At 37.9% G+C, this 104,451-nt stretch overlaps 4 protein-coding genes across 6 annotated transcripts; 1 reads left to right on the forward strand and 3 right to left on the reverse strand.

Moving 5' to 3' along the window:
- Positions 1-4,997: 4,997 nt before the first annotated feature.
- Positions 4,998-7,968, reverse strand: Traf-like (TNF-receptor-associated factor-like). Its single transcript, XM_083136333.1, has 3 exons — positions 7,769-7,968; positions 7,024-7,179; positions 4,998-5,171 (listed from the first exon to the last, which is right to left on the reverse strand). The coding sequence occupies exons 1-3, from the start codon at positions 7,862-7,864 to the stop codon at positions 5,001-5,003; spliced, it is 423 nt and encodes a 140-aa protein (XP_082992459.1). The 5' UTR covers positions 7,865-7,968; the 3' UTR covers positions 4,998-5,000.
- A 13,530-nt stretch (positions 7,969-21,498) lies between these two features.
- Positions 21,499-40,744, reverse strand: LOC145999761 (TNF receptor-associated factor 3-like). The gene is made up of 4 exons (XM_083137053.1): positions 40,680-40,744; positions 27,640-27,804; positions 26,098-26,247; positions 21,499-22,011 (listed from the first exon to the last, which is right to left on the reverse strand). The coding sequence occupies exons 2-4, from the start codon at positions 27,727-27,729 to the stop codon at positions 21,499-21,501; spliced, it is 753 nt and encodes a 250-aa protein (XP_082993179.1). The 5' UTR covers positions 27,730-27,804; positions 40,680-40,744.
- Positions 28,835-30,244, reverse strand: LOC145999762 (zinc finger MYM-type protein 1-like). The gene has a single exon (XM_083137054.1). It carries the CDS (start codon positions 30,242-30,244, stop codon positions 28,835-28,837), a length of 1,410 nt encoding a protein of 469 aa, XP_082993180.1.
- A 1,260-nt stretch (positions 40,745-42,004) lies between the features above and the next one.
- On the forward strand, positions 42,005-101,031 carry LOC145999560 (ecto-NOX disulfide-thiol exchanger 2-like). 3 transcript variants are annotated; one of them, XM_083136567.1, is made up of 13 exons: positions 42,005-42,091; positions 42,411-42,510; positions 54,977-55,213; positions 55,928-56,256; positions 58,228-58,417; positions 59,677-59,802; positions 60,479-60,712; positions 64,918-65,130; positions 71,201-71,307; positions 86,455-86,595; positions 88,269-88,409; positions 90,773-90,971; positions 97,664-101,031. In XM_083136567.1, exons 2-13 carry the CDS (start codon positions 42,414-42,416, stop codon positions 97,876-97,878), a joined length of 2,229 nt encoding a protein of 742 aa, XP_082992693.1. In that variant the 5' UTR covers positions 42,005-42,091; positions 42,411-42,413; the 3' UTR covers positions 97,879-101,031. The 3 variants fall into 3 exon arrangements, with proteins under 3 accessions (XP_082992693.1, XP_082992696.1, XP_082992694.1); XM_083136568.1 differs by having other exon boundaries at positions 42,013-42,091; positions 42,445-42,510; XM_083136570.1 differs by lacking the exon at positions 54,977-55,213.
- Positions 101,032-104,451: the final 3,420 nt, after the last annotated feature.

Here is a 104,451-nt window from a genome sequence, read left to right on the forward strand (position 1 = left end):
AACTGCAACATCAAGAACATATATCTTAAAAATGGCAGAAATGAGGTATTTCCTAGAGAAAATTATAATTTAGACATTTCCAAGGATGATTTCCTTAAATTATATGAAGCATTTACAGCATACAAAAGGGTCACTACTGGCAATACTGACATGTATTACACACCAGATGAATTCAAAGCACAGAGACCCATGTTTGTCATCAACACTTCAAAAAGGAAACAAGTTGTGGTTAATGACAGGACAAACATTAAAATTATCTGTGAATTCCATGAGGCATTACCTGATGACACCATATGTAGTGTTATTCTCATAGGTGAAAAATCATATGTTTATGATGTAAGAAATGAGAGAGTCACAGAACAATTCTAGAAGAATTACATTATTTTAATATTAGATATGCAAGTTGAGCCTGGTGCCCAATTGAACTTAAACCGGAAGTAAATATGTATATGTGTGTGTGTGTGTGTGGGTGTGTGTGTGTGTGTGTGTGTGTGTGTGGGTGGGTGAGGGGGGTATGTGTGTGTGGGTGTGTGTTAATACGTTTTGGCTTAGTTTTAGGTGTGGGCAAAAAAAATATCAAGAGGGGCATATTTTTAACAAATTTATGGACAACAATCTCACAGAAGTGCCTTTTATAAGTGTAAGCAAATCAATCTGAGGGGGCTCATCATTTGTACACTAGGATTGAAAATTCTTAGAATTAAGAGCATATTACACTTGAAGAATTGGGGAATAAGGACATCTTGGCATAATTTTAAGTGTGGGCAAATCGGGCTGTTTAATTATATGAGCTCATCATTTGTACACTTGTAAGTGGCACTGGTTGTGGTACCAATTACACTACTCCAATCGACTTCCCTCCTCCTCCTCTGCCGCTATGCGCAACTCTGCTCTACAGTTAGCTGGGACAGAGTATAGATGTACGAGACTAAGCTCTATTGAAGTGTTCGCCGTGTGATTACCAAAGAGACGCTTGAGACCTAGGCTTGGAAAGCTACCAAATGCGCTTATACGCTTGAATTTAGAGGGGGAATACATCCGATTTCCCCGGCAAGCGGCGCGGTTCCAACAGCTTCACGGCCCAGGGGCGGATCCACGGGTAGTGCAATAGTGCGAGCGCACCTCCCGACCGCCAGGTTGGGGTATATTATCATTTCTAATATTTTTGAAGCCTCAAAAATGTTCTTTATGCTCATGATAGGCTAATAGGAACTGGACCTACAGTTTAAATTTGGATCTGAACCACTGTGTAATAACTTATTACTAGACCTCGGATTCTTAGATTCTAAAAAGTGTGCTTTTAGGTTCCTAAAATAGGCTCTAAAAATCCTAAAATAGGTTCTAAAAATCCTAAAATAGGCTCTAAAAATCCTAAAATAGGCTCTAAAAATCCTAAAATAGGCTTTAAAAATCCTAAAATAGGCTCTAAAAATCCTAAAATAGATCCTAAAAATTTTAAATTAGCCTCGAAAAATCGTGAAGTAGGTTCTAAAAAACATAAAATGGTTCAACATTTCCGAATATACTGACTATAATCATTAAAAACAAAATTTCACAAGAACCGTAAGAAATTTTAATAGGTATATATAACAACCAAATTTAATTTTTCTCACCAAATTTCAACTTCTTTACATCACTTTCAAAATTATCCACAAATCATTTTAATACTTTGTTTGTGTTGTTAGCAAAAGTTACTTGTTCATATGAAAAAATAATTGAATCGGTGAGGCCAAGAAGGGAAAGATTCCACTCGACCTTACTTTCGGGAAATAAAAAAAAACAACTCATAGCAACCAAAACTAAAAGCCGGATGAAGAAACTTGCAATTACAAACTTATTCATCATAACCATAGTAACAATATTCCATAAGTGGTTTGTTTTTACAACCTTTATTTTAGCTCTGATATGTATTCATTTTGTTCAAAAAGTGAAATCTTCCCTTCTTGGTCTCACCGGTTCAATTACGTAACATGTATAACTTGCTGTACAATATCAAGGTGGCTACTCACTTGGAATTCCTTGAATTCCGGGAATTATGCGTGAATTATTTGCTCTAGTAAATATGAAAAAAAAAAGTACAAGGAGATGTTTTCTCTCTTCCATTTTTTCTCTGTAGACGTGAAAAATTGCAACTTTTATTAAGGGGGCTGACAAGGACAGTTTCCTTTCTCCTAGCAGACAAGGCTTAGCATTAAGAATCCATAGTACGGGGACAAAAAGTAGGAGGGAATTGCCCCTCTAATCGGCGGCACTGTGAACATATTGTTTTGTTTAGAGGTTTGGAAAACATCACGGACTTAGAGAAAGGGAAATCGACAAAAGACATGTTTCAAACACGTCAGTCATTGAATTGTTTCGTCACCAAACCGAGTAAATACCTCTGTGAGATATAAAAATCCTGTAAAACATAAGAAAATGCATAAAAACCTAAAAAAAAGTTAAATTTAGGCAGTAAAACCTAAAATAGGTTCTAACAAGAAAAATATGTTATTTTATACACTATAAAACTTCGTCAGTTGTTGCGGTTTTTTTTAACTAAACGCTGACATAACTTGTTATTTTCTATTTACCTGTAAAGGAAAAAATAGGTTAAAAACTTAAAATCCAAGTTCTACTTATTACTAATAAGTAGGGAGCGGAAGTTGATGAAATGTCATCTTGTATCTGACATCTCGGACACGATACCCATTAAATATACATAATATTACTCTTCGTCTAGAATCCAAAAAAAAAGGTAATTTTAAAGTGCATTTTTTGCCAATTTTCAGGTTTTAGGTAATTTTCCCCGATTTTCGTCATTTTCCCGTCATTTCCCGGTGTATTGTTTCGTCATATTCTGTCACTTCCTTCATTTTGGTAATATTCTTGAGTCTTTTCACCAAGGTGAATTAATGCATTTTGCACCAATCCATTCAGTGTATACGACTTTTTCATCAAATTGTTTTAAAATTATTCAGTCGTTTCCATTGGAAATCCTCGTTGCATATTTTAATTGAATGTCCATGTGGTATCATTTGGTGCCTTTTTTTAAAGCAATATTGCATTTTGTTTAATTTCATTTTCATTTCAATTTTTAACCTGAAACTAACAAATTTAATGATCATTTTTTGCATTATTTACGTCATTTTCCCCCATTTTTTAGGACATTCTATAGGTCATATACATATATATTTGTAGGTCATCAACTTCCACTCCCTACTAATAAGCCTCCAAAGAGGATCAAACCAGAAGACTCTGGAGAGAATAGGTTCTTGTTTTCTTTGATTATTCACTTCACTTCTCATATCTCATAATTCAGTTTCCCGTGGCAAGTGGTAAGAATTCTGAAAAACGACATAGAACAGCAACCATCTATTCGGTGCCTCCCCGATGGCGTCGCCTTGAAATGGAGGGATTCCGGGTTCGATACCAGGTGTAGGTACATACTTGTTCGGATTCCACTTAAAATTGCAAGTCTAGTCCCGATGAGCATATCTGCGCATAAAGTTCATTTAAATCAAAACTCAAACTCAATAACCATATATTCATTCCGTGGACCTCTATTTTTCCAAAACAATACGCTAATCTTTAGAACATGGAAGTCTGCTTGGTTCCTGTCAACAACACTACATATTGTTTACATAAAATAGTGCAAGTGTAGAATTGATTCTCGGCGAGATGAAATAGTCGCCCGGCCAGTGGCGGCGAATCTTATCTACAAAGGGAAATATACTGTCTTTGCCCCCCTAGTTTTGGCACCTTGCCCCCCAGTTTTGGGGCCCAATCGCCGCTACTGGGCCTCTCTCAACTGTAACTTCTGGATCAGAAAATGACACAGCCCGCGTTCAAGCGGCACATTACTCAAATGAAGGCACTGCATATGGACAATTGGACACAAATCGGAGCCTTACAAACTTTCCATTTCTAATAACTGGTACAACGACAGACAGATTCACATTTAGGTGCTAGGTTGGTATAATTTACCTGGGATGTGTGAGGACCTTCTCCTGAATGGATGCTATTTCGTTGCACTCTCTAATTCAACTGTTCTACCCATAGGCAGAGTTGTGGAGGGGCCAGGGGGGCCTGCCCCCAACTTAAAAAAGACTAAAAAATAACACATGATTATGTTCAGTAGCTACATTTTTGTTATGAAGCCATACCGCAAATCTTGACGTTTGGCATGATGGCATGTGCGGTAATTGCGCCGCAATAGCGGGTCTTAGACGATTTGATTGATGTGTACAGTTTGAAGAAAGAAAAACGTAAAATAACTTTGTATTGAGTCAACAGTTACTGCTGAGGCATCAAAATAACTTTTCAATTTAATTTTTCTAAAGTTTCTGAAGCTTACTATTGTACCGTAACTTTTTTAAAGTAATACGAGTATTGTATCAATTAAAAAATAATGAAATGCAAATGCAATAATCGTACTGTTTTGCTTCTTTTAAAACTGACAACCAATATACTAATTAATATTTGTTTACTTAAGCGAGGAAATTTAACATTTTCAAATGTAAAAGGCCTAGAACTCAGTGTTTTTATGTTGTTGTTCTTTAATTTCCGGAGGAAGGTCTCCGGACCCCTTATGAGCTAGGGGATATTCAACAACCCTCAGGTACATCATATGCTTCTCCCAGAGTCTGGCCCCCCAAAGCAAAAGCTGAAACTCCGCCCATGCTCTACCCTCGTTCTCCCTTATCCACCAAAACTCCCGATCATTTCCATCTCTACATCAACACCCTTACCACCCGCACCATTCCGCATTCTAGCTCGTGCTGACGCTTACACTTCTTCGTTCATCATTCTTTCCTAACACACCACGAACTAAAGATCAAGAAAAATATGTATGTATAAAGTTAAGATACAGTCTTTATTCCTCATTGTAGAATATAAATAAAAATATTTTATAAATACAAATTTTTGCATTATTCTTGGGAGTAATTACAGAAATAATGTAAGATGCACAATAAATAATACAGATTATAAATAAATCTATCTTAATGAATTTCCTCCCGAATTCAACTTCGATCTACTCTGACTTCCAGGAACAGGGCGTCATCCTTTATATACTGCCTGCTCTCCAGAGTCTTGTGTGGGATGAAGTGGTGGTACCCAACCAGCGTGTCTTCGTTCTCAGATGGTTGACTGTCTTTTGGTTTCGATGTAAAGACTTTGGATAAGTCCTTTCTCTGAAAAACCAAGAAAGCGCCGTAATGAATGCCTGATGAATGGGGAAAATCACATAAAGCAAATATATAATTGGTGTCTTGAGAAGAAAATCATTATATGGAAGATAATATAGCATGTAAATTAGAATTCAGTTTAGTTTATGGTTAACCAGTGGTGGATTAATAAATTTCTTCAGTGGCACAGGTTATTTTTTTTAACGCATTATCTCAATTTTCGTGTCTGCTGGTAGGTCATATTTCTACGTAACTAGTGAACAGTGTTCCTATGATGCATAACTGTATTTATGGAGAATTTGAAGCAATTATTATCAGGAATAGATTCTCTCGGGCTACCGACCAGTTGTGAAAAAATATTCCAAGTTTACGAAAGCTAACGTCACTCTCACCATCAGGCTCCAAGCTTTCCTGATTCCAAGATACCCTGAAGATGATAGGAACGTTAGCTCTCGAAAGCTTGAAATATTTTCCACAACTCACCTGGTCGATAGCCCGAGAGAATCTATTCATCATTCGTCGCCAGGAAAGCTTCAAGTCTTACTTCAACTATTATCAGATCATAGTATTAATGAAACACATCAACAACTAGGCATTTTATTCAATCCATTTTTTTAAAAAGTACTTCGTGATTTTCGATTACATGTGGGCATCTTGTAATCATGTTAATTTCCAGAATTTTCCACCCTTTCAATTTAGTTCCCTATAACGATAGGTTACTTGTATTGTCGCGCCCTTACTTAATGAAAGTTTTCCTTTAAAATATTATATTTCGTTATCTAGAGCCCGGGACTTGATGTCCTATAAAACTGTAAAATATGTATGTAATTATGTCATATAAATTGGAAAGTATGTCATGAAAAATTACAAATATGTCAGAAAAATGCAGAAATATTCCCAGTAAAGTCAAAAATATGTACAACAGTACTCTCGAATTTCTCCCATACCCGATAGAGTAGAGTAGGGGCTGTAATGTACCGAATGTTATTTTTACTTTTGATTGATTTTTGTGAAAAGCGAAAAAGGCAAAGAAATGAGAACAAAACTTCTTTACTTCCCGTGCAACAATGAGAGAGAACATTTTTCCTCAATAATGTTTGCATGGCTATCAATTGTCGGCGGGATAAAAAAAGTGGGGTATTATATTGTTCTGTACTAAGAAAAGACGGCACATTTCTTCCTCCATAACTTCCATATCCTGCCATCGACAATATGAACTATCCGTTGTGCTAAAGCTACGAAGAAACAATATGAAATAACCGATTATGTGCGAGAGAATTACGAAATTATACGGAAATATGTCTTATTACAACAAAATTGAAGAAATATGTTGTAAAAACGCGAAATTGGTGAAATATGTCAAAATATGATTTGTCAAGTTTGTCTATTTCGGCTGATTTTCATCAGATATGTAAAGATCTCACTCCAATATTAGATCCGAAGCCAAATGAAAAATATGTTATTACATAAAGTCCCGGATAACATATTAGCAGTGCACGCAAGCATTATTAACACACCTGTAATTGTCAGTATTAATAAAATCCATATTGATGTGTTGGTAAAAGTGATTGTCTTCCCACATCAGCGATTGGGACAAGGTCAGATTTTTCATTCTTGTGTCTGTGGACCTGGAAAATTTAAACATGGAATTTCATTCTGTATGCATGGATATCTATTCTAATTTTAGCATAGTTTCGTCGGTTTTCTTTGCGATTTTCAAATCAATAGGAAGCAGTGTGAAGTATTGAATATACCCTGCGCAAGCACATCCCTTTTATGCTAACTTCATAAACTTATCCAGATATTCTTTTCCCTATATTTTACAATTGAATAAAGTAAATGCTGTGTTCCTGATTACCTCTTCCCTTGGTATCGTTTGGTCTCTGAGGGTAATTGTGACTGGTTGCTTGAAGGGCCAATCCAGCAAGGAATCGAATTCCCCAGCGAGCGTTTGCAACGACACTATCGTGTTTCTGCCCTTCCACATTCCAAATCCATTCAGGTGAACTTCAAGCTGCGAAAGAAATAACAACACATATATTGTCTGAAATGGTAGAACCGTTGTGCAATTTTAACACAAAGCAATTGTGTAATTATAGAAAGTTAAGCTTAAGCGGCTTTTGGGTCGAAGCAACTCTACGGAGATTGACCAAAGCTGCTGGAGCATAGTGCTGATCACATCACCTACACTATACCCCGAGATCGAGAATGCGTGGACACCCACCTCCACACTATGTGCCTTCGTGGCGTTCTGTGTAGTGTACAGGGAAGAGATTTAACTTTTTTTGCATATACTCTTCAATGCTGATTCTGTGTACTGTATACACCGCGGTGGCGGCAATTGGGTTCCAAAAATAGGGGGCAAAGGTGCCAAAACTGGGAAGGGGGGGGGAAGACGGTTTACTATCCCTCGTAGATAAGGTTTAGCATAATGCGGTGGCAAAAATTGGAGAGGAAACTGTACCCCCCACTATCTAATCGCCGCCACAATGTACACGTGTTTTTTTTTTTTTTTAAATACCTACTTTAACAATATTCTTATAGTGAGCCCAGACTTATCTCCCAACCATATTTTATAATATTTAAAGTTTTATATTGCTTACCCTCAGCCTGTAGCCAAATATAGAACTGTAGAACTCAGGGCTATGAAGACTGGTCTCGTTAACTTTGGATTCCTCCATCTTAGCTTGGAAGTTCATGATTTTCCACAGCAGGTGGCCTGGGAAGATATAAATATTATGATTCGATCCAAGTCATTTCTCTGTGTCTTGTTAGTTTACAATTCCTTGACATTAATGGGAATAATTGGCATCATCTAAATTAATAACAGCCATCGGAAATTCGAAACCACTAGATTGGATGTAACATCCGTTTTTGTTATTCAATATTCAGCTCTTTACCTATTCGACACTTGATTTAATACAATTTTGACGATCTTAACTACACGTAAGCTAGATAATCAAGGGTGCCAATAGGATTTTTCCTCAGAGGAGACAAGGTAAGATTTCAGATCTTGCCTTTCAGTAACAGAAACTTATATTTCATCAGTTATTGTAATTATTACTATTATTATTATTATTATTGTTGTTGTTGTGATTACTGTTATTATTATTATTATTCTATGCAAAATTTAATTGAAAATATAGGGTGTTCCGTATAGGACGCCGAATTAGAAAATTAAATAAAAATAGGGAAAATATCATGAAAATAGTTCTATTTCACATACATGTAAGCTGTAACATCTCCCATTTACGTATAAAAGACAATGTCAATGTCCACCCCTACTGAGTCTGCATACATTTATACACAAAATTATTGATAACCCTCTCGCAGATGTCTGTCCCGATGCCTCCAATCACCCGTATGATTTCCGCCTTCAGTTCCAAAAGGGTTCGTGGTTTGTTGGCGTACACCTGTGATTTCACAAACCCCCATAAGAAGAAATCACACTCCACCTGCCACAATCCACACCACACAGTCGTTCTCAGCGGATGGATGGATTTCACGCTCCTGGATTATTCGAGGATTTTCGGAAGGAAACCACAACAAACGAGTCGAAACAATTGAGGCTACATTAATCGGCATGACAACAGATACCAACATTGGTAAGATCAGGTCTGCCAATCTCGAAACAAAACAATAGCACTCGATTCAAATTCGGCGTCCTAAACGGAACACTCTTTACTTTGGCATTGTTAACAAATTCAGACTTGAGTTCACTAAATAGAAACTGCATTCACCTTGCTTACTTTCCATAAGAAGCATCTATAAAAACAATCACTTGAGGGGGAAATAGTGTATAGAATTCGAAATTTCCACCACGTCGGGAAATACTGTATTTTTTACAGTCGCGAACTTCTTGATGTAAAATTTATCTTCCCAAGTTACGGCAGTCAATATTATTCTAACGTTTCTGTAAAAATATTCCCTCGTTATTTTGTTGGACATGGCAGTTAATTGCTGTAACTTACAGCCTGTAAATCATAAAAAACAATATTATTTGTAACAAAATATCACTACAATTTCACCATTTGAATTACATGAACATTTGCCAGATATCTCAGGAGGGGAGCAAGTGCCCCCTCTGCCTGACCCCTTGTGGACGCTTTATACGTACTGTTACGTCTCGATTCTTGTACCTTCTTCTTACCTATTCATGCAATAATGATACCGTACAATATTAATCAATTTACGTATTTAATTAATATTTATTTTAATATAATTGTTTAAATTTAATCATTCATATCGTTATTGTTTCTAAGACGCTTGGTGAGGACCAGTGACTATAAGTTTACGTCTACATGCGTAATCTACACGAAGATTACATTGGCGTATAGTTTACATTGTCTACTGTAGACAATGCAAACAATAGGGAAGAAAGAAATCCCAGCATTCTTTGAAAGATAAGGTATTTTTTTCTTCAAACATGTCAATAATCTGGGCCTATAACCAACTTAAGACCATCCGACGTAATCAAAATTATCGAATTCTCACTAACAAGGAGAAAAGGGACTACTGGAACAAAAACAAATGGCAGCCATAGTGAAAACTGACATTATTTTTTACACTGACAAAAGCGAAGGCTAAAAATATTTGCTTTGTCATTGCTGCATAGGAAAGTGCATGTGTCTTTAAAGCAGATTTTTCCACGTGTGAAATGGTGGTAATATATAGAAGTTAAACAAATCTTGTCATTCTACGGACATCGTATTTTTGTGGGTGCGTCGCGACAAGTTTATTTTGCAGTTCTATTAATACGTAGTGAATTGGTTCAACGTAAATAAATACTTAAAACACTTATTTGTGGACAGTGGAACACTTCACGCTTGCTCTCTATGTCCACCTGCTGATGCTGGTTGCTGCTTCTAGAACGATGCGCGTGCCTTGCGCCATATTGTCTACATTGATTACGTAGATTACATAGTTTACATAGGCCGTGTCCGAAAGGTGCAAGAGCGTACTTGAAGCGAGCATACTTCGAGAATGGTCTCCTAGTGCGGTCTTGAAGTCGTGGACTGGAAGTGAAGATCTTTCGAACTGCACTTCGACTGCAGCGTCAAATACGATCAGTAGATATTACGGGTGTGCGGGACAGAATTTTTTGGGTCGAGACGGGATTTTTTTTAATCCCGACATTCGGGACGGGAAATGTTCATAATTTTCCGAAGCTCTAAAAAATCTCGAATTCTACACGTTATTTTCACCTTAACTGATTGTTTTTGCATTTCTGGTACAAAAACTAATGATTTCCGATAAGTTCCAGACATTAACAATGCAGAAAACGTCGAGAATTAACGACTTTTTAAAATAACCATTCGGTATTTCCCGACTGCTCGGGATCCCGAAAAGTCGGGAAGTCATTTCCCGAAGTCGGAATCGGGACGGGAAATTTTTTTTCCCGATCCCAGTCGCGACTTTTCGGGATCCCGCACACCCCTAGTAGATATAACTGAGGACACGTTGGTTTTCCACGTTTTAAACACTTGCTTTTCACCACAGATTTCACATAGCATTTGTTAAATTTCCACACCTTAGAAGTACTGCAACATACAACTTGCTGGCTTTCTACCTCCGCGATTTCAAACAAATGAACAACAAGTCCACTTGTCACGTGACCAAGCCTCCAAGTTCATGTTCTCTGTCCTGTGGTCTCGATACCTCACGAACTTGAAGCTTTCGAACTGTACAGTGGGATCCATGAGTATTACAGTGCAAATTGTCCATCACCATGTTAGTGCACTTTATTTTACCCAATAAGAGCGTCAAGAATTAAAAGGAAACTCAAAACAAGCTGTTGACAACTTCTGCCATCAGTATACATAAAAATCCATAGCTTAAAACACATATGATGCAAGAGAAAAATTCATGAAAATAGTCGTGGACAATTTGCCGAGCAATACTAGTGGATCCCACTGTACTAATGTAAGTAACGTCACTTCCATTAACCATGCTTCAAGTATGTACTTTGTACCTTTCGGACAGAGCCATAGTCTACATTGTCTACACGTAGAGAGCAGACAATCGTTGTTTACGTAGACGCACATCACAGGTGAGGACCAGTGATGTGCCGTAGACTATAAGTTTACGTCTACATGCATAGTCTACACGTAATCTACGCGTAGATTACATTGGGTTGTAGTTTACATAGACTACGGAGACAATCTAAAGTGCAAAAGAATTAAGTTTCAAAGGTTTCATGAAAATAAAGTGACATTTCCAACTATATTGGTTCCTAACTAAATGAAAAGAACCCTATTTACAATAAAATTTATCTTCTCTTCTATTTTCAACTATGGAAGAAGATAAATAGTATGCAAAAAACAACAACAGATGGCAGTCGAGAGTCAAAAGTGGTCCTTTCCCCATAAAACACTAGAATATTTCCTATATTAGGTATCTTCCTATGTGAGAAATTGTTCGAATTTGGAAGAAAGAGTATGAAAAGTTCTCCTCACACATCAGCAACTGATACGCAGTATAATTTTCTTTTAATTCCACGGCGCCCTTTGCTAAGTTATCACCTTCCGGCATGTTGTTTACACAGATTACGTAATCTACGTGTATAAAATGGTCTACGTGTAGAATGAAAAACTAAATATGCTGACCAAGGCAGTAATTTATTTTATTAAAAACATAAACTAAACGTAACGTTTCAACCTTCTAGCAAGGTCTTCTTCAGACTCTGTATCAAGTACAAAAGTAACAAGATACAAAAACAGGGCATTATATATACACAAACATTACTCCCTCCAGACTATTAGAAAGTTGTTATGGAACTTTCTAGCAGGTGGCTTTCCCTTGTTAACTGTACTTTCACCTAAAATACTAAACATATTTACTTCCATATAGAATGTGGTTGGGCTTTATATCTCTCGCTCTTTTTCCTTCATTTTTCTACCTTCTCCTCTCCTCTTTCTCTCTTGTCCTTTCCACTCTTTCTAACACCTTCTTCCATTCTTTGTTTAACTTCAGTCCCCCATTCCAGTTCATTGTGTCTTCTTCACCTTTCTTCTCTATTTCCTTGCCTTCCTTCCATTTTCTCACTAGTATTCTCTTCTCCCTTCCTATCTGCTTAGCCTCATCCCACTCTATGTCATGTCCTGTTTCTCTCGTGTGTTTAAATGTCGCATTTTTCTCTCTCTCTTAAGTCGTACATCATCCCTATGTTGTTTCAACCTGTCTTTCAGCCTCTTTTCGTTTATGCTATGTAATGTTTGTGTGTATATTGTCACGTACACAAACTGCATTGCTATTCTTTGAAATAAAGGACCATAGATGGCAGCATGCAAAAGGAACAACGGTTATATGAGGTGATGCATAAAGCAGTCTAGAAAGTGGGTAAGAGATGGCACCACCCAGGAGAACTTATACGATTGTAAATAGAGACAACGGAAAGAGCAGATATGATGAAATAGTGATTGTATATATTAATACTAATTATGAGGAAATAAATAAATAAATTTAACATAATAACAGGATATAAATAAGGAGAAAAGGGGAATTATCATTCAGTAACGGCATAAGTGATTAATATACAAAAGTAATGAAGTCGAATTGTAATTTCGATTTTGTGTCTTTTCGGTTCCCACGAGCTGAGAGTTTCGTGTGGCTTTTGGGTTGTTATTTCCCAGGTGTAGCGGCATCTCACGGCAGCACCCAAGCACATTTGGAAGCGCATACACTGTAGCTCCAAGTTAAGGTTAGCGCCGGCTAGGCGGCGATCTTTAACTAACCCCTTTCTCTTTGTTTGTCTGGGGGATTGATTTTATTTCCGTCAATTTGGATGGACAAAGAAAAGGAAGAAGAAATATTATTGATTACAAGAAAGAGAAGCCTTAGCGATTATAAGAAGAAGAAGCCTTATTAATTGCATGAAGAAGGCACCTTAAAAAGAAGATGATATAGTAATTAAGATGCTATAAGAAGAAGATGCCATATTAAGAAGAAGATGTCATATTAATTATAAGAAGAAAATGCCACATTAATTATAAGAAGAAGATGCCATATTAATTATAAGAAGAAGATGCCATACTAATTAAGAGGCCATAAGAAGAAGATGCCATAAGAAGAAGAGGCTATATTGATTACAAGAAGAAGAAGCATAAAGAAGATTAGCCACAATAGAAGAATAATATTGTATAAAAGGATTTACAAAGATATTAACACTTGTATATGATTATTCAAGAATATAGTACGAATTGTACCCTCCGTAGTGGGTTAAATCTATTGTTTCTTTTCATATATTCTTAGCGTTAGTAACCTTGGTCTGTGCCCAGAGGTATCTCATTGTCTCTACCCTGTGCTAAGCTGGCAGATGCTCACGCGAGGAACGTGACATTAATTAATGGCGACCAACGTGTGGGGCTCGATACAGACCAGAGGTTGAAATAACGCAAAGAATAAGATTTTGGAAAGATAAGTAAAGCAAAAATGGAAGAAGGAAAATATATATGTTGTGGCGAAGAAGGAAATAAGGAAGAAATAATACAGTGTAAGATATGTGAAGAAATGAAACACTGGTTATGTGAAGGAATCCGGAAAGAAAAATATGAGAAGATATGTGAAAGAGGAGAAGGATACGAATGCAAGGAATGCAGGAAAGTAAAGTTAAAGGAAAAGGAAGGAAAGAAAGAAGAACAAAACACGATGGAGATGTTGATGAAAATGATGATGGAAATAAAAGAAAGTCAAGATCACAACAGCAGAAGGTTGGAAGAGAAAATGGAAGAAAACAGCAAAGAAGTTAAAGAAAGGTTGGAAGAGAAAATAGAAGAAAACAGCAAAAAAGTTAAAGAAAGGTTGGAAGAGAAAATGGAAGAAAACAGCAAAGAAGTTAAAGAAAGGTTAGAAGAAAATAATCGAAAAATAGAAGAGATGGCAGAAGTATGTGAAGAAAACAGGAAAGCATTGGAGAGAAAGATAGAAGATATGATAAGGATGTCAGATGAACGACATGAAGAAACCAATAGAAAGATAGAAAAGGAAGTTTCAAGAGTGAATGAAGAGTGCCAGCAGAGGAGTACAGGTTTAGAAAACAAAATTTTGGCAAATAAGAAGCAGATAGATATTAACATCTCCAAAATAGATGAAGTGGAAAACAGAGTAGAAGAAATGAAAATTGTGACAGAAGAAACAATAGTAAAAGAAACCTTGAAATTCAGAGAAATGATAATTAGAGAACGACAAGAAGTTAGGGAAGAATTAGAGGAGAGTAATAAGAAGATGCAAACCCTCGAAGGTAAGATCGACAAAGGAAAGCAAGAGAATAAAATGCAATGGAGAGAAATAATACATAACATAAAGGATATGACAATACGAGATAAGCCAATAGGTTTCAATCGAGAAGGAAATGACGGAAAGGAAGAGTATAAAAAGATCAGAATAAAAAAGGAAAGTAGTAGCGACGAATCGAACACAGAGGAGGAAATAAAGCATAAAAGGAATCATCAGAGGAAGAAAAGGAAATGGAAAAGTAGTGAAGAAGGGAGCGATAATGGAAGATGGTTGGACAAAATAAACGGAAGTAATTTGGAAGAGGGAAAATATAAAACAAGAATCCCTAAGCCTAATGAGTTACAACACTTGCCCAAGTTTAATGGAAATATATCGGACAAGTGTCCACGAAAATTCCTGAAGGAACTAACAACTAACGTAAAGCTAATGAGGATACCAGGAAATATGATACTGGACCTAATAGAAGGATGTTTTGAAAAGTCTGCAGCAGGCTGGTATTAGTTAAATCAGCATAAGTTTGGAACATTCGAAGAGTTTAGTAAAAGATTTTTGGAATATTATTGTAGTGAGGAAATTAAGGAAAGGCAATTGGAGACATTGAAAAGAAAATATATAGATTGGTCCAAGGTTGAGAGTTTGGAAGCACACACATGGGAAACGTTATGGAGCTTCCGAAATTTGAATGAAAAATGGAACGAGGAAGAGTTGGTTAGACAAGTGATACAAACGCTACCAATATGGACACAAAGAGCGGTGGCTGTAGTAAAAATAAGAAAGGTGGAAGACTTGATAGACTACCTCAGAACAGATGACATGCTGAAGAAGACTCAAAGGTCATGGGATAAGGAAAAGGAAGGTAGATATTATCCTAAGAGGCATCATCCTGAAGAGGAACAACGTCCAGAGCAGAAATTCCGGAAACAAGAATTCGGGATTAGGAACATAGAGGTCAGAAATGCATATAGAGGCAGAGGAAGAGGATTCTTAGAAGATAACGGAAACGGCAGAAGGCGAAATAATGTTCAAGAAGAGCAAAGAAATTTTGATAGAAGAAATACAGGACCGTGGAGAGGAAACCGCGGATATAGAGGAAGAAATGATTATTGGCAAAATGTGAATCGAAGAAACTCAGAAAGAGGGATGGAGATAGAAGAAAGGCAACCTAGAGGAAACAACTACAACGACAGGAACGAGAGGGGAAATCCTGAGATAAATGAAGAGCGAAGAGAAGCAGTGGAATTAGTCAGAAGCCAGGTGCAGAACGAAGTAGGAAATGCTGGATGGCAGCAGTTAAATGAGGAATCGAGGAATGTGGAATCGGTCGAGAGGCTAAACTTGTAGAGCTCTCGCAGCAACTCCCAGGTGTGAGAGCAAAGGAAAACGATGAATATATGAAGGGAGAACATAAGATAAATGAAGAAGGAATTCTGAAGTTATTTTTAATTGGAGAGCCGAGTTTTGAAAACCTAAAACCTGGAAGATCATTGTATGTGGAAGCAGAAATAATTGAAATTAAGGTTAAATGCATGATCGATTGTGGGAGTGTCGTCGAAGTAATGAGCTATAAATGTTGGCAAAGAATTAAAGAGAAATACCCACAAGCAAAATTAGACGCTTCTGAAAAAGACAAAGTCAGATTAGTTATGGCTGCGGGAAATGAAGAATACAAAATTCAGGGCACGGTACGTATCATGATGAGCATCAGAGGAGCGAATTTCGAAGTAAAATTTCTGGTGATAAAGGGTTTGAGGTGTGATATAATCCTAGGAGTACCTTTCTTAGAAAACTACAATGGGCACATACACATAAAAGAAAAACGGCTAAATCTAGAATCAATGGAGAACATGAAAGTAGATATCCCTATGGAGGATGAAATAAAAGGTTCCGAGAGCGAAATAGGCATTAGGAAGCAAAGTCTTGTATATCAGAAACATGATGCAGTGTATAAGAAGAAAGACTACGATGATATAATTGAAAATGAAAATGTAAAATGTGAATATGAAAAAGAGGTCGAAATAGAGGACCATAAATACAACGCATCGAAAGAAGAAATACAAGCCAAAGTGGATGAGTGTCATTGGATCTCGGAAAAGGAAAAAGAAAATTTAAGATATATTTTGTTGAGACATAGGGGAATATTTAGCCAACGCCCAGGAGTGACGGATGTGTACACCTATAGGATTGAGGTAGACACAGCGAGTCCAATAGTGTCAAAGCAATATCCTATACCCTTTGCAAAGAGAGAAGCTGTAGAAAAGGAATTGAAGAAATGGTTAAGTTGGGGGATAATAGAGAACTCCAATAGCGTACATGTAAGCCCAATGCACGTGGTAGACAAACCGGACGGAGGTGTGAGACCCGTACTGGATTTAAGAGAGCTAAATAAACACGTGCTACTTCCCAGAAATCAAGTAGAAAGAATAAATGAATTACTACACACCTTTTCAGGCAGCATATACTTCACATCGTTTGATATGACTTTGGGATATTTTCAGGTAGAAATAGAAGAAGAATCTAGAAAATATACAGCGTTTCGATATGGATCAAGGTTATTTCAATTTAGAAGGCTTCCATATGGTCTAAATTCATCAGTATCAGCTTTTATGACGGCTCTAAATAGAATATTTAGTATAGAGACAAGAGAATGGCTTGCTATATATGTGGATGATATGTGTATACATACGAAAGATTGGGAGACACATATAGAAAAAATAGATTGGGTATTAAGTAAATTGGCAGAAGCAGGATTGACTGTCAAATTGGAAAAATGCTCTTTTGCAAGGAAGGAAATACGTTTCCTAGGTCATGTAGTATCTGGAGGTGAAATAAAGATGTGTCCAGACAAAAATGACGCTATAAGCAAGTTCTCAAGGCCAAACACAAGGAAACAACTCCAAAGATTCCTGGGAGTATGTAATTGGCGATCAAAATTTATACACAAATTCGCAAGCAAAGCCAAACCATTATATGAACTCCTCAGAAAACATATAAAATGGAAATGGGAAGAAGACGAAGAGGAGGCTTTCCAAAGACTTAAGCAAGACCTTATACAAGCACCGGCTATAAGCCAACCTGATTTCGGGAAAATGTTCTTTTAAGGTACCGACGCATCAAACATTGGATTGGGAGCATACCTATTTCAGAAAAACGAATCCAATGAAGATAATGTAATACAATATGCTAGCAGAAGCTTGAAGAACTTTGAAAGAGCGTATACTATAAGTGAGCTAGAGTGTTTGGCGATAATATTTGGAATAGAAAAGTTTTCTGCATATCTGAAAGGCAGGAGATTCAAGGTGGTGTGTGATCACAAGAGTCTAGTTTGGTTAAATTCTGCAAGACAGTGGAATGCAAAGCTTACGAGATGGGCAATATTTCTGCAACAGTACAGTTTTGATGTTATAGATATAAAAGGAAAGGAAAACCATGTTGCAGATACTCTAAGCAGAGCACCTTTAAAGGGAAATCAGGAACCAGAGGAAGTGATTAGGCTAGAAATCAACGCTATCGCTGAGGAAGAAGTGAATGGTATTAAAGAACAGGAATGGCGAGTTGGAACAGAGGAAGATGAGGAACTAAGGGAGATTATCAAAGTGTTGGAAGGAGAGGAAGGAAACAAGAAAACAAGGATGTCTAAGATAAAGAAAAGATACAAAGTTATAAATGGCATCGTTTTCCAAGTTAGTTATGAGAATCCGAACCAAGTAAGGATTAGTGTACCACGAACTTTGATAAGAAGAGTACTCGAGATCGTGCATGAAGGATCTGGCCACTTCGGAGTTGACAAAACGCTGAGATTAGCTAGAAGATTTTACGTATGGAAGACTATGAAGAGTGACGTTGTTAACCATGTTAGAAATTGTACAATTTGCATACAAACTAAACCTTCAAAGATAAAATTTAAGAAAGAAAAACTACATATTACCGCTAAATGGCCATTAGATATGGTTTCGATAGATCTAATTCGACCATTACCTAGGTCTAAGGGATTTTTGTATATATTGACGTGTGTGGACATATGTAGCAAGTTTATCATGTGCTATCCTTTAAAGAAAGCCACAACCAAAGAGATAGTCAAGAAGTTGGATGAAGGATTTATCAAACATTATGGTAGCCCAAAGAAAATGTTGACAGACAACGGGACTCAATTTACTTCAGAGTATTTCAAGGAGTATCTATATTTTAAAGGGATAAAATTGATTAATGTAACAAGATATCACCCAAGTTCAAATCCAATTGAGCGTTACAATGGAGAGATTGTGAGGTTACTCAGAATGTACTGTCATGATCATCATACAAGGTGGTGCGCAGTAATTAACAGGATAGTTATGTTATTAAATAACTCTATATCAGCTGAGGCGAATATGAGCCCGATAGAGATTTTCTTGGGATATGAGGCAGAGCCGATGATTTTTGAAGATTTAGAATGGCCAAAGAAGGTTATGGAGAGAGGAACAAGGAAAGAATTTTTCAATGACTTGTATAACAAAAGAAAGAAGAGGACGTCAAAAGAGGAAGCGAAAGGAAAGAAGATAGAAGTAAAGAGGGGTGATATAGTTTATTGTAAAACACACCCAATAAGTAAGGCAATTGACCGTACATTTAAAAAATTGTTTTTCAAATACGAAGGTCCGTATAGTGTATTAGAAACGTTTAGAAACACTATAGTTATACAAGATATGGTGACAAAGGAAGTAAGAAGAGAAAACTTAGATAATGTAAAAAGATATAATTGTACGGAAGACGTTAAACAAATGTTGAAAAGTACACATGAGAAGTGAATAGTAAGAATGGATGTTGAAGAAAATTTTTCCTTGCATACGAAACTTCTCAAAAGGAAAAATTTTGCCCAGAGGAGGGGAATTTTGTGTCACGTACACAAACTGCATTGCTATTCTTTGAAATAAATGACCATAGATGGCAGCATGCAAAAGGAACAACGGTTATATGAGGTGATGCATAAAGCAGTCTAGAAAGTGGGTAAGAGATGGCACCACCCAGGAGAACTTATACGATTGTAAATAGAGACAACGGAAAGAGCAGATATGATGAAATAGTGATTGTATATATTAATACTAATTATGAGGAAATAAATAAATAAATTTAACATAATAACAGGATATAAATAAGGAGAAAAGGGGAATTATCATTCAGTAACGGCATAAGTGATTAATATACAAAAGTAATGAAGTCGAATTGTAATTTCGATTTTGTGTCTTTTCGGTTCCCACGAGCTGAGAGTTTCGTGTGGCTTTTGGGTTGTTATTTCCCAGGTGTAGCGGCATCTCACGGCAGCACCCAAGCACATTTGGAAGCGCATACACTGTAGCTCCAAGTTAAGGTTAGCGCCGGCTAGGCGGCGATCTTTAACTAACCCCTTTCTCTTTGTTTGTCTGGGGGATTGATTTTATTTCCGTCAATTTGGATGGACAAAGAAAAGGAAGAAGAAATATTATTGATTACAAGAAAGAGAAGCCTTAGCGATTATAAGAAGAAGAAGCCTTATTAATTGCATGAAGAAGGCACCTTAAGAAGAAGATGATATAGTAATTAAGATGCTATAAGAAGAAGATGCCATATTAAGAAGAAGATGTCATATTAATTATAAGAAGAAAATGCCACATTAATTATAAGAAGAAGATGCCATATTAATTATAAGAAGAAGATGCCATACTAATTAAGAGGCCATAAGAAGAAGATGCCATAAGAAGAAGAGGCTATATTGATTACAAGAAGAAGAAGCATAAAGAAGATTAGCCACAATAGAAGAATAATATTGTATAAAAGGATTTACAAAGATATTAACACTTGTATATGATTATTCAAGAATATAGTACGAATTGTACCCTCCGTAGTGGGTTAAATCTATTGTTTCTTTTCATATATTCTTAGCGTTAGTAACCTTGGTCTGTGCCCAGAGGTATCTCATTGTCTCTACCCTGTGCTAAGCTGGCAGATGCTCACGCGAGGAACGTGGCAATATATATCGTCCTGTTTTGTACCTTGTTACATTTGTACTTGGTGAAGAGTCTGAAGAAGATCTTGCTGGAAGGTTGAAACGTTGCTTTTAATAAAATAAATTACTGCCTTGGTCAGCATATTTAGTTTTTCATAATCATGGAAACAAGGCTTGATGGTGTTATAACTACGTGTAGAATGTAGACTATCGTTGTTTACGCGTAGACCAGTGATGTGCGTCTACGCGTAAACAAGGATAGTCTACATTCTACACGTAGACTATTTTATACACGTAGGTTACGTAATCTATGTAAACAACATAGCGAAAGGTGATAACTTAGCAAAGGGCGCCGTGAAATTAAAATAAAATTATACTGCGTATCAGTTGCTTATGTATGAGGGGAACTTTTCATACTCTTTCTTCCAAATTCGAACAATTTCTCACCTAGGAAGAAACCTAATATAGGAAATATTTTAGTGTTCATGTGAAAAATACCACTCTTGCCTCACGACTGCCATCTGTTATTGTTTTTTGCATACTATTTTTCTTCTTCCATAGTTGATGATAGAAGAGAAGAGAAATTTTGTTGTAAACAGTATTGTTTTCATTTCGTTAGGAACCGATACAGTTGAAAATGTCACTTTCCTTTCATAAAAAAAAGGGTAAAAAGGTAAAGTGCTCCCCTGTGCATAGCACCACGCCATGAAGGCGTATAGGGGGTGTGGGGGTAACGCCCCACACTTTCTTGATCCGGTCGTGAGTGGGGGTGATGTGATCAGCATCACGCCCCTGACCGCCTTTACCCCCCAGGGTTTCCCCCAGGTACCCATGTTATTCGACGCTGGGTGGGCGCCGGGGCCGCTTCCATCTTTAGAAAAGTTCCCGGATTTGAACCGCCCGGGGATCTAACCCGGGACCTTTAGCATGGTAGTCAGACACGTTACCGACTGAGCCACCGCGGCCTTTCATAAAACCCTTGAAAATTAATTTTAATGCACTTTAGATTGTCTACGTAGTCTATGTAAACTACAACCCAATGTAATCTACGCGTAGATTACGTGTAGACAACTCATGTAGACGTAAACTTATAGTCTACGGCACATCACTGGCGTAGACGCACATCACTGGCGTAGACGCACATCACTGGTGAGGACCCACCCTCACCAAAATGTACGCGTATTTGTAGGTGCGTTGCTGCTCACCTGCTGCTTTCGTGTCGTGATTTTGCGAGAACGCGACGGAATCTTTGAGATCAACCAGGTCCTGCCGCAACTGGCTCTCTACTTTAGCGTGCAGCTCGCTGTTCTCCTTGAGCTCGTCCTGCACGACCCTCACCTCGCCCTGGCAGTGCTCGCTCACTTGGTCCAGCCTGGCTCGCAGCTCTGCCACCGTCGCCTGCAGCTTCTGGATGTCCCTCTGCTGTTGCGAGCAGAGGCCACGGAGCGCTTGAGTCTCTTCGTCCATGAATTTCTTGAAAGACATGAGGGTCGCGTCGACGTTGCCGACGTGCTGCAACCTGTACTCTCTCTCCGTCTCCAAATCCTGGTTCAACCTGGCCACCTCTTCCCGTTGTCCTAGAAGGTCGGTGGTGACCAAACTCAGATGCGATGCCAGGTCATCGCGAAAGTGCTGTTCCACAGAAGACGGTGCCCCCTGTTCAATTTACATTATAAAATCAGTTAAAACGCTTTATTAGTCAACATTAGGGCTGAGCCGATGTATCGGTGTCGACTAGAGATGTGCGGGACAGAATGTTTTGGATCGGGACGGGAAATGTTCGAAATTTCCCGAAGCTCTGGAAATCTCGAATTCTACACGTCATTTTCACCTTAAGTGACTGTTTTTGCATTTCTGGAATAAAAACTATTACCGATGATTTCCGGACACTTACAATGCAGAAAACTCGAGAATTAACGACGTTTTAAAATGATCATTCGGTATTTCCCGACTGTTCGGGATCCGGAAAAGTCAGGAAGTCATTTCCTGAAGTCGGGATCGGGACGGGAAATATTTTTCCCGATCCCGGTTCCGACTTTTCGGGATCCCACATACCCCTAGTGTCGACCCATACCAATGGTATTGATTGATTGATTTTACTTCGCTTGCCACTATTGGTAATTTGCGAAGATGGGGATGAGTGATGATAGGATGAAATTGATGAATGGACACTCACAAACATCAATGTCCTACACGGGACCCTTGGCGTCGTGGTGCGATGAGCTAACCACTCCGCCACGGGGCCGGCCGGATACCAGTGGTATTGGTATCAGAAAGTATCGGTTGGATTGGAATTGATCTACCGATACCAGCCGATACTTTTCCGGCGTATTGGTCCGCAAATACACTCCGCGACACTTTCACAGTCTAATTATCATGAAAATTATGCAAAATTCAAACATTATTTTATTTTGGACCAATTTTGCACACAAAACTGTATTTTGTGATTACATACCATCCATTTTAATATTCTGATGTAATTATTGCATATAGTAATGCAAATTTCTTGGTAAATTGATGCAAGTAATTGGAGAAAAATAATTACATACCAATATTGATCAATATTTTTGAACTAATTTTAATTATTGCTATTTTCAAGTATCGTTATCGGCATCGATATCGGTTCAAAGTGGTATCGGCTCAGCTCTAGACAACAAACTTTTGTGTATTAATTAATTAATTTCTAGTTTTGGAGGCGAAGTTAAGGCCCAAGCCTTTTCTTCCACTTAACCATCTCTACTTTACATTTTACAAATCGATTACAATACCTAATTGTTTGCGAAATATATATATAAAAAAAACTAAAAACATTAAAATACAAATGAAGAAAAAAAAACACGAAAAATACAACATACACTGTAAAGAAAGTAAAGAATATACCTAAGACATACACACACACACACAGGGCCGGATTAAGACGTAATTGGGCCTGATGCTTGAAATCTTCGGTGAACAATAAACACAACGACGTTATAGTTACGTCACAGCGCAAAGAATAATAGTAACTGTATAATAAGTAACGCTGTGTCTAGGCGTCCGAAATTGGGGATCCAAATTTCATTCTAAGATTTATTTTCAGGTTAATATAGCAAAAGAAAACTGTTCAGCTTTAGGAAAATTCTCGTCTGTTTTCATCTGGGCCTATTTCAGGAATGGGCCTAATGCTGCAGCATCAATAGCACCCACGTTAATCCGGCCCTGCACACACACACACACACACACACACACATACATACATAACAAAAGTACTCAATGTACAGAAGAACAAATTTGTTTTAGTAACAAAAAGTTTGCAAATAGGGTTACGTTCTATTGTATTTCCCTGTTTTCAGTACCTGTATTTGGTAAGTTAGCTCCAGTAGAAGATTTCTAAATTTTGATTTAAATTGGCCGAGAGAAGAATGTCCGTAAAATGTTGCCTTGTGTATGTGTGCAGATGGTATAGGCAAATGATAAATACCATATTTAATTTATTCCTCAAGTTTGAATGTTTCAATTGTTGTTTTAAGTCCATTGCATGCACAAATGGGCTAATCGGAACTGAACCTACAGTTTAAACTTGGATTCGGGCCACTCTATTACCAATTCACCATCGGGGAGGCCCCCTTATCCTAAGTTGTTCGGTCCCCGAGGGAAGTCACATTGCACAGTGATTCGGATCCACTTTAAACTGTAGGTCCAGTCTCCATTAGCCTATCTGAGCAAGAAATGGACCTAAAACAAACTTTTGACATCATAAGATTAAGGACGATTTGATAAAATGGGAAGGCCTCCCCGATGGCGTGGTAGTAACGTCGTCGCCTGCAAATCAAGGGATTCCGGGTTCGATACCCGGTGAAGGCATATAGTGGTTCGGATCCCACTTTAAACTTTCGATCCAGTCCTGGTTAGTCTATGTGTGGACTTAAAACTTTGAAAATGGCACAGTGAGTGAGACAACAGTCACAAAGAATCATTCATGTCTCAGCCTAGTTTCGGTCGCACGGCGTTATGATAACCATGACAAAGGTTTAAAAAGGAAAAAAACCTCAAAATTTATGTTAAAAGTACACTGTGCACAGATGGATATCGGGACTGGACTTATAGTTTACATCTGAGGCGTTGCGGATACGAAGGGCGAACTCAACAAACGTGCATTGTGAGGGAAATGCGTTTCAAGTTGTCAAGTACAGTGCGAACTCCACAAACAACTTTGGAAATCCGATGTACTGTTACCAGTGGCGAAGCTCCTATGAGGCTTTTGAGGCTTAGCCTACCCAAAAAATGTTGAAATTAAAATGTTCTTGTGCCCTGTAACAATCAAAGTTCGTTAAAACGAATTAAACTATGTAATCCGAACGTTTGGTTCCGCCGATCCTTCCAGATATGTCGTCAGTCAGGCCAGAAAGACGAGAGCGCGTTCGGTCCGAACTGTGAGGCTTTTGACGAAAAGCCTCGCGTTTAAAAGGCAGCTACAGCGTGAGCTGTGTGTAGGTGGGAGGGGAGAGTAAGGGGAGGGGACTGCCGATTCACTGGGTGAAAGCGGCTAGCCTCAGAACCAACCCGTTGTGCTTCTAGCAAAGTGCATCGTTCACGCGCTGCATTGTTGAATGTTAATTTACTTCAAGTGCATGCTCGTGTGTGTGTGTGTGTGTGACACATAGTGTATTTATGTTAAAAAAATAAAATACTGTGAAATTATGTGTTGAAAACTCTAAGAGGATTTGCAGTGAAATAAATGTAAGTGAACAAGACTTCGTGGCTCTCAAATGCTTAACCTACAAAATCTTGGACACACTGACTGTACAAATGGAAATACGTTTTGGAGATCTTGAAAAAATAAAATTTGTTGAATTGCTAGACCAAAATAGCTTTGGGCTATATAAACTACATTTTCCAGTGATGAAATTAAATAACCTTCTGTCCACGTATCCATTTTTCAATAAAGAACGATTAGAAAATGATTTAAAGAATATCTATGCTGATGAAGAAAAGCATTTACCTCCTGCAGACCTTCTAAAATTCATAGTTAGCAATGATCTTCAAACAATCTACAAAGAAGTAACACAACTTATCAAGTTGGTCTTGATATTCCCTGTTACAACAGCTTCCTCTGAAAGAAGTATGACAACCCTCAAGAGAGTAAAATAATATCTCCTTAATTCAATGAAAAATGAAAGATTAAGTTCTCTCAGTACAATAGCCATTGACAAAAAAACTGGTTAAACAACTTTCTATTGATCAAGGCTTCGAGGAAAGAGTAATTGATACTTTTACAACCAAGAAGAATCGACGCATGGACCTGCTGTATAAAAAAATATAAGCAGATTTTTCAGCCTATCCAGTATTTATGCCTTAGCTTCGCCACTGACTGTTACCAAGTTTTTGTGGAGTTCGCACTGTGCCTGACAACTTGAAACGCATTTCCCTCACAATGTACGTGTGTTATGTTCGCCCTTCGTATCCGCAACGCCTCATCTAGACCCGAACAACTTTGTACGTACGATAGGAAATCAAACTTGGAACTCATTGATTACCACTGCGCCATTGGTAGACCCGGAAAAGTAAAAGTGTGATCCTTAGGGGCCGACTTGGCGGGGAGGGGGGGCAATTGACGTCAATAACATCGCAAGCCAATACATGAAAAGAACTGTAACAATTTCGGTAATTGATGTTTTCCATGACCTTTCACCAAGGGTCTACGGAAAAGAAGACCCCTTAAAAAAACTCAAATCCTAGACATGCAGAAGCATAACCACCGACCTGAAAATTGCAGCCTGAATATGTGCAACCGTGGACTATTGTATCGCAGGCATCAGCAATGTGTCTTTCAAGGTCCTTTCTTGGTACGTACCCTACCTGGCACTTCTTTGGACATGGAACAGGAACTTGCACACATGCTGTATAATGTTGCTGTGGAAGCAAGAATTAACGATCTGCATTAGTATATGCTGAAATGTTTCTTATTGTTACATAGATCTCCGCAAACGATATAAAATGAAACACATGGAAAGAGAACTTGGAAACTAAACGAAGGAGACGTTCCAAACATTCTACTAGGGTCAATTATAAGCATTTTCCTACCCCCCCCCCCCCCCCTGCTGGTTTATATAGTACCTCATCGGTCGAGAGGGTGTCTGAGTGTCACACGGGGGTGCTGGATTCAATTCCTAGTGTAGGTGGATTTTTTTTTCCGAAAATTTTCCTCCAGGAATTATGTACTGTTACTGGCCAAATGTCTCCCATTTTAAAACATCTCTCTTTCAACTCAAGTAGGCAAAACGGGAATTACCGTTTCCCCAAAAATGACAGCCAGTTCATAAAATCGCCTGATCATGTGGTGATAAGCCATTAGGCGAAACAGGAATATACGGGAAAATGGAAAGAAGGGCGAGTCCCTTAGATGACCTAAGGCCCATCGCTTTCTGAACTATTCGAAAAATATATTTTCACAAGTAGCTTAATAGTAACAGGCTAAGTTGTGTTGACTTTAATAATTTGTTACCTACATCTCAGTCAGGATTCCGTATAAAGTAACAGCGCACAACCCCAGCATTAAGAAGTTACAGATGATATTCTGTACGCAGTGCTGTAACTAAAAGGTTGGTGGCCCAGTGCTTGTCATTATTTTGCTCTCCCCGCCATCTTTTCCTACTTTTAACGTTCTTTTTTATGAATACTGGGCCAAAAGGGGGATATGACCCCCACCCACACCCTCGGGCACGCCACCGATATAAGTACGCCCTCCAGAGGCGTCTCGTGAAAGCATGCGGTGCATGCTGCGCATGCGTCAATTGTGGGAAAAAGGACAGCTTGATCTGCGACGACATTAATGAGCATTTCTACATTCTAATTTCTTCATATAGGAGAAGTATTTATTTTACACGAGAGCTCTGAACTAAGTTTATATTACATTTTTGCATCTGAAGTGACGCATGCGTCAATTGTGGGAAAATAATTATTACTTTCTTTCACTTCAGATCCAAGAAATAGTAAGCTTATCAGCGCTCTCGTGTAAAATAAATACTTCTCCTATATGAAGAAATTAGAATGTAGAAATGCTCATTGTTGTCGCAGAACAAGCTAACCTTTAACCACAATTGACGCATGCGCAGCATGCACCGCATGCGTTCACGAGACGCCTCTGACCTAATCTGTGCCTCTGACGCCCTCTATTTATCACACTGCTTGTTAAGACTACATATGTAGAAAACAGAAATAATGTTCTTGGATATTTTAAGATTTATTGAATTCATTTCGAGGGCTCTGCTTGTAAAAGCGATCAACATTGCTTAAGAAACTCACCTGCAGTAAACCTGCCGTCATAGCTTCGCCGCAGTATCTGCAAATGGCGCGTTTCCTGTTTACGCATTCTTCCTCCAGATGGCGGGCCATGAATCTTCTTTGGACATAAGAGCCACATCCGTTTGAACATCTCTGTGGAGCTTGGTCGCAGTTCTTGAAGTGTTCCTGCAATGAAGACGTTTCATTAAATTCATTGATACTGAATTGAAGTGATGAACTCCGAATTGAGGGTGTTCCCCGTTTCTCTCTCCTTACTTCTAGCCCTTTCTCTATAGATTGATTGAATTGTTGTTTTAAGTCCACTTTCTTGCACAGTAAGGCTACTCGGGACTGGACCTACATTTTAAAGTGGGATCCGAACCACTATGTGCCTCCACCGGGTATCGAACCCGGTCCTTTCTCCAGTGACGTGCGGTGACATCGACACTTGGGGTAGCAATCAGTGGAGTGCCAAAGGAGGGTTGGTGGTGTCATACCCCCCCCCCCTTTAGGACAAGTATAGCTAAATATAAAGAGCTTGACTTGCAACAATATGTAGTATTGAAGATTGATCACAATCGTCACAACCTCATCATCAAAATTATGGATAAAGCGAGATATGAGAATACACAAACTTTAGGTATATGCTTAGGTATCCTGAAAATCTCACATTGTAGTCAAACAATTTGGTTAGTCGATATGTGTATAGCACGAAGACGATAATACAAGCGACAAATCAAATTATATTGTGAGACTACATCGATCTGTACTTTCTAGTATGTTCATGGACGTACCCAGAGATTTTTCCAGGGAAACAAACTTTCTCCCGCGGGGGAAAACAACATTAAGATATTTTTTAATATTTACAAATTTGAAAATGTATATTTTATTCAGGCAGATGAACAACTACAATTTTAATGTTTGAGCAATATCGCTGAACCAATATTAAAACGTTTGCCATCACAAAATTTTGGACAATTTTTGGGGAGAGGGTGCTAACGCTCCTCGTTGTCCTCTCTGGATGCGCCCGTAATTATGTTCTTCGTCTCAAATAAACAACGAAAAATAAAATAGATATAACAACATCAAATCCATTCAAAACATACAGTCACGGACACTTCTGGAATGTAACGATTACATTGAGAGTTAATGGGGTTCTTACAGCCCAGAAGTGTCTCTGTACAACATAGAATGCAAGACAAATCCAAAGACTTACCTATTTGTATGTGAAGTCCATTCGACGCTCTGCTGTAGCGAAGTGGTCAATTACAGACTCAAAAAATGTATCTTGTTCCTTTAGTTCACTCAGCAGTCTTGATTCAATTGATATAAGCGCAAGATTAGAAAGACGAATTTGTCCGCATCTGTTTCTCGCGTAGTTCTTAATCCTTTTCATTGCTGAAAACGATCGTTCCACGGTGGCTGTCGTTACCGGTATTGTAGAGATCAAGGAGGCTAGTATGAGAAGCTGTGGCATTGCCTTCCCAACAGGCGTTGCGCTCAGATAAAGTAGCAGCTGGTGAGGAGATTTGTCTGCAAATTCAGCAGAAGAATAGGCTACGACCAACTCATTTTTCAACAGAACTTCATCAAAGAAACGACCGTAACTTGCAATTAGGTTCTTGAAGTGTTCCGAAGGAAATTGATGTTTATATGTCTGAAATTTGGATGTGTCCAAAAGACTCAAAAATGAAATGCTATTGTAGTCCTGAAATCTGGTCTGAATCTGTTGCTGTATATTATCTAATATTTCAATGAACAAACGCTTGAAATTTAACTTCGGATCTAACGAAGCATCGGAACTACGTGGTCTTCTACGTGGTGGCCCCACATCAGTCACAATTTCATCGTAAATTTCATCAAAAGAATTTCTTAGAGACTGAATCGCCATTAAAGTTTCCGACGCCTTATGTCTGCAGTACACAATGTCCAAAGTTTGCTTCTGAGGATAGGAAAAGAGAACATCTGTGTGCATGAATATTCGGTGGAAAACAGCAAGAAGGAAACAAAATTGAAAATTTTCCATGTTTGCTAAGTGACCCTCTACAGATTCCAAAACGTCTCTTTCAAGTTCATTGTTGTGGTCGATCATGACACAAAACACTTCGCGTAGGCTTTCTTTCTTTTCGTGCACAGTGTTTACCAGACGCGATGAATAGTTCCACCTGGTTGGACAGACACTTGGGAGACGGCGTTTCAGGAACTCTTCTAAATATTTTGCACGTTTTGGCGACCGAGAAAAAAATGCTGCCAATCCACCTAAGGTGGCAAAAAAAATACGACATTCTGAAATATTTGACGCACTTTGTGACAGTACTAGATTTAAAACGTGTGCGTAGCAATGAACAAAAACCGCTCCAGGAAAGGATTCCTTGACGATTGCTTGTACTCCATTCAGGCCCGAAGCCATTACAGCAGCTCCATCGTAAGTTTGCGCTATAACTTTGTCGCAACAGCCCATATTTACTACATTTGCGACAATGACTTCAGCAACAGCTTGGGCTCTTTTGTTAGCACTAACGTCACAAAAACCAACAAATCTCTCAACCACGTGGCCATCTTTAATGTACCGATATACCATTGACAACTGAGATTTATTCGTGACATCAGTTGTCTCATCAGCCATGATTGCAACAAATTTCGATGATGTAATTTCATTCTGAATTTTGATGTAAAGAGCACATCCAATAGATTCAATCAAGTCGTTTTGGATTCTGTTCGAAACACCCTTGAAAACTGTTGCACTTTGAAGATGATTTTTTAGTAAAGTGTCATATTGGGCGGTGTAATTAAGAAGTTCTACATAGTTGCCCCGATTCACTGAATTTTCTGTTTCATCGTCACCACGAAATGCGAGTTCTTGTTGGCCTAAAAAGCAAGCTGCGTTTATCAGGCGTTTCAAAAGTTCCCTGTTTGTTTTTACGGTTTCATTATGCAGCAACCTCTCCTTTCTAACCTGCTCACTAAGTTGAGTCTCGATTCTCACATTGCCAAACGTAGATAAGGCAAGAGACGCTTTAATATGTGTTAGGGATGTTTCGTGAAGTTTTACAGCCTTGGTAAACCCCCCTAAATTACAGAAACCTAATTTCGTCCAAGACGAATTTCTGTCCGTGCTGAAAAGTAGGCAATTCCAGCAATACAGTTTCTTATTTGTTGTACTACCTGTCAACCAGTAAGTCTTATCGTAATTAGACGGTAAGAAATGGCGCGTGTAATTCTTCTTCTGTTGCGATATTTGAAGAGGTGGAGTTGGTCGACCTTTCTTGATCAGTGCCGCCTTTTCTTCAAATGTCCTGCAAGCAAATGGTCTCTGAAGAATGTTGGCCACAAGATCTTGATTTTCTTCGGACATTTGATTTGTTACACACAAACGCACACGCAGGCACACACACTACACACGCACAACCACACAACGAACTTTTCTTTGCTTAAAAACGCACTATGAAAACCTTCGCGAATCGCAATAGCACTCACGTCTACACTCACAGCTCGGAACGGAAGCAACTATTTTAACTAACCCCTAACCCTATTTTCACCAAGAGTCACGAGACATCGTTGCCAATATTTGTCTGATTTCAGTTCTTCTATCCCACTGAAACACGAGAGAAATATGAATATTTTTAAAATCCAATTCAAGTATTGGTGCAACAAAATTTTCGAATAACATACGTTTATTTTACCGGATTGCTAGATGCATTGCGCAGAATTGTATTATGCAAGTTTATACACTATCCGGAGGGTAATTCCATAAATTCTGTAGTTTTGCAAAAAGTCTAATAGTTGGCAACCTTTTTTTTTATGATACTTGTAAACTGCGGCATCTCTCGCCTCTCTTGTCCAGTGATATCTCCGAGGGACACTTGTTTCTTGGCAGGAAACGAGGAGAAGGGGAGGGGAGTGGTTGGTACCGCTTCGGTGTCTATGCAGCTAGGAAAACAAGGGTCCTTTGAGACCTAATGCCAACCAAGGGCCTTTTTTAAAAAAATAAAGAAAAAGTGCGAGGAGAGAGGGGAGTATCGCGTAGACAACGCATCGAATCCCATCGCGCATTTTTCTGAAACCGGATCCAATACGTATTCTTAAGTAGCTCTCACACACTTTGGGGTCCCTATTAGGAACCGAACCTATTACAGATGATAACAAAGACGATTTGATTTGACTACGGGTTCGAATCCCGGCCCGGGCATTGGTGTTCTTTGTGTGTGTCCCTTCATCAATTTTATCGTATCATCTTCGCGATTACCCAAAAGTGGCAGATAAGTGAAATAGAATAAAGCATATCAAGCAATCAATCAACGATTTGATTTTTGTTGTTTGGCGTAGCCTTTTTGCCACATTTGGTTAAACTCGGGGTAGAGGATGGGCGATGGTATGATGACATTGATGAAGGGATACTCACAAAGAACACGCATACCCAGGTCGGGGTTTGAAACCAGGACCCCTGGTGTCGTAGTGCGCTGTGATAACCACTTCGCCAGGGAGGTTGGCCAAACAAAAGAAACGGGAGGAAAGCTCTAACTAATCGGATACGGTTGTATCGGAAAAGCAAACTGCACTTTTCCGCTGTTGTATTTTTCAAATGGATTTTTTAAACACAATCTTTGCATATGATTCGTGTTTTTTTTTAAAATAATGTTTATTTCTTGATTTCCCTAATTTCACAATCGCAAGATCTCGTTACTGAAAGATCCAGGCTCGAAGCCTGGCCTGTGCATCAGTGTTTCTTGTAACCACTCTTCGCCCGTTTAATTTAATCAACGTTCATCGTCATAGCAAAGATTAGGTGATGAAAGAGCAACGCTAAATAACAAAAATACAAATTATTTCCTTCCAGTGCATTTGCAAGGCACTACGAAATCAGGAGTCAAGAGCTCTCTATTTATGAATGTCCCTCATCACTTCCAAAAGCTCATTAGCTACTTATTATGGCAATTTAATCTATACAGCTAGAAAAAGTGATGGAAGGTGGCAAACATTCAACATAGTAAAAGGCGGATGAACTGGTAATAATAGACACTTTGTGTACTTTCTTCAATAATATTCAGGGCCTCCCCGATGGCGCAGTGGTAGCGTCGTCGCCTTGCAATGAAGATGTCCCGGGTTCGATACCCAGTGGAGGCATATAGCAGTTCGGATCCGTACTTTAAACTGTAGGTCCAGTCCGGATTAGCCTTACTGTGCATAAAGCGGAAATAAAACACCAAATCAATCAATCAATACTATTTATTTGGCTCTTTGAGCTCTGGGATACATAATTCATTCCAAATTATTTCATTTTTCACTGCACGACTGCAGAGTACAGCACATCGAACAGGAATGCGCGTTCTTCACGGATTCGAATCCTGGCCTGGGCATGGGTGTTCTTTGTGAAGTTCCTTCATCAATTTCATCACATCATCAATCATCTTCATCTTCACGATAACCAAATGTGGCAAAAAATCGAAGTAAATTAAACCAAACCAACAACAATAAGAACGCGCGTTCTTTGGCCCAAATAAATACATTCGTATTTATGACCGTTTAGCTTACCAGTTTTTTTTATTTATTTAAATAAAACACTACTTAGACGAACGAGAGAGAGAGCGAGTGAGCAAATATTTGTTATTTAATCATTATATCTTCCATATTTGAAAAAATAAAATAAAGCATAACATTTCCAAGTATTTTTGTCTGCACATAATACGTTCCCATTTCATAAACAATAAAACTATATTTTTACATCCCACATTATACATTCATATTATACAACGTGCATAAATATAGAGAACTTATTAAGTACTGCAGACATTTCCCCCCGAGTTCTTTAGAGGATTTACAAAGGAATCGAAGGGAAACCAATCCCCTATCTGTCCTATAGGAGATAGACTGGGGGACCTGAAACCACGGGCTTTCAACCATTGCAGAGGGGAGCGAGGGGGCAAGGGAGGTAGAGGCAGAAATCTTCCCTTTCCCTTCGAAAACCCGTTTCTACCTGAAAGTGCTGCGGCGGAGGAAGAGCGAGCTAGGCCAGTCCTGCCGGCTGATGTCACAGAGGTAGGAGAAGCGCGTGAAAAAAAGTATTGTATATGAACTGCGGCTTCAACAAGACAATAAATATTGTGATTTGAAAATAATTAGAGACGTGAGATTGATTGATCTATCTCTGCTAGACTAGCTACTCCTCACTGCACGTCACTGCCTTTCTCTCTATCTCTCTCTTCTCTTTTACTATTTCACTGTCTCTTCTTCTCCCATGCATACTCTCTCTCTCTCTCTCTCTCTCTCTCTCTCTCTCTATTTTATCTTATTCTCTCTCTCTCTCTCTTTCTCTTTATATATCACTAGGGCTCGGAAGTTGAAGACCTATAAATTGCCAAAAAAAGACTTATAAAAAGACCTAAGAGCGGAGAAAAGGACGTATAAATGTGATCCGAATTAATGAATAATTTCAGTTTTAATTACATATTTAATGAATAAAAAAATAAAAAAATTCTGGTGGTATGGAATAGGGATGGCCAAACGGATCCAAAAGTTACGGATCTGGATCCGGATCCGAAAATTCCGGATCCGGATCCGGGTCTGAAAGTTTCGGATCTAGACCCGGATCCGAAAGTTCCGGATCTGGATCCGGATCCGAGAGTTACGGATCCGAGAGTTTCGTATCTCAATCCCATTATAATATTACCACACCTTAAAAGGTATTATGGTCTTCGATTACAAAGAAATTTTTCGTTAGTCCTACAAGAATTTTTTTCAAGTGTTGTTCCTAAAATACTTTGCTACGCATCGGGTAACCACTCGTGCACACATGTCAGAGGTGATTTTGTAAATGCCATTGAAACGAATATGTATTCATTCGAATGTGTTGGAAATGAAAACACACATAAATGTGAGACATTCCATTCCAGCATGAAACCTTTAACACATATAACAAGATAGAAATATTATACAAAAATTATACAATTGTTCTACAGTTACAGTTCTACAAATTAAAATAAAACATTATAATATATGCAGTGTTATATAATTACAAAGTGTAAGACTAACAAGGGAGGTTATCTAAGTGTCCCCCTGCGATTTCCATGAAACTTGGCAGGTGTATAGAGGGGCCCAAACGATGAATTACGTGTTTTTTTGTTTCAGCTAAAAACTGTTTTAGGGAACAAAATCCCCTCAAATGTCAAGATGAGGACAAATTGAAGTGAGGATCTGACCCCTGTGTCCCTCCGATTTCCATAAATCTTGGCAGGTGTATAGTGGGGCCCAATGGAAGAAATATGTGTTTTTTTGTTTCAGCTAAAAAACGGTTTTAGGGGGCAAAACCCCCTCAAATGTCAAGATGAGGACAAATTGAAGTGAGGATCGGACCCCTGTGTCCCCCTCCGATTTCCATGATACTTGGCAGGTGTGTGTATAAACGGGCCCAAATGAAGAATACGTGTTTTTTTGTTTCGGCTAAAAAACTGTTTTAGGGGGCAACCCCCCTCAAATGTCAATATGAGGACAAATTTAAGTGGGCATTTGTCTTGTGTCCCCCTCCGATTTCCATGAAACTTGGCACGTGTATAGTGGGACCCAAAGGAAGAAATGCGTTTTTTTTTTGCTTCAGCTAAAAAACGGGTTTACAGGGCGAAACCCAGTCAATTGTCAAGATGAGGACAAATTGAAGTGGAGATCTGACCCCTGTGTCCCCCTCCGATTTCCATGAAACTTGGCACGTGTATAGTGGGACCCAAAGGAAGAAATGCGTTTTTTTTTTGCTTCAGCTAAAAAACGGGTTTACAGGGCGAAACCCAGTCAATTGTCAAGATGAGGACAAATTGAAGTGGAGATCTGACCCCTGTGTCCCCTTCCGATTTCCATGAAACTTGGCAGGTGTGTGTATAAACGGGCCCAAATGAAGAAATACGTGTATTTTTGTTTCGGCAAAAAATTTGTTCTAGGGGGCAACCTCCTCTCAAATGTCAAGATGAGGACAAATTGAAGTAGGGATCTGACCCCTGTGTTCCCCTCCGATTTCCATAAATCTTGGCAGGTGTATAGTGGGGCCCAATGGAAGAAATATGTGTTTTTTTGTTTCAGCTAAAAAACGGTTTTAGGGGGCAAAACCCCCTCAAATGTCAAGATGAGGACAAATTGAAGTGGGGATCTGACCCCTGTGTTCCCCTTCGATTTCCATGAAACGTGGCAGGTGTATAGAGGGGCCCAAAGGAAGAATTACGTGTTTTTTTGTTTCAGCTAAAAACTGTTTTAGGGAGCAAAATCCCCTCAAATGTCAAGATGAGGACAAATTGAAGTGAGGATCTGACCCCTGTGTCCCTCCGATTTCCATAAATCTTGGCAGGTGTATAGTGGGGCCCAATGGAAGAAATATGTGTTTTTTTGTTTCAGCTAAAAAACGGTTTTAGGGGGCAAAACCCCCTCAAATGTCAAGATGAGGACAAATTGAAGTGAGGATCGGACCCCTGTGTCCCCCTCCGATTTCCATGATACTTGGCAGGTGTGTGTATAAACGGGCCCAAATGAAGAAATACGTGTTTTTTTGATTCGGCTAAAAAACTGTTTTAGGGGGCAACCCCCCTCAAGTGTCAATATGAGGACAAATTTAAGTGGGCATTTGTCTTGTGTCCCCCTCCGATTTCCATGAAACTTGGCACGTGTATAGTGGGACCCAAAGGAAGAAATACGTTTTTTTTTTTTGCTTCAGCTAAAAAACGGGTTTACAGGGCGAAACCCAGTCAATTGTCAAGATGAGGACAAATTGAAGTGGAGATCTGACCCCTGTGTCCCCTTCCGATTTCCATGAAACTTGGCAGGTGTGTGTATAAACGGGCCCAAATGAAGAAATACGTGTATTTTTGTTTCGGCAAAAAATTTGTTCTAGCGGGCAACCTCCTCTCAAATGTCAAGATGAGGACAAATTGAAGTAGGGATCTGACCCCTGTGTTCCCCTCCGATTTCCATGAAACGTGGCAGGTGTATAGAGGGGTCCAAAGGAAGAATTACGTGTTTTTTTTTTGTTTCAGCTAAAAACTGTTTTAGGGGACAAAATTCCCTCAAATGTCAAGATGAGGACAAATTGAAGTAAGGATCTGACCCCTGTGTCCCCCTCCGATTTTCATGAAACTTGGCAAGTGTATAGAGGGGCCCAAAGAAAGAAATACGTGTTTCTTTTTTTGTTTCGGCTAAAAAAACTGTTTTAGGGGGCAAAACCCACCTCAAATGTCACGATGAGGACAAATTGACGTGAGGATCATCTGACCTCTGTGTCCCCCTCCGATTCTCATGAAATTTGACAGGTGTATAGAGAGGCCGTATGCCCCCTGTTTCTCCCTATGCCATATTTACGTGGTTTCGGGGTCAGATCCCCACTTCAATTTCTCCTCATCTTGACATGGGGGGGGGGGAATGAAAACACACATAAATGTGAGACATTCCATTCCAGGATGAAATCTTTAACACATATAACAAGATAGAAATGTTATACAAAAATTATACAATTGTTCTACAGTTACAGTTCTACAAATTAAAATAAAAAAGTTCTGGATCTGGATTTCGTAACCGCATCTGGCCATCCCTACTATACACCTGCCACGTTTCAAGGAAATCGGAGGGGAACACAGGGGTCAGATCCCCACTTCAATTTGTCCTCATCTTGACATTTGAGAGGAGGTTGACCTCTAGAACAATTTTTTTGCCGAAACAAAAAAAACACGTATTTCTTCATTTGAGCCCTGCACGTTTCATGGAAATCGGAGGGGGAGACTTAGACCTCCCTTGTAAGTGTATTAATTAATTACAAATCGCGCACGCACACTATATATATATATGTGTGTGTATGTATATTATATATATATATATATATATATATATATATATATATATATAAAAATAAAGGTAAAGTGTTCCCCTGTGCTTAGCACCACGCCATGAAGGCGTATAGGGGGTGTGGGGGTAACGCCCCACACTTTCTTGATCCGGTCATATATATATATATATATATATATATATATATATATATATATGTATGTATATTAGCAGGTAACAATATGTTGTAAGCACATTCTTACTTTCCAAAGAAGCGCATGTGGGATGGCAAAACGGATCCGGATCCGGATTTCGGATCCGCTAGGATACGGAACACACAGTGCGAAAAAACTGAAAGCTTCAAAAGAAGAGAAAGGTGCCACTTACAGCGCGACCTTCCAGACAAGTTACGGTTAAAGGACCGTGTACCGTACCTGCTTCAGTCGTCCAAAAATGTTTTTCTCTCGTTTCAGGGATGGTTCAAATATATTTATTTATTATTTGTTTTCTTTACTACAGAAAGGATGTTTAAGAGGTGATGAACTGATGATGATTCGAATTGAGAATGGGCAGTAAAAACGTAATCGAAAGAAAGTGAAATTTCTATGGGATCTATGGTGTTCGTAGATATGATATTCTTCGCCTGAATGAATTAATTTGCTTACTAAGAGAGTTATATACGATTGGATATTTTGTATAAATCATCAAACCGTAACACGAAAAAGTTGGTTAGCGAGAAACTTTTCGGTTTGTCGCGATACACGTGCGGACCAAACGAGAAAAGTGTTGACAATTGTTTGAATAGGGTGACCAGACATACTCTTTTTAAGAGTATTATACTCTTTTAGAGGTTCATATACTCTATACTCTTTTCAATTTGCAAAAATCCCCAAATATACTCTTTTCCTTGCTATTTAATTTCATTCATTATTTTACGCGTAAAAATGCCTTAAAATCCACAGAACGGAAAACGTCAAGATGTCAACAAACTGAAGTATTTACTCCTTGACTCAAGAATTTCCTATGAACAATTTCAAGTGTCATTTTCATATTCCATCAATAAGCAAAACATATTTCAAATTCATTGTATTTTAATGAGAATGATTAGGGCTGAGCCGATACCACTTTGAACCGATGCCGATACTCTTACCGATTCCCATACTTGAAAATTGCAATAATTAAAATTGGTTCAAAATATTGATCAGTATTGGTGTGTAAATATTCTCCTCCAATTATATGCATCAACATACCAAGAAATTTGCTTTAGAATATTCAAGAATTGCATCACAATATTAAAATAGATATTATGTAGTCAAAAAATATAGTTTTTTGTGCAAAATTAGTGTAAAATAAAAAGGAAGTTTTAATTTTGCATAATTTCCAGGATAATTAGACTGTCAAGAATTCGCGCGGGATTTTTGCGGACCCCGTGAAAGAAGCAAAATGCATGCGCACCTTCAACCTATAGACGATACTCTTTTTGGTCAACAAATATCTGGTCACCCTATGTTTGAAGTTATTTTTAGAATACATTGTTACTCCACAGCACCGTTATTGTTTGTAAAATCGTAGATTATTTACGCGGGCTGTCTCGCGTATGAAATTCATTGCGACCCACCGACGTTACAATTCAGTTGCAGGCAGGTGTCCCGGTTCGTAGGAAGTGCAGTGTGCTATGGGTGATAATTGTGGATTGCATGTAAATTACATATTTCGTTTAATAATGGATAGAGAAGCTGGAATAAGACGCAGTAATGGCAAACTTCGAGGTAAAGAACGCATGATACTTATGTGCGTGTTAAATCACTTTCTAAAGTCAATGAATATCAGCAAGGCGGTTAATACAGTGGCTGATATTACCGAGGGTTCTGAACGTCTTGTATACAGAATACGAAAGGAAGAAACCGAAGGTTCTCTCAAAACGCCGGCAAAAAAAGCAGTCTAAAAGAATGGGAAAACAGAATAATGCCAGAACGAGAAAATACGATGGCGTACTGCAAAGTGGAGTGCGTCGCATAGTTCATTCCTTGCTTTTCGAGAAAATTCCACTCACTCTGAATTTAATATTGAGGAGGGTAAATGACGACAGTTCGTTACCGAACTATATCTTAATTTTTTTGCATTTATTTAATTCTGTTTATGTAAAGGATAAAACATTCAAGGAAAGAAGTAACAATAGTTTCGTGTATTACACATACAATGCAAATGTAAAATAGTAAATAGTTGCGTCAAAATATAAACTTTTGCATGCAAATCTTGAGGTAACTATCGTTTTTTTCCAAAATGCATCAAATACATAGATTTTGAAGATTTCTTATACGGTATTAAGGAAGTAAATTAGCGATTAACAGGGACTCGATGCGCCTCCGCTTGTTGATCTGGCAATGCTGGGCTCCATTTTACCCATACTGACTTTTAAGGTTGAGACGCTCTTAAGCAGATATTTTTAGGTGAATGTGAAAACAAGAAATTCTATGTTCTCACATTTTAGATTCAGTTTATTCAAAAGTTGCCGAAAAACGACGCTAAATAAGAAAAATTAAATCAACATATCCAGTGGGTGGGAAATAATTGTCCTTAGATGTGTCATTCAAAGCCAGGGGCTCACTCAGATGGTTCAAGGCAGCCCCCCTTCATATCGCATCCTGGCCAAAAGTGGAAGATAAGCGACGTAAAGTAACACAAATACAAAATACAGTGGCGGCAATTGGGTTCCAAAACTGGGGGAGGGGGCAAGGACAGTTTACTTTCCCTTGGCAGATAAGGATGAGAATAGTGGGACAAAAGTGACAAAAAAGTAGTGGTCAACTGCCCCCCGTCCCCACATCGCCGTCACTGGAAAATACATACAAAATTCTCCCGATGTTAAAATAACCTGAAGCCATAAACGAAACTGCTTCAGAACAGTAACTTGAGCAAGATAGATCAAGTGTAAAATATGTTTGTTGTATTTTATAACACATGTACAGTCACGTACGTACCATTGACTCTCAATGGAATCGTTACAACCCAGAAGTGTCCATGGTAGTCTCGGACACTTCTGGTTTGTAATGAATACATTGACTTTCAATGGAATCATTACAACCCAGCAGTGTCCGTGACTGTACAAGCCTATTACAGAAGGCCAAATTTTCAAGTATCAAGAAAAACATTAAAAAATATTGCATGCTAGTCATTGTTACTGACCCTATATTGGGTTCTATTATCACTTTTGAATCTATAAATAGACTATCACAATTCTCTCACGAAACAATGCATTAAAGCTACCTCACCTGGAGTTCATTTTCTGGTATTTTAATTTTGCAAAAATAGCACGTCGCCTGGCGATATTTTCTAGGCTTCTTTCCACTTCCAATTGAATCGAATTGATTTTGCATCTTATGTGATTCGATATAAAACAGCACAGCCACAAATTTAAAACGTTCCACTCAACTTAAAATGTAACAAATATAGCCATTGTGAAATGAAATGTGACGTAAAGTGTACTCGATACTACGCAGGAAGTGATACACGTCGCTAAGTGATTATCTCTAAAAAGATAAGATTTCCTTTTTTTTTTGCTATGGCAAAAATTCCAAAAAAGGCAAATTAACATAAAAAGTGCAGGTTTTTTAAATTATTTTTAAGACATCTGTTTTGTTATTTGATGCTTTGGTTGCTTTGTGCGCTGTGTGATCGCCACACGCTTATCGCCTACGATCCGGGTTGGGACCTCAACATGTGTATTCCTTTCTGCGTCTGCCTTTACCAACTTTATCTGCTCATCCATCGTTTATTCTCGTTGCAACATAGGCACTATTTCTGTTTTTTTATTATTAATACACACATTTTAAAAGACTATACGCATCCTTACCAAAAGTAGCCCTAATAGAAATGCAATAAATGTAATTATTCACGTTGAGAAATGACATCAGTCACCTACACAGGAAATACGAATCTATGGACGCAAATTCCTTGTAATAATTCACATTTTGAAATTTTTTGTTATCATCATTTATTTAGTTTAGAATTTCCGTTTCCGACCAACATTTCAAACATCTTATCTTTATTCGTCGCCGTCACATAATCTACAAGTAGCTTAACGGCATATGATTCAAAATTAGAGACCATAAAAAGGTCGTAGAAGTAGATAAATTACGTACGTATATTATTAAGTGTACGAATAGAAAAGTTGTACAAAAACTGGCATGTTTCTCTTTCAGTTTCATTTAATTTATTGTTGTCATTGGTTATACAGAATCTGGGTAAGATTTTATGTTCCTAATGATACTAGTTATTGAATTGTAAAGAAACAATTTCAAAAGAGTGTATTTCCTTTCAGATATTAAAGCACTTTCTTTGAAAATCCGTGTACTGTATCTAACTATCCAATTATTATTTTTTTTAGTGCATTGTTTTTCGAGTACCATAATCAAACGAGTATTTATTGCCCTCGAATAGTTTTTATTGTTACAGCTTATATTGGTGAGATCTAATTTTTAAAAGTGAATTTAATTAAATTGAATTTAACAGTTAACAGCGGCAAATAAATGTCAGGTATCAGAGTTTGTGTACAGTGGTATGACGTCAATGTTTGCCATTTCCGGTTGAAGGTGACCGACGAATCGGATCGATAACCCGGTGTATGGCCAGCGTATAGCACATAGCCGAAATATTTTAGGTGCTGTTCCTGGACATGCAATGAGTAAGTTCTAAAATAAGCATCAATTTGTTCAAACAATACGTCTTTATATATGTATTTAGAAATTGCATGATTAAAAACTTCCTCGAAGCATGAACAAACCTTGAAATAACCGGGCAGAAATTCTGTCTAGCATCATCTTCCCTTGCTGTGAAAACTAGTATTGAATATATTGGCAAAAAAATGTTATTTGTACATGTTTAGTGAACGTTATAATGGAATATATTTTAATTTTTCATGAGCGTAAATCAGATGTATGTAGTCTACATAGTAACCGAATTGTCATAATCGCTAATCAATTTTTTTTCGTGTTATTTTTCAGAAGATGCCATTCTCATGTTTCTCACGTGTTTCAGATCCTCCACCACCCCCACCTGCTGTAATGGGACCAGTGCCAATGGGTGTTCTTGGTCCACAACCTAGTGAGTATTTACGTGGGTGTAAATAAAGTTATCTGTGATTGAGCTCCTTGGCGGACAAAAAGGCCCAAGTTCCTTTTGTTTTATTTTGATTTCATCATGCTACGAATGCAACTTTAACGTGGTTCGATTTCGATTTACTTCTGTTAACACATGCTGTGGAGTTTTAAATATTACGTAAGATTTTGTTCAATATATGCCTTTGTAGTTAGGTTAGGCAGGCCAGGTTTGGTTCTCTTAGCATTAAAAGAAAAGGTTAGGCATGCAAGGTTTGGTTCTCTTAGCATTAAAATAAAGTCCCTAAATTCATTCTACTAAGGTTCCGATTTACTTATACATTAATTCCCACTAGTCTACGATACTTAGTCACTTGTCAACGGAAAATACGTTGTCCATGGGTAGCGCACATGTTTGTGTAAGGTAATTTTTAAGTTGTTTTTTCAACAAAAATAACTTTAAAAAAATCCAAACTGTGCTCGTTACTGTAAGGGAGGTTCAAATTTCTTGTGATAATGATTACCAAAATTCTACGATAATTAGTCTTCCTGGTTGGAGAATTTGAACAAAAATCATAAACAATCTGAACCATTACCGACAAAAATGCAATGACGTGCTGTAGTAATATTTCAGGTCCAAACAGAACCAGAACTTAATTAATTTGCGAATTTTCAGTGCAAGAAACGTGTATAAAATTAATAACCTAGCAACACCACAATAACTTAGAATTATGTACACCCAACGGCAAATGAAACAGTAGGCAAATTGTCCACCACCATTTTCATCCGGTCTGTATTACACAACATGATAACAATAAATTGAAATAAATACGTCAATAAGCAGAGGGCAATACCTGTTTCGAACCAACATAGTTTCATTCGGTTAAAATTTCGTGTGACAATGATTTCCAAAATTCTACGATAATTAGTCTTTGTGCTAGGAGAAATCATAAAACATTCAGAACCGTTACATTGTGAAAGATATAACCTACATTCCTCTCCTATCATGGATCATAGAATTGAAAATGAGAATTGCAGATGCAATTATGCAGGTCAACAGGGACATATTAGTCATTGCCTGGGCTGAAATTGATTACATATGGGATATGTGCCATGTTGCCACTGGAAGTCACATAGAACACCAGTACCAATTTTTTTTATGAAGTTTGGACAGGTACTGAAAACAATCGTTACAAGCTACATATCCATGAACAAATTCATTAAAAAGTTATATCATCGTATAACCAGGAAGCCAATTTGTGTAAAGACCCTGTATTTGGAAGGTTACACTTTAGGCAATTTGAATTTATTGTTCATCTGCCAAATAAATTAACTGTACTTCAGTGTTGTATTTATGCTGTAAATCCCTACTAAAAAACTAGATGATGCATTTAATACAGTGGATATATAACATTGAATGATTTTATGTGATGTGTATGATAACGGTAGCGATTCATGAAAAATAGTCCATCTTCCATTTAGGCCCTGTACAGTCAACAGCAAAGATAATGGTAGGCAAATTGTCATCACTATTTTCATTACTTTTTATTCTACATCCTGTGTTGTTTTAAGGAATGAAAGGTACTAGTTTACTATCCTTTGGACAGATTTCTTCATTTCTACAGAAGAAACTACTTACCGTAATAAGTTCCTGTAGTATTGTCTAACATCTGGAAAGTGTTTTGTGTGATGTGGGAATGTTTCATAGCGGAAATTCAACCATTGACGCATAGCCCCATGAACCATTCATACATAGCCCCACGAACCATTTCCGGTAAGGTTAGGTTAGGTAGGTTCACAATAGGTTACAATAGTTAAAAATTGGTTTCGAAAAAAATATGCGTAGCCCCACACACCATTCTCGCATAGCCCCACGAACCATTTGCGGAAACGTACATCTTCAGTTACAAAAACACTTTTTTTTTTTAAAAAAAAAAAATTGATCAAAAAAACGTGAATATATGTTAAAAAATGATCCGCGAAGCAGATAGGTAAGTACAAATGTCAAAAATTGACGAAACTCAGAAGTTATAGGTGTCCGAAGGATAGTAAACATTTACCGAGCCATGTAAAAATTGCATGCATGATGAAATCGCAATAAAACTAAAGGAACGTGGGCCCAAACGTGGAACATGGCATGAGACCCAAGTTCTGATTCTTTAATTCTGAACTAATCATGGTACACAACCATTTTTACAGGGTTTAGTTGCTTTACAGAGGCTTAGTGATTACTTAAATGAAAAGGAGATTTCAGTTATATCTGAAGAATATTACAGAATATTTGTATTACATAATATGTGAATTACAGTTAATGTGTAACATGATACCTACACATAATTGCCATTGATATTGATGCACTGATCCCAGCGCGTAGGAAGGGAGTGGATGGCTTCAGTGTAGAAACTTCTGGGTTGCTTACGGATCCAGTTTTCCACGGTGTTCTGCACTTCCTTGTCACAAGTGAACCGTTGACCTTTCAGTGATTGTTTTAAGGGGCCGAAGATATGGGAGTCACATGGGAAAATATCGGGGCTGTACGGAGGATGTGTGAGGACTTCCCATTGAAATGTTCTCAGCAGATCGAGGGTCTTCTTGGCCACAGTGGCCAAGTGTTGTCCTGGAGCAGCACTATCCTCTTCGAGAGCTTACCTCTGCGCTTGTTTTTGATAGTCTGTTTAAGCAGTACCGTTCAGAGTTCACTGTTCACTGTTTCACCCCGTTCCAGCAAGTCGATGAGTAGAGGTCCTTCATTCTGCGATAAATTTGTGAAGCATGCTCACCTTCTGCGTGAAGAAATTTGTTTACAGCTCTCTGAGCTGATCTGGAGGAATCCATAATGCACCCGTCTGCGCAAAACAACTCTCGCCAGCTGAGGAAACAGCAGGCAGAGCCGTTCTCTACACCTGCAAACTGGGACAAACACAGTGCTATCTATCGGCATCTATTTACCTTCTTTGATTAGATACAACGGCACTACAGCAAAGGTCTCATTTTCATTTGAGCATACCTAATACATGCTTTATGGAGAACAATTTTTTCCTTTTCTTTGCTCATGTGTGATTCTTTGTTTGCAAGCAGCCATTTGTTTACTGTTATCTGCTGCTGACATCTACTTTTTGTTCCTGGGGTCCCTAAATGCTTTTGTTGTTAGGCAGGTCAGGTTTAGGTGTCTAAGCATTAAAATAATGTATCTAATGCTTCCTATGCCAGATCATGAACTATCAGTCTTAAGCAGGAAACTCCCTTCAACCCTCACGACAATTTGCCAGAACTATGTGTATGAGATGGCCGTAGTGAAGAATGTGCGCTTGTGGCAAAGCTCTGATACTAATGTAAGGTACTTTTCAAATCACAATTTCTCCAGTAAATAATTCTTAGTGAAGCATTTAAATGTGCTAATTAGTTTTTCAAGCTTGGAACTTAACTTCCCCAATATTTCCAGTATTCTGAAGCACTTCCTAATACTCCTATAAAATTTGCAAAAATCATTAAATATTCAGAACCATTACTAGGTGTGATGTTTGATGGGATAATCTCTAATTAAATCATAATTATGTCCTCAGTAATGCTACTTTAATACTTTTAAATCAGTGAACTAATTTATGGGCTGTGTACATTGTTAAGATTACTTTGCTGAACTGTTAAACAAAGCTTTGCCATCTTTAATTCTGAACCCACTGAATTAAATCACGTTATCAAATGTACCATGACAGTACATAATTAAAGACTGAGCCTTTGATATTATTCAGTTCTAGAATCACGTACACATGAGAAGATTAGAAATTGTCAATTTTAACACATTATTCTTGTGGCAGTTATACAGGGTTATTCAAAAAGAACTCTCCGGTTTTGTGATTTTATTGCGGGGAACATATGGAACACACAGTCATTATATGGGTGTACACAGTGGCGTGCCCAAGGGTTGGTGGGGGTTATAACCTCCCCCTTTGAGCCACTATTCCTAAAAGAAAATGTCAAAGGTAGAAAAAGAGGGCGAAATGAAGAATGACTACCAGAGAAAGTGTACATAACCCCTCCCTTTCAAAAATCCTGGGCACGCCACTGGGTGTACACCTGTGCCTGATGTTCACAAGTTTTTATTGAAATAGTCCAAGCTGGTTCCACACTTCGCTGCCAGAAGCATGCAGTGCAACACTTTTGGAAAGGAGAAGGGAGTATTTTTGAATAACCCTGTATATTATTAAAAAAATTTACCACATTGCTGTTTGGTGTGTTCCTGTCACTCTTAATAAGTTTTCCATCCATCGTCAATACATGACACAGCTTTTTCTTAAAAGATGTATGTTTAGAAGTCATTCCCAGGAATTTTTGACATGTGGAAATGTGTATTCTGCAAGGGGTAGAAGATATCTAACAATGTAATGAATCGCACAGGGTGTTTTGTATGCAATTGGTTTAGCTTGTGTATTTTAGTAGAATTGTATTTCTAAATTTTGAAGGTTTTTTAGCTGGATGAAAATATTGTGGAAAGGGACAAACTTCTTTGCCTAACTTGGGCAACCACGTTAACTTATCCATTGAAGTAATTTTACAATATGAGCTGTAGTGTTTATTAACTATTTAAATAATGAAAGTAGATACTAATTTTAAATAGAGAAACTGAACTTAACGTACAGATCTGAGACCCAACGCAAAAAAGAACCTATATTGGACAACATGTAACGTAAATTACCAAAAATAGTGTGATTTGGTTCAAATTGTAAATCCTATAGTTGAATTAAACCACATTCTACACAATAGTAAACAAGTGACCGCTTGCTTTGAGTGTATTATGTATATATATATATTATACAGTAAAACTTCGTTAATCTGGACTAATGGGGGAATAAATTGACCGGTTTAACGAAAGTCTGGATTAACTGAAATAACCTAAAGGAACAGTAGAAAGTGCATTAAAACTCAGTTTATAGCAACAAAACACGTTTATTATGGTGTATTTAACACATTCGGGTCTGGCCTCATAATACAGCATTTTTACCTCTGGTCTGCAGTTTTTGGTTGTTTTTAAAAAAAATCATAGAAAAAATATTGTTAATTTGTTTTTATGTACCACATATTTCTTAAATCTACAAAACTTCCTCTTTTTAATGAACAAAAATTTGTTAAATTTACTTTTCATTTTCAGACATTTTTTAATATTTTGTTCAGCAATGTTTTGTGAAGGAAAAAAGTACAACATTGTAACAAATGTTAATATAGAGATATTTTAAGTTCGTAATCTGGAAATTTCTATAATTAACTAAATAAACTATCAATACATCTTTTGAATCTTGCATAAGAATACTTCTTATGTGCACATAACAAAAAATAATTACAAATTACAAGTAATTATCTTTTGTATAAAAAAGTGGCTGCAGGACAGGACCGGACGATGCATCAGTTGGTTCTGCGTCATCTGTAAAATAAACAAATAAACTAAATAAAAAAAAATTCATTTGACATACACTATACAAAATAATAAATGGAAAAACTAAAAATATGTCAGTGCATGTAGGAGAATCAAGCAAGAGGCAAGATGAATAGACCCAAAAAAATTACCTCTTCTCACTTCATTCATAAAATACTACAGTTTGCAACACTGTTTATATTGTCGACAATAATTATTACGAATATAACCTACCTTCCAAATCTTCAAATTCATCTGCATCATCAAAATCGTCCCTAACTTCAAACTCTGAGGCGGAATCCTCTATGCAGTCTGGATCTAACGACGCCATTCTAAACAATGCACAGTATATCAACCCGACAACAAACAGTCACAGGTGTGAGATAAAAATAGGACATGAGTCACCTAGCACTCGGAATTTCAACAGAAGGGCTTGAATGCACACGCGCAAGAGACGAAGTATGAGCATAGCCCGTCGTTCAATCGGCAAAGCGATTCCATACCGCAAGACGGGCTATGCCCGTTGTTCGTCCACATTGACTTTAAGTGCAGTGCGGGCTATGCCCGTCGTGAGACCCCAATGTGTTAAAGGGCGTAGGCCTAAATACACTATACGGTACAGTAAAATGTAAAGCAGTACGTACATACGCGATACCCATATTATGATGATGTGCCTGACGGACCTGGCTCTGCATCACACATTTCTTTTTGCCTTTTACCTGTCCGGATTAAGCAAAGCCTGGCTTATCGGGGTCTGGATTAATGAGGTTTTACTGTATTTATATGGATCCAAATCATATAGCGTAGAACAGATACATGTACAATAAAGAGTATTGCACCCAGAATTTGGAAATTGGACGAAAAACTTTTGCATCGTTAATAATAATAATAAAAGAACACTTTTTTTCTTAAAGGTAACAGGGTGGCGACAGACCTGGAAAACCGGGAAAAGTCAGGGAATTTGAGGTGTCAAAAAAAGTCAGGGAATTTCGTCTTCATTGACTTCGAACACTCTTTTGACGAAAATTGTTATAACTCTGGGACTATGGGAGCAACCTACTTCGGATAACTTTTGTTTTGCAGCTAAAACATCATGGCAGAGGGGGGGGGGGGGATTTTGGGGTGCGACCCCCGAATTTCAATGGAAAAAAACAAAAATCTGGAGTTTGCTACATTCTTTTCAAAGAATGGACATTTCTCAAGAGAATGAAACATGTTTCATGTCCTTGGGTGCCATAAAAGTTGAATAATAGAGAAATAGGTAATTTGCTTTTTTGGAGGAAAATTGTTATAACTCGGGCACTATGGGAGCAATCTACTTTGGATAAGGTTTGCTTTTAGCTAAAACATCAGAGCATGCAACCGTGTACAATTCAGAATGCCGGACCGAGGAAGGGGCGCTTGGGGGCACGACCCCCGAATTTCAATGAAAAAACAACAACAAAAATCTGGAGTTTGCCCCCTCTTCTCCCGCTATTTTAGGGAGAAGGAGCGATCTTAAGTATTCTTTTCAAAGAATGGACACTTCTCAAGAGAATGAAAATGTTTCATGTTCTTGGATGCCATACAAGTTGAATAATAAGTCAAAATGTGATTTTCTTTATATTTTTTTTACGAAAAATAGGCCATTTGCATTTTTGGAGGAAAATTGTTATAACTCGGGCGCTATGGGAGCAATCTAATTCGAATAACTTTTGTTTTGCATCTAAAACATTATAGCATGCAACCGTGTACAATTCAGAACACCGAACTGAGGAAGGGGAGTTTGGGGACGCGACCACCGAATTTCAATGAAAAAAAACATAAAAATCTGGAGTTTATCTCCTCTTCTCCCGTTATTTTGGGGAGAATGCGCAAACCTTAGTATTCTCTTCAAATAATGGACGTTTCCAAAGAAATTGAAACATGTTTCATGTTCCTGGGTGCCATACAAGTTGAATAATGAATAAAAATGTGAAACACTGTTCGGAAATGTGGCATGGATATGTTGTGTAGAGGGGGCGAGGTTGGTCATCAATATGAATTTCCCAGGCTTGGTCCAGACCTGTGTCAGAGTTTCCACCCAAACATAAGAGTATGAAGGTCCAAAAAGCACATTCATTTTGTAATCAGCACCATGATACCATATGGTATCATCGGGCGAGTACGACCTTACTCTGATGATACCATATGGTATCATCGGAAAAGTAAAGGTTAAGCCTCTAAATATTACGAGAGAAATGCATTGAATTATCATTTTTTTCTTGTCCGTATGGGAGTAGTAAGGGGACTTGTCAACAGATGGAGGGGATGGGAGTGGGTGGCGCCGTCCGATAGTTGTCGGACGTCGTAGTAAGGCATTTTGTTGGGCAAACTGAAGGAACATGGAAACAAATATGTTCCATTGATACATACGATTTTTGTCGAATATCGCCACCTGACAAAGTATCTCACTACAACATGCAACAGAAATTTCATGGACTGCAACATCCAACAAAAATCGCATGCATAAACAAGAAGAGCTTTAGACTGCAAATATGGTGCTGGAATTTTATTACTCTTCTGGCTCACTTCACCTTATTTAATGTAGCAGTGCTTACGAAGGTTTTCTTTCATCATCCTGACGTATTACTGGTTTCGCACAAGTTAACATACGTTTACAATGACATTGCACTATTCTTAGATATCAAGAAGAATCCAACCAAACGGGATATATGAATTTGAATTTTATTTTTCTTCTGTTGACCCTTGATTAAAAGGGCATGGAAAACGTCAAGATACATAATGGAATAATAATTAGTTAAGTACATCATAACAAAAAAGAAGAAACATTGTGTTGTACATTACATCACTACACCAAAGTAAAAATTAAAAAATACACTTCATTACACTACAATGCGTTGCATGATTGAAATAAGAATACAATTAAAATACATATTTTTTAGTACATTGGCCTTGTATTGTCTTGTTCCATGAATTCTCTGATACTGTAGAGAGCTGTCTCTGTCAAAATGTATTTCTTTATGTTTTGGAGATATCAGTTTTATGTCATGAGGCAGCTGGTTGTAGAATATTTTCCCGGCATTCATTGGTGATTGTTTTGAGATATTGAGTCTGTGTTGGTTCTGGTAATAATTATCTTTCCCCCTTGTATTGTGGTTGTGTAATTGGTTATTTTTAGTCATGCTTCCAGTATTTAGAACAGACGTTATAGCCTTATAGATGTATAGGGAGTATATTGTCATTATTTGTTTTTCCCTGAATAACTCTTTGCAAGATTCCCTACAGCCTAGTTTGTACATTATTCTAAGTGCTCTCTTTTGAAGTCTCAGTATTCTGACAGTATTATTATAAAATGATCCACCCCAAGCTATTATGCCATATTCAACATAGGGGTAAATTAGTCCATAATATATGCATTTGTTAATTTCTGTTAAATTATATTAAGCCATTTGTTTTAGCAGGTATAGATTAGATGATAGTTTACTGCAGATGTTGTTAATTTGTTCTTCCCACGTTGATTTTTGATCTAGTGTTATTCCCAAAAACTTAATACGACCACTAGTGCTGCGTATAGGCACCATTGGAGCTTTTTTCAGGATGCCCCTCGTATATGAACTTTCAGAAGCTTTTATTATTAGAGTGTTCCTGTTTTAATGCGTTGTTAGCTAAATCAGGTACCTATACAGTGCAATTCTATAAATTCCTTGCGTTAGATTTCTAATACGTACATACCCTTTCCGTCAGCATTAATGGTATAACTGCATGTTGTCAGTTTCACAGTACTTCACTTGGATATACTGTACTGAAGCAGAAATCCCATCGATAATGTAAGGAAATATGACACTTTATTTTGTTCGATTCAATTGTTTCACTTATATGCAAGAGTTAAGTTGTTTGCTTTACAGAGAAGAGAGATGTAGCTTTATGCATTGAAAAATGAGTCCACACTCATAGTTTTTGCATGCAGAGGGTTCCAAACCTCAGTAGAAATATCAACATATAATACCGAGAATGTATAAGGATACTGATAAATTTCAAATTGTATTTCTTAATCAATCACTCTTCACTCTTATCTCAGTTAGTCGTAACTTTAAAAATAATCAAGTATTTCTCAGTATGATATGAAAATTCTGTTAGGTGACTGTAATGCACAAATTGGCAAAGAAGAGACATTTAAACCCACGATTGGTAAAGAAAGTCTTCATGAATTAAGTAATGATAATGGTATAAGATTGATTACTTTTGCAACCTCAAAGAATTTAATTGTGAAAAGTACCACTTTTAAACATAAAGATATCCATAAATATACCTGGTCTTCTCCAGATGGTAAAACTCACAATCAGATAGATCATATTCTCATTGATAAGAGAAGGCATACTAGTATAATTGACGTTCGTACACATAGAGGTGCTGACTGTGCTAGTGACCATTATTTAGTAATTGCTAAATTAAGAGAAAGACTCTCAGTGATAAATCATAAGCAACAAAATCTAAAAGTTCTAAAATTTGATACAGGAAAGTTTACTGATGAAAGAATTAAGAAAGATTACCAAATTAAACTGTCAAATAGATTTGATGTTTTGCAGGATTTAAATGATGATGAAAATATAAATGAAACAGACGTAAATAAGAATTGGGAGCACATACGTAATGCAATAGAATCAGCAGCTAAAGAAAGTATAGGATACCATAAACCGAGAAAAAGTAAGCCATGGTTTGATAATGAATGTCATAATCTAATAGAAATAAGAAATCAGGCTAGACTTAGGTGGTTAAATAACTCTGATGATACAAATCTAAACAATTATAATAGAATAAAGCGAGAAGTTAACCGCACGTTTAGAAGTAAAAAAAGAGATTACTTGAAAACCAAAATTAACGAAATTGAAACAAACAGCAAAAATAAAAATATCAGAGATTTATATAAAGGTGTAAATGAATTTAGAAAGGGGTGGCAACCTAAAGTAAACTTGATAAAAGATAAAGACGGTGATTTTCTAGCTGACTCAAGTGATATTCTAAATAGATGGAAGAACTACTTTAATGACCTTTTAAATGTCCATGTAGGAGATAAATCAGAAGTGAATGAAGTACACACAGCAGAACCTTTAGTTCCAGAACCCAACTTGACTGAAGTTAAAGATGCTATTAAAAGGCTAAAGAATAACAAAGCACCTGGCATTGATTTAATACCAGCTGAGTTAATTAAATATGGTGGAAATTCATTAATGTATCAAATTCATAAATTAATCTGTTTAATATGGAATAAAGAAGAAATCCCTCAACAGTGGAAAGAATCCATAATTGTTCCTGTGTTTAAAAAAGGTGATAAAATGAACTGCAATAATTACCGTGGAATTTCTCTACTCTCAACAACATATAAAATATTATCTAACATTCTTTTAACAAGACTAACCCCATATGCTAATGAAATTTTAGGTGATTATCAAAGTGGATTTAAACGTAACAGATCAACTACAGATCAAATTTTTCACATCAGACAGACACTTGAAAAAAAGTGGGAATATAATCAAAATGTCCATCAGCTATTCATTGATTTCAAAAAAGCATATGATTCAGTCAAAAGAGATAAACTATATAATATATTAGTTGAGTTTGGAATACCTAAGAAGCTTGTTAGTATGATAAAAGTATGCACCAGTGAAACAGAAAGTAAAATTCGTGTGGGTATTAATATGTCTGACAAATTTACAATTCATGATGGGTTAAAACAAGGAGATGCATTATCTCCATTGCTCTTTAATTTTGCCTTAGAATATGCTGTTAGGAAGGTAAAAGAAACTAAAGAAGGACTAAAATTAAATGGTGTGACTCAGTTGTTAGCATATGCAGATGATGTAGACTTACTGGGGGATGATGTGAATACAATTAAGAATAATGCTAAAATATTTTTCAAAACTGCTAAAGAGATAGGTTTGGAAGTTAACAAAGAGAAAACTAAATATATGCTTACAGGCCGAAACCAAGTGTTAGGTAATAATCAAAATCTAATTATTGATAACAACTCGTTTGAACCAGTTTCCAAATTCAAATACTTAGGAGTAATATTAACAAATGAAAATTATATTAAAGAGGAAATAAAAAGTAGGCTTAATTCAGGAAATGCATGTTACTTCTCTCTTCATAAACTTTTGTCTTCTCGTTTAATATCTAAGAAACTGAAAGTTAAAATATACAAAACAGTAATTTTGCCTGTAGTATTATATGCATGTGAAACTTGGTCCCTTACATTGAAAGAGGAACATAAATTGAGAGTATTTGAAAATAAGATCCTTAGGAAAATATTTGGACCTAAAAGGGATGAGGAGACAGGTGAGTGGAGAAGGTTACATAATTTAGAACTACATAATTTGTATTCATGTCCAGATATTATTAGAATAATTAAATCAAGAAGACTTAGGTGGGCAGGCCATGTGGCACGAATGGGAGAGGAACGAGGAGTTTACAGGATTCTTGTTGGGAAACCTGATGGTAAGAGACCTGTAGGAAGGCCAAGACGAAGATGGAGGGACAACGTTGAGATGGACCTAAGGGAAATCGGTAGGGATGGAAAAGAGTATATAGAACTTGCTCAAAATAGGGAAACATGGAAGGCCTGTGTTGCTGCAGCCATGAACCTTCGGGTTTAAGAAGGCTAGAGAGTTAGTTAGTTAGTTAGTTAATTTTATTTTAAACTTACTGCATATGACAAAACTCCATAATCCTTCCTTAGCTTGTGAATTGTAATAATTTTCCAAATTCACTATTTTGCAGTTTGAATTCAAATCATAGAGAATAAGAGAAATAAAGTCAATTTAATAGAAGATAATATTGACACTTAACAAATCCATACGTGGATCTGTATGAGTTTATTATTTCCATTTGCAAAAACATCGATTTAGTTTAGTTTGTAATTGTCAGGGAAAAATGTAAATTTTGTCCTGGAAAACCTGGAAAAGTCAGGGAATTTCATTTCTGCTTGTTTGTAGCCACCCTGGGTAATTTTCCCTGTACATTTTACTAAAAATCATTGCTAGATGTAAAACCTTTAGCAACAAATGAAATTCATAACTCTTCCTTTTAGGCTTGGGCCCACCTGGACCTCCTGTTAGTATGCCAACTCCTTTAGGGCCACAGGGGCCTCCTATTCCTCCCCACACAGTGGTGCCACCTATAATTCCAGGAGCTGGACCAATACCTCCACAGCCAACACCACCAGGGGCTCAGGGACCGCCACAGTCGAGTCTTGTGAACCCTGCAACAAACGATGCACCTTTAGAGTTCAACTTAAATAAGAACAAGCCTCCAATGCCAGTCGCAGGTAATATACTCAGTTTTATGTGTGGGTTTTTTAACCAGGTGACTGCAGTGAATGTAGCCTTAGTACACATGTAGAGGTTGACTTTACAAAACTGCAGTATATGAATCATTCCTTTATATTAAGAATGGACCAATATGGAATTTAAGCTGGTACTGATAACCGATCTGATATAAACAAGAATCAAATCAAAGGGTTCATTAACTATAATAAATGTACGTTATCGGATAAACCAAACTTTAGCAATGTAAAAGAACCTGCATATTTGGACATTTACTTAAAAAAAAAAAGAAATACAAATTATAGCAAAATGACACAATATTGCACTAAATTGTAGGATATTTATAGATATTTTGGATCGGTAAAATTATTGGTAATTGTACTGATATCACTGACCTGGGTTTTTCCGGGGGTGGGTGTTCTAAGGTTGGAATTTTTCAGGCCTTGTCCTCGCATAAAGCGGCTCTGGAGCTCAACCAGCCTTAGGGGCAACCCTGGGGGGTAAAGGTGGTGGAAGCATGGTGCTGATCACATCACTTCAAAAATGGCAGAGATCGAGAATGTGAGGGGCCCTACCCCCACGCCCCCTAAATGTGCTTTCATGGCATGGGGAATTTTACCTTTTTTACCTTACCTATTCTTAATCTGCCTCATTAATAACACATTGATTTTTTAATGCATTATTACATTCTTATGTTCAATTGCTTCTTGATTTAGTTAAACTGGATGCAGAAGACAAACGAACTGCTCGCGATGATGACATGGGACGTGATCGTCGTGACAGAGATAGGGACAGGAACGACCGGGACAGGAGGGATAGGAAGGAGGAGAGGAGCAAATCCCAGTCGCTGTCCCCCAACAGCAACGGACCAACTCTTCCGCCACAGTCCTCATCGGCCCCTGCAGTCCCTCCGGCTGGAGCCATCGGATCCACAACTGCCGCAACCACCAACATGTGGGGTGGAATGATGGGGATGGGCTACACCATGATGGGAATGCTCCCTGGGACAGTGATGGGAGATCCAAGCCTAATGGGAATGGGACAGGTAATTTGTCCATTCAGCAGTTTGTTGTGTAGTTGTGAAATGGGAATAAGCGAACATGTGCAAGTGAAAGTTTACAAGGTTGGTGGTGTGGAGAGAATGATAAAACTGAATTGATGAAATAATACAACCCTTGTGTGTGCAGAATTTGCATTAACCGTTGAAAGTAACGGTGGAGTCTTGTTTTCTTTACCTTATAAACTGGAGGCACATAGTAGTTCGGATCCCACTTTAAACTGTAGGTCCAGTCCCAATTAGCCTTACTGTGGATAAAGTGGACTTTAAACACTAATTCAATCAATCAATTAACCGTATAAACTTTGTTTTTAGCCTAATCACAATTAGATCTAGTTTAAAGCGGGATCTGAACCACTCTGCAATTGGGGGTGTGGGCTCAATTGGCTTGTTGTGGTCCGATAATATAACTTTTGTCTCCCTGATGGCATAGTGGTAACGCTGTCACCTTCTAATCAAGGGGTCCCGGGTTTGATACCCAGTGGAGGCACACTGCACAGTGGTCCTGTCCTGATTATTCTATCTGTGCATAAAGTGTACTTAAAGCAACAACTCAATTAAGTAATGTAACTTGGTGTGGGAGTTGAAGTTGTCCATGTACATCAAAATTAAGAGCTGTGAGATATGTGTTGCAAAATGCACATATGAGATATATCAAGACTAAATGCAGATCAATTTTCTGCAAGTTACTTTTTTCCATATCTAATGAACCCATTTTCAGTTCCTCAAAATAAGATTTGATGTGTTGCATATGCATTTAAATTAGGGGTGGGCTGGCACCCATACTGATGGTGATACTTGAATAATGATTTATGTTAGTGTGCAATTATTCTATCCAAATTACATGCATCAATTTACTAAGAGTTTTGCTTTAAAATATTCAACAATTACATCAGAATATTAAAATAATGTCATGAGGTCATACAAAACTGGTGCAAAATGAAACGAAACTTCGAATTTTGCATAATTTTCAGTACAATTAGACTTCGCGAAAGTCATTTTCGTGAACCCCATGAAAGACCAAATGTATCGGCTGGTATTGCTCAATAAATTCCAATCGATACTTTCCGATATATCAGTATTGGTATCGACTCAGCCCTAGTTTCAATTTAACTGCAGTTTCTGATGTATTCAGGTGATTATCATCTTCATATTGCAACATTATTCTTTTACTGTTCAAGGATAAATTCACGTATGCATTACATACCAATAGACATTTTTGCCCCTGAAAGTATTTTCCGATCTTCCCTAAAAATGAATGTAAATCTTTGTTTGTTTCCTTGTTTATGCCTTATGTTTATATTTAACCTTTCTTGCTTTTACCTTAAACCATCTTGACTTGTTCTTGTTTATTTGTTAGAGTTTTCAGTGTAAAATGGCCTTAAAAGTGCTGTATCTGAAACTTGGAAAAAATAAATAAAATAAATAAATTATATGTGCACAATGAAGGAAAATTTTCAGTTACGTATGTTACGCTTGGTATTTACACCTCCCACAGTGCAAATCTACATGGCATATCACCTGTTACTTAGGATATAGTGGTACACCCAACGGCAAAAGAAACAGTAGGCCATTTTCATTCGGTCTGAATTACACAATGTGATGACAATGGATTGAAATAAAGATGCCAATAAGCAGAGAACAATGCCTGCTTCGAACCAACATAGTTTCATTCCTTAAAACAACACAGGATGTAGAATAAAAAAGTAGTGATATTAGCTGTTAACAATTTGCCTACAATTATCTTTGCCGTTGACTGTATATAAGGCCACTTCAAGTAAAGTTCTAGCCTTGTGTTGTTAGATGGTACCTTGAACACATTCAGTAACTTTTCTCATCTCATTTTTGTGATTCTTAATTGCTGTCAGTTTTAATTTTCCTCACTAAATGCATTGTTTTAATTTTAACAAGTGAAGTAGTGCCAGTTTTTAAGGGTTTTGTATTTCTTTTGATACACAGTTTGGAATGATGGGAAGCATGGTAGCTGATGGAGCAATGGTGCCTACCGGTTCATTAGTGAAGGAAATAATCCACTGCAAAAGCTGTACTTTGTTTCCTCCGAACCCAAATGCTCCTCCACCCACCACAAGGGAAAGACCTCCTGGATGTCGAACGGTGTTTGTCGGAGGGCTGCCAGAAAACATCACAGGTAAACACTCTACGACCAACATATTTGGTGTGTATAAATAAAATATTCGCTATAACTTCGTTAATTTTTGCTATAACTGTGATTATGTTCTATCTTTGAGTCATATTGTGTTTAGATACACAGTATTTTTTCACTTTCTTCAGTCTATAGATATGCATTGTAAATATAAGATGCTATTGTACAGGGTGGTCCATTTGAGATGTCGGAAAAGTAATCCATTATATACAGAAAATATTTCAAATTAATTACCTGTTAATTGTAAAAGCATGTGTAGGGGAGTCATAAGTTTCGTGTCCCAGCACATTACCACTCATCATGACTTGTAACACTCGAAAATTTTGCATACCATATGATGCATTTGTGTGGTGTTGCAGCGTGGCTGAAGTGTGTGAACCTCCACTCGCTGGGAACTTTATCCTTTCTGCTTATATTACAACATACTGCTCACATTAACCTCTTGTATATAACAGTTTACTTTTCTTACATCTCAAATGAATCATCCTGTATTTTTAACTAAATGATGTTAAAGTATTGTTAATGTCCAACAAGTGAAGTTCCGTATTGAATAATACTTGATAACTATCTAGCTGAATAACATAATAGGGCCATATTACTTGGAGCCGATCTCCATGGTGTAGTGTGCTACGATGCCAGAGGTCCCAGGTTCAAATCCCAGCCTGGGTCTGGTTGTTCTTTGTGAATGTCCCTTCATCAGTTTCATCATAGTATTACTCATCCTCATCTTCTTGATTAGCCTAAGGTGGAAGAAAAGTGAAGTAATATAAACCAAATCAATCAACCATATTACTTGGAAGTGCTTTCTGCTTGGATAGCTCCGATTCGATTACTGTGTGGAAAGATGATTGTACTGTGAACCCAATTACATGTAGCATCCTGCCACATGGTTGTCTGAACGGCAAAAGTGTCTGAGCTTTCGGAAAGGAAATCTTCTGTGTGTGATGTGGCCAATTATGATGACTGTATGAATCTTGTTTCTAAAATTATGTACCTGGTAGGAAAGTTTTTGAAAATCAGACGTGAAACAACCCTTTTTTCCCCGTTAAATACAAAATTACTGTTAATCAAAAATATGTATTCTAACAAGATATAACCACAAGCCGAAAGGAATATTTTCAATTGTTTGGGGGAAATAACATTGAAAACCAAGATCCGCAAAAACGGTTTCTATTGATTTGTTTTTTTTTTGTTTTTTTTATTTCATATGATATTATGTTTTAATGTATTCCCTTCTTTTGCAGAGGAAATAATAAGGGAGGTGTTTGAAAGGTGTGGCGAAATAACAACCATCCGTATGAGTAAGAAGAACTTCTGCCACATTCGTTTCGAACTTGAGAGCTTCGTAGACACTGCCATTTATCTATCAGGTAAGATTTTTTTATAGAGCACCAAACTGTTTTGCATGTTTATTTTTCACGTTGTTAGACAGAATTGCTACCATATTTTGTCATGAAAAAATGCAAAATGAACTGCAAGACTCAAAATAAACCCTTAAACACAAAATGTATATTGTGTATTTACTAACATGACACTTTCTGAAATCTCTGTTATCATGTGAGTTATGCAAAGCATGTAAAATTGATTAATTCTGCTGTAATTGTTTGAGATGCAAAAATGGACTCCTTTACACAGGAACAAACTTAATACTCTGGCATAAATGTACTCTTAGAAGGAAAAATCTTTATTTTGTTCTCGCGCTACGATGCTCGGGGTCCCAGGTTCGAATCCTGGCCTGGGCATGGATGTTTCTGAGTGTCCATTCATCAATTTCATCATATCATCCCTCATTCCCATCTTCGGAAATTAGCCAAAAGTGGCACAAAAAGCGAAGTAAAATAAAGCAAATCAAATCTAAATCAAATATATTTTGTGCGATAAGTGTAGTTTTTAAAATCAAATTTAGGATCAATTCACCATTTTGACACCAAAATGCCATTTTATATACTGCTTTTGATCCTGAAATGTGCCGAGTTTTTGTACTGATCTCGATCTTTTATTCACCCTAAACATGTGGCTCTATATTACCATTATGTTGATTTCCAGGGTACAGAATTAGACTGGGAAGCCATACGGATGCCCCCAACACAGGAAGACTACATGTTGACTATGCTCAAGCACGGGACGACCTGTACGAGTGGGAGTGCCGGCAGAGGCAGCTGCAGAGGGAACAGAGGCACAGGGAAAGGCTGGAGCAGGAGAGGCTTCGCCCCCCATCGCCTCCGCCCGTGGTCCATTACACTGACCACGAGGCTCAAGCAATTGCAGAGAAGATCAAAGGTAACGGCTAAGGCTGTTCATATCTCAGGTCCATTGTCTTCAGGTGCACTGATTGATCAGTACGGTCTGTGTTGAACTGTTTTATATTCTAAGTTGTTACTGCTTGGTTGGTAGTGGTTCATTGTGCCTCAGTACATAGTTGTGAGAATGTTAGGTCATGGTTCCAGTTGACACAGTGCCAGCCCCCATGGTGGAGTGGTTAGCACAGAGTTCTACGTTGCCAAGGATCGCAGATTCGAAGCTGAACGTGGACTTGGGTGTTCTTTGTGAGTGCCCGTTCATCATATCTTCACTCATCCTCATCTTAACGATTAGCCAAAAGTGGCAGAAATGCGAAGTAAAATAAATCAGTCAACCAGCTGACCTGGAAATCCTGTAAAACATGATTTTTTTTTTGGAAATGAGAAAAAATTCCCCTCTTTCCTCCAGCATAATGGAACATATTCTGTACAAGAATGTTTTTATCATAGATGGACGGATGTGAAATACTGGTCCAGTGCAAAATTTGCATATGTCCTTTGAAGAACATGGTACATTAAGCTCCTTAATCAATGCAGGTAAGCAGGGGACTGCTTTGAAAAAAGAAACACTATGTTTGGGCATTTACTTAATGAAAAAGACATATTTACAATGGAAGCCCAATTTTATGATCGTGAATTTTAAATTTTCGTGTATTATACATTCAATTTAAATTTATTTGGTAGTGTCTGCTGCCACGTTCTTTTTCTGCTGGAACCTCAAAAGAGGGGCGCGTGGCAGCAAACTTGGTCTTTGTTTTATCGTGATTTCATCATGCTATGTATGCAATTACGTCTGTAACACATACTGTGAAGTCGTAGCGATTACTTTCACATATATGTTTAAAGCTTAGATCCCTTAGCATTCTACTAATAAACCTAAATGCTCTCGTAGTTAGGTTAGGTTCCGTTAGCATTAAAACAATATCGCTAAATGTTTTCTAAAGAAAAAGGTTCTAAATTACCTGTATATTCATTCGCATTAATCATAAACTTGCATTTTACTCGTCTTCATCTGTTCTTATGATTTGTAACATCCTTTTAGCAGACTAATTACGTGGCAGGAGCAAATTTGACGCTTATTCTTACTACTGACACGTGCATGGCAGCAGACTCGGCCAATTTTATTTCGATAGGGATGGGCCAATATCGATAAAGTACCAATATAAAATTTACCGATACGGGTAACTGATATTCTACTGATCCAATATAAAATTCCAAATGATCATTAAAATACCTTGGTAGTTCATTGACCTCTTTAATAAACGTTTGTTTCCAGGTGACTGCAGTACAAAGGAAATTTCATATTAGACATTTACTTCTTAAAAAAAAAAAAAGTTGCACATCGAGATTATCGATAAAAATTTTAAGAAAATGGCAGAATTTTGCACTAATTTATAAGATATTTAAGATTAGTAAAATAATCTGTAATTTTACTGATGAACTGATACACCAACATGCTTATATCGGCTGATACCGATAGAGTACTGATTAATCTGTCCTATCCCTACTTTTCAGTCATCTTTGTCCTTCACAGGTCCATAAGAATGTCACCTGACACTTTTGAGGAGTCGTAATTATCATGGAAGTTATGCAAAGTTCAAAGTTTCTTTTTACTTTGCACCAGTTTTGCATGCCAAAACATAACATGTATTTTAATACTCTGATGCAATATTTGAATACCATATTTACTCATGTATAATGTGCAGTTTTTTCCAAAATTTTTGTCCCCAAAAACTGTGGTGCGTATTATGCACGGAATAATTCGGACAACCAACATGAAACCGTATAGGGTCGTTCCATAATTTCGGGACACTTACATTGATTTTTCATGCTTACGCAACCCCATCATGTTATGCAGGGTGTCCATAAAGTCTCTTTACAATTTCAAGCTTTTATTCCAAACACACATGAAGAGATAATTAAATGAAATTTGTCACATAGTAGCAGTATATATTGAAGTTTTTTTCATAACTTAATAAATCTCAATATGGGCACCATTGGTTGCACGAAGGACATCAAGGCGAAAATTGATTTCGCATCATGTCCGCTCTAGCATAGCCTCATCATTGGTGCCAATGGCATCAGTGATCCTTTGTTTGAGATCAGTAATGTTCCGTACATGTGTTCGATACACAGTGTCTTTAACGTAGCCCCATAGAAAGAAATATAGGGGCGTTATGTCTGGTGAATGAGGTGGCCAGGGAATAGGACCATCCCGTCCAATCCACCTACCGCGAAATGTTTGGTCCAGGAAGTCACGAACATTTAATCCCCAATGTGGTGGTGCACCATCCTGTTGGTAGAGAATGGTTGGTTGAAGGTCAACCAGTTGTGGTGTCACATATTCAGTCAAAAGGTCAAGGTAAACATTTGCAGTAATTGTTTTCTCCGCAAAGAAAATTGGACCAATGATTCGATTGAATATCAGTCCACACATTCACCTTTGGACTGTCTCTTTTGAGGTCCATTGTCATATGGGGTTTTCTGAGCTCCAGATTCTCGCATTGTACGTACGTGTTCAGTTTTCCGGAAACATGAAATGTTGCCTCATCAGTAAAACACACTCGGTTGAGGAACATTGCATCCTCCGATATTCGATGAAGCATGTCCACTGCAAACGTTTTGCGTTTCGGTTTATCATTGGGCTCGATGGCACGCAACAGTTGCACTTTATATGCAATCAATCGCAGGTTGTGGTGTAGGCCCTTGTGCACTGTTGATCGTGGTAGCTGTAACTGGCTGGCAGCAGTGCGAATGGATTTCTTTGGAGAATGAAAAAAAGGCTTGTCTTACACGTTCGATGTCTTCCTATGATACTAGTTTTCTTCCACTTCTTGCTTTATCCATAATTGTACCGGTCTCTATGAATTTCCTGTGTCATTCACGAATTGATGGACGTGCTGGTCGTTGTTTCCAATACCGTCCTGAAGCTTCGCTGAGTCTGAGTGTCAGATTTTGTTTCAGTGAACCATGCCACACATTGTGCCTTTTCTTGCGGAGTAGCCATTTTTCTTTTGAAGACTTCTTTTTCTTCACAATGTTACCTGAAATACACAAATTGACTATTAGTACAAACTTTAATAGTAAACGAGTACAATAAAAAAAAATCATTAAAATATCTCATCATTTGAATTTGTAGTGAATTTTTGAAGTTGTATAGGGATTTTGTGGACACCCGGTATATTGTTGTAAAACTTAAATCCTGCAGTTTCTGAATATGGAAACAGTATTCCATTCAAGATAATGACACTAACGTGAAACACAAAATGAAGAAACGTTCTGATTTTTATGGTACTTTGGATGAAAGAAAACATAAGGAAAAAGATAATAAAAATTAAAATGTATTACTGGCCAAATAATATGACATACATGGAGTGTGTAAATTCCGTAATGGAAGAAATCTTGTGCTGCTAACTGCTATTTGGAAGGTCCTGAATGTGCCTCATATAAATGTTACATTAGTCACTGAATGAAAAAGTATATATTTTCAAGTTCTTTTAGAAAAGTAAAGAAGGAATGAGCAAAACCACGTATAAAAGTTTGAAGGCCATTTCACACGATTTTTCACTTTGTAATGTAATGTTCTGCGATGCCAAGAAAAGCAGTGCAACTCTGGCGGAATTCGAGCATGCACCTTCTGTGACATGGGATGCATATCAGCAGTATTTGTTTTGCGAGAAATCATAGAAAATAACTTCCTGAGCACTGCAAATCCATAACGTAATTTTGATCTCGTTTTTTACTATTACAGAATAAATAAGGTGGTTAAGGAGTTTAAGCTTTGGGATGCTAAACACAATGGAGGGAGAGGTGGCTTGGGTTGGTGACCTACTGTTTACACAAGAGGATAGCAACAGGTGACTCATTGAATAGATATGATGTCATTCACTCTTGATCAGCATAGCAACAGCTTTACGACCTACAACTAAGAAAGCCTTTTCTTGAAACTGGATTGTATTGTGCATTATATAAGAGATGTAATTTTTTGTACATGCGTAAATACAGTATTTTGAAACAAAATTCTCTGTAAATTGAAACTAATATTAATCATTATTTTGAGGAACATTTAATTATTACAAATTTCAAACCACGTTATTGATATCGGTGTCATGGGTATCGGTTCAAAGTAGCATCGGAAATGTTATCATGTTAGCTTTAATATTGGCATATCCTTTTCCTTTTCAGGTGACGATTCCTTCATAAAGGCCGTGCAGGTGGTGATCACGTGGCTAGAGCGTGGCGACTGCAGCAAGCGCAATGCCAACCAGTTCTACTCCATGATCCAGTCCACCAACTCCCACGTGCGGAGGCTGATGAACGAGAAGGGCCAGTACGAGGAGGAGCTGCAGCGAGCCAAGGACCTCATGAAGCAGCGCATGCAAGGCATCCTCATGCAGTGTAAGTAGATTTCGTTTGAAAGATCAGAGGAGGAAGCACGTGGGCTGGAGGAACACCGTTGTTGTTTGAAGAACCAGAGAACGGTATGCTGTTTAGCAGATTCATCCAAAATCTGCTGTTGAGCATGCTGCCGCTGGTCTTGCACAGTAAGTAATGTAGCACGTAAGCTTTCCGATAGTACAGGTGGTGATAAACCTAGCAATTGCTGAACTTGGTATTTGCCAGAAGCAGGCGTGCAGTCAACGTTACTTGCCACAAAAGGGAAGATGGTTTATATTTTCTAAAACCTAATTTTCAATATTTTTTCAAAAATTTGTCATGCATAAAGAGAACTGCAGCAATACTTTGTATTGTATGTTACGATAAAATACATTTTTATCTTGATGGTCTGTGCTCCGCTTTGTTAGCAAGAATTGTGAGTTATTTGCTGAATTTGAGTTAAAACTCCCTGTAGACAAATGTCAGTTGGTCAACAATTCTTTGTAATACAAATTCATATTTTTTAGCACAGCACACTACGACGGCTTCGAATTCTGGCCAGGGCATGGGTGTTGTTTGTGAATGTCCCTTCATTAGTTCCATCATCATTCATCTTCATCATTATGATTAGCCAAAAGTGGCAGAAAAGCGACACTCAGTAACAAAAATCGAATCAAGATTTATATTTTTTTTGCAATATATATTTCTATTTGTCATTCTTAGTGTAGATTTGAGAAGGATCATGCGCATGCATTTTAGTATTTGCTCAAGGATCCTGACCTTATGTCTTGTTCTGTTTGTGTGCACATGTTGAAAGTATAAGTGTAGAAACAGTTATCATATTTCCACCGAACGTATTCCATCACATTGCAAAATGTGGTAACACATCGAATACTTGTTTTTAAATATAGTAGGGATGGGCCGATATGAAGTTTTGGCCAATACCGATAAAGTACCGATATAAAATTTACCGATACCAATAACCGATATTCTACCGATCCGATATAAAATTAGAAATTGTCCTTGAAGAACCTCAAAGGTTCATTGACCTCCTTAATAAATGTGTGTTTTGTGTTGACTGCAGTGAAGAAGAAATTGCATATTTAGACATTTACTTTTTTAGAAAGTAGGGTATGGAGATTATCCATAAAAATTACAACAAAATGGCAGAATTTTGCACTAAATTATCAGATATTTATCGATATATTGGATCGGTAAAATAATTGGTAATTTTACCGATAAACCGATACACCGATATGCCCATATTGGCCGATACCGATAGAGTACCGATTAATTGGTCCCATCCCTAAATTATAGTAATTCATCATATATGTATTGTGCAATTATGTTTTATTATGAAGACATTTGTACATTCAACATATACTGCAAAAGTATATTTTTGTGTATTCAGTAACTGAATTTAGCATCTTAAATATGCCTCATTAGTTATAGAAGATATATCGTCGTCGCCTTCTAATCAAGGGGTCCCGGGTTCAATACCTGGTGGAGGCACATAGTGGTTTGTATCCCACTTTAAACTGTAGGTCCACTCCCAATTATCCTTATTGTGCATAAAGTGGACTTAAAGCACCAAATCAATTATAGAAGATATGACCAACATAAGTGTCACCTTCTTTGCGTAGACACTCATTACAAGTAGGAGTACTAATAATTCTAGTAATTTCATTATTTCTTTCCCTGTGTTGCAAGTAACAATGGACTGCATTTGAGGTATGACTGGTTGTTTCAAGGTGAATAGTTACCAGTGTAAGTTCCTGTGCGGTAGAACATTGCCATAAAAATATTTGACTAGTGTTCTTAAGATACATATTGTAGAATGGGTCTGCAATTTTTCTCTTGAGGAGGCACGAAAAGAAAAACTGTCATTTAAGTGTAAGGTAACATCTGTGTGATTCATGAAACTGCCATTTTATGAGAACAGTATCAGTCAATATATCGTGGAGAAAGAGAATTTGTTGAGCAGATTTGAGGCTTAATTTAAAAGGTAAGGAAGCCGAAAGAAAAGACAGCGCTCCAGGAATAAGGACCATTCGTAGGTATATTGTGTTTCTAGGATCCTTAATAAAATAACATGCAGTCTGTGAAGTTAATGGATATCATCAGAAGGTATATAATGAGCATGATAAAATGTGATATCATCTGCTTATTGTAGGTTAAGATGCTCAGTCATGAAACCTGTCTTACAGAGGTAAAAATAAAAGTAACAGAAATTGTATTAAGCATCCAAATATATTTTACGCTACAGATATGTGAGCAAATTTTTGTATCTGTTGCTACTGATGGGGGGAATAGGACAAAAGTGAAGAAACGATACTGCAACTATTTTCTGTTGTGATTGGTATCATATGTGTGAAAAATGGAGCAAGTATGGTGACAGACAAGGTGTTTATTTTGTGGCTGTGACTCTGCAGACCAAGTGCAAGTGACAGTTGATGTGTGCTTGTTTGAACCTCACAAAAATTTATTTTTTTACTTCAGTTGTGACAAATTCATTCAATTTGTAGTCTGTTGCATAAAAAAAGATCTATATAATCATGAGTGTTAAGATAGATAATATTTTCATGTATGTCAAAAATTCATGCGATTTATCTGATTTTCCCGTACAGTCAGCAGGAAATTCCTGTTGTTGAATACTTTTTGAAAAACATAAAATTCCTACAACTTGTACCTTATTCTGAAAAACAAGAGCACATTATATATTGCCTTGTTATTTGCCACAAAGAAATGTAAGTTTATGCAATTTTAGGGCATGTTTTAATCATTTCATTACAGTGGCAATTTACACTTGACTGTAAATTTCTTGTACCTTTCACACCATATGAACAAGTTACATGTAACAACAGTAAAAGTTATTAGCATATCCCATTTCAAAATGAGGGAAGTATTATTAGGTAAGATATTTCCTGGAGAAAGAACTGCAAGTTATATGCAGTAGCTGTTCTTCATCTAAATTCTCTCTGTCCTTTCTGTACTTCATTCTAACTTTTAAAAGAGTTGGTTAGATATAGATAACCTTAATACAGTGCCATTACTTTTTAACACAATATTGATAACATGATACAGTAAAACCTCGTTAATCTGGACTAATGGGGGGAGATAAGTTGACCGGTTTAACGAAAGTCCGGATTAACAAACAAACATAATTTCATCAATGGTTGACTACCTTTTCTTTGGGAAGTTCTCTTGTTGACTTCTAGCCACATTTAAAACTGCTTTTTTTTCTTCACCTTTTGCCTGTCCGGATTAAGCAAAGTCCAGCTTATCGGGGTTGGGATTAATGAGGTTTTACTGTACTTAGATAGTTGTTAACATGGAAGTTAAGTTATGGTGGAGTGCAGTATCCTGATTTCAGTACTGCTGTACAGTCGCAGACACTTGTGGATTGTGACAATCACATTGCCTCTCAATGGGATCGTTGCAACCCAGAACTGTCCATGTCTGTACAAACATTTTTTTTTGTAATATATATCTACACTATTCACCTTGTGCATCCAGACTTAAGTAGAGCAGACAGAATAATTTTTGATGTTCTTCTGATGTAGTGGTGAGTAAATAGCAAGACAAGGCAAAACAGGAAATGTTTCTAGATGTAAATGAGTGTCAAATTGCTTTGCTTATGTGTATGGTTTGATGGTTAATCACTTGAAAGTGGCTGGTTGAGTTCCCTGGTGCTAATAGCCTCGAACGACTCTAGCTTTCAAGTAGGAATGTGGTGAAGCTGAAAATTTTCTAATGCCGATGTACTCGCCAATAATTTTTGGAACCCATACCGATAATTAACCGATTCCGATATATAAGATTATTCACCAGAAATGGGATGTTATTTTCAGCATGACAAAAATAAATTTGCTACGTACATTTCCATTGCATATCATATGTATATACATATATATTCTCAAGAGATGCGAATGTACATTTACATCTACAAAAAGTGGTTATGTGAACCTTTAAGAACATAGATTCTCAAGAGATTTAACATTAGTACAGAAGCAGTTCTTTGAAATGCAAATTGAATTCCTGTTCTTAATGTAAATTTAATGCTGGCAGATTCAACTTCAGAAACACGAGTTTCGGAATTACTTCTGGAAGTAACCTACTTCTTCTCTTATCGCAAATCTGTCGAGCAACACTGAACACTCATTCACTGAATACTGTTGCAGCAGGTATGTCCAAGTATGTTCTCACCACTTGCTTCAGGTTTGGATACTATTTTTGAATTTCCAATACAACTACGTATCCTGGTCACATGGACTAGTTGGTTCAGCAATGTACTGTTTTATTTCTGTTTTGAGGTAGGTTGATCCTCTGAATGAGAGTATGCAATAATTTCATTACAAAACTCTAGAATAATAAAGAATCATAACCTAATTTTCAATAAATCTTACAAAATTAAAATATAAAAGATTAGAAGTAAGACTCTAGTATTATCTGTACTAGTTTAAATATTGGATTTTTGCCGATGCCTATATGTCAATTTCTGCCGATTTTTATACATCTGTAATTGACTTCGGCACATCCCTACTTGCAAGTGCTGACTAATCAAATAATGCCTAGGGGCAGAAAATTGTTGACATGGACACAAATATAAGGACTAGGGATGTGCAGAAGCCGATTACAGATGTATGAAAATTGGCTGAAATTGACATATCGGCATCGGTATCGGAATCGGCAAAAATCCGATATTTAAACCGGTACAGATTATACTAGAGTTTTACCTTCTAATAAGTTTTATGCTCTAGTTTTGTAAGATTAATTGAAAATTTGGTTATGATTTGTCATTATTGTAGAGTTTTTGTATTAAAATTATTGCAAACTCTCATTCAGAGGATCAACCTAACTATAAATCGGAAATAAAACAGTACATTGCTGAACCAGGATCTGCTGTTGTGTTGGAAATTCAAAAATGAGTATTCAAACCTGAAGCAAGTGCTGAGAAAATACTTGAGCATACCTGCTGCATCAGTATTCAGTGATTGAGTGTTCAGTGTTGCTGAACAGATTTGCGATAAGAGAAGAAGTAGGTTACTTTCAGAAGTGCTTCCAAATCTTGTATTTCTGAAGTTGAATCTAGCAGAACAGGAATTCATTTTGCATGTCAAAGAACTGTTTGTGTACTAATGTTAAATCTCTAGATTCACATAACCTTTTGTAGATGCAAATGTACATTCGCATCTCTTGAGAATATATATGTATATACATATGATATGCAATAGAAATGTACATACCAAATTTATTTTTGTCATGCAGAAAATAACATCCCATTTCTGTTTAATAATCTTATGTATCGGAATCGGTTAAATATCGGCATCGGTATTGGTTACAAAAATTATCGGTGAGTACATCGGCATCGGTAAATTTTCAGCTTCGTCACATCCCTAATAAGGACCATGCAAGGAAGAAGGAAACATCCATAATGAACTCTTTGCAACACTTCAGCTGGACACTTTGCTGCCTCCATCATATTATTCAACACAACGGGTTCCCTGGCATGTAAGGGTGACCCCTTTCTCAAGACATCCAAATGCCCTCCTCCCTTCCATATCTTCCACCCTTGATTGCTTTTTGCAAACTAACTGGCATCTTGACAGTACAGTATAATCCTCTGTGCAACTTGTGTTGGTATGCTGTCGATATGCGTTTGACAAATAGATGAAGGCACAAACACAGAGTCGTGGTTGAGCCTGCATTTTTCGCTTTTCTTTTTGGCCTGAACCGTATCATAAAAAAATAGTTACTAATAAGCAAAGCAATTTGGAACACATTATTATTATTGTCTCTAAAGTAAATTATTATTGAAAATCATCATTCTTTAACAAGTGAAACAACCTGTACAAATATGATTTTCAATCCTTTCTTCTTTACTCAATTTCGGAATTCACATATTCTTGTGTCCAGTAGTTGGCTACGGCTTCTCTTAGCTCCTTGCCTGAGCTAGAGAGTGACTATGTATGTAGAAAAAACAGGTAAAAAAAAAACCCAAAAAGATCCAAGTCAGTATTGAGGTCATCATCCGAAAAAAAAGGACTTTTATCCCCTTTAGTTTCTAACTATGCTTGTCTTTTCACTGAAGTTGGTCAGATTGAGAGGGTATTCATGGCGGCCAGTCATCAGAAGGTTTGGGACCATTTCACCAAGGCCCAGCGAAAGAATATAGACATGTGGAAGAAGCAAGCAGCGGTATGTACTTAGATGCCAGTGAACTCTGTAAACCATTTTTATTTAGCATGGAAAAACAAGAGGCTACTATCATTTCATTTATTTGCAGAATGATTTGTATAAATTGTAACCACAATTGAGTTTTGCTATTATTTTCTGATAACGTTTTTAAGTAATTCTTTGACTTTTTTTTAAACTGAAATTGGCTATAATAATTTGAGTAAAATGTTATTTTAAATTATCTTCTAACAATGGAAGATATGTCATGGCCTTGATCATTGGGAATAAATTTATGCTGTAGATATTGTTGTTTTATGCAGTTTAAAATTACGTGAGTTTGGATTATTTTGCAATTCTCTTCCAAAATTTTACTGTCTTCCGTGGCAGAGTTGTTAGCGCAGTGCCTATGATGCTAGGGATCCTGGGTTCAATGAGTCTCTCATCATATCATCACTTGTCCTCACCTTTGCGATTAGCCAATAGTGGCAGAAAAATGAAGTAAAATATATCAATCAATCTTACAAAAAGAAGATGGGGCTTGGTACATGCAAGTAACATTATATATAAATTACGGTTAAAATCATTGCAGATTCTCTGATATCGTACTGATATTTGAAGAAATTAGAATCTCTCTCACTTTTATAGGGCGGTGGTCTAGCCGTAGTGTGCCTGAATGCCATGCAGGAGACCCGGCTTTGTTTCCTGGGGTGGGTGATATAAGGTTGGAATTTTCCTGCCTTGTACCCACATAAAGCTGCTCTGGGGCTCACGCAGCCTCAAGTCAATGGGTACCTGGGGGCAGGGTTGTTAAAGGTCCAGGAATTTTAAATAAATTCAATTCCGGTCCAGGAGAGAAAATCAGCAAGAGTAAATGGGTTCTGGACCGTAAAGAACCTTTTTATCTGTAAGGTTTTTCAATTCGGTCCAGGAACCTTTTTCCGGATCAATTTAAATATAGTCCGGGAACCTTTTTTAAAAATGTATTTAAATTAGGTCGAGGAACTCCCCTCCCTTCCCCCCGAATCCATTTAAATAGAGTCCATGTTCCACATTGAAATGAAACAATATGCAACTTGGATCAAATACGGACCTGGCAATAAACAATTATCCACTTGTGAGCATGAAGATTAATCCAAGTGCTGGCTATCTCGAGAATCTAAGGAACAAAGCCATAGAAATGGGCGAAACTCAAACGCTGCAGTCACGTTACCCCTCTCCATGTAGCCCCATTCTCTCGTGTGTGTTCCTTCACTTGGTTATAGCATCACTGTCTGTCCCTGCAGCCTCATGTTACCTCATTGACGGCTGCTATTGGCTGTGGTTCTTGGTTTGTATGCCAGAGCCACACATGATAGGTTTGTTTGAACCTAATGTGACGTCACACTAATATAGGTCAGTGTATTATGTAACTCTTCGACAAGGGAGTTTTTGATCCTGCCCCACGAGAACAACAGCGTTAGGATTTATTCCCTGCGCTACGCTTTCTACAACTGCAGCGTGACATTCTAATGTAAAAAGTACTCGCGGACATTTTTAGAAGGCAACTTTTAATCGGTCAAGCCTGATCCAGGAATTGTAAATAAATTCAATCCCGGATTGGGAGAGAAAATCAGCAAACGTAATTGAGTTCTAGACAGTGTAGAACCTTTTCATATTTAAAGCATTTCAATTCGGTCCAGGAACCTTTTTCAATGAAACAATATGCAACTTGACCGAATTTAAATTGTGCGAGAGAAAAGGGTTCCGGTCCAGCAACGGAACCCAATAGAACCCATTAGAATTTATGGGTTGCTGGACATTTGACAACCCTACCTACCTGGGGGGGGGGGGGGAGATAAAGATGGTCGGAGCATGGTGCTGATACATCACCTTCAGAATGCCCGAGATCAAGAATGTGTAGGGCTCTACCCCCCACATCCCCTAAATGTGTCTTCATGGCATGGTGCTATATGCATGGGGAACTTTACCTTTACCTCGCCTTGTAAGGCTATAAGGGTTCACCTTTGGTGAAGGCACTCAAGTGTCACATCCTGGAAAATTGTATTCTTACTGGCCAACAAGTTGCTGATATCTGGACTTACAGCCAGCATAATCATCTATCTGTAGGGTTGTGCTTTGTTCTGACTTCAGCTTTCAACTTTGGTAAGGAGATTTTAGCCCTCAAGATACACACACTTGATGCCACATAATGTGTGGGTGCAAATAGCCCAAGTGCTGACACACCCACAATTTTAATTTCATCCGTTCTCACCTTGTAATTGCTTGAAACTGCACTATTTCAGAGAATACAATGTAGTTTGAACCAAAAGCGATTTACAGCAACATCTACAACAGGTTCGAATTTTGAAATGCAATTAAAATGAGCAATGATGTCTACAGATGTCTGTCAGAGGGTTCCGATGTGAGAACTTTCTACAAACAAAACACTGTGACGGATGCTTTCACCTAACATGTTCCTCAAGTCATAAAATAACTGGTTTCATCAAGTTCACATCAGTTTTTTTTGTACAAATTGTGCATTTCAAAGAGCCGCATGATGTAGTCAGTAGGGCATCTGACTCCCACAGGGGGGGACCCAGGTTCGATTCCCGGAGTGTGTGATCTAAGGTTGGAATTTTTCCAGCCTTGTCTCTGCATAAAAGCGACAGGTTCAAATCAATGGATACCTGGGGGAGGTAAAGGTGACTGGAGTGTGGTGCTGATCACATCACCGCCAAAATGCCCGAGATCGAGAATGTGTGGGCCTTACCTTTTTACCTTACCTTGTACATTTGATTATAATTTCTTAAGAAGTGCAAAGGAAGTTCGTGCTTGACTGTATTTTTCTTATATCAGATCACTTCCCTGGATTAAATTGGAGAATTGTTATCCTATTTTGGTAATGTTCATATTATTTTATACCAACACGCTCCCTCTATTTTTGCAAACCATTATCGCGAAAGCAGTTGACAGTGTATCTCTGATAAGTTTACTCTCTATGCACAAGGCCAGGCTTCTAACTTCCATGTTGTTAGCCATTAAAGATTTCCTGTTATCAGACTCTTGCTTTTCCCACAGAGTTCCCCACAAATGCTAATGGTACAGTCTATAGGTAGCACACTAGGACTACAAGTAGTGTTGGCTTCGTTAGCTAATCTGACCTGAGTGTAATGAGCTAGATGGAAGTAGGTAGTATTAGAGGTAATTTATTGTAACACAGACTCCATATTTGTGGATACTGATTACAAAATGAGAAAGAGATGGTTGGGCTAAAATTGCAAAAGAGGCACAAACAATGTTCTGCGGCTATAACTGGTGCTATAACTATAAATTGTCTGAAGTACACACAATGTGGGTCTGGTATTTAAAATGAGGTTCTAATGTAATATTTCTAACCCCTTTCCATGTCATATAGCTACAGGAGCTTTGTTGACGGGTAGCGGTAACGTCGTCACCTTGTAATCAAGGGGTCCCAGGTTTGATACCCAGTGGAGACACACAGACCCCACTGTAGGTCCAGTCCTGATTAGCCTTCTGTGCATAAAGTGGACTTCAAACTCAAATCAAACCAAACCAATCGTATAGCTCAGTCCTGAGAAAGGAGATGAAAGGGATGATTCTTTACAAAGACACCTAAATGTCAACATCCCTTCCACTTAGTACACCCTGGACTGCAATTTGCAGGCTAGTGTGGCTCTGGCGTCTGGACTCACAGCCAGTATAATCCTCGATGTGCATTGTGTTGCCTATATGTTTGTGATTGTGCCTTCAACTATCTTATCAACATTCACCCTTATTAGCCAAAAGTAGCAAAAAGCAAAGTAAAATAAACTAAATCAATCAATTTACCTAGGGAAGTTACTTTTTTATAAGTACCTGAGTTACAGTTACGATTATTTTGCTCAAAAATTAACTCGGTTACAGTTATTCTTTTTGAAATATAAGTTTGGTTCTGTTTCTATGACTTCATTCTAGATAAGCTGCCATTTCAGTGTGTGAACTCCCGTAGGGCAAGTTGATGCATAAACTGCAAATTGATTTTTCTCCATGACCATGTAAAATTTACAGTAATTTTTTATTAAATATATTAAACCTTGTGTGCTTAAAATTGAAAATGTAGAGGCACAAAATTCAAAGAAAATCTTATATTTGAGAATACAGCCATGCAAAACATTTGCTTGTAACAAACATACACATGAATACTAAAATTTGTTACTATTTGAAATGCACAGTAGCTGTTTATTTTAAGATTAGTGGAGAGTTTTGAAAACAACAAAAGCATAGAACAATGCAGTGTGTGCTACTTTTTTTAAAAAAAATAATTAGTCAAACTCTGTTTGGGGTGGCAGAGTGTTGGAAGTTTTCTTAGAATATGGAAGAAAAGCTTAACACCATTTAAGGTGAAGAGTGACATTTTTACACCAAGTATGCACTTATTTCAATATTGTCGGAATGGGCATTGCTACTGAAAAAATCAAGGTGTACAAGAGAGTATGAATTTCTCCACATGTTGCAAGTGGAAGTGTTTTTTAAAGCTGATTATTGAGCTAGATACAATATTTGAAAAATATCATGAAGAATTTTCAGAATTCCATGCATTCCTTATGGGGGAAAAAAAGCAGCAACGTCAACTACTAGGAAACGGCTAATCAAACGGAAGTTTCGACTTTTCCGCTTGTCAGTCAAATCGTCAACCTGTCCCCCTGTGCGATCTGAAGTTTGATATTTCCAAGAGAACAAATAAAATAATGCTCCCAAGGGGTCCTGGGTTCGATACCCAGTGGAGGCACATAGCGGTTCAGATCCCACTTTAAACTGTAGGTCCAGTCCTGATTAGCCTTACTGTGCAGAAAGTGGACTTTAAACACCAAATCAATCAATCAATCAAAATAATGCTCCCATCAGCATAATGCATTTCTCCTTGCCTCCTACGGCCATCCTGGCAGTGTTGAAACCTGATGCATGCATAAAAGAGCCATATTTCACCTTAAATGAAGCTAAAGTTGACTTTCAAGGAGCTTGATTTACGAAAGTTGGATAAAGTGCCTCCTAGAGTAATTTTAGGTGTCAAAAGGGTGGTGCTGGTATTACCTTTAACTTTAAAGTGATGACAATTTATGCTTAGTTTTTTCACTGTCTATATCTGGCTGCATGATGCTTTTCAATAATCCACTGATGGTCGTCTGAAATCGAAAATAAAGGATTTCCAGGTGACAATATTATGTAACCTTCACGTCAGCCATGACACTATAAAAAAGTAGCTGGGGAGGTAAGAGGGTGTGGGGCGAAGCAGCCACATCAGGTGGAAAATGTATACTCATGGCAAAGTTGGTCTATGTGGGCCGAGCCAGTGATGGCATCATAGTGGGGCAGGTGCATCAGTTCACAGCCAAACAAGTGTACAAAAGAGCCATGTCTGGCTCCAAAAGAGCTAAGTTGGCAACAGTGCCACAAATGGAAGAGCCTCGCGGAAACTGTTCCTCACGCCCTTAACCTCTTAACATTTTTCTCCTGTTTGAACTTGCAAATTTTATCCAGTTAGAAATATATTTAGTGTTTTCCTCTAAATTTTCTGTAATTGGTTATTAAGAATGCCAGTGCAGTAGTGAAAAGTATCTACCATGGAGTCTGTGTTGCAAAGAAACATACAGGTCAGGACGTAGTTTAACTGTGGTAAGAGCATACGTGTGTGAGAGTAGGTATGTTACACACACAGACACATGTTTTGGATGCAAAGAGAAGTACATGCATTTGCTACCATGCTCTTGTTTCATAAAGGGCCTTTAATACTCCTGTAGGTAAGATTCATATACCAGGTGATTAGTGTAATTACTAAAGAATGATTTGCATAATAACGGTTTTCAGTCAAAATAAAATGTGTGCAAAAATTTGGAAATGTCGCTATAGAAAGGGATATTGGGTCTTAATATGTAACCTAACCAGTAAGTGAGCATATTCAATTTTAATTTTTTACATGTACACGTGAGAGCCACGCTGGTCTAGTCAGGAGGGCTTCTGAGACCCGGGTTCGATTCCTGAGGTGGTTGATTTAAGGTCGGAATTTTTCACATAAAATGGCTCTGGGGCTCACCCAGCCTCAAATCAATGGGTACTTGGGGTCAACCCTGGGTGGGGGGGGGGGTAAAGGTGGTGCTGCCCACCACCTCCAAAATGGCCGAGATCGAGAATGTGTGGGCCTCTACCCCAACATCCCCTAAATGTGCATTCATGGCACGGTGCTATATGCACAGGGAACTTTACCTTCTTTTGTTACCTTACTCACCATAGTAGTTATACCATACTGGTCATGTGCGAATTACTCACAATTAAATATAAACTTTAGGCTAAAAGATTAAAAATCGGCAACTTACGTGTGTGAGTATGAGATTTTTCGTACTACGTTTCGGAGGTTACACTACCTCCTTCTTCAGGTTGAAACGATGTTATTCAGACACCTGACATGGTGCCTCGTCGTGAAAGTGAAGGTTAAGGATTTAGGTTAAAAAGTTGCTAGAAGGACACTTTCTAAAAAAGAATATAAATTACACATCTAAAACCGCGCAATACTATAAAACAAAAGAATATCCAAGGCTGAAGTCGGCGACCTGTCGACCGATACTCAGGGTAGGCGAATGCACGGTGTCAGCCCGTACCTGGGGAAAGAGAACTTCCCCTCCTCCTCCCCAGTTTGGAAGGATTGAGGAGGGGAAGTTCTCTTTCCCCAGGTACGGGCTGACACCGTGCATTCGCCTACCCTGAGTATCGGTCGACAGGTCGCCGACTTCAGCCTTGGATATTCTTTTGTTTTATAGTATTGCGCGGTTTTAGATGTGTAATTTATATTCTTTTTTAGAAAGTGTCCTTCTAGCAACTTTTTAACCTAAATCCTTAACCTTCACTTTCACGACGAGGCACCATGTCAGGTGTCTGAATAACATCGTTTCAACCTGAAGAAGGAGGTAGTGTAACCTCCGAAACGTAGTACGAAAAATCTCATACTCACACACGTAAGTTGTCGATTTTTAATCTTTTAGCCTAAAGTTTACATAGTAGTTATACTATATGTGCATTCATGTTTATTTATATCTGGGCATTTACCGTCAGTATTGAATCAGCAAATCCAAGAATCCTCCTGCTTCTTAAATGTTGTTCCTCTTATGTGTTTAGTCCTGCTCACTTTTAATTCCATATTATGTCAGAATTTTCTCCTGATTTTGTGAGAAATTTTAAATAAAATATATAAAGCAAGTACATAAACCATCATAGTAAACATTCCTTAACATGTTTAAATTTCATCAAATAATTCAGTTTCATGTTACCAAATATGAGATAAATTTTCAAAATTATGTGTAGAGTTTTCTAGAAAGATGGATGTGGTAAGTACATGTACAAGTGCTGAAAAAATACTTTTGAAACAAAGTGTGTGATGCAAGAGCATGGTTTATGAAATGTCCATGTATTTCTTAAAACAGTTCCAATTTTGAAAATGGTTGAGGTTACGTAATTATATATGATTGATATATTTCCTTGTGATGGAAGTGCATCGTTTAGTTTATACTGATCTGATAAAAAGATATTTAAAAATGATCAAGTTATGAATGACCTTCCATCTCTCAGCAAAATTGCATGATATCAGAGTGGAAGATGATAAAACAAGAGTTGTAAAAATGGTAGGTATATTCTCAACCTAATAATATTCGGTCTGAGTTCGGATTGAATCAAAATTTCTGTACATTTTTCTCTTTCCTTGTGTGTCATTTTACACGTGACATTAAAATTTGTCATCCCTCAGACTTATTGCATGCGATCAGTTTTATATCCAGAAACATATGGGTAGTTTGCGGTTCATGGATACGTGTAGATTTTCTATCTTTTTTGGTTTTCATGCATGCCCAATCGCAAAAGCAAGAACTACTTTAACATACATGTACATCATTTTGTGAACTTCTGTTCAGATAAAGTGACATGCTTAATAGAGTTAAAATCCAGTGTCAGTGATGCTTTGGCTTGACAATTGCATCTAAAGTAAACTATTGGAACGTTATCTCTCGCTAAAGAAGACTGAAGCTACCCTTGAGGGTAACGAAAGGGAAAAAAAACTGTGCAGAGCTAGGTTTCAGAAAGAAGCAAACGCTAAAAAGAAGTCACATGGGAGTGTGCGATGTCTGATGATTAGGCAACTGTGGGATTCATGCGGTATGCCTAGATTTTGAAAAGAGTACCAGAACATTCTGCACCCGCAGGCTTTGGGCTCTGGCTAAGTGATGCACGCGGGTGGGAGTCTCCTGGAGAAGAAGCGTAGCAACTTTTCTCATGAGATTTCGGCCAATGTATGGGACCGGTGGCCACCTACGACTGTGAGGAAATTGTGGAGCTACAAACGAGTAGTGTAACCCATTCATGGAAACCTACAACGACGACTGGGAGTTTGTCGTGCTGACCACGTTAACTGGTTGGGTGATCACCCACCTCTGCTGAGGCATGTGGGAGTGAGGTGGTCGGTATGTAGGCCCTATCCCTTATGAGCTGTTGCGCCATGGGTTATATTACCAGAACATTCTACTGTTAACTGAATAAGAACTTGAAGGATATTTTTGGGACAAAAAATACATTACTGTAACAAGCTGCAGGCAGAGAAGAATTATGTACTAAGAAGGGCTGTCAATTTAATTGGTTAATCAAACTCAACGCGTCTGACTACCATGCTCAAGGTCCCGGGTTCGATCCCCGGCCGGTTCAAATCCGGGAACTTTTCTAACGGTGGAAGCGGCCCCGGCGCCTACCCAGCGTCGAATAACATGGGTACCTGGGGGAAACCCTGGGGGGTAAAGGCGGTCAGGGGCGTGATGCTGATCACATCACCCGCACTCACGACCGGATCAAGAAAGTGTGGGGCGTTACCCCCACACCCCCTATACGCCTTCATGGCGTGGTGCTATGCACAGGGGAACACTTTACCTTTTTTAACTCATTAACTGACAAATGTGTTTAATCAATTAGATTAAAATGTAAAGTGAAGGGAAAAAACATAATTACTCTGTGAATCCTGCGTAGGGAAAAATCTGTTTACACTTGGTGAGGTATATTCTTCAGCTTGTGATTTGCAAGTCATTAGTGTGAATTAATTCTGCTTGACTTTTTCCATAACCACTGCTGGAATGGAACTCAATATTCAACATAGTTTCACCTCTTTCCTTCACTTGCTCCCATGTGACATTTTTTGTATTGGATTGGTTATCTGCGCAACTCATCAGTTCCGAAATCTACAACGGTGCTATTTTATTCGTTATCATACCGAAGAATATATCTAATGACCAGGCCAATGCTGAGTGGTCACTTTGTAACCTTCACTTGTCAACGTTGTGCCCTGCATGTGTACTTAACATATACAAATACACTGGACCATTGCTACAAACTGGAATTTAACTATCAAGTGTGCCACTTTATACAGAATTTACTTATCAGTTAGAAGTTGCTTATTTACAGAAAGCATCTAACATTAGATAAGATCTGTGGACAATGAATTAATGAAAAAAAATATTATATGTAGAAAAACATAACAGTTAGGTCTTTTTTTCTATTTTCATTTTCAAAATTGGAAAAACAACCATTAGATGAATCAGGTAAGGATTTGTCAGAGAATGAATGAGATAGAATAATTATTGTAGTTCGTTAAAAATGTTCTCAAAAGGAGTGTGTGTGTGTTACGTGTTTTAATATTTTTAGTTAGACTTAAGCATTCTGTTGTGTAAAACGTCATTTTTAGATACAAGTCATGTGCTTCTAACCATCAGTAAAAGAATTGGTTGCATGTGGACTGCATATGTCTTCATGGTGACAAAGATAAGGTATTACAAAGTGTTTGCAGATACCATATTTACGTTGACGGATAGCAAATGGAAGGATTTGTGTATCCAGCTTAGTGCCAAACTTCTATCTCAATCTGTCGGATTAAAAATTATAGATACTCGAATTTGGACTCCAATTAAAAATTAATCAGTAAACCTACATTAAATCGATTCACATGAAAATTTAGCTTATTCAATTTTGCATTTATCTGTGCTAACAAAAAAAAAAAAAAAAAATTGAGTGTGCCTTCTATTTTTATCATCGTGAGAACATAAAAGTGACTGTTTTTTGAGTTTTGCAAACAATCACTCGCTTTGAAATTTTATAAATAAAAAACAGGTGGTCCGATTGTGATGTAAATTTAGTACGGTGTAGGCAGAAAGGATTTAAACAGAATTCTTAATTTTCAGATTTTTAAAATTTGTCAAAAAAACGTTCTTATCAATTTTGCGAAACAACATTTTTCTTAGTATTGGATAGTCCTACAAATACAATATTGTTCGTGTTTTCAAGATTTTTGCAGCTGCTTTGAAAATCCATTATCATTGTCAATTCACATTGCGAAACCGATTGTGTACAGATTTTTATTCAAGAAAATAAAGTAGTATGTGGAATGTGACAACACTGCACACACTGTCTTGCAGTGACAGCCCACAGTTTCCACGGTTCAACTGGATTGCAAAACTCAAAAACCTTGGCACTTCTTTTGTTCTCACGACGATAAAAAAATAGAAAGCGTACTCGAAGAAATTTTTGTTTAGCATAGAATAATGCAGAATTGAATAAGCTAAATTTAGATGTAAATTGTTTTCATGTAGGTGTACTGATTAATTTTTAATTGGAGTCCAAACTCTAGTATCTATAATTTGTAATCTGATGGTAAATTCAAACGTTCCAAGCATCCTGAACATGTCAACTTTCAATATTCCACTGAAGGCTCTATGTTTAAAGATCATTCATCCCATCACTGTGTCGACCAGAAGGGGCAGAACATAATAGGAGACAGATATAAATTTTTATGCACTTTCTTTCCAAAAAGAGGTTTGTTTGAGCAGTGTTGAAATTACAACTTTCTGTCGTACATACATGATTTATTGCAATCTTGATAATGGCCTACATTTTTAAAAATAAAAGAACAAGGAGATTCTTAAATCATGGTAGTCTGGTTTGGTGTTGGGAACAGTATTTTTGCAGATGGCAGCATTGATGGGTGAGCTTTAATTAATTGCAATGCCAAAAAAAGCAGGTAGGTCTATGGTACACAGGTGTAAGTTAAAATATGAATTGCATAAAGTTGTCTTTTTGAATGTCTTTGTAAACTCAAACTTTGGCTGCAACCTTCCAGCATTTAGTATTTAAATTTGATAGTTTAGATTTTATGTGGAAAATGTTATTGTCACGCGAGTGGTGTTTTTCTACAGACCAACTACTTGAAGAGTTTGACATTGAATTACTTCTTTTTTTTATTCTGATCAGGTAAGCATACTATCTTTGGTAGATTTGTTTTATGTGGTACTTTAATTTTAATGCATATTTAATGTGTTGCTTTCTTTACATGAAAATTACTAATTAAATTAATAAATAGAGAGTGGTGCAGATATTATGATGTTTACTTACAGTTTGTGCCTTGGTGTCCCAGGGTGTTGAGTGTTTGATGCATGATCTCATTCCAAAGTTTTGTTGCACTTTCCAGATTTCACCAGCGTGCATCAGACTGGTGCACCAAAAATGACGTCAAATTCGGTGAATTTCAGAAAGCTTCATACTGAAGCAAATGAAAGTTGGATTCGGAATGCGCACGCGTCGTTTATAAGGAAAAAATCACCATCAGTGACTAAATCACAGAAAATATTTCATGAATATTATATATTTTCACTTAATGCATGTGCAGTACAAATTTAAGTGGTATTCTTATGTAATGATATCGAATTTTGCAAATGGATGCTTTCCTGCATGTTGCAGCAGAAGATGGACACACGTTTTGATGCATCGACATACTTTATTTCACTTTGCGTGCAAGTGAAGGAGCAGCAGTATTTAAAATGTCGACAGTTTATATGCCTGCATCCATTTTATTCGCCCTCCGTGCAACAAAATCTGCGTGTCATTCTGTACTATTGCCAACAGGGCGCATATCACAAATCAGAAGAAGCTTCAGTGCAGAAGATGCCATTTTGATTCACCAGCTCTTGAGGCTGGTGTAAATTGATGACGTCATGGTTTAACTTGGTAAAAGCTTTAGTACGCCCCGGTGAAATACGGATTGCCGAAGCATCAGTGCACCAGCCCGTCCACCGGTGAAATCTGGAAAGCAAGGTTGGTTTCAAGTCCTGGCCAGGACAGGGGTTTATCTATGATTTGTATTCACTCCATCTAATCATCATTCATCCTTTTTCACCTAAAGATTGAGAAGAGCATCATCAAATTATGAAAATACAGATATTAAAATTAGGTGTTTAGAAGTGAAAACTGTATAAACAGTCATTGAGTATTTTCGGCTTGTTCCCACATCTGTCAGTGTTTGGTCATTCTAATGTACCACGTAACAAGCACATGGAGCATTTCTTCCAGTGTTGAGGTATAGAATGTATGGAGCCTTTTGTTCACAGTGATTCTGTACAAATTTCAGATTTAAATGAAATAAATAGGAAGTGACTATTTTGTCATGTGTAGGTAGAACATTGTTGTTACAATGAAACTCTAATTTCATGTTCTCAAATTTTACATTTTTCTTACTTATACATCCTCTCACTTTACATGTTCCTCTGCCACAGTAATCCCCCCCAATGTATAATGAAGAACCATTGTATACTTCAAGAGAACTTGATACCCTGAGAGAATCTTTTCATCATTCGTTGCCATTCATTGTAAATAATATTAGGTATGTGACTACTTCATTCATAGCTCTATTAATATTGCTTATATAGTCTCCAATTATGTTCCTATGTCAGTTATCCTGTTTTGCTAAAATTTCTAAATCCACAAGCCCATCACAGACATAGGGACATCCATTAATTCAAAAAGTGAACGAGTCCTCCATGCTCTTTATAAAAGAATGTTTGTAAATTTGTAGAATCTTCATACACAGTTATTAATTTTATGACAAAATAGTAAAAAATAAATATTGTAGTATCTAGGTGCTTAGTGTACAGTCACGGACATTTCTGGGTTTTGGCAATCACATTGACAATGAAATTGTTACAACCCAGAATTGTCTGTGACTGTACAAATACATTTCCTTATTGCAGCTGGCCTACATGAAATAGTGCTGCCCGGTAATGAGTTTCGGCATTTGTTGTACCAAAAATTACATGGATACCCATCCGGCCATAGCTTTCAATGTGATGTGAACAAAATAATTTTCTTTCTTTCTGACCCATGCCTTTCTACGTGGATGTATTAGACACTCAACTCAAACTACAGCTGCCCAATATTGAGCTTTAAATATTGGGTTTTTATATCTGTTGCATACTGAAAAATTATGATATACTGAAGATACTGGGCATACGGAAATTAGGGATGGGACAGGTCAATAATTGGTATTCTATCGGTATCGGCAGATATAGGTATGTACGAGGGTAAATCTAAAAGTATAGGCAACTTTCACATAACATCTTTATTTCCACACAAGAAGAAGAACTACACATATCACTTTTCCACCCGCATGGCAAAGCACTTTTGGTATCATGCAATCAGGTTCTGTATCCCGTCCACGAAGAAAGTTTTTGGTTGCTCACGAAGCCACGTCTGCACCGCCTGCTGGACCTCGTCATCTGACTTGAACCGACGACCATGCAGCAGCTCCTTCAAAGTGCCGAAGATGTGGTAATCCAATGGCGGAGGATGGGGAAGCAACTCAAAGCCAAGCCTGTGCACAGTGTCTATGAGAGTGCTGTATGAGACCTGGCATTATATCGTGGAGTACGAGCACCCCCCGGAGACATAAAAGAACACAGGTGCATTCGTGGAGTGGTGCGTCCATGAGTGTGACCTTTTTGCTCTTCGACACTCGACTGAATGGGGCAGTGATGGATACTCCTACTTCCACGTCACTCCAAGTATACACGTGGTGACATCAGACACACCCAGTCTTCGTTTATTCCTGCGAAAACACAGAATTGTCTTTAGTTTTTGATTTACCCTCGTATATTGATTTATTGGTACATTTGCCAATCAGATATATCTGTAAATAGCTTGCAATTTAGTGCAGTACTGTGCCATTTTGGTATAATTTAATGGATTCCATACATTTTCAAAAAGTAAATGTCTAAATATAGATAAAGGGAAAGGTACCCCTGTACACATGCACACATGCCATTAAGACATATGTGTGATGTGGAGGTAGAGCTCCACATATTCTTCATCTCAGCCATAGTTACGATGATGTGATCAACATCATGCCTGGCCACAGCCATGCAGAAACAAGGAAATGACTGGAAAATTTCCTGGTTCAGATCACCTGTGTTGGGATTCGAACCTGAGTCTTCTGTGTGGCAGCCAGATGCTCTACTAACTGAGCTACTGTGGCTTAAATATCTAAATATGCAGCTTTTTTGGCATTGCATAAGCTTGGTTCATCTGGTATAGTGGAACCACAAGCAAAAAAACCTGCACAGACCCTCGACTCCTGTGCACCGTACCCCCACCTGGAGGGGAGGGGCAGAGTGGAGCATGCTTTCTTATGGCCAGAGCTGAACGGAAGAAGGGAAAGCTGAGCGCAGACTTTTCATTGAAGGTTCTTTTCCGTGTTGTCACCCTGTATCATGCAGTTATTAAGAATGTCAGTGAACCATTTAGAGTCTTACGTTGGTTAAGTAGAATATTGGTTATCAATATAGGCCAAAATTTCATATCAGTCCATCCCTACTGAAAATTCTCAAGGTACCTGTTTTCAATATATCAATATTTCAGCATTGCCACATAGTATTTTCAAATACCGGTATAATAGTTGGTGTATGACTACTTTAAATGGTCCTGTCCCCGCATTATGCTAAATCATATATACAAAGGGAAATATACTGTCTTTGCCCCCCCAGTTTTGGCACCTTGCCCCCCTGGTTTTGGAACCCAATCACCACCACTGGGTCCTGATATGTCATAAACCATACTAATAGCTTAAGCAGAGTAAAATTGATTGAAGTCTGCCAATTATACACTAAAACAACTTGTTTTATTGTGTTTGCTTTCGATTGCTTGTAGCTGTTAAATAATTGCATGGGTAGTGCGTCTCAGTTCCTTGCTGTTTTAGAACCAAAAGCGATAACTTTTGAATGGAATTGCAGCCAAAGTTTGGAGTGTTTGTGAGGCTGCCTTTTCACACAGTTCTTTTGCTTACTTCAGGAGATAAAGAACATGCAGCTGGAGGAGGCTTTGAACGAGAGAGCAGACGAGGAGATGGAAGTGTCGGATTCTGAGGAGGAGATGAATATTCCAAGGAAGAAACCTCGGATGGAAGACGATAAAGGAATTGGTGCTCTCAAGGTAAATATTTTTTTAGATGCTCTCAAACTTTACCACTTGGGAGGTTTTTAGGTGCAGTTATGTACGAAAACAAACTGTAGATGGAAAACTACTTATCGTGGGGAGTTGAAGTTTATTGGTGTGTATAGTGTAGTTAAAATACATAGTTAAGTCAGTAAGTTGGTCAAAAAGATTTATTTAAAAATACTAAGTCAGTAAGTTGGTCAAAAACGTTTATAAATACTAAGTGAGATACTGACTTGAAAACCATTTTTGTTTTCAACATAATCCCCATGAACATTGATACACTTATCCATTGCTTTATCAGTCCCCAAAAACCTGCTGCATAAACTTCTCTGGGCTGCTGTCCCTGTCACACTCGCATCTCACGTTCAACATCATCATCATCATCATCATCCGTGAAATGGTTGCCGCCACCGTGCACACACTTTTCGGAAAATGAAATGACCATGCATTATGCTGTAGGCTAAACCATGAGAACACCCTATTGCAGTTGCTGTCTATCGTCACTCGCCTGTCAACTCGAATCATCTCCTCCACCCGGACCATCTCCACGTACAGCCCTTTAGTACGGTCGAAATTTTTAAACAGCTGTCCACGCGTGTGTCTGCTATCTGCTAACTGAATATCATCAAGCTGGATGGTGCTGCCACCTAATGACACCTTTTGAAACTACTCACTACTATTTTCAGCTATCCCACATCAGTTTGTGACCTATATACTGACTGTCCCTCGTATAAAGAACCAAAAACAAAATAGAAATTTTAACAAATTTTATTCATTTGGCAAGTCTCTATGCACCAAATCTTAAGTGCATTCATATGAAAATGGCATGTCAATAATTACATCCTGTGAAAATCCTTGCCGTTTCACCCAGAATACATCAAACGTCAACATTCTGTGACAAGCCGTTCTCATTCGGTGATTTTTTATGTATATATTAGGGCTGAACTGGTACTGATGCCAAAGTATCAGTTCGATTTTATGTAGTGGTACCAGTCAATGCTTTTCTGGCATTTTGGTCTTTTTTAGGGTCTGCAAAAATACCATACCTCGAAATTATGCAAAATTTGAAGTTTCCAGTAATTTCTCACTATTCTGTGAAAACAGTATTTTGTGAATGCATACCAAGTATTTTAACATTGTAATGTGACTATTGAATATTTTAAAGCAAAACTCTGGTAAATTGATGCATTTTGTTGCAAGAATGTATGTATATTACTGAATTTTAGCACCATTTACTAAAGGCACAGACTGCATTTCATAAATAATTCATTTTTGAAAATCTTCATATTTGCAAAATGTGAATTGGAATGAAATACATGCATGTCTAAGGATAAATGTCAAAATTCGAGATGTGTAGAGTCAATATTTGATACTTGCCTGTTTTAATATGGGATCATATTTCATGCACATCAGGGGGAAAATCGACATTTTTACCATGGAACATGGCCTCCCCGATTCATCGTCACCTTTTAATCAAGGGATCCCAGGTTCGATACCCGGTGGAGGGTCAGTGGTTCGCACAATTGGTTCCATCTCATTTAAAATTTATAATATTGTGTGCACAACTTCATTTTAAAACTTAATATTTGTGTGTGTTTTCTGTTATTTTCATGTACATGTACCTAGTTTCTTCATATTTATGGGAAATGTTCATTTCTGGCTAACAGGAAGAAAATGACAGCTTGCGGTGTCAGCTAGAAGCGTACAAGAATGAAGTGGATCTTATTCGCTCAGACCTTGGTGCAGAAGTTGACCATAAAGACAAACAATTGAAATTGTTACAACAGACGCTACAGGGTATGCAGCAGGTAAAGTATCATGAGATATTCAAACATTATTATTTTTACTAATAACGTGAATGTGAATTGCAAGTAATGCATTTGGAAGGAAATTGTATAATTCAATAACTCGAGTATTATCATAACTTTAATTGAAGCAGTATTGTGTGAGATTGTACTGAAAAGGGGTGTTGCTAATTTTGGTGAACATTCCTAAGACCTCCAAATGTCAATCTCACTTCCATGTAGTTCACCCTGGACAGAATTTTGGAGACAAATAAGGCTCTGTTGTTTAATTTTCTCTCTCTCTCTCTCTCTCTCTCTCTCTCTCTCTCTCTCTCTCTCTCTCTCTCTCTCACTCTCTCTCTCTCTCTCTCTCTCTCTCTCTTTCTCTCTCTCTTGCTCTCTCTCTCTCTCTCTTGCTCTCTCTCTCTCTCTCGCTCTTGCTCTCTCACACACACACATCTTTTTAACTTTAAATTGAAATATTTCGGCGATCAGGCACATATCATACAGCGTTGGAAAGGTCTTGAGGGACTCTGTCACAGAAGATATTGCATGTTCATGTCAGGGTAAAAAAAAAACAATTGAAGTTGATGTAAAGAAAAAGTTTTATAGCCATTTTCTGAAAAACTGGTGTTTTAATTTTTTCAAAAAATCATCACGCACAACACTATTCCTCAATAACTGCATAAAATTTGAAAATGGGACGCCAATGGGATCCGGAGTTAGTTATGCTGCGACGAAGCAGATGATGGGAGTACATCGGCAACATCATCGATGTGTGTTGCACAGACTGGCTGGAAGCAGGTACAATTATGCCCGTTGCTCTACTGATTACTGATACAGTGGTTAGTTTGTAACTCCCAGAATTGTACAGCAATATTTTTTTTCATGAAGAGTGAAAAACATGTTTGTTTGATCTCTCCACTAAGCAGACTTATTAGTTTTGGGACAGGATTGTGGAGACCATGGGCATCCGGAAGGGAAGGGGGGTGCAAGGTGGGGCCGTGGCCCCCCTCTGGAAAATGAAAGTCAACCAAAAATTATGTATTTCACACATATAATATAATTTTAGCCACAATAATATGTTTTAATTATTGCATGAACACCATAAATCAAATTTAAGTAATGTTTTTTTTAGGAAACAACACACTTTTGGGGGAAAATGTGACTTGTTTGCCCCCCCCCCCCTTGGAAAAGATAATACCTTCCTTGCCCCTCCCTGGAAAAAATCCTGTGGACGTCCATGGTGGAGACTGCTTCCTTCTTTGATATTGTTTGACTATTTTGTAGTACTGGTTTATTGTTCCTTTGTATTGAGGGAATAAATAAGTATACATACTTAAGTAATGTGGCTGGACCTGAATGGTTTCCCTCAGCATTTATACTTTCAACTTTGTTTTCTAGAACCACATTAATGTTCTAAGATTGGAAAAATTACAATAATTCTGGTACAGTATTCAGGAGAATCTCTGTGTATACTGCATTCATTATTATCTAAAGATTTGTAGTACAAAATCAGCATATTCTACCAAGAAACCATAAAAAATTCCTAGAGAAAAGTGAATGCTCAAAACGAGATTCTAAATCAATTTAATTATTCAGAATTTATAACATTAGTGTAGTTTTTACAGTTGTTACAAGCATTTAAACTTTTAAAAATATTTCTACAAAACTACAAACAAATGTCTGATGAAGGGAGCATGTGTTCTCCCTAAACATTACATGAAACAACGTGTTAAATTATAACACCATTAAGCCTTGTTTCCATGATATGAAAAACTCAATATGCTGACCAAGGCAGAAATTTATTTTATTATAAAACATAAACTAAACGTAACGTTTCAACCTTCTAGCAAGGTCTTCTTCAAAACAGAACGATATATATACCCAAAATTTACTCCCCTCCAGTAAAAAAAAAAAAAAAAAAAAAAAATGTGGCCGTGGTAGCTCAGTTGGTAATGCGTCTGACTACCATGCTAAAGGTCCCAGGTTCGATCCCCGACCGGTTCAAATCCGGGAACTTTTCTAACGTTGGAAGCGGCCTTGGCGCCCACCCAGCATCGAATGACATGGGTACCTGGGGGAAACCCTGGAGGGTAAAGGCAGTCAGGGGCGTGATGCTGATCACATCACCCCCACTTACGGCCGGATCAAGAAAGTGTGGGGCGTTACCCCCCCACACCCCCTATATGCCTTCATGGCATGGTGCTAAGCACAGGGGAGCACTTCACTTTTTTTTTTTTATACCTCCACAGCCAGCATGCTATTTCAATAAACAGAGATTGTGAATATAAGTTTTCACTTTTGTCACAGAAGAAAAAATTAAAGAAGTTTATGTAATTCTACAACCACAATATTTTTAATCACTCCTTGTGTTTAACACACAGCAACTTCTTGAAGCCAAGCGACGGCAGGCAGAGGACGAGAGGAACACACGGGAACTGGAAGCCCGTCTGCGGGCTGCTGGGACTGTAGAGAGTAGTGACAAGTCAGGAGGTCAGAATGATGATGATGACAACAGAATAGACACAACAGATTCCTCTTCTCATGGGACTCGCATTACAGAGAAGGAGGCACGGCTTATTGGTAAGATTCTGTGCATCGATTTTCCTTACTGTTTAACTCACTACAACCAAACTCTGTGGTCTGAGAGTCCTTGTGAGAGCCAAGGCCTGCCAAGTAACTTTCTTTTGGGTCTTCTGAGATTATCCACCCCTTCAGCTCCATCCACATATTTCCAACATTTTCCATCCCACCCATACACCATATACCAAACACTGGTGAAAGTATATTTCTCTCGAAGGCATATTGTGTATTGTTTCCCCCCATCTGGCTACACTTTAGTACGACACCAATGCCATCTTATATCTATGTTACTATGCAGGGCATAACAAAAATATGGGGCAATACTCCTGAAGAGACAGAGTTAGAGAGGAAATATAGTTTATATCTATATGGGGAGAAATGTTGTGTTGAAATATAAAGTGCAGTGAACATCATCCTGCTGCTGAATCATTGATCACACTGCCTTACACTTTCAAAGGGTCATTTTACATTGACGGCACACATTGAACACTTCTATACTGACATAAAACTAAAAATAGTTTTGTATGCCCAACTTCGTATTGTTATTCCACCTGGTGATGAAAATTTCAAGTATTTTTTTTATAACCATTCACTTCTTTGTGGTCTCCATAGCCCCTCTAAGAAGTTTCACTGAAATCCGATGCTTCGAATGAGCTCCGGAGGGTTTTGAGTAGGGGAACTTAAATTATAACCTACTGGAGTTCAGGTCTTGATAGTTGGAAATTATACATTTCAGGATAATTTTTTCTTTCTTCTCTACACATGAGGAATCCATTCCTGAAGTATTGCCCTGTACTTTCATTACACCCTGTATATACAGACTCACATTTCATAGAATCCAGGGGGACAAATTAATACAGATGAAAATATAAACTCATAAAATGTTGTTGGTCTACCTTTAAGCCACATAGTATGCACTGTTCACCTGCAAAAGGTACGTTAGAGAAAATGGCTTCCATCGAAGACAGGAGAGTCCGGTAACAGCCCACATCCAGCCTGTAGTGAAATTCCTGCCAGATACGTTGCACATCTCAGTGGTTACTTTGACATCACATATCAAACATGAGTATGGCGAGGGTGATTTTTGCAGCTGGATAAATCCCAGAACTCTTCAAGCTGAAGCTTGCACAGAATTGTTCCCCCGTTTGTCCTCTAATTGTAGTTGGTATGTTGACTTTTCATTAACAGATGCAGCCCTTTCCTTAAATCAGTGTACCACTTACAAATTGCATTCCCACTGGATGGATACTAAACTTGGTTGTTGCACACAAATAAGAGGTTCGTGAACGTGGTAAAAGTTCTCCTATCTTCGATGGAAGCAATTTTCTGTAATTTGCTTCTGGCAGCAAACAGTATGTACTACTTACATGAAATTTAGAAGATTCACTTCTACGTTGCACAATTTAATGGTTCAATCCTATTAATTTCTAAGATCCACTGTCTTCATTCACAAAAGGGTACGGCATTTGATGCGGAAGTGCGAAATCTTCTAAATTTCACGTAAGTAATTGTAACCTTTAGTCCCCCGCCGTTCCATATGTGGAACAAAAAAAGTATATCCCTGTCAGCCGCGGTTGCATATATGGAACAAACAGCTTTAGATACAATTATTGAGGGTTTGCCACACTTATATTTGTATATTGAGGTTGAAACACTGACAGTTCGGTTCGGGAACATGTGTTTACGAAAATTCCAAATCCCCCCCCCCCATCCTTTCTCGGAATATGTCACGTGTTTGGGCTCGACACTTGTCAGACACAATGAATGCTTGGTATTTACGATGCTGTTTTCCTCCAAGCTTCCAACGCTGTGATTTAGTACTGATAAGGCACACATTCTTCTTTGTGTTTAGACCTGGTGATCCAGCCGAAAGTAGTGGCAGGGGGGGGGGTCAAGGAGAGGGTGTATTGGAAGAGGTTTGGCGGTGTCAGCTTTCTGTCGCCTCTATGTTAGAAATGCAATGAAGCTTGACGATAGCCAGAGGTGCCAGAAGCGTGAGTCTAAGAGACAAAGTAGACAGAAGTAGAGACAAAACAAAGGATTGCAAAGGCTCCCTTCACTCCTCTGCTAGGAAAAAGAGTTCGTATCATATAACAGCTCATCGATTTCCCTAACGCACAATCGTTTCCTAATGCAAATTGGCTAAAATTCGCTAGAGTTTTACGTTTTGCCTTATTATTCAAATTGTATTGCACCCACGAACATGAATCAAGTTTTATTCTGTTGCGGAAGGTCCATTCTTTAAAAAAAATCAAAAGTTCCGTGTTTCTCCCCAAAGTAGCTGGAGAAGAGGGGGCAAACTCCACATTTTCATGCTTTTTTCATTGAAATTCGGGGATGCAGCCCCTGCCCGTAACCCCCCCCCCCTGCAGTTGGGGCATCCAAATTTTAATTGGTTGCATGCACTGATGCTCTAGCTGCAAAACAAAAGTTATCCGAAGTAGATTGGTCCCATAGTGTCAGTTATAAAACAATTTTATGAATAATATGCAAATTGGCTAAAATTCGCTAGAGTTTTACGTTTTGCCTTATTATTCAAATTTTATTGCACCCACGAACATGAATCAAGTATCATTCTGTTGCGGAAGGTCCATTCTTTGAAAAAAAAGCAAAAGTTCCGGTTTTCTCCCCAAAGTAGTTGGAGAAGAGGGGGCAAACTCCTCATTTTTATGTTTTTTTCATTGAAATTCGGGGGATGCAGCCCCCGCCCGTAAACCCCTCCCCCCATGGTTGGGGCATCCAAATTTTACATGGTTGCATGCACCCATGTATTACCTGCAAAACAAAAGTTATCCGAAGTAGATTAGTCCCATAGTGCCAGAGTTATTACAATTTTTCTCCATTATGTATACGTAAGACTGCGCGGTGTACTAAAGGTTAAACCGCGTTTACCGCAACCATCATGAAGTATGTACTACGTTGCTTCAAGGGACCAACAAAATCTTTTTGAGCTTATAGTTCCATCTGTGAACCTGGATTCCATTAAAAGAGAGTAATATGTGTTTCAAATTGGGCAGGCATATCATTTATGCTAACCTTGTAGAGAAACTTTGTTTTTTACCATGTTTAGTGTTCTCTTCCATTTTTAATAATCCACCCTTCTGGCTCTTATCCTTTTTTTCATGTGTGTGTTTGTATATGTAATTTGATAAATTGAAAAACAAGAATCACATAAAAATTATTTGCTTACTGACTGCCTGCAAAAACATAACTTACACCTTGTTGGTGTTTATCTTTTGCAACTGACATTGTGTCCTTGTAGTTTTGACTATTGGAAAGGTGCATGTGCAATAGGTTGAAACATTGAGCAGATATCAGCCACTAAAAAAGGGAACGTTCTTACCGATACATATTAATTTTAAGATGAATGTGACTACACTGACAATTTGTAAAAATGTAGTTTGACTTGTTGGTTGATATTCTCTATTCCTGACAAATGGTTTATTCCATATTATATATGTATAAATAGTAAGCAAAATCTATTTTCTGTCACAAGGTTAAAAGACATGGGTGTGTCCCAAAGGTGCAAGACTGTACTTGAAGCGAACATACTTCAAGAATGGTCTCGCAGTTTAGTCTCGAAGCCCTCAGTCTTTCGAATTGCACTTTGACTGCAGTGCCAAATAACACGATCAGTAGATAAAATTAAGATCACTGATTTTCCTGTGTTATAAACACTTGCTATTCACTATAGAAATCACATAGCATTTTAAAAAGTTCTTATACTTATATTTTCACACATTAGAAGAACTATAACCAACATCTGACTGACTGACTTACAACTTTCATGATTTCAAACAAATGAACATCAAATCCACGAGTCAAGTATTCAAGCCTGCAGCAATGTGTACTCCATGCTATGGTCTTGATTGCTAGTTTAATTGGCGCTTTCGAACTGCACTATTCTGTTTCCAGCTTTAAAACGAAGTAGGTGTGGCCAATAAGTTACCGAAATTTGTATTAATGCACGCGGTGCCCACTTTCTATTCGCCAGCACTTGCCCCTCCCTCCCAGCGCACGTGTTAGCTTCAGTATCACTATTTTCCACAACGTTTCGAAACTAGAGTGACTTTTAAAGATGTGCAAATATTAGTTTTTAAAATGAACACTGTTGTAAATACGAGAGATGAAGAAAATATAATAAAATAGAGGTAAACACTTACCAACGATGTCAGTTCTCGTCAATGGTAATATACCATGTAAGAAGAATTCACACATCTGTCCGTTGTAGCGGAATGGTTATCACTGTGCGCTACGAAGCCAGAAGTCCCGAGTTTGAATCTTGGCCTGGGCATGGATGTTCTTTGTGAGTGTTATTTCATCAATTTCACCATATCATCACTCATCCTCGCGATTAGCCAAGTGTGGCAGAAATGCGAAGTAAAATAAACCAAATGAATCATGCAATAATTTAACCAGCGTAGAGAAACTCATATCCATGAGAAAAAAAAACATCCACTTTCCTGTTAACAGCAGCAAGTTCAAAATTGGCTAAAGTGTGCCATCCGCATTTTTGTGGGGTTTAATTTCCTTGCGGACCGCATAAATGCTTGTTTTTAAGACACCTGTTCAGAAGTTAATGATTCAACACAATACTCTGGATACACCGCAATTTTGGTATCTCCACTTGTTCAAAGTTTCAAATGTAAATGTTTTGTAACACTTGCTGTTGAAGCCACATCAACATTCAATGATACTTGCAACCTATAAACACTACGCAAAATCTCGAGAACCACAACACGGCAAGGTGGAGGATGAGGGCAGGTTTTGCAGGGTTGAGGGGAGGAAAGCTATAAATAGCCGTGTGCTTGAGGGTAACAGTGTTTCGGAAGATTCTTGACCACGAGAAGTAGTGTCTCCAACTATGTTATTTTTTCCCTTATGAATTAGATACAAGAAATGTGAAGGTCTTATTACGTACATGCATGTTGGAATATTAGTAAAACTTTGTAGTTGCGAAGTTGGCTATATAGCAGTTAGATACGATAACAGCTTTTGAATATTACCGAATTGTAACGATGTTTCTATAAAGGTCGGGTAGCAACACTGAATGGCACAGTTTGCCCATCTGTAGCGCCAGAAGCTTGTGTCCCCGCCCTCTACAAACTCCTTCTTGGAAGCAGTTGCCAGTGTATGCATCTGGCATTTTTCTTTCACAAGCTGGGGGAATTCAGGTTCCTGAAATCTGAGCATGTTTTATGTGGGAAGTAAAGGAAAGGAAGCATAGGTGGATTATTTAATAAATGCTTAAGTAACATTCCGTACGATTTTAAGCATCACTGGTTGTATTTGCACCAACCACTTTGGCTTTCTCAAAGGTTTCCCTACAATCTTTTGCAGTGTGTTGATTTTACTATTCTAGATAAAACGCATGAAGTTGAAAGTAGTGTGTGAATGTTTTTGGTATACCGGGTGGTCCATTTATAATGATAGTATGGAATATCGCATGTAGAATGCATCCAATCAAAAAATTGCACAGAATAAAAGTTTGATACTATTCAGGGGATGTCAATGCTGCAAAAATTTCGTCGCCGCCACCCACTCCTTAGGGGACCTCAAATGATAACTAATTTGTAGTAACATTGTTGTTCATATGAAATTGTTCCTTGAAACCAAAGAGTTCGAACAAATTAATATTATTTATTGTTACACAAAAACATTAATTGCAAACAATTTTCTTTTGCAGAATTCTTTGCAAACATTTTTTGAATAAAATTCGTTTATGCAATGTTCTCAACGGAAACCAAAACCGTTATTACATAAAGGAACAAAATGAATCTGAAACTACCAAATGTTTATAAATGTTCGAAGTTTGCAATTTTTTTACAAAATTTTTCAAACAAAAAATTCTTCTTTTTCAACACGGAATCCAAATATGTAAAACAAATGGGGGTGTTCCATTTGAAATTTCAAATTTACCCCCCCCCTAAGGGGTGGGTGGGGGTGACTTACCCCCTCAATAGCATCAAACTTTTATTCTGTGCAATTTTTCGATTGGATGCCTTCTGCATGCGATATTCCATACTATCATTATAAATGGACCACCCGGTATACATCAACACGTGTGTAATCTAGATATTCCCATGTCAGTCACTGTCAGTCTAAATCATGTTTTCGGATTCTGTCTAGTCCGGTGTTTCAAGATTATAGACTTTACTTAATATTGCGAATTTGCAACACTGCACAACACAGCGTGATGGACAAGTAGCGGGAATTTCGTTAATTTGAATGAGTGAATGTCACTGTAGGTGCTCTACTAAGGAATGGTTATGAATTCATAAGCAAGGATAAGGCTAGTAAATGCTTTGAACAGCATACAATGCTGTATTACTCTAGTTTCAAGACGGCATTGAATGGACTACCTATCAGGGTGCAAAAGGTCTGTGGAGGGACTACTGCCAGAATCCACCAATCCAGAATCCTGCACTGGCTTTCTCTAGAACACGTGCTTTTGTTTACATCCACTTCGTACTGAAAAAAATGGACTTAGGTGACGTCACTTCCGACAAGACCAGACTTCAAAGACTGCTTTTTGGATCTTTTGGACAAAGCCATTATTCTTGACTGTGAACTATTTATTTTTTTATCTGTTCTAAATTGTACAGATATTGTGTTTTTAAGAGTTTAACATGTTAAAATTTCATAACACAAATTGGCTAACCAACCAACATTTCGTAATTCATATTTTTCAGGACTCATCTCGACATTTCTGCACGTCCATCCATTTGGAGCTGGAGTTGATTACATTTGGTCGTACTTGCAAAAGGTTGAGCCCACGTTGCGACCCAGTGACGTTGAGGGCCTTATGTCAAAGTTCCCAGCTGTTTTCCGCCAGGAGCTCTCTGGCATAGGGGCTAACATGGAGAGGAAGTGGCTATTTGCTGGATTCCAGAACTCTTCTAGTTAACAAAGAAAACTTTCCTGTCTTTCAACAAAATAAGTGCAAACTATTTTTCTCGTTAGAATGCTATATTTATTATGCGAGTGTAAGATGTATGCTGCAGTAGAACTTGCCACGTTGTTAGTGTCGACATTCAGGTGTTTGTTTTACTTTTTTGGTCGGAAAGGTGAAGCACTGTAATGTTTTGTTTTTGTTGTAATTCTTCTTTCATCTTTAATGTTTAAGTTTAGTGCCATACTAAGGAATAGCTTTCTTTTTCATCCATTCTCTTATCTCTGTGTGAGTGTTTTTGTGTGTGTGTGTGTGTGTGTGTGTGTGTGTGTGAGTGGTCATTTCTCTGAAGTATACCAGTTAATTTTATGGTTCATATCTGCTATGTTACAAGAGGTAGTTTTCATTTCATGCTAAATTTCACAAACCAGACTGAAAAATGATCCTAATGCTCATTGTTGCAGACTGTGTAGTATATTGCAAATGAAAATAAACATTTTGCAGAAAAGATGATTATAAAAAAGAAAGGAAACTGGAAACTAAGTCAGAAATACTATATTTTCTTGTTACCTGGGATAAATTTGTGCATCACTTTTAAATGTCATGGAATAAACATCGAAATTCCTTGTTTATAATTAATTTTGACAAGGAAAGGATATAAGTTGTAACATTTAAATTTCTGTACTGTATGTTTATCAATCATCATCATCATTTCCTGCCTCTGGCTGGAATATTATTTTAAATACGTATTATTTACATCACATGGTTTTACAGAGCAATTAATATATCTGTTTATACAATTTATATGTTACTTGCCACAGTGGCTTAAATCATTTTCTTTTTCTTTAAAAATAGTGCTGTCAGTCATCTTTCACTACATCAGTATTCTCCATTTTACAGACTATTCCATTTTGATGTTACATAATTTGCTATCAGAAGCTCTTTCAAGAACGTATCACATCTATTTTTAGATCACAAAATTTAAACTAGAAAGACTAACTAAAATTTATTTTAGAATGGTTTAAAAAAAGAGCATGATTCTTCCCAGGTTCAACTTTAATTATAAAAGATGAAATTGTGCTTTTTTCATTGTTATTTCACGATGGAAAACGTATAACGTCGAAGAGGTTGAGAGAATATTAAGGCAACGAAGATACTTTTAACTTGGCAGTAATTTTAATATTGTGAAAAATAACAGGCTTAAGGAAGGTAAATACAGCGACTCATATTATTTTTGTGGCTTCATGGACAATTTTTAAGCATTATGTTTTTTTCCAACATAAATATCCTTTAGTACTGAGAAGTAAGCAGTTGAGGAAAGAACTCTGAATCAATTTGTAGGTTGTCTTCATTGTGCTGACTAGACAGAATCATTTGAAAGTAACATTTTTATTTTTTATACAAAAAAAATTGTATAGCAATAAGATATTGTGATTGTTTTGTCAGTTCTGAGCAAGTTTCTCTGCATTGTCATGCTAAGGAAACATTTTTTGTGCAATACTTTTTACTCTACCAGCATTTCCCAAACTATAGAAGAATGCCATACAGTCTCTAGAAATGTACAGTGTTTATCTACATAGCTACTTAGATAAATCTAGGCTCTTTTTGGTTATACAGTGGAACCTTGATTTTACATTTTTCCCACATTATATGCTGTCGTGATGGTCCCAACATAGCAATAGCAAAATGTTATAAATTTTTTTCAGTTTGGTCCTTCGAAAAACCTAAAATTGAGGTTATACTGTAATAATTATTTTAATTCTAAAGATTAAAAATTGCTTATACAGTAAAACCTCGTTAATCCAGACTAATGGGGGATAAGTTGACTGGGTTAATGAAAGTCCGGATTAACTGACATAACCTAAAGGAACAGTAGAAAGTGCATTAAAACTCCGTTTGTAGCAACAAAACACATTTATTATGGTGTATTTAAAGGGCATAGGCCTAAATACACTATACAGTACAGTACAAAGTCTGCGGGAAACAGAATTTCATCAGTGGTTGACTGCCTTTTCTTTGGGAACTTCTTTTCTTGACCCTTAGCCACATTTCATTCTGCTTTTTTGTGCCTTTTGCCTATCCGAATTAAGCGAAGTCCAGCTTATCGGGGTCCGGAATAATGAGGTGTTACTGTACTTCAATGCACATCGCATCCAGTTTACATTAGTCTGTCACCGGGGTCCCATGAGTGAATTTTTGTTGCTGTGACTTGCAAGTATTTGATGATGTGTACGCAAGCAACAAATTCCTAACCCAATCCCCACCATTTGGCAAATATTCATTACCACCAACAGTGACCCAACTTCTTATTCGTGTTGCAACCAAGATGGAACATAATGCAATTACAAAAATCATTGCTTCCATATGTGGAATTTTCTAATCACTGGAACCTGCGATAAAAAAGTTGCTCATGCACCCGTAGCCTAATACTTCTATAAGTATTCTGGCAGCCATAGAAATCTGCAAGAAATATATTTTTAAAAGTTAAAGAAGAAAGTTTGTTTGAAGCTTGATGCCGTGTTTTTTTGTCGCACTGTGTGTCTGCTTGAGGGACCAACAAATGAGTATGCAATGCATCACACCATTACTTATTTTGTGAAAATATATACATAGCATACAAGAAATGTGTGTTTCATCACAGTACACTAATATGGTGTACAAAATTACACATAATATTCGACGATTGGTAATATTTCACTATCAAATTTCTGGCATATCTTACAACCATCATAAGAACATGCATTAAATGCATCAATGTCTATATGTTGTGTATGTGCAATTAATTTTTAGAATTTCAAGCAAGAACTAAGAAAATAGTGCCATAAATTACTAGAGAAAAGGACGAAACTATTAATAAGTGTTCAAGCTGCTGCTTGTTTTAACTATATTTTAATCCGCGTTGTTCCCCATTGAAGTTACGTAAATTATACCATGAATAAATAAGTGTAATTCTTATTTTTAGAATCCTGGTAATACTTTTTTAATAGAAATGACATTAGGAAAAAACATCTTTTGCTTCCCGAGTATTTTTTGTAGCTTTGTGCATTTCTTACTGTTCTTGTATAGTACAAATGTTTCCTGTATGTGAGTGACCAGTAGTGAGAGAAAATAATTGAGTGTCTTTTGACAAATTTTTATTCATGTTATTAAATGTTGAATACTGCAAAGAAAACTGAAATAAAATTAGTGTTTCATTTGCTTTTTTTTTTCTTTGTGAATTGCATCCATGTGAATTATTTTTTTTCTTTCAGCATGGCAAAATTCGTTTTATGGTGATTGTGAATCAGAGGATGGCCATAAATTATTCAGTGCATTTCAACGATGAACAGTATAAGTTTATATACAGAAGGTTGTTCGCTTTATATCCGACCATTTTCGATTTGGTGCTGCCACCTGGCGTATCATGCTGGAACTATGGATCTGCTGGCGGGAGCAGTGTTGTGTCTGACCTTGTAGGTGCGTGAGTGTTGGTAGTGAATGTTATCAAATGGCGCCAAAAATCAACCGGTATTGGGAGGGTTACGTAATGGCCCTTTTCCATGCTAAGTTTTCGTACGTACGCATTGTGAAACTGTCGGGAGAATGGGTTAATACTCGGGGTGACTACTGCGAAAGCTATTGTGGCCCGTTGCACACAACAGGCTCTCCTTGCAAAACATTCACCCACGAAAACCACCAGGAGAAGGGCTGCAAGCAAACTGTCACCCGTAGTGCGAAGGGGGATCTGTCGATTGGCGTGCCAAGAAAATCCCCCGACTCAATGTGATATGGCCCACAGATTTCACCTCGCACCATCAACTGTGAACAAAACAATTTGTAAGCGCCTCAGGTTGAAGTGTGTGCAGAAGGCCCGTGTACACCACCTTCTACTGCATCACATTGCTGAACGTAAGACGACCTGAAGGAAACTGTACGAAAAGTACCTGGAGGGTTCCAAATGGAAGAAAGTTGTCATAATGGATGAATCATATGTCCATCTCACAGCTGGTGCTCACATTCGGGCGATCACATACCGTGACATTGACGGCAAGGGGCAACTTTGTTTGTCAGTGCAGGGAAAGTTTCCCTCCTGGCTTTATGGTTGTGATGGGATTCGGATATGAGGGTAATTTGATGATACGCAAGATGGACAAAAATGTGAAGGTGAATGCCAGATACTTCCAAGACTCCATTCTGACACCTATCTATCGGAGAGACATCCCACAATTGTATGGAATGGACGCGAACCAGGTGATGATCCATATGGACAAGGCTTCGAGTCATACCGCCAGAACATCACTACGTTTTTATCAGGAAATGGCAGAGGAATTAGGAATTCGTGTCATTCCGTTTGAAGACAATCCTGTGAAAAGCCCAGATGCCAGGCCATTGAAATTTTGCGCATTTGGACTGTTGAAACATCTTCAACATCGCCGCCTGCGCACCCTGGATGGTCTATGGAAAGCTTGCAGGGAGGAGTGGGACAGAATTCCCATGCCTGTCCTGCACCGGAGCTTGCTGCAATGGGAACTGTGATGCCGGGCGATAGTCCACAATGCTGGGGATCCAATAGAACATGATTGATGGTGGCGGTGCGGTATCTCTTTAAGGTGAGTACCTGTCAAAAATGATCGGATACAATGCGAAAAACCCTGTAGTTATGATCAGGGATAGACAAAACTATAAATAATTCAGGTGCCAGCACCTTTTCCTCATGTGTCAGTTTTTTTTATTTTTAAATGTGGGCTAAGAAACCCATGAATTTAAGATAACATACAAAATGTGATCTTAAAACATTTAATGTATTAATTAATACAAGATTGGATTAAAAGTAATTATTTCTTGCACCAGAGTGGCATTCCTAAAGAAGGCTCAACTGTTAACAGCATAAATAACTGCAATGCATTCTACACTCATGCTCATAAATTAAGGATAATAGAGGTTTTGGTGCCCCACGATACAGCACTGAAACAAACTAGTTGTGGTAGCACAGACACATGTTGAACACACAAGAAAGACATCCACATACCCTGCTTAACCCTGTTTATTGCAGAAAACGTGAGAAAAACCAAAGAGCGCACATATGATACAAAGCAAGGGAGATTGTAAAATGTTGTTCCACAGTTCTTTGAGCATGTGCACAGGTTTCAGTATGGAATGTGATGCCCGTGCACATTGACACATGCAGTACAACGGCTTGGCATACTCTGGAGGGGGTTGTCGAGCAGCTGTTGGGGTATGGTCTCCCATTCTTGCACCAGTGCCTGTCTGAGCTCCTGAAGAGTCCCAGGAGGTGGAAGACGTGCGGCGACACGTCGGCCTAGAGCATCCCAAGCATGTTCGATTGGGTTGAGGTCAGGGGAATAGGCAGGCCACTCCATTGGTATGATGTCTTTTGTTTGAAGGTATTCCTCCACAATAGCAGCTCGGTGTGGCCTGGCATTGTCATCCATCAGGAGGAACGTAGGACCGACTGCACCTCTGAAAAGACGAACGTAGTGTTGCAGAATAACATCCCGGTACACCTGACCTGTTACAGTACCTCTGTTGAAGATATGCAAGGGTGTACGTGAACCCAGGATAATGCCACCCCACACCATGACACCACCACCTTCATACTGGTCCCTTTCGACGATGGTACTGGGTGTATCTGGTTCCTGGTTCACGCCAGATGGTTACACGACGAGAATCATTGTTGACACTATACCTGGACTCGTCAGTGAAGAGTACCTGAGACCATTCTTCCATTGTCCATGTCCTGTGTTCTCTACACCAGTTGTTTCGGGCTACTCTGTGACCATGTGACAGTGGAATGCAAATTGCAGGCCTCCAGGCGAATAAACCGTGCCTGTTGAGTCGTCTGTACACAGTGTGTCTGGAAACAACTGTTCCAGTGGCAGCTGCAAGGTCTCTAGCAAAGCCCCCGGCAGTACTCAGTCAGTGTCTCCGGGCACTTACGGTGAGATACCTGTCTTCTCGTGGTGTTGTACACTGTGGACGTCCACTGCTGTAGCGCCGAGACACGTTTCCAGTTTGTTGGAATCGTTGCCATAATCGTGAGATGACACTTTGTGGCACATGAAGCACCTGTGACACGACCTGCTGTCTTTGGCCTGCCTCTAGCCGTCCAAGTATCCTTCCCCTCATTACATCATCAATATGTGCTTGTTGAGCCATTTTACACACACACACTCACCATTCGGACAACCGAACACAACTCCACACTTCCTATAGGCACTGTACTCTGGTCAGCAGTTTCGCTCCTGTGAGTCATTTGTCTGCTTTCAGTGCTACCACACACTGGATCAAGGTCATAGTCAACACAGGTTCTTTGGTACAGTACCCAGACATCATTTCAAGTTGCAACGTGCACATCAAATATTTCTTGCATTATCCTTAATTTATGAGCATGAGTGTATTATACAACAGACTCTACCATAATGCTGCAAATTTTAGAATTCGGTTAGCAACAGTGCAAAAATGTATAATGGCATGATTATTATTCTGATTTAATGATACACGTGAAAATTCTCAGGTGCCATGGTGACCGGATGACCTGTATTTTTCTACCCCTGATTATGAATAGAATAGAAACAGACTTGCAAAATA

This window comes from Lepisma saccharinum, chromosome 15 (genome assembly GCF_977018435.1).
Source record: "Lepisma saccharinum chromosome 15, izLepSacc3.1, whole genome shotgun sequence".
In the NCBI taxonomy this organism is placed as follows: Eukaryota; Metazoa; Arthropoda; class Insecta; order Zygentoma; family Lepismatidae; genus Lepisma; species Lepisma saccharinum.

Bases quoted from the DNA above. Each gene is read 5' to 3' on its own strand.
- Traf-like (XM_083136333.1), bottom strand. From the start codon at position 7,864: ATGAACTTCCAAGCTAAGATGGAGGAATCCAAAGTTAACGAGACCAGT. The intron at 7,180-7,768 runs GTAAGCAATATA...TTTCTTTCGCAG, and splicing joins TATTTGGCTACAGGCTGAGG to CTTGAAGTTCACCTGAATGG. The intron at 5,172-7,023 runs GTAATCAGGAAC...TTGGTTTTTCAG, and splicing joins AAACGATACCAAGGGAAGAG to AGAAAGGACTTATCCAAAGT.
- LOC145999761 (XM_083137053.1), bottom strand. From the start codon at position 27,729: ATGGCCCGCCATCTGGAGGAAGAATGCGTAAACAGGAAACGCGCCATT. The intron at 26,248-27,639 runs GTGAGTTTCTTA...TTGCTTCCACAG, and splicing joins TGACGGCAGGTTTACTGCAG to CAACATTATACAGCATGTGT. The intron at 22,012-26,097 runs GTCGGTGGTTAT...TAAATTGAACAG, and splicing joins ATTCAGGCTGCAATTTTCAG to GGGGCACCGTCTTCTGTGGA.
- LOC145999762 (XM_083137054.1), bottom strand. From the start codon at position 30,244: ATGGCTGATGAGACAACTGATGTCACGAATAAATCTCAGTTGTCAATG.
- LOC145999560 (XM_083136567.1), top strand. From the start codon at position 42,414: ATGCCATTCTCATGTTTCTCACGTGTTTCAGATCCTCCACCACCCCCA. The intron at 60,713-64,917 runs GTAACGGCTAAG...TTTCCTTTTCAG, and splicing joins AATTGCAGAGAAGATCAAAG to GTGACGATTCCTTCATAAAG. The intron at 88,410-90,772 runs GTAAAGTATCAT...TTTAACACACAG, and splicing joins CGCTACAGGGTATGCAGCAG to CAACTTCTTGAAGCCAAGCG.